This window comes from Myxocyprinus asiaticus, chromosome 48 (genome assembly GCF_019703515.2).
Source record: "Myxocyprinus asiaticus isolate MX2 ecotype Aquarium Trade chromosome 48, UBuf_Myxa_2, whole genome shotgun sequence".
Classification (NCBI taxonomy): Eukaryota; Metazoa; Chordata; class Actinopteri; order Cypriniformes; family Catostomidae; genus Myxocyprinus; species Myxocyprinus asiaticus.
The window spans coordinates 8,075,019-8,217,884 of NC_059391.1; the positions used below are offsets into that span (position 1 = coordinate 8,075,019).

At 42.3% G+C, this 142,866-nt stretch overlaps 1 protein-coding gene and 1 long non-coding RNA gene across 2 annotated transcripts; one reads left to right on the forward strand and one right to left on the reverse strand.

Annotated features, from left to right (window-relative positions):
- The first annotated feature begins 3,462 nt into the window (after window positions 1-3,462).
- LOC127437314 (receptor-type tyrosine-protein phosphatase eta-like) lies at window positions 3,463-111,541 on the forward strand. Its single transcript, XM_051692162.1, has 37 exons — window positions 3,463-3,657; window positions 41,974-42,001; window positions 42,722-42,979; window positions 43,125-43,385; window positions 43,791-44,048; window positions 44,831-45,088; window positions 45,913-46,170; window positions 46,965-47,222; window positions 52,914-53,171; window positions 53,969-54,226; window positions 55,100-55,357; window positions 56,149-56,406; window positions 58,408-58,665; window positions 59,462-59,719; window positions 61,941-62,198; window positions 64,199-64,456; window positions 65,254-65,511; window positions 67,733-67,990; window positions 69,999-70,256; window positions 71,057-71,314; window positions 75,343-75,600; window positions 76,385-76,642; window positions 81,687-81,944; window positions 82,725-82,982; window positions 83,765-84,022; window positions 88,073-88,330; window positions 88,476-88,736; window positions 89,489-89,585; window positions 89,697-89,741; window positions 89,932-90,061; window positions 90,185-90,275; window positions 90,412-90,485; window positions 90,599-90,733; window positions 90,866-90,982; window positions 102,281-102,441; window positions 102,544-102,679; window positions 109,350-111,541. Exons 1-37 carry the CDS (start codon window positions 3,592-3,594, stop codon window positions 109,479-109,481), a joined length of 7,668 nt encoding a protein of 2,555 aa, XP_051548122.1. The 5' UTR covers window positions 3,463-3,591; the 3' UTR covers window positions 109,482-111,541.
- Window positions 111,542-112,060: 519 nt separating this feature from the next.
- LOC127437850 (uncharacterized) lies at window positions 112,061-114,502 on the reverse strand. The gene is made up of 3 exons (XR_007896625.1): window positions 114,276-114,502; window positions 113,483-113,652; window positions 112,061-113,359 (listed from the first exon to the last, which is right to left on the reverse strand). It is a non-coding gene; the product is annotated as an uncharacterized LOC127437850 (long non-coding RNA).
- Window positions 114,503-142,866: the final 28,364 nt, after the last annotated feature.

The following is a 142,866-nucleotide window of genomic DNA, read 5'->3' on the forward strand; positions in this document are numbered from 1 at the left end:
TCAACTCACCAATTCTTATTGGCCTTTTTTAAAAAAAGCAGAGGTGTTTGGGGCTCCCAAGACTGACCCCTAGTGTCACTACATCGACACAACATCGAGTGAGTGACAGATAGGGAACTGTATTACTACAAACCATTTTTATTGACATAATTTTTTAGAAGGCAAAACATTAAAACAATGCACATTCATAATACATTAATGCACACATACTGCAGGCCTATGCATAAAATCATAACCAGATAAAACTCCTGGGAGCGAGTGATCATGGCATAATGTTGCATAACATGCTAAATAAACTATGTAAGCCAAAGTTACTTGATAATCCAGCACATGAGGGCAACATTGTTCTTTTGGGAAAGTAATATTTGATGAACGAAGAGTAGCATGTTTGACCTTTATGAAAATGATCATGGATCATTTTCATAAAGTCGGTTGGCCAGCTGCCATTTATCAAAATGTGTCTGTAAATGTTCTGTATTACCTGACTTTTTCCACAAGGTCACAGACAGTGGTATTCAGGGAAAGGAAACTAAGTAAATATTCAGAGTTAAATCATGGGTTAATGATCTAAAGAAAGGCCAATATTCATCGACCTTCAGGTGATACAGCACCCAAGAACTGTTCAGTTCTGCATTCCTACCACAGAGATGAAGAATCTTCGAGACAACGGTAGCTTTGTTTATGATTATAGTTTGCACACGTTGATCAGTAATGAATGTAATTAAATTTACATTTAAAGCAAAGAAAATAAAGTACAAAATTTGGAGTATTTCCATGCATATGTTCTCACCAGACGAGGTCAGAAACTTTCTCTGCAACATGTGTGTCTGAAAGTTATGCTTTACCGCACAGAATCTACACAATCGATTATTAGTGGTGTTTGATAAGTCAAGCACCACTATTACTGTTACTCATACCTTTGAAGAAAACTGAACAAACCCCTAATCCTAAGTATAAAACATTTGGTAACACATTCTGCACTGTTCTTGACTTTTCCCTGACAATATGGCAGCTAGAATGGGACAACAGGGCTTATGGTAATGTTTCACATTTTTTTGTTGTGCCATATAAGAAAAATAAGGCAGAGAGGTTGTATAATGGTATGATCTGTATGTTTGCGCCATAGGCTTCTGTTTTGGAACTAGTTTTTAATTGAAGCTGGATACTGACCTCCCTGAGAGGAACCACCCACACCCAGGAGACATGGTACAAGACCTGTCCCATAGGCATCTCTTCACGGCCCTTTCTGTAGATTAATCTAAAGAGATATTCTTCAATCATCATAGTAAAAGAAAAGAGTCAGAACTTCTAAATATTTATCTACTAACATGGTCACTTCTCTCATGGGCATTGTATAATTAGTGCTATTTTTTCCCCAAAACTAAGTAAACACGTTTAGAGTGGGGTAGTTACAGTATCATGGTGACTTTGTGGGAAACTACAAGGAAGAGAAACATGGTAGATTACAGTGATGTGTAAAAATAACTTCTTAGTGTTTGGCCAAGGAGTTTAATACCGTATGTGTAAATAGTTTCCCACCTTTCCTGTATATGAGTAGTAAAGGAATAGCTCACCTAAAAATGAAAATTGTGTCATCATTTACTCACCTTCATATCATTCCAAATCAATATGCTGATATTTTTTTATGTGGAACATGAAAGGAAAGCTTCACAAAAACTTTGTTTTTTTATAGCTTGACAGCCTTGGTCACTATGAACTGTTGTTTGGAAAAAAAGCTGCATGAAAATTCTTCAAAAAATGAAGAAAAATTCTTTGTGTTTTCAACATGATCACACGGGAAGTCGGCATGTTGTTTTGTAGGATCGGCCACATTATGCCGACTCAGGGACAAGCGGCATCTCCTATCAGACATGTTTGCATCGGCTCCAGTATGTTTACATTCTTCTGTGATGCGACCGGAAGCATATTTTGTCAGCAGTGTGGGAGACTCAGTTCGGATTCCGTGTTGAATCCAAGAAATGATGATGGTATGATCAGTGACAAGCGTGATTTGGAGGTTGCAATTTTCCCTCTAACATTACAGTTTTACTCCACTGAAGGTTAGGTTTAGGTTTGGGGTTTGGGGAAAAAGTTAATTAAATATCCTTTCCTCTTCACTGTATTATTGTTTAAGTGTCCTTGAACTCTGGAAAGGCGCTATATAAATTAAATTAAACATAATGTACAGCTGAAAACAACTTGCTTCACAACTCGCTTTTGACACCCATCTATGGACATTTCACACCGAAAATGGAGCTCACACGTGCCCATACACCCAACAACACTTACCACTTTGGCCATTGGGGGCAGTGTTTCGCATTTCAATAAACACAGACCAATTTTAGCTAAAGAAAAATCACCCTCCTGTTTCCGATTTCACTGTGCGATCACTCTGGTGTATTTTGAAAGATGAGAGGGAGTAATTAATGACAGAATTTTAATTTTTTGGTAATTTTCATAAACTACCCCTTTTAATGATTTAACCCACAATAAAAATAAAAAAAAATAAAAAAAAAAAAAAAAAAAAAATAGACAAATGATTAAAGTATTAGTAGTAAGGATCTTTTTAGTGAGATAAAGATAATAATTATCACATAATTAAAGACAAATCTAAAAAGATAACAACAGGTTACAATCTAGCACTAGCATTTTGACAGATTAAGCTGTGGTGCTCATGTGGGCAACACAAGTTCGAATCTGGCTAAATATCTAGATGAATAAATAAAAATAAATAAATCAATTCAGGTCAAATCAAATCAATAAAATATAATACTGAAATTTTATTTATTTATTTAAATAAATGCAAACATGCAAACATACATACATTCATACAGTCCATACAGTAAATACATAATTACATGATGCACTCCGGTAATATCAACATGACATACCTGTCAGAAATATGCATGCATTCAATAAAAATCAGTCGGTACATTGACAAATAAGGAGACTGAAGGGTGTCTAAAATAATCTATCTGTCTGTCTGTCTGTCTGTCTGTCTGTCTCTCCGTCTGTCTGTCTAAAGAGGGCATGAATTGTCAAACATGTTCTGAAGTTCATAATAAAATTAGCTCTACTTTCTGATCACAGTTATTTGTTAAGAATCCATTTCTAATTCTTTATAATATGTTTCTTATACACTAAACATTTGTGGAAAGAAATATTTATAAATGTTCTTGAAGGATCTAGAGGATATTACCACAAGTAGCCAAAAACAAAAATAGTCTGTCTTCCATACTCTCATAAAGTAAGCTACAGTGGCATGTTTAAAAAGATGGATATTATAACTTCCTGTTTAGAAAGAGTGGGCGAAATAGCGGTCATTATGTGGAGACTCAGTGAAGCGATGAGTGAGCCGATGAGTTTCGTAGCGCTGAGGGCACCAGAGGCGGAACATTTACACGGTTAACAGTGCCACTTTTACTCAGCTCCTGCCTAGGCAAGAGCTCAGACACCTCACATCAATGCGACGTGTTGTTTGACGAGAAGCATCAAGTTTAAGAATGTTTTGAGAGTTAAGAAAAGTCTCGAGAAACCTGAACAGAACATGATATGAGGACCGCTGGTCACGATCACGATCCGTAAAATAAAATGGGATGTGTTTATTTCAAAACTGTACGTAAAGGCACAGCGCTTCTCTTCTTTGTCATTCTTCAGGTAAGCCATTTCTTTATTTTGCATAAACTGTTATGTGTCCGAGGACAGATAAAACAAATAGTTTTGACTAATGTGAGCACACCTTGCCTTGACCTGGACTTAGGATGTGACTTGAAGCATCTTCTTGGTTTTGGCATTATTATATTTAGTTGGTTTATGACAGACAGTATGTGATGAAGAGATTAGTTGTTGATATTGTGTTCTGTTGGTTGAACATATTTGAAGAAAAAAAAAAAAAAAAAAAAGGCTCAGAACAGTGAAGTTACTGTAGTTGTGAGAAATTGTCCAGCATCATTTGTTTGCAGATGCCGCTTGGTGATATTTTGTATGTTATGTAGGCTACACGTTGCTAAATATTCTACTGTCACAGTAAAAAAACAAAAAAAATATAATGCTATAAGTAAAATCTACTTCATGACAAAAATTGATTAAAGTGAGTAAATGTAACTTAAACATTTCAGTTAATACAGTAACATTTACTTACAATTATTTTTACTTTACTTTAAATCCAATAAGACAATTAAATACATTTAGTAGAATATACATATTTTATAAGAATTTTTTCACATTTTGATCTTGCCTTTTAAACACGTTTAATCATATAACACATGGCATACATAAGTCTTCCCCATGGGATCTTAGTGCATGCTGTATGTTGTGTATTAGACTACAGAATTTATATACACTGTTGTAATTGTTTGGTAAATTTTTTTTTTTTTTTAAGTGTGGAGTTCTTTTTCTGCTCAAAATGACCTGTTCATGGTAAATAAATAAATAAATAATAAAAATCAGTTGATTGTTACCGTCATTGTGTCAAGTGTTCAAGTCTGTATGCACAGCACTGTAATTTGTATTACAAAGTAATAAATCGTTGTATAGTATGAACAACACAATATTAGATAGATTAAACATAAACTGTTCTTTCCTGTAGGCCAGGCCTATATGTTATTATGAAATTAGGTGATGCATGAATTGATATGAATGAAGTAGTTAAATAAAAATATGTCAATCACAGTAGTATATTGACTGATCTGATGAACTTCCAGCCTTGTAAACATGTAATAATTATCATGACAACATAAAGCACTGACAAATAAGCCTGGTGTAAACATTAATATGAACGTCAGTAACAAATCACACAAACTAAAGTGCAGACTGCAGAAATATAAAAACAAATCTGTGGAGTATTGTTCAGATAATTCAAAGTCACTGTAATAAACATACATGTAAACAAGTGGATTGCACTTTTTAAACACTGTCTGTGAACTTTACTACACAGTCTTTAAATAAATAAACTATACATATACATACATACATATATATATATATATATATATATATATATATATATATATATATATATATATATATATATATATATATATCTTACTGATCTCCAGTCAGTAACATAACATACAAAGTGCTGAAAAATAAAGGAGAACAAATATCTGCCTGTACCTCTTTGACAATATTTAGGTAAATCAAAGTTAAACGTAATATAAACATGTGAATTGTGCTTTTTAATTAAATCTTAAAAGAAAAAGAAACACTGTCTGAACATTAATATAAATATTAATCTTAATTATCTCCAGTCAGTAACAGCAACACACCACACAGACTAAAGTGCACAATGAGTATGGCACTGCCAGCCATAATGATCCAACTGAATGGTTCTCAGTAGCTCACACTTTTGTTGGTTTTAAGGACGAGCGAGTGCAAGTCACTATATTCCCTCCGGTGCTAAACAGGTGCTCTGAGGGGCCACTTGTGGCTGGTACACAAAGATACTTGCGGGCTATCTTGCACAGTTGTGGAAAGTTGATCTTGTGCACCTTCCACCAGGCCAAGGGATCGTCCTCTCTGTCAATGACAGGAGTCAACAGGTAACTGTTTAACTCTGCCTCCGCGACATCTTCAAGTTGCACAGGCAAAGCAGAAGAGGCCACACTGGTTTTGAAAAGGCTGCCAAGAGACTTCTTTGCCTTTTCCCCAGAGGGCTGAGCACTTTGAAACTTCTGAACAGTTTCAGTATGAGATCTCTTCTCCTGCCAGAAGGAAAAAAAAAATCACATTAGTTTTGCAGTTGAATTACATATAAATATGTATGTGTTTGTGGAAGTATCATATTCAAGGACATAATTATTATTAACCTGGTTATATGTACGTCTTGCTAATTCTAGCATTTCCGTCTTCAGTCCGGTCTTAATGGCAGGGATGTTGTCTGCGCTGATGTACTGCGTTTTGAACCTAGGGTCCATGAATGACGCAACATCCAAAAGCTCCTGGGTGTTGGGGGTCACTATATTTGTCATTGAGGTATGCCAGGACCTTGGTTTTAATCGACCTAGTCAGGTCAGTGTCCTCAGCATCTTCAGCCAGGACTGATGTGGCCAGAAGGTGGAGAACTGGCTTGAGGTAGGAGATGCTCACATACTCCTCTCCAGAAAGAGCGTCTGTAAATTCCAGGAGAGGATGCAGTGCCTTGTGAATAGACTCCAACACTTCAATATCCTGCCAGGTTAAGACGAGGGAGCATGCATATCGGTCACCTGACAATACATGGGATATGGCTTTGGCCTGTTCCAGCACTCTGGCAATCATCTTTTCTTTGGATCCCCATCTTGTTGGGCACTCAGTTATGAGGGTGTGCTCAGGAAGTTTGAGCTCCCTCTGTGCCTCAGACATCGCTGCCTTCATCTTCCAACTATGGGAGAAGTGCCCCACCAGCTTCTTGCATAGCCCTATTGCTCTTGACACTCTGTCATCTTTGATTGCATTTTCTGGGAAAAAAGAAATAAATAGAAATTGTGTAATTCATTGTGTAATTTGAGTTGTGTGATACAAGGCTATCACCATTACACACACACACACACACATTCTGTCTCTCACTCTGAAACTCACACTCTCTCAAACACACAGTCACACACTGTCTCTCTCTCTCACACACACACACACAAGATACTAATTTACCAATGGCAAGATGTAATCTGTGGCCGAAACACAGGAGCCTGGTCCATTCATTAAGCTGTGCTGCCTTCACCATATTTGATGTGTTGTCCATCGTAATGCAGACAAGGTTCTCTTCGTGGAGATCCCAGCTGACAAGCCCCTCTCTCAGGCCGGCTGCAATATTTTCCCCTGTGTTGTCATCTGGGAAGTAGGCAGTTTGAAGGCAGCGAGCTTTGAGGTCGAAGTCTTCAGTAATGAAATGCACCATAAGACTCTAATAGGGCTCCACTGTACGGCTTGACCACATGTCAGTTGTAGCAGCGAAAAACTCCTTTGTTTTCAGCTCCGCTGCGACTCTCTGTTTGCATTTTTTGTGTAGCTCCGGTATGGCGACCTGGCTAAAATATGTGCGGGAGGGCGTGTTGTATCGCGTATCCAGTGTATTTGTCAAAGCCGTGAACCCAGGCTTGGTCACCAGACTGAGGGGCATCATATCTTTCGCGATGAACTCTGTTACTGCTTGAGTAATTTCCACGTGCCGTTTTGAAGTACGTTCATATGAAGTTATGCTTATAAACATTTTGGTCAGTGATCCCTGCCGGGTGGTATTTGGCTTTGTGGTGTTTTTTTAAGTGCTGATACAGGTTAGTAGTGTTGCCCCGTGAGGTGGCAACGTTAGCAAGGCAGGTTTTGCACAATACCTGACGCTGCGCAGCATCTTCTTTTTTAAAGCCAAAATAGTCCCACACAACTGACATACTGTTCCTCTTTGACACTAAAGTTTCAACAGTGTCAGGTTCTGTCGAGCCTGAAGCCATTGTACAACAGGTAAAGGTACAGCTTAGCTTGCCAAGTTGATGCTTCCTCTGCAGACTGGTTTACACTCGCGTGTCACGTGACCAGTGTGTAATTGCAGCCTTTGCGGTTAAAAAATCTCGTTTTATCATATCGTGATATTAGCGCAAATGTGATTAATCGTTCAACCCTAGAAAATATAATGAAATTGGACAGTTGTAACCAGGGCCGTTACTAGGATGCGATCTTTGGTGGGGCATTTGTATGTTTGGACGGGTGGGCAACGTTGATTGTTTCGCCGTAAGACCGGGGTGCCCCTTCATCGTTTCACTGTCAAGTCAGGAAGGGGAATCAGAAGTTTCTGGGGGGGCTCGAGGCAAATTGAGGCAATGCTTTGGACAAACTGGGTAACAGTTGCATGATTCGGCAGCTGTGTATGTTCTTTTATTTTATTTTCTTTTCTCCCTAATTTGGAATGCCCAATTCCCAATGCGCTCTAAGCCGTCGTGGTGATGTAGTGACTTGCCTCAATCCGGGTGGTGGAGGATGAATCTCAGTTGCCTCCGCGTCTGAGACCGTCAATCCTACCCAGCTACCCAGGCCCCCCTACAGCTAGATTATTTGTAATGAATCTGAACTCTATTTAGTTTGTATTGTCCAGTTTTTTATTTACTTTCTGATGTAATTTATTGTATCTAATTTTTTTATGAATTCCTAGTTGTTCTTATTGCCACATTCAGGACAATATGCTCTTGTTAGGCCGTCATTGTAAATACTAATCTTGTTCTGAAGTGGCTTGTCTGAAGCTTAAAAAGATAAGATAATCACAAAAAAATCTCAAAGTAAAAAATAAAAACAAATCACACCTAATACTGTAACATTAATGACTCCAAGGCAATGCAAATTTGTACAGACCAATGACCATGAATTGAAATTCTCTTTACATTTTACGTATCACATCCATTTAGAAAATAATTGTGGACATAGGGTGGCACGGTGGCTCAGTGGGTAGCACTGTAGCCTCACTGCAAGAATGTCCTTGGTTTGAGTCCTGGCTCAACTGGGCCTTTCTGTGTGGAGTTTCTCTGTGTTTGCGTGAGTTTCCTCTGGGTGCTACAGTTTCCCCCACAGTCCAGAAAGACATACAGGTTAACTTAATTGGAGAACCTAAAGTGCCTGTGTATGTCTGTGTGTGTTGCCCTGTAATGGATTGGCCACCTGTTCAGGGTGTTAACCTGCCTTTGGCCCAAGACAGCTGGGATAGGCTCCTAGAAGATGGATGGATGGATTGATTTTGGACATGGCACACCTGAATGCAAAACAAGTTGGATGGAATGCATGCAAATGTTTGTTGATTCCCTCGGAAGTTGGATGCATAAAAGCAGGATGTAGAGCCAACAGAAAAAAAAGTCAAGTGACAGATGAATTTGCGTAAAATACCGCTGGGTTTGGTTGGATGCAAAGCCTTTGATGTCAACAATGTCAAAAAATATGGGTAGCATTTTGTCCTCCCTTTCAGAAGTTGCTAAGCCTATTTATTTGTCTGTCTTAACTAAGATTTTAGTATTTGCACTTAGCATTTTTCTTTCTATCAGAACATACATCTAAACCATTTTTGAGTCAACACCCTCCAGTTGAGAACCACTGGTGAATAAATGTTGTACAAAGGGATATACATGCACATTAATTATATAATAATAGCACAAAGTAAACGCACTTGCCAGTTTCCCAGTTTTTGTAAGTTACAATTGTATGGTATAAAATGTTTACTACGCAAAATGATTCAGGCTCTGAACTAATTTTTTTAAGGGTTTTATATTACAGTTCACCCAAATCTCAGGAGAGAAGGCAATTCTGATGATGACAGAATTGCCATTTATGTCATCATTTACTCACCCTCATGGTATTTCAAACCTAATGACTTTATTTCCTCTGTGGAACATAAAAGGAAATTGTACAATGAAAGTGAATGGTGACTGATGCTGTTATTCTGTGATTCTTTTGTATTCAGAGGAAAGAAAGTCATACAGGTTATGAACAACAAAAGGGAAGTAAATGACGACAGCGTTTTCTAGTGAGCTACACCTTTAAAGGAATATGTGTTCAAAACAAGTTAAGCTCAGTCGACAGCATTTGTGGCATGTTGAAATAATAATAATAATAATTTTTAAAAAAATACTACCTGTCCCTGTGGTTACAGTGAGGCACTTACAATTGAAGTGAATGTGGCCAATCCATAAATGTTAAAATACTCAGTTTCAAAAGTTTAGCCACAAGATATAAACAATATGCATGAAAACATAATTATAGTGTGATACAATCACTTACTAACCTTTTCTGTGTAAAGTTTTACAACTTCATTGCCATAACAATGTAATGCTGTAAAGCATGTTATTACGTAAAAACACTATTTAAACAACTTTACAGCTCAAATAATACACAAGTTTAAACAGAAGAATTAATATGTGTTTTTAAAAATTATAAACTTCACATTTCTGCCTTTAAACCCTCCAAAAATTGGCCACATTCACTTCCATTATAAGCACCTCGATTAACCTCGATTTTTCTTTTTTAGAAAAGGAGGGGTACGTCGAAATGAATTTTTGTGGTAATCAGCATTGTGGCAAAAATGATGTTGATTGAGCTTAACTTGTACTGAACCCGGAATATTCCTTTAAGACCAGCCTTATCTCCTGAGATTCAAACAACAACCTCTTTAAAAAGAACTGCAAAGTGGCCTTGTGTCAGTATCAAACAAAAATAAACACAGTTTAAGTTGAACCCCAGACTCAGGCCAGACTGTCTGGGGGTCATGATGGTGGAAAGCCCAAACTCAAGAAGTTTACATAATTCTTTTCCTGTTATTCTCACCACTCAATTGCTTCAGCCACCCCTTTCCCCCACCACACAGGCAGTTGCCCTGCTTTAAGGCTAGTCAAATGGTTTAGCGCAGCACAGTTGCAAAAGTATCCTTCTAAAGGGTCAGCAATTTAATTAACAAGCACACCAAAATTTAGCATTTTAGTTGATGTTATTGCTTTTTACTTGGTGTTTTAGCTCCCATTTGATCAATGGTTTTCAACAAGGAACCTGGTGCCCCCAAGGGGGCCACAGAAAACATCTAAGGATGAAATAAGATGGCTTAAAATGATAAAACATAAGTTATTTTAGAATAAAAACAAAAGTTGTCTTTGTTGCTCAAAACTAGCATATATTGTCTAGAACAATGGGTCAATGAGCCCGTTTACATGCACACCAATATGCTGGTTACTCCCAAAAATCAGCTTATTTACAAAATATGACAAAGCAAAAAATCTGCATAAAAATTACAGTTTTAATACAGTTTTTACTGTATTTTTAATTTAAGATATCAACTTTTTAATTATTTTCATGTTAATTTTTAATGATCTTATTAATTCATGTAAAATATAAATAATTACAACAAACAATTTAACTACACAATCTTTGCCTGAATGCAAAGTGTGTTTTTAGTGTGTTCACTTGTTTAGTTAACAGCCATTACAAAAATATAATGATATTGGAATTTAAGTTTGGGAGGTAGAAATAACAAAAAATGCATGGGTTTTGAACTAGGTGTTTAAAACCAACATTAAAAACCATTGCTACAGAAAACAAAAAAATGTGTGTAAATTAACCTTTTACTCTAGACCTTATAGTTACAGGAAAATAGCCCTTGTGACAACTTCCCCATGTGACATCTAGCCCCGATCTCCCATATTTATTTTCATTCAGTGGACAGATTAATGCCCATTTATTTTCATTCTAATTTCAACAGTAAATGCTAAGGCTGCAATGCTAAATTGCCATGCCTGTGTTCGAACAGTGGTTTATTTTAAATCTTTGTTGCCTTTAGCGTTTTTAAAAACAGTGGGAATTTCTTGCTTTTCATTATATAATTTTAATATAGTCCCAGATTGGTTTGATAGGTTATAAGGCTACAGACACATGATTTAATGCAAAATGCACATGCCAAAGTGAAGTGTAATTGTTGATGAGTCAAGCAGAATGGTGAAGTCATCTTGTATTGCTGGCACCATGAGAAGCTCTGTCTTTGGTAGATTGAGCTGGAGATGAGTTGTGTGTCATCGACATAACAATAATAGGAAAAGGCATGTGCCTAAATGACAGATCCCATTTATTTCATGTACAGAAGAGGAGAGGTCCGAGCACTGAACCCTGAGGTACCCCGGTAGCTAGTTGATGTGACTTGGACATCGCTCCCCTCCAAGATACCCTGAAGGACCTACAGTACCTGTGACAGATGACTCAAACAAGCAGAGTGCAATTCCCCTGATACCCATTGTAGAGAGTGTGGAAAGGAGGATCTGTTGGTTTACCGTGTCGAAAGCAGCAGACAGATCCAGAAGAATGAAAACAACACAATCATTTAAGGAAGTTAATTAATGAGACTTTTGTCAACTTCTCTATCTTTTACATTCAGGTTATGAAGAGAAATAGCTGAAATAGTTTTGAGGCCTCTCAAGACACTTACGAGGGTACTTTGTATTTAGTGGGTGTTTATATCCTAAATACAGTTAGCTTAAAATTGACTCTGGAACTTACATGCAAACCACATCCTGTGTAGAGTCCAGATCCTTAACAATTAGGCTACAAATCCAACTACATTTGGGGTATATTTCAATTGGACACATATTGTTGTGCCCAGAAGGTGGTGTGTACATTTTACATTTAAAGGAGATTCCAGGGCTGAATTTACAGATCTCTCTCGGATTTTTACATTGCAGTATTTATTAGCTGCTAAATGGCTAGAGAATTGTTTTGTACTAACCTTCAAAGTTTAGATGGAATGCAGCCTTTAGGTGGTGTTTGCTTTCCTATCAGTAAGAGCACATTCGTGGACACTGGAATGAGAATTAATCATTGCTGGTAACTGTACTGACTGTTATGTAAAAGCCACTTGTCTTTTTTTAAAGTTACAATATCAGTGTTTATTCTTAACTGTCAAACACATCATGTTAATGAAACCTTTAACATGTACCACAGTGGTACAAGAACTTATCATCTCACCTTACAATAGATTAGTTCTCTAAATTAAGTAGACTGAGGAGGTTTAAGATGATTTCAGTTCATTCCATTATTCTGATACAGACAAGGTAAAAACAAAATTACTAACGCAAAGCTCAGGCCTCTTCAAGCCTCTCCTGGCAGTAGTAGGGTGACCATACGTCCTCTTTTTCCCGGACATGTCCTCTTTTTCTTACCTTAAAAAAGCGTCCGGCCAGGATTTCTAAATTTGCGAAAATGTACGGGATTCGGCTTTAGTTGCATTATGATGTGCATCTGGTCTAATACTTCATTGTGTGTGCGTGCATATTTGCATTGCTTTAACCCCTCTTTGTAAGTCCCACCTTCTCGCACACCGATTGGTTGATTATAAGAGGCTTGCAGCAACTATTGGCCAAATTCCTGCCTGTCAATCTCTCCGCGAACGCACGAAGCGCTGTAGTGTTCGGCATCAAACAGTTGCTTGACAGTAGCAGCTCAGGGGAGAGCGGAGGGTTCCACTCTAGCCTGACACTCGTGGCCGCCCGGGAAAGCATGTCCGTCATTTCCGCGTTGGCCTGGGACTGGGCGACCACTCTCGAAGGAGGAAGCCCAGTCGAAGCCTCTGCATCTGACTGGATGAGCCCACTCTCCAATGCTGCGCTTGATAACTCACCTTCTTCCCGGGCTCTGAATGAGATGTCGAACTCACCCTGAGACAAGCCGGCGATCTTGTCCGAGCGCCCGACTAGAGCAAGCGAGCGTGCTGGGGAATGGGAGGTCCGTGGGGGGATACCCAGCGGAGGTGGTCCCATTAAGGTCCCCAAATCGCCCCCAGTGCTAACTGGCATGGCCTCATACCCGTAGGTAGAAGGACCGAGGCGGGGAGCCGCTGGGGTGGCTTGCTTTCTTACGAATGCAAGCTGCAACCACAACGTTACCATGGTCATGTTCTCGCAGTGAGGACGAGACCCAACCACGAATGATGTCTCCGCGTGGGCAGTGCTCAGACACGTAAGACAGCGATCGTGGCCATCAGAAGCAGAGAGATATCGACTGCAACCAGGAATAACACACAGACAGAAAGGCATCTTTAAAAAGACGTTCCGTGTGTGCTACTCTTTTAGAAAGAAAATATACTCTTTTTTTTTTAGAATATACTCTTTTAGTTGTTTCTGCCGAAGTGCCCAGGGGCGTTCTCTGCACTCCACGGGTGCAGAGGGGGAGAAGCCGCTGAAATGCGCTGTAGAATCCAGCAGATGAGGTGAATGAACTTTGTGGATGAATTCAGCTTCAATGAATACAACCGCTCGGCTCCGAAGAGAAAATCTGAATGAGTGGTTGCATACCAGCTCCTTTTATACCCGTATGTCCGGGGGAGTGGCATGCAAATTCCACTCGCCAATTCTCATTGGCCTTTTTAAAAAAAAGCAGAGGTGTTCGCTCCATTGGCCATCCCAGGTGCCACCCCAAAATCTTCACTATGATTGGCCAGCTCCAAAATCGGAGGCATGCCTTCAATAACGCCAGATAGAATCTAGTTGGTTTAAACCTGAGCGGGAACTGAAGCAGTGTCAAGAAATGACAGATAATTAGGTGGACACGCGGAACAGTGCGTACAGTCATCCGAAATGAAATATGGCTTGAACGCACAATAAACGTTATGCAGCATTTCATATCCGCGTGAACACGACCACTGAAGCGGGCTTGATAAAGTAATGTGAGGGAGCATTTCAATATAAACAACGGTTCCATTCACTCCAAACACTGCACAACATTACAACAAGCACTATAAGTATACAGACCAGTACTCTCAAAAATCCCTTTTCTGCCCTGCCAGCTGGACAAAAACGATAATGCAGTAAACAAATTCTTCATATTTCATCTTATTCTGACTAAAACCCTTTTTGGGGTGTGTATAACATCTGTGTGCATCATACTATAATTCGTTTGTCAAACGTGAGGATATCTTGTTTCTACCTAAAAACAGATCGCTGAAAGTTTTTTAATAACCATAAGATACAATGCCATATTTCGGCAGGTTCTTAATCATAATCATATTTTGGAGTCAACGAAATGAATAGGACTCTCAATTTTTTCATTTGCAGAAATGTGCTTCGTAGCTTTTATTTTATTTCATAATGTAATGCATTCAGCCTTAATCCATCACCTATAAAGAAAAGAAGCAAAAGTACAATTCAAATTTTTGATATCACAATAGTTTTAACATCAAATAAAAGTAGACAAAATACATTAACTACTCAAAAACATTTTACAGCATTGTTTAATTAAATAATCTTATTATATTTGGCAGTCCCAATAAATCGTAATACTGAGTGAAATCCAGGACAATGTGTAGCCTAGGTCTATGATAAGAAATATCTTTAATATTTTCTTTGTCGCAAAACAAAACAATATCCAACTTGAAAGTATTACGTCATGCCATTGTATCTTCATCTCTCCAAAACTGTGCAGAACTACAGTGTTCAATGTGAGGAGATGCGCTATTCTTAAAGAGACAGTAACCATGTTTTAAGAGACGCTTACATCTGGTCGTTTTGCAGACATTTTATTCAAAGTGACTCACAAATGAGAAAGACACAACATACATAACAATTATATTGAAATCAATTATGTACATTGTGCAAGTATAGGACACTTGATTTTAATTTTAGAGTTCTGTGTGTGTTTTGCAGTATTAATATTTAATTTCAAAATAATACAGTTTGATATATGCAAAGTTTACTTATGGCCCACTGCCCTCAATCAAGTTTGATTTTTGGCCCTTCATAGGAAAAAGTTTGGGCACCTCTGGGTTAGGGTAAGTGTTGGGCTTTAGGGAAAAAAAAACAATCAGGAAGTGGGGAGTAAGAATCTGGCAATGAGTCAGATTTCAGCACAACACCGGCAAGATGAGGCTAGATTATTTGAATTGTAATATGATAGACATATAGGCTGTGTCTCGTTTGGAAGGCTGCATGCTAGGTAGGACGCGTCCTTTGAAGGCTGCAGTATACCGAGTGTCCTCCTTTAAACAAGCCTCGATAAAATGAGACGGCCTTCGTAGGACAAACGGAAATGGAACGTAACATGGTTGCTATGACAGCACGCCACTCTTTAACAAGCAGGAGCACTTTGAGTGAGAAGGTAACAAAGTCCCTTTAGAAGGGAATGTATGAGGTACATTTTAGGAGAGTTATAATGTTGTAAAGAGAAAAGAAAATAGATTTTACAGGTGTACTTTTAGTCTAATACTTTATTTTAATTATATATTAATATAATTATACATATTATATACTCTGCACCCATCTACTGAGGTATTTCAACTTGGGAATTAACATTACTTGCGTTTGAACATCATATTTACGGGCAAATTGGCATCATTTTGTTTAGACATTTCCGTTGAAGCAAAGAATTGTGGGTTGTGAGTGCCCACGAAGGATACACCTAATGCATCCTCCGAATTCCCGTGAAAGAAGGTCGCATTCGAAGGCTGCATTCGAAGTGTCCTACCCGCTTTTCTGAAACGAAACAGCCTTGATGACGTATGCGGCCGACAAATGCGACCTCCGGAGGATGCGTTCTTCCAAACAAGGCACAGCCATAATATTGCTGTGCTGCTCAGCATTTGTCACACTCCTACCCACAAGAGGGTGCCGCTTTATCATGCATCGCTAACTGAAGCACACTATATGCAGACTATATTTAAAAACTTAGCCTTTTGCTGTTTAGTTAATCTTGCAAGGCCATATCACAATTTCAATTAACAATTTTTTATTCATTCATAAATACACAACAAAGAAAAACACAACACATACACATCGAATCAACATTTAACCCCCACTAATATCCCTCCCCAATCACCAACCCCACCCTGACCCCCAATGAACACCCCTGTGGTCACATATCATAATACACACACACACAAAAAAAAAGAAAAAAAAAAAGAAAATATAATAAACATACATAATTAAAATAAACTTTTCTCTCCACATCCCCTCCCCGAGAGTCACCAGAAAACTCTAAATAATTGCCCTATTTCCTAACAAACAAGTCCCAAAACCCCAGCCTTCTACTTGCCACCACCTCGAAAGCCGTACACCACTCCGGAAATGAGGGCGCTCCATCCGACGTCCATCCCCTTAAAATAATTTGCCTGCCAATCATGATACTGGTCAGAACCCAATTTTTTTTATGTGTTTATCCCCCAAATTTATGACCACCACATCACCCAAAATACAGAGTCTGGGGCAAAGTAAAAATTTGAGTGCCCAAAACATCACACATACAACTCTGAACCTTCAACTAAAATTCTTGGATCTTAACACACCTCCAAAACACATGGGTTGTGTCTCCATCTTCTGATTGGCATCGCCAGCAGGTGGGTGTGTCTTTAAGACCAAGCCTATACAATCTAGAGGGAGTCCAATAGAATCTACATAAAGTCTTGAATTGCATAAGGTGCACCCTTGCATCTCCAGATGCAGACTTGAGGTTTTTTAGAATCCTAGCCCACACTCCCTCCTCCAATACCAAGTTTAAATCTTTCTCCCATAATCTCTTGATAGAAGTTGAAGCTCCATCCTCCAGACTCTGAATTAGCAGGGAGTAATACACTGATGCCTCATGACCTTTTCCAAAAGCAGTAATCACCTCTCCCAGAGTGTGTGGTACTCCCAAAAACAATACAAAGCAGGTGGCGTAGCTGTAAATACCTACAGAACTGAGATCTGGGAATCTCAAAAAAAAAAAAAAAGTCTCCAAATATCTGTAAGACCAAGATTTTTACACATCCTGTGAAGCGTCACTGTTGCTCTAGGGGGCTTACACTTTTGTTTCACTATGATCAAGGACTGAGTCCATCAAAAGATTAAAGTCTCCTCCCAATATTATATCATGAGGGGTGCCAGCGTCTTGCAACATCCCTTCAAGATCTATATAAAAGCCCTGATCATCAGCATTTGGTGCGTAAAATATATATTTTATGGGGTGCCTCAACCCATTCACGTGGAGAGAGACAATCCACTCATATTATCATTTGACATTTTGACATATTCGAAAAAATAGATTGTGTGTCAAAAATAAAATTATAACGACCACATTCCAACATTAGTGCAACAATCAAACCCTGAACGTCCCCCCGAACAAAAACAGAAAAAGAAAAACGTTTGCATTAACCCCACACACAACAGCACCAACCGGCGTCCATCCGCCTAAACTCAAACAGTCCATGTATGCCTACGAGAGTCCCCGCGACAACTTTGCCATCGGATTGCTCAAGTCCGGTGTTTCTATACACATTTTGTGAGACAGAATTACACAACAGAAAATAATCTATAAAACAAACTCCAGCCAATAGGAGGCATAAGCACAAACAACGTGCAGATTCATCCACAAACTGTCCCGAAGGTGTGTTATTCCACAAAACAAACACCAGCCGCTAGGCGGAACCAGTACAAAAAGAAAAAAAAAGGCGCTCAGTTCCGCAAACAGTCAAGAGAATGTTCAGCGTGTCATGCCCACTCGGCTGTTACATGAGTGCAACAACTGACCTAATCACTCCGTTGTCCTGCAAGAAATATTCCACACCAAGAACCAGTACAAAAAGAAACAAAAAATGGCACTCAGTTCCTCGAACAGTCAAGTGAATGTTCAGTGAATCAGGCCCACAAATAACTTACTCAGTCATTGACTATATGAAGGACATTGCTTGCTGTGGGCATGTAAATACTTTGCGGCTATCCTTAGTATCTATTCTCAGTTTGGCCGGGAACATCAGTGCAAAAGCGATCTTCCGTTGATGTAAAAGTTTCTTTTATTCCTTGAATCGATCACATTTCTCTCTTGTCGAATTCACAAAGTATGGGAACAAGAAAATGCCGTGGTTCTTCCAAGAAAGCCTTCCTTTACTCCTCGCCTCGCGTAACATGAGATCTTAATTGGATGATCTCAGAAATTTGGCCGGAATTGATCGGGGCCTGTCTCCCTCTGCAGATCTCCAAGCCGGAACTCTGTGAGCTCACTCGATTTCCAGCTTCTGGCCTGTTATGTCGAGCAGACTCGGGAAGAGCTCGTCTAGGAATTTCACCATATCTCGACCTTCTTCGTCCTCAGGAATTCCAACAATTCGGATGTTGTTTCGTCGGTTATGACTTTTCCCAGACGCGTTCCAAGTCCGCCTTGGTCGCTAGCGGGTTAGCAGCTAATTCCCTCTCTGATGACTCCAGATAATTGATCCGTTTCTCAACATCCACCACTCTTGTAACCAACTCAGTGAATTGCGTCTCCATTGCAGTGACCGATCGACGTATTACAGCAAGATCCTTCAAGTCAGCAAAGACCTCTGTCAGCATTGCCGACGTGTTCAACAGTTGGCGCTTTCACCTCACTAGACAAATTGAGTACCGGGCTTTCAGCCTGCTGCTCAGTGGGTTCAGCTTGAGCACGTAAGTGTCTTTTAATGTCTCCAGAGCCCAAGGATTTTGAATTCTTTGATATATTGTCTTCATAGAACAGTTATGGAACAGGGTGTATCAAATCTCACTGGTTTATGACACAAAAAGTATTAAAAATAGCAAAGTGCGCAGAGCTCGCCATTCACTTGTCCGAACCTCGCATGGTGCTACGCGACTCGACCATATCGCAATTTCAATCTTAATTCAGTCAATTTTTCAGTCTTAATGGATGTCATACCAGTGTCTCAGAGGTCGTAGTCTGCAGGTGTCAAAGCATTTTGGATGGTTTTCCCTTATCATGTGAGTGTAACTTTTATATCATGAAAGTATCAAGTCATTCTTAACGCCGATTTGTCCTTATTAATGTGAAAATGCCAAAGAATGAAAATGAATTATTACGTTCTTAGGAGTGCCAATTCTTCTTTATTCTGTTACTATTATTATTAATTTAATATTATCGCACTACTTCATCTCTGTGTCTGATTTAGAATGGGCAGAACTCTAGATGATAGTTAATCATTATTTGTATTCTTCTAATCTAATTTGTACTGCAAAAATCAATGAAAGCTGTAACTAATCAATGCTTGCAAGTGACCATTGTATAAGCGGGATAATCCATGGCTAGGTGTGTGTTAAACAATTTAAAGCAATTCAATTTGCGTCGGGTGGTTCTTTGCCTCCATGTCTGCATTTCAATAACTGTCTGGTTTAGTTCAGACATCAGAAGAAATCAGACATCAGAAGACTACAAAGGACATTTCGGACTGCTGAGCGGATTATTGGTTGCCCGCTGCCCTCCCTTCAAGAACTGTACACTTCCAGAGTGAGGAAAAGGGCTGGAAAAATCACTCTGGACCACACTCACCCAGCCCATTACCTTTCTGAACTGTTTCCTTCTGGCACAAGAACAGTTTTCTTTCCCTTGGGCTATCTATCTCATGCCCCGTTGAGTAATAATTATGTATAATACACAGCTTAGCCTATTTATATTTATCTTATTGTGTATTTCTGTATATACTTATTTTCTATTCGCTTTTTATTTTTATTCTATTTTTTTTAATTATCTCTATCTTGTTGTTGTTTTGTTTGTGCACTGGAAGCTTCTGTCACCAAGACAAATTAATTGTGTGTGTTAGCATACTTGGCAATAAAGCTCATACTGATTCTGATTCTTCTGATGTTGTGTGTTAAAATCGGTTAACATACATCTAGCTGTGGATTATCCCTTACATATAGTATTATGTTTTTATTCTCAAGATACAGTATTACACGTTTGCCTTCAGAAGTTTATTTTGAATGTATAGCTTTTCCTCTCTAAAACTCCATGTTATAACACATATGCAGTAAATTCGGAAATATAAAGAACAAAAGATAGGGGTAGATAAGTATAAATACTGTATATATAAATATAAGACACCATTAAAAGCTGCTGTGAATTCTTAATTTGATGAGTTTATGCATTCGGTACTGGATAGAGGTTGAATTACAATTAATTAAGTATTACATGTCTAAAGAAATGACTGAAAAACTACTTTAAAATTATTGCCAAGTACTTGGCAATGTTGATTACTCCTAAAAATTTACCTTTGTAATAAATTTTGGCTTTTCGATATAGCTATAATTTGTTATCTTTTTCTGAATGATCTGGTTTCTAAATTCTGATCTGTAATAAAACAACAAGGTATGAGAAGCCGTGCTATATTCTGAATATAGTCACTGCTAACACTTGTGTCCTAACCAGATGCGATGCAATAACATTCCAGCGATCTGTCTGTCCAAACTGAAAGCGATATACATATATACATACACACATACACACATACACATATGTAGTGCAAATCTAATACAAATCTGTTATCTGTTATGTACAGTGCAAATACAATCTGTTATGTACATTGCAAATGTTTTTTTTTTTCAGAGGAATGAAATGGCAGAAGAGGTTGGATGTGCTGGATAATTATAAAAAAGACTAAACTGTGTATTGCACATAGTTATTGCTCAATAGGGCAATTTAACTGTTCATGAGATGGATAGCCTGAGGGAAAAAACTGTTCCTGTTTCTCAACTGGCGAAGGAAGTACAACCTCTGCTGGGCCTTTTTCACAATGGAGTCAATGTGGGTCTCCTAGTTCAGGTCCTGTGAGATGGTAGTGCCCAGGAACCTGAATGACTCCACTGCTGCCACAGTGCTGTTTAGAATGGTGAGAGGGGTCAGTGTTGGGGTGTTCCTCCTAAAGTCCACAATTATCTCCACCGTTTTGAGTGTGTTCAGCTCAAGGTTATTTTGACTGCACCAGACAGCCAGCTGTTCAACCTCCCTTCTGTTTGCAGACTCATCATCATCTCGGATGAGGCCGATGACAGTGATGTTGTCTGCAAACTTCAGGGGCTTGACAGAGGGGTCCTTGGTGAAGAGTAGTGGGGAGAGCACACACCCCTGGGGGGCACCAGTGTTGATTGTACAGGTGCTGGAAGTGAGTTTCTCCTGTCTCACAAGCTGCTGCCTGTCCATCAGAAAGCTGGTAATCCACTGACAGGTAGACATGGGAACAGAGAGTTGGTGTAATTTATTCTGGAGTATAGCTGGGATGATGGTGTTGAAAGCCAAACTAAAGTCCACAAAAAGGATCCTTGCATATGTCCCTGGTCTGTCCAGATGTTGCAGGATATGATGCAATCCCATGTTGACTACATCATCCACAGACCTGTTTGCTCGATAAGCAAATTGAAGGGGATCTAGAATGGGTCCAGTGATGTTCCTCAGGTGGGCCAACATCAATCTCTCAAATGATTTCATGACCACAGACGTCAGGGCGACAGGTCTGTAGTCATTAAATCCTGTGATTTTTGGTTTCTTTGGGACAGGAATAATGATTGAGTGTTTGAAGCAGCATGGGACTTCACACTGCTCCAGTGATCTATTGAAGATCTGTGTGAAGATGGGGGCCAGCTGGTTAGCACAGGCTCAAAGACAAGCTGGTGAGACGCCATCTGGGCCTGAAGCTTTCCTTGTCTTTTGTTTCCGAAAGACCTGGCTCACATCATCTTCACAGATCTTAAGTGCAGGTTGAGTAGCAGGAGGGGGGAGGGGGGGGGGGTTGCAGGAGGTGTTGGTGTTTGTGTGAAGTGAAGGTCAGAGTGGGTGTGGGGTGTGAGATTGGGTCTTTCAAATCTGCAGTAGAACACATTCAGGTCGTCAGCCAGTTGTTGGTCCATCACAGGGTTGGGGGTAGGAATCCTGTAATTTGTGAGTTGTTTCATGCCACTCCACACTGATGCAGGGTCGTTAGCTGAAAACTTGTTTGTTTTAGCTTCTCAGAGTATCTTCTTTTAGCCACTCTGATTTCCTTTTTCAGTGTATTCCTGGCCTGATTGTACAAGACTTTATCCCGAACTCTGTAAGCATCCTCTCTGGTCTGAAGAAGCTGCCTGAGCTCTGCTGTAAACCACGGTTTGTCGTTGTTGAACTTTAAATAAGTCCTAGTAGGAATGCACATATCATCACAGAGACTGATATATGATGTAACAGTATCTGTGAGCTCATCCAGATTGGTGTCTGCAGCCTCAAAAACACTCCAATCCGTGCAATCGAAGCAGGCTTGTAGTTCCCGCTCTGCTTCATTGGTCCATCTCTTTACAGTCCTTACTACTGGCTTGGTTGATTTTAATTTCTGCCTGTAGGTTGGAAGAAGATGAACCAGACAGTGATCAGAGAGTCCCAAAGCTGCTCTAGGGACAGAGCGATATGCATCCTTTATTGTTGTGTAGCAATGATCCAGTATGTTCCTGTCTCCGGTTGGACATGTAATGTGCTGTCTGTATTTGGGGAGTTCACTTGTGAGGTTTGCTTTGTTAAAATCCCCAAGAATAATAATAACTGAGTCCGGGTATTGTTATTCCATGTCTGTGATTTGATCAGCCAGTTGTTGCAGCGCGGCATTCAAACACGCGTTTGGCGCGATGTAAACACTCACCAGAATAAACGAGGAAAACTACCACAGCGAGTAGAAAGGCTTACAGTTAATAAAGAGCGCTTCCAAATTAGGACAGCACATCTTCTTTAATGTTGTTACATCTGTACACCAACTTTCATTGATGTAAAAGCATGTTCCACTGCCTCTCGTTTTCCCCATTAACTCCACGATGCGATCAGCTCTGAACAGCTAGAAGCTTGACAGATGTAATGCACTGTCCGGAATGGCTTCACTCAGCCAGGTTTCTGTGAAGCACAAGGCAGCAGAGGTTGAAAAGTCCTTGTTTGTGCGGGTGAGGAGATGTAGTTCGTCTGTTTTGTTAGGAAGAGAGCGGAGTTCACAAGATGAATACTCAGAAGTGCTGTTCAAAAGCCGCGCCGACGGAGCTTGACCAGCGCGCCTGCTCGTCTCCCTTGCCTGCGTCTCTTGAACAACACAGCCACGCCTCCAACTAAAATGTCCAGCAAAATGTCGGAATATTCAAAAACCGGGAAAAGATTGTCTGGTATATGCTGTCGAATGTTCAGCAGTTCATCTCTGGTAAAACTGACTGGAAAAAGATTACTAAACACAGGACAAACAAACAAAAACAACAAAAGATAATTCCATATCTCTGGAACAAAAACAAAATTTTGAACCAGTTATACATATCAGACTAAAATGTGATATACACAAGAAATGCAAGTGATCCGTCGTGGACAATCAGGGAAAAACGATTATTGAAATCAATATTTAATCTGCCATTGACATCGCCTCATCCGCCATGATTTTTTCTCCAGCTCGGAAACTCAAGTCCGCTGTGATTGGTTGAGAGGATTAGCAGTGGAGACTGTTGGGTAGTAGTCTGCTGTGGAGCACGCCAAAGGGTGCATTGAGGGCACAAAGGGGGTGCTTAAGATCTCGTAGGCTTCGTGGGAATGCACAAATTAAGGCCACGAGGCCACAAGTCCACATCATCAGCATCACCCTGTAGCTCAAGACTGGTTGCCTACTAAAGCTAAGCAGGGTTGAGCCTGGTCAGTACCTGGATGGGAGAATAGATAGGGGTGTAACCCTGGTGTCCTGGCCAATTGGCCCTTATCAATCTTGGCCTCTTAATAATCCTCATCCATTAATTGGCTGTATCACTCTACTCTCTCCTCTCCACCAATAGCTGGTGTGTGGTGAGTTTAAATATTAAAGCCACAACCCATTTATTCAACTAATAGAATGTCATGTCAAGGTAGCAGAGTGTACAATCCAATATGTTTCAGATTTTCAGAGAAATGATTTGTTTCAATACAGAAACCCATACAGAAATGGAAGTTTAGGTATACAGAATATAATTTCTTTGTAATGTCAGTAATGTTTTCTGAATTATGTTCTCCCATGAATGAAACCTTGTGGTTTATAAGGAGAAATGCTGTAGAGCCTCATGCTTACAGTGAAACCATTTTTTTTTTTTTTTTTTTTTAAATGCATAGATTACCAACCCAATCTCACTTCCAAGGCTTAAATACTGGCAATTCTTGTCTGCCTCTTACTTCTGGGCTAGCTTCTACACTACTCTAGCCACTTTGAGAACTTGCCAGTACAGATACTGCATACTGTTGGCTTTTGCAAGACAAATCACTTGCTCTGTTCCTCAGTTGTAAGTTGCTTTGGCTAAATGTAGCTAAATGTAAAATACTGGCACTTGTGCAAGAGCCCTGCGTGTCACTAGACTCGAAAACACCCCTTAGTGTATTTTTGTGATTTTGCCATAAGCCAATGGCTATAAAAGAGAAACCTTTGACGTTAATAGACTTGCACCAATATTTTTATGATAAAGCTAGTTTCTCAAAATATCTTGATTTTCTGGGTAAAATGTGTCCATGCATATAATTATATTTGTTTATTTCTGAAGAAAGCTGTATTATTGATTACACATTTAATTCTACACATTTAATCAACTGTTCCTGTATGTGAAAAAGTAGGAGAGAAGATAGGGTTTATTTATTCATTTTGAACCCAACAACATTTAGTAGTTCACATTGTTTTTTGTGAAAGTTCATGTGGCCTTATTTTACATGTGGTTTGTTTTTCTTTAGTTGTGGTCAGCTGACTAAAACATGAACCTTACCTACATCATCTTTCATTTAAAGATACTTCCTGTGGTTACCGTTAAACTTGAAGCAACACTCAGAGTTCTGTTTTAATCAGCCAACCACAAAAAGAAAACCGGAACAAAATTTCAGTCACTTCAATAGAGCAGAATGTGTACAGAATACAACAGAGATTCAAACATTAACCACCATGAACTGATAAATGTTGCTGTTTTCAAATTGAAAATCATACCCAATATGTCATGTCATTAATGGCAAAATTACACCCAAAATAATTTAACATATAATTTAAATAAAATTATTATACCCTTTGTGGGCTTACCAGCCGTGCCACAATAAGATGCTAAGGGGCGCTTTAGGCGTATACACAGTGATGCCCAGGGCTCTTAAACAAGCTGCAGTATTTGACGCTATGGGAGTGAGAAGCAGTTGAGATTACATTCAGCAAGTGTTTAGACCAAAAATAGCACTTCGAAACAAAAACACCATCACAAACTGGTAAACTGTGACCTTGGAATATAGGGTGGAAGAATAGGGTTCAAAACAGTGTTACTATGAATGCAAACTTTAATACAGTGAAAAAGACACTCTATTAGCGTAACATAAATATATATAAATAAATACAAATTTCCAACATTCTTTTGAATGTTCATGTATTAAAATAAAATATTTGATGCCATGAGTGAAACTTCATTTAATATTACTATTATTTTGAAAAGAAAATGAAGCAATGTGATAATTTTACCTGGTCGCAAAAAGTAGTCCATTAATTTACCTGATGAACTATCACCTTTTGCTGACCCTTTATGCAGCAAAGCTAATGTGTGCTTCTAAATCACTTGCACCTTTATTAGCAACTGACACATAAGTGTCAGCTTTACATGTCAAACATTCTGCTTCCCACGGATCTCGACCTGGATGAAAGCATGGGAATTTTTTGTGCAAATCTTCTGTAAATTTGCACTTTTGTTCAGGCATTGTTTCCACTCAGCTGTCATTTGTTGCTACTGTCAAGCAACTGTTTGATGCCGAACACTACAGCGCTTTGCACGTTCGCGGAGAGATTGACAGGCAGGAATTTGGCCAATAGTTGCTGCAAGACTCTTATAATCGACCAATTGGTGTGCGAGGAGGCGGGACTAACAAAGAGGGGTTAAAGCAATGCAAATATGCGCGCACACACAATGAAGTATTAGACCAGTTGCACATCATAATGCAACTAAAGCCGAATCCCGGACATTTTCACAATTTTAGAAATCCCGGCCAGATGCTTTTTTAAGGTCCGAAAAAGAGGACATGTCCGGGAAAAAGAGGATGTATGGTCACCCTAGATATAAGAAGTCTTTGTAACTCATATAATTTGGCTGTAAATGAATTTCCAGTCAGTTAGTACAATCTTAAACTATTATTAACTATTATTCATTTTCTTCCTTGATCTTTTGAGATAAAAGCGTTAATTGTGCAATGCAAACACATGGTAAATTTCAGAACTGAAAATTTCCTCCCCAATTCAAAAAGATCATCTATTGAAAATAAGCTATAAAAATGGCTTGTTCTGAAATTTTTGGTTAGCCTCAAGTGACCTTGTTCATATTTACTAAATTGAATTTTTGATTCAGAAACTTGGCCCACACAGTCACAGTAATATGAGTGGGCAGATTTGCAAAAAGTAGCTAAAGTTACAAGGACCCTGATAATTTCAGTCTATTTCAATAGTTTAAGGAATATTCCAGGTTCAATACAAGTTAAGCACAATCGATAGCATTTGTGGCATAATGTTGATTACTACTACTACAAAAAAAAAAAAAAAAAAAAATTTGACTCATCCCTCCTTTAAAAAAGAAGAAGCAAAAATCGAGGTTACAGTGAGGCACTTACAATGGAAGTGAATGGGGCCAATTTCTGGAGGGTTTAGAAGCAGAAATGTGAAGTTTATAACTTTATAAAAGCACTAACATTAATCCTGTTATAACTCATGTATTATCTGAGCAGTAAACTTGTTTAAATTGTAATTTTAAAGTCGTTTTAGGGTTTCAGGGTTTGTTGACATTACATTGTCATGGCAACGAGGTTGTAAAATTGGCTGTAACTTTACACAGAAAAGGTTAGTAAGTGATTTTATCACTCTAAAATCCCATTAACACACATATTGTTTATGTCTTGTGGCTATACTTTTGAAACAGTGAGTATTTTAATGTTCAAAAATTGGCCCTCATTCACTTCCATTGTAAGTGCCTCACTGTAACTTCGATTCTTGCTTTTTTTAAAGAAAAGGAGGGGCAAGTCGGTATACATTTTTGTGGTTATCAATATTATGCCACAAATGCTGTCAATTGAGCTTAACTTGTATTGAACCCGAAATATTCCTTTAAGTGGCACATTTCAGAACGGATTCTTTGTTATGCAGGCTGTGCAAAAAGGCTGTCATTGAAGGACGGTGCAGTAAAAAAAACTATTTTGGACAGCGAACCAACAGTGTTGCTCATTTCACATATGGACGGACATTTCTTAAAGCCACAGCAGAAAAATACAGCCTGTTATTATTATTACACTTCTAATTACACATTAAAAGCAGACCTTGGAAAATGTATGATTCTTTCTGTAATCAGAATTCTTTATCACAACCTATTTTTAAAAAAAAAGAAGTTTTGAAATAGTTATGTAAAATCTTTGTTTGCCATTGCATTTATTTATTTCTTAGTTCTTATTAGGTGTATAACAACAGTGGACAGACAAGGAGAGGTTTGTGTACTACTAAAGGTAAAAAAAAAAAAGGTTTAATTTGTATTTTTTTTGTAACATATGTTCCCCTTCTGTCACTCACTCGACGTTGTGTCGATGTAGTGACACTAGGGGTCGCTCTTTGGAGCCCCAAACACCTGTAATCTTTGAGAAAAGGCCAGTGAGAATTGGCGAGTGGAATTTGCATGCCACTCCCCCGGACATACGGGTATAAAAGGAGCTGGCTCGCAACCACTCATTCAGATTGCCGGTCCATTCACCTTGAAAGAAGCGTATGCTTTTGGATAAACGGCACATTCCAGCGGCTTTCTCTCCTTTTGCACGCTTAGTGCAGAGTACGCCCCTGGGCGCTTCGACAGCGCTACTAAGAGAGTATATATCTCTGCAAAGAGTATGTTTTCCTCTATTAGAGCAGCACATTGACGTGAACGTCTTTGTAAAGACACATCTTTTTAAGACGCCTCCGACGGCCACATACACTGCCTCACGTGTCTGGGCCGCGCTCACACTGAGGCAGCGTTTGTGGATGGTTCGTGTTCTCATTGCGAGAACATGACCATGGCAACGTTGCGGTCGCGGCTTTCCTTCCTCGGAGGGAAAGCCACTCCAGCAGCCCCCCACACTGGGCCTTCTACCTATGGGTATGAGGCCAGCCCGGCTGGCTCTGGAGGCGATTTGGGGACTCCAATGGGCGCGGCCTCGCCGGGTATATCCCCGCGGACCTCCCGTTTCCCCAGCACGTTCATTTGCCCCCATCAAGTTCCCGAGGTGAAACCAGCTCGCATCACGGCCAGCTTAATGTCTCCTTCGGGGCTTGTGAGCAGGATGAGTCCTCGATAGCTGCATCAGAGAGCACGCTGGCAATGTCAGATGCCAAGGATTCGACTGGGCTGCCACCTTCGTGTGTGCCCGCCCACTCTGAGCCCGACGCAGAGCTGACCACCATGCTTGCCCGGGCCGCCGCGAGTGTTGGACTAGAACCCTCCACCCTCCCCTGAGCCCTCACGGCTAGATGATTGGTTCCTGGGTTTGGGGCGCCGCTCACAGCCACGCCCCCCTCCACCCCCCCGGTCCCTTTCTTCCCAGAAGTGCACGATGAGCTGACGAGGTCGTGGAGGGCACATTATTCAGCCCGAACCCGACTTCCCAGTTTGTCTGCTCCCAGTACCCTCTACACTGGTACGTGGAGATCCCTCAGGTGGATAAGGCGGTTGCAGTGCATCTCTGCCCGCAAAGTGCCACCACCTGGCGGGATTGTCCGGCGCTCCCCTCCAGGGCCTGTAGGACTACGTCGTCTCTGGCGACTAAAGCCAACAATGCCGCAGGGCAGGCCGTCTCTGCCCTGCATATCATGGCCCTCCTGCAAGTACACCAGGCCAAGGTACTGAAAGAGCTGCCTGTGGGTAGTCCTGATCCCAATGTGATGCAGAACCTGCGCTCGGTGACTGACCTCGCCCTCCAGGTGAGCACTCGGGCAGGCGATATCCACCTTGGTGGTCCAGGAGCGCCACCTGTGGCTGAATCTGGTCGAGATGAGTTGACGCTGACAAGGCTTGCTTTCTCAACGCTCCCATCTCCCAGATCGGCCTATTCTGCGACACCATCGAGGACTTTGCCCAGCAGTTCTCGGCGGTGAAGAAGCAGACTGAGGCGATACAGCACATCTTGCCCTGGCGTGGCTCAAGATCCTGTACCCCGTCTGCTCGCCGAGGGCGTCCCCCTGCGGCGGCGAAAGCACAGGTGGCTCCGCCACAGCCCGAGCCCAGTTCTCGGCCCCAGCGTAGAGCCCCCAGCAGGAAGCCGACACCCCCTGCCGTACGACCGCGCGTAAGGACCCGGAAGGCTCCTTAGCACCCCTGAGATGGACGACCCAGGGAGGGAGATGGCCGCTGCTTCCATGGAGCTGGTATCCAGACTGCTCCATCCCCGGTGGAGGGCCAGGAGGTAAATCTTATGTTCCCTTTTGTTTTGTGTTCACTGCACCCCAAACGGGCTGCGGTACCCACATTTTAAAAAAGAGAGGTTTCCTCACTCCTTGGGTCACACGATCGGTGTTTACGACCGCCGTTATCACGGTGACCGGACACTGAGCACCTGCGACTTGGACGTCGTGAACGCGGGCCCCCCGCCTTCACACGCCCAACCGTACCACACTCACACCCACGGCCAGGCGGTTGTGACGAGTTATGAGGATGGTCAAAAAGTCCCTCCTCCCCTGTCGCCGACCCCCCGACAGCGGATACATGGAGCACGATAAGTGCTTCGAGGGCCCCCTAAGCAAAGCCACGAGTTCAAGATGAAGCAAGGCGCCTTGACGTGGCATCCCCTGCTCCCCCCCTGCCGCGAGACCCCACCCACAGCTACGTTAGATGCGATTGTCCCCTTAGTGACCCTCGCCCGGAGCTTGGATGCGTGATTAGTGCTTTCCAACCCGTCGCTGGCCAGGACCATCCGACTTGGCTATGCGATTCATTTCGCCAGGCACCCGTCCCAGTTCAGCAGCATCTGCTTCACCACCCAGCGTGCGGAGATTGCGACCCTTCTGCGCAAGAGCGTGATAGAGCCTGTACCTCCAGCCGAAATGAGGAAAGGGTTCTACAGCCCTTACTTCATCATGCCAAAGAAAGGCGGTGGGTTGCGGCCAATCTTGGACCTGCGAGTTTTGAACCAGGCCTTACACAGACTCCCGTTCAAGATGCTGATGCAGAAGCACATTTTGGCATGCGTGCGGCATCAAGATTGGGTCACGGTGGTAGACCTGAAGGATGCATACTTTCACATCTCGGTTTTACCTCGTCACAGACCCTTCCAACGGTTTGCTTTCAACGGCAGGGCATATCAGTACAAGGTCCTCCCCTTCAGCCTGTCCCTATCCCCTCGCGTCTTCACGAAGGTCGCAGAGGGAGCTCTTTCCCCGTTAAGGGAAGTGGGCATCCGCATACTCAACTACCTCGATGACTGGCTGATTCTAGCACACTCTCGAGAGTTGCTGTGTGCACACAGGGACCTGGTGCTCAGGCACCTCAGCTGTCTAGGGCTTCGTGTCAGCTGGGAAAAGAGCAAGATCTCCCCGGTTCAGAGCATCTCTTTTCTCGGCATGGAGTTAGACTCGATCTCGATGATAGCGCGCCTCATGAGCGAGTGCGCACAGTCAGTGCTGAACTGCCTGAAGTCATTCAGGCGGAAGACAGCGGTCCCACTGAAACACTTTCAGAGGCTCCTGGGTCATATGGCATCCTCGACGGCGGTCACACCGCTCGGGTTGATGCATATGAGAACACTTCAGCACTGGCTTCAGACTTGAGTCCCACGATGGGCACGGCACCGCGGCACACATTGCGTGGCTATCACGCCACTCTGCCGCCACTTATTCAGCCCTTGGACAGACCTTGCGTTTCTGCGGGCAGGAGTCCCCCTACAGCAAGTGTCCAGACGTGTTGTGGTCACCACAGATGCCTCCAAGTTGGGCTGGGGCGCCGTGTGCAATGGGCATGCAGCCGCTTGCTCCTGGACAGGACCACGGCTGTGTTGGCACATCAACTGCCTTGAGTTACTGGCTGTACTGCTGGCACTGCGTAGGCTATTGCCGTTGATCTGGGGAAAGTATGTGTTGGTCCATTCGGACAACACAGCGACAGTAGCATATATAAATCTTCAAGGTGGCCTACGCTCTCGTCGCATGTCGCAACTCGCCTGCCATCTCCTACTCTGGAGTCAGCAGCGGCTGAGGTTGCTGCGGGCCACTCATATCCTGGGCAGCCTCAACGCCACAGCGGACGTGCTTGTGTTGTAGAGATCCTCCCCTTCAAGGCAGGACCTACCACCGCACCTCTTCCATGTGTGGCTGGTGAGCCCACGTGACGTATTGCCACGTTACCTCCCCTTTGAGTCTTTTCCCCCTGAAAGAAAAGGAAAGGAAAAGAACATCTTCCCCGATGTGTATAATAGCGTTAGATGGCCCCAGCCGAATCTAATACTCTGTGGAGAGAAACGTAGAGATAAAAGGCCACGGCTGGCACGGCCTGCTCCCATGCTAGTTATGTCGCTTCCCCCCCTCTGAGATGTGGGGAACTACTTGACGTCTTGTGGGGCATTGGGGGAGGTTACGTGCAGACTGATGCACCTGCTATTACGCACGCACGCAGCAGCTTGCTTGCACCTGCATCGGCAGTTCACGTAATACGGTCCAGCTGTTGTGGCGTTTTTCTATAGGTACCCCTAGTGTCACTACATCGACACAACGTTGAGTGAGTGACAGAAGGGGAACATCTTGGTTACTGTTGTAACCTCCGTTCCCTGATGGAGGGATCGAGATGTTGTGTCCCTCTTGCCACAATGTGGTACTATCCGCTGAAATGGCCAGGACCTTGTCTCGGCTCCTTAGCACAAAACCTGAAGGAGTGGTTGCGAGCCAGCTCCTTTTATACCCAAATGTCCGGGGGAGTGGCATGCAAATTCCACTCGCCAATTCTCGTTGGCATTTTCTCAAAGATTAGAGGTGTTTGGGGCTCCCAAGGGCGACCCCTAGTGTCACTACATCGACACAATATCTCGTTCCCTCCATCAGGGAATGGAGGTTACAACAGTAACCGAGACGGTCTCTCAGATTAATAACATGTAAATGTGTCATTTTTCCTCAATAAAAAGTTTAATCATTTAGAAATAAATAGTTCTTTTGCAAGACATGTGCACTCAAAAATCATGAGTGCACAGATTTTGGACTATTTCTGAAAAATCTTGTACATACATGAGATTAAGACTTTAGTCATATCCGTAGTCTAATAAAAACGAATAATACTAATAATATATTATTATACAACTAATAATAAACTTATATGGAGCCAGTGGCCTCATGTGGGCCGACATGTTGAAACCACATGACCAGCTAAATACTACTACTATATCTTGGTAACCCCCCCCCCCCCCCCCCGTTACTGGACAGCTTGCAAAACATATGAATCATGTCTGACAGCAAATAAGGCATTTCTGCAATGGCATCTGTATGTTGCATCCACATCATTAGGTGTCAGTATAGGTCCAAGACTGCTAGTACATCGACCAGCGCAACACAAACAAAGAATTATTGAGTGCACGTTTAAGTTTGGTCATGTCTCCTGTTGTTATTTTGCTAGCCATCTTGAACTGATCTTTAATTTTATATGTCGTTCTTTTAATAAACATAGTTAACTGATGAACATAGTTACACATACTTAGACTATACATAACAGACTGCGCATTTGAGGGATTTGATTGAGACGAAACAGGGATCCCTTCTAGACACAACCTTTAAGTGTGGTGCCATCGTGCTCATCTTGTGGACTTTGTCACAATTGACAGTTCTGTTTCCATCAAAAAAGAAGCCTACTAATAAAAGAGAATTACATGGTTTTATATTTAACAGTATAGTCAACTCAGTATTTTATTTCATTTAGCCTATATGGCATGTGTATTTAAAATGTTTCCTCTGCATTTCCATTAGCAATTAAGAGGACCTTCTGTTCAGTATAAGGAAGTTGTGACTGCTATTACTCATTGGTATTAATGTTTCACCTGGGATTTTTTTTTTAAGCAGAGTGTGTCCATTCCTGTATTCTAATATTAAGGGGGAACAAGTTAGTTTCCTTCTCTCTTTTTATGAAATGTCTCAGGTGCTCATTGTATGCTGCACTTCCCTTAAAAGTTATTTTGCCATGTTGAATAGTCTTACCCCACTGAACCTTTCATCATGAAAAGCTAATTTCTAGATATGTTCTTTGTCACACTAAAAATGTCTGGAAAATGAATAAAAAGTAAATCACACAAAAATTTCAGACGTCATTTAGAGTTATGAAAGCATTCACAACATAGAATTCAGGTGATATAAATGTCCTTTAAATGTACCATTCAACAGATTTGTTGTTGGCATACATAGTTGTTCATTCATGTGATAAAACATCTGCAGAGATAGTGAACCTGAAAGTTTGAGTCATAGGGGACAGTGTACTTAAGAGTAAACCGAAAACCTAAAAGATCAAGATTTTTTACCAAGTTATCAGTTCCATCGTATGCTTAGTCGATGTCTCCCCCTGGTGGTAAATGTGTTCATGATAGCTACTTATTGAATTCACAGAAGATATTAACCTTTCAGAATAAGCTAGTCACGGTTAACCCAAAATAACAAAATGTTAGATTTCAGCATGCACAACACCTTAGATGTAAAGACTGTTTAAACTCAAGTTCAAGTCTGTGTTAGTGCTCAGTTGTTCTCTACCTCCAATCATACACTCAAAATTTTAAGATTTACACATTTCAGTTTCATAATACAATTCCATCAAATTGAAGGAATAATTGTAAATAAAATGGAAACATTTATTAAATTTTATATATATAAAAAATGTAAACATTAAACAATTCAATTTAATGGAATATTGTTATGAAATTGAAATGTGTAAATCTGAAAAATAGACTAATATATACAGGTGCATCTCAATAAATTAGAATGTAATGGAAAAGTTCATTTATTTCAGTAATTCAACTCAAATTGTGAAACTCGTGTATTAAATAAATTCAATGCACACAGACTGAAGTAGTTTAAGTCTTTGGTTCTTTTAATTGTGATGGGTTTTTGTTAAATGTGAGCCAAAATCACCAATTCACTATCTCAACAAATTAGAATACATCATAAGACCAATAAAAAAAAGAAAACATTTTTAGTGAATTGTTGGCCTTCTGGAAAGTATGTTCATTTACTGTATATATACTCAATACTTAGTAGGGGCTCCTTTTCCCTTTGGCACTGCTGAGGTGGTATGGAAGCCCAGGTTTCTTTGACAGTGGCCTTCAGCTCATCTGCATTTTTTGGTCTCTTGTTTCTCATTTTCCTCTTAACAATACCCCATAGATTCTCTATGGGGTTCAGGTCTGGTGAGTTTGCTGGCCAGTCAAGCACACCAAAACCATGGTCATTTAACCAACTTTTGGTGCTTTTGGCAGTGTGGGCAGGTGCCAAATCCTGCTGGAAAATGAAATCAGCATCTTTAAAAAGCTGGTCAGCAGAAGGAAGCATGAAGTGCTCCAAAATTTCTTGGTAAACGGGTGCAGTGACTTTGGTTTTCAAAAAACACAATGGACCAACACCATCAGATGACATTGCACCCCAAATCATCACAGACTGTGGAAACTTAACACTGGACTTCAAGCAACTTGGGCTATTAGCTTCTTCACCCTTCCTCCAGACTCTAGGACCTTGGTTTCCAAATGAAATACAAAACTTGCTCTCATCTGAAAAGAGGACTTTGGACCACTGGGCAACAGTCCAGTTCTTCTCCTTAGCCCAGGTAAGACACCTCTGACATTGTCTGTGGTTCAGGAGTGGCTTAACAAGAGGAATACAACAACTGTAGCCAAATTCCTTGACACGTCTGTGTGTGGTGGCTCTTGATGCCTTGACCCCAGCCTCAGTCCATTCCTTGTGAAGTTCGCCCAAATTCTTGAATTGATTTTGCTTGACAATCCTCATAAGGCTGCGGTTCTCTCGGTTGGTTGTGCATCTTTTTCTTCCACACTTTTTCCTTCCACTCAACTTTCTGTTAACATGCTTGGATACAGCACTCTGTGAACAGCCAGCTTCTTTGGCAATGAATGTTTGTGGCTTACCCTCCTTGTGAAGGGTGTCAATGATTGTCTTCTGGACAACTGTCAGATCAGCAGTCTTCCCCATGATTGTGTAGCCTAGTGAACCAAACTGAGAGACCATTTTGAAGGCTCAGGAAACCGTTGCAGGTGTTTTGAGTTGATTAGCTGATTGGTATATTACCATATTCTAATTTTTTGAGATAGTGAATTGGTGGGTTTTTGTTAAATGTGAGCCAAAATCATCACAATTAAAATAACCAAAGACTTAAACTACTTCAGTCTGTGTGCACTGAATTTATTTAATACACGAGTTTCACAATTTGAGTTGAATTACTGAAATAAATGAACTTTTCCACGACATTCTAATTTATTGAGATGCACCTGTATATAACGGAGTGACTATTTGCACTAGGTGTAAATAGCACCTGCCATAAAGCGCAGCTATTTGCACACAAATAGTCTTGTGGAAACTAAGAGATTAAAGATAACCTGCACCCCTACATGTTGCTGCAATGGTGTTGTGTGAACAGATGGTGCGCATACATTTCTTCATGCAGACGACCCGAGTTCCATCCTATATTTTATTTAATACTTCTTATAAATAAATAAATACAAATGAATATAAAGGTTGATTGCCGTGCAATGATTTCATCAGGGGTGAAGGTCCGGGAGATGAGAGAAAGGTCTGATCCATGTAAAATTAACCATGGTTTTACTATAGTAATATTGTAGTAACCGTGTTTTTTGAAGGAATACAGTTTTAATCCAATTAACCATAGAGTTACTACCGTAATATGGTGTTAATATAGTAACCATGTTTAATTTTGTGGTAACTATGATTTTACTACAAAATACCATGGTGAAACTATGGTTACTGTAGTAAAAAACATGTTTTTTAAAATTTTTTGAATGGGAAGGGTTAGGTTTAGTGGTAGGGTGTCTGTGGTACTCTAAATAAACACAATAAACACACTGCAGTGATGCCCCTATACTGTATGTTATACAAATAACACTGTCTAACACTGTTTGCACTTAGTGCATAGTACATGCTTTTTGTTGCTATTTACAGTTGTGGAGGTAGGGGTGTGGTCGAGCACCGATTTGTGAATGAAGAGAGAGATTGGGAGATGAGAGTGGTAAGGAGTCCCACCTGTGGGTGTTATCTCTAACAGCTGTTTGTGTTTTGCAGTGAGAGCAGTGAGGGATAAAAAGGGGCAGTCCAGACCGAGAGGGGAGAGAGAGAGCCAAACCTGCACTTGTGTTGGCATCATTTGCGGGTGCTGAAAAGCATTGGTCCCGTGGGCCATTCATCCCACTGGCTTCCCCTTACCCTTTCCGCTCTCCCACACAGGCTGGTGAATCCGCTACCGCAGGTGCGGGCGTGAAGTCTGGGTCGGTCTGCTGGAGCTGTGGGGGTCCTGAACATTTCCAGGACCGATGCCCCACGATGAAGGTTACCATTAGCGATGATCATCATTCAGTGTCAGGGACAAAAGCATAGTGTAGAGGCTGCGTTTAGTCCCTGCCTCACCCATCCACTAATTTTGGGTACAAATTGGTTGGCATTTACCGCTTTATTGTGGGACATTTGTGTGGATGGGTCTTGTAACAAAGTGTCTCGGTGTTTTGTGTGCGATTCACTGGCTAGGGAGGCGGAGCCGGGGCTGTCTATGTCAGCTCCACATCAGAATGACGTAAGGGAGGGGGAAGTCTCGGCTTCCCCAGCTCTTAGAGGATTCTCTGCAGGGGATTTCCCTCTGGAGCACACACGAGACGAGACTCTTAGGCATGCCTTTGATCAAGTGAAAGTTACTGATGGTCAACGCCTCCAGCCAGACATCGCACTCACTTTTTCGGTTATTAAGGATCAGTTGTACACAAGACGCTAAGACAAAGGAGAATACAACCCAATTGTTTGTACCGAAGAACCATCGGGAAATGTTATTCCAGACGACTCATCATAATCCGATGGCGGGTCAGTTAGGGTGAGAAAAACACTAAACTGTTTAATGACCCATTTTTATTAGCTGGGCATTCACGGGGATGTTCGCAGGTGGTGTACGGCATGCCATAAATGTCAGCGGGTGAATCCACTGGCCACCCCAAGAGTGCCTTTACGCACCGCTTCCTTTGATCGAGGTCCCCTTCGAAAGAATTGGCATGGACCTCACGGGCCATTAGAGCGTCGCTTTCTGTTGGTTCTGGTGGACTACGCAATGTGATAACCGGAAGCAGTGCCTCTATGCAACATTTCAGCACGTAGCGTTTCGGATGTACTCTTCAGAATCATCTCCCGAGTGGGGATTACGAAAGAAATCCTCACTGATCAAGGCACTACTTTCATGTCACGTACACTCCTCAGTCCCAGCTGTATAACAGGGGAGCGTGACTATGAGAATTTACACAGGGAGATAAAGTCCTTGTATTGCTACCCACATCAAGCTCTACTCGTGAAGAGGCAAGGGCCCTTTGAGGTCAAATGACGAGTCGGGTAGATCGATTATGAGGTTAATCTAACAGATAGAGGCAGAGGACGTCAAATTTACGTGACTTTGACGACGGTAGTTCCAGAGAGGGAGGAGTTCAGGCCGGAGGTGAACTTAAAAGCCACCAATCGAGTCACCCCGCTCACTTGCAGAGACCACCTCTCACCGTCACATGTCGTGGAGGTTTCCAGGTTGCAAAGAGAATTCACGGACGTGTTCTCGCCTCTTCCCGGTCATACAAATCTCATAGAGCACCATATTGAAACCAACCCTGGGGTAGTGGTACGCAGTCGTCCCTACCGATTACCCAAACATAAAAAAAGTGGTTCGGGAAGAATTAAAGGCCATGCTAGATATGGGGGTAAAAGAAGAATCCCACAGTGACTGGGCCAGCCCAGTGGTGACGGCTCTGTCCAGTTTTGTGTGGATTATAGAGAATTCAATGCGGTGTCTAAATTTGATGCATACCCAATGCCTCAGATTGATGAACTGCTTGATCGGTTAGGCACTGCTCGCTTTTATTTGACACTGGATTTTACAAAGGGATATTGGCAGATCCCCTTAACTCCCATATCCTGTGAAAAAAATGGCATTTTCCACACAGATCGGTTTTCACCAATTTGTCACCCTTTCAGTTTGTTCGGGGCCCTGGCTAAGTTTCAGTGGCTCATGGACAGAATCCTCAGTCATCTAGTTGACATCATCATTTACAGTAATGGTTGGCAGTGGCACCTGCAATATCTGAGGGCTGTCCTGAAGTTGTTGAGATAGGCGGGACTCACGGCATACCCTAAGAAGTGTGCAATTGGAAGGGTGGAAGTATGGTATCTGGGCTTCTATTTGGGTCATGGACAAGTGCGGCCCCAAATTGATAAGACCGCAGTGATTGCAGCCTGCCGAAACCTAAGACCAAAAAGGAGGTAAGACAATTCTTGGGGCTGGCTAGCTATTATTGTAGGTTTGTGCCTAACTATTCGACCATCACCAGCCCACTGTCTGATCTTACCAAAAAGGGGGCACCAGATCCGGTTCAGTGGATGGAGCCGTGTCAGCAGGCGTTCACGCAGGTGAAGCCGTTATTACACTCTCCTGATTTCTCTCTCCCTTTTGTGTTACAGACCGACACGTCAGACAGGGGGTTGGTAGCCTTGTTGTCCCAAGAGGTCGAACGTGTGGATCACCCGTTGGTATCTAGCTCAAATCAAATCAAAATCAAATCATTTTATTGTCACACAACCATATGCACAAGTGCAACAGTGGGTGAAAGTCTTGGGTGCAGTTCCGAGCAACATAGCAGTCATGACAGTGATGAGACATATACCAATTTACAATAAACTCTTCAGCCATTTAAGTTCGAGTTGGTCCACAGACCGGGGCGCAGATGGCTGTTGCTGACTTCCCCTCTAGAAATGGGGGGGTGGAGTAGTGGGCAGGTCGGGCGATGGTGGGTATGTGAAGGTATGGCTGTAGTCGAGCGCCGATTTGTGAATGGAGAGCGAGAACAGGAGATGAGAAGGGTAAGGAGTCCCATCTGTGGGTGTTATCTCTAACAGCTCTTTGTGTTTTGCAGTGAGAGAGAGAGAGCCGAGCTTGCATTTGTGTGTGTGTGGGCATCATTTGTGGGTGCTGAAAAGCATTGGAGTGAGAGAAAATAAAGATACCTTTTATGTTTGATTCGCCATCTCCCGCTTCCTCCTTGCGAGAGTGATAGAATCTTGTCACAACATTGTTTATAGCATCTATCGCTGTTTGCACTTAGGACTCTTAACAATTCTGCTGTGGTATATACCCGTCTACATCAGATGGCGCTGCCGCCCATTTATTTAACAATAACTAATTTACACAGTTACATATTTTATTAACATCATAAATATGATTTTTTTTAAGGTATTTGAACAATTATTGTTTTCATTGTAGTATGTTTATACAAAAAAATATGAATGATAGATTACTGTTTCTTTCCCCTGTACAGTGATGTGGGGCACCTTTCAGGGCTCCTGATTTGGTTTGCTCGACCGATCCTGTGTGCAGTCAATAATAAAAAATTAACTTGTTATAATTACAAATATGATTTAAAAACATTTTTTCAAACATTTTTTATCATTTTCCATTTGAACCAGCAAATAAATTTGAGTAACAGCTGTCCTATAAATTTCAAAGCATGTAAAGATTTAGAAAACATTTATGTTGGACAAAAATGTGTATACACCAAGAAAGATTGTACATTTAAATTGCACATATGCTGAAGGTTTATTTTGTTATTTTTTTGTCAAATTTTAGGAGAACACTTGCATATACATGGCATGAAAGCCAACAAACCTAATGGTGTTTACATGCAATGCAAAGTCAGGGTAATGGGAAAAAATCTGTGTGTTCCAATTGGTTTAAAACAGTTTATGACCTTACTCCAATATAGGAATGATGTTTAAGGTGCCTACATGAGCTTATACTGTTGTCAGCTTATTAAGCATAATCATTTTAAGAATGTGCATGTAAACAATCTCCTTGACTAACAGCCCATTTTGATTTCATGGGGAATTTAATGACAATTCGTCAAATTTATTGAAATTGAAATTACTTACAGTATGCACTTAAAACAATTCTGTTTCATTGACCTTTTTATAAAAGGCAAGGTGGCTCAGTGGTTAGCACTGTCACCTCACAGCAAGAAGGTTTCCCGTTTGAGTCCCGGCTCACCCAGGGCCTCTCTGTGTAGAGTTTCTCTGTGTTGTGCGTTCTCCCCATGTATGTGATGGTTTCCTCTGGGTGATCTGATTTCCCCCACAGTATAAAAACATGCAGATCAAGTGACTTTAAATTGACTGAAGGTGTGAATGTGTTTGTCTGTGTGTCTTAGCCCTGTGATGGACTGGACACCTGTCCAGAGTGTTTCCCTGCCTTTGGCCCAAGAAGCTAGGATAGATGGATGGATGATTGTCTTACTAACGGTTGTTCTTTCATGTTGTGTATTTTATCACCCGTACTTGGAATGTTAGAACCTAAAGTACATGTGATAACTGATTATTTGAGTCATCCACAAAATTATAATTTCCAATATGTGCAGTCTCCTGAGTTACAATTATATCACCTCAGTTAATTATATAGTGAAGAAAGAATTCTTCTTCTTAATGGCAAATAAAATTCCAGGAATGCAGGAATGAAGTAAGCTGAAAACTGGTGTCTCTCTCTCGCTTGCTCTTTCTCTCTCCCGTACATGCTCTCTCTCTCCCAGCTTGTCAGTCCTTCCTGCAGTGGTCGATTATGGGCAACGGATGAACACTCGAAATCAGAGTGCATTGTGGGTACGAATGTTTGAACGAATGTAGAGAACAAGTTGTTCACTCAGAATTCGGACACTACTACAAAATGGCCAGCACCTGAAATAGTGCACTACATAGTGGATAGGGGGTGATTTTGGACAGCTACAAACTGAACATAATCAGAATTTAAAGTGAGTTTGAGGTAGTTTTTCTTGTACTGTATGCTTTATTTTGCACAGTTTTTAAAGAAGGACAAGCCACTTTTTAAATAGAGGACATGTGCTGTAGTTTTCTGTTGTGTAGTGGCTTTATACAAAGTAAATATTCAAATAAGGAGTTAGCAGGGGGAAATTCCTGCACACTTTAGGAAAATAATGATATTCAGAAAAGCAGTATTTCTAGGCAAATTTCAGGAGAACACTTGCATATACATGGCATGAAAGCCAACAAACCTAATGGTGTTTACATGCAATGCGAAGTCAGGGCAATGGGCAAAAATCTGTGTGTTCTTATCGGTTTAAAATCGTTTATGACCTTACCCCAATAAAGGAATGCTGTTTAAGGTGCTTACATAAGTTTGTTCAGTTGTCAGCTTATTAAGCATAATCATTTTAAGAATGTGCATGTAAACAATCTCCTTGACTAACTGCCCATTTTTATTTCATGGGGTACAAGAATGTTTCCAGTTTGAGTCCCGGCTCACCCAGGGCCTCTCTTCCCATGTTTGCGATGGTTTCTTCTTCTGGGTGATCTGATTTCCCCCACAGTCTAAACAATTACCAGCTTGCATTGTTACCAGTGTCTGAATTGCAGTCCAAGTAAAAATCTGAAGTCTTAAGAATAGTTAAAGAATATAACGCAAGTTTTAAGTGATTTATTTCATCCATTTCTATCTCTGGTAAATATAAACATAACCGTTATCTCTTCCTCAGGGGATGAATGCACAGAGTTCCAGTACAAGTGAGTACTGTCATTTCAAATCACATTAAGAGTATTAAACATCTGTTAGAGTTGAATTATGACAGCATTTTAATAGGAAGAATGTGTAAAGTTTGAAGTTATTGTCATATAATTTAATTATATTTCCTGGAATACAGGATTTTTATTGTATGAAAAAAATTATTGTCAGCAAATACTGCTTAATGCATTTGTGTGTTTATAAATTTCCCAGAGTTTCCTACAAGTAAGTAGTGTTATTCATAGACAATTGTGTAATCACTCTAGGTAAATTCTATTTAGTTTATTGTAAATGTGGTACTTTGTACTAATAATTGCTTAACAGAATTTCATTGTATGCCAAAGTCTTTGTGCACATGTCAAATTTTCACATGCACCAATGTTATTACTAGCACATCAGTTCCAGAAAATCAAGATACTTCCAGTCAGTATTGTTTTACATGGCATACTAGAAGTGTTTTTTTAATTTGTTTTTATTATTATTTTTTTTAGAATAGAAATGTTCTGGATGTTTAAACTGCAATGTTTACTAATATGAGCATGTGCTTTGCAATCTGTAATATTTTAGATGAAAACAATAATTATGTCAGATGGCATTTAAGCATTCTCTCTGAGACAGTCCTATAAACAAATGCTATATGAATTCATAACTGTGTCATTCGTATATTTTTTCAATTCCCCCTTTTACCACCACTTATCTTTGTTTCTCTTTCCCCAACACAGAGCCAGATGTGATCAGGAATCTCACTGTCTCTGACTTCACAACTTCATCTGTGTTTCTGAAATGGGATGAACCAATTGGAAATAGATCTTCCTTCAAACTTCAATGGACTGGTGATATAACAAACGAAGCAGTAACCAATCACACATCCTATAACATCACTGGACTAACTGCTGGTGTCAACTACACATTGAACATCAGAGCTGTTGCAGCAGATAATGTGACAGAAGGCCAACCAATCAGGATCTCAGTCTATACTAGTACGTGATCTACGTATATGTTTCATAATAAAGATATTAATTAGGAATTAACTAATATTTGTATTATAAATTGTTGCATTATTTGTTTAAAAGTTTTTAGGATTCACATTTTAATCCCCAAATGTCTATAATTTCTCTCTTACAGAGCCTGATGTCATATTGAATCTCAGTGTTGATAATATTACAACATCATCTGTCACACTAAACTGGACTAAACCAAACGGCCAAAGCTCCCATTACAGAGTAGAATATGAAAATAACAATGTGACTATCAATGAAACTACTGAGAAAACCTTCATCACAATAAATAATCTGATTCCTGGATCACAGTACACGTTCAAAGTTTTTACAGTCACAGCTGATAATGTGACAGAGGGGACATCAGATCAGATTTCACTGTATACCAGTAAGATCTCTGTTTGGAAATTTCATTTTAATGAGCAAATGTTTGTGACTTCAGCCTTGAAAAAAATCAAACATTTACTTAATTTGAGCTGAAAACTGTCCATCTTCTATATTTCTTCTGCTCTTATACTTACAGTATTTGTTCACACTGCACTCAATTCCAATTTGCTTTCCAAATCTGTTTTTGTCATTTTGTTAATGGTGAAATCGGATCTGTTTGTTCAGACGTTAAAGTCAATATCTGGTATTTTTGCATTGGTTGCCATAATGCCATAAAGGAATAGTTCACCCAAAGATAAAAACATCAATCATACTTTTTTTTATTTTTTTTATTTATTTTATTTTTTTTTTTTACTGCTCCCTTTGTAGAATACTTCATAATCTTTTTTCTGTCTTCCCAACACAGGGCCAGATGTGATCAGGAATCTCAATGTCTCTGACATCACAACTTCATCTGTGTTTCTGAAATGGGATGAACCAATTGGAAATAGATCTTCCTTCAAACTTCAATGGACTGGTGATAAAACAGACGAAACAGTAACCAATCACACATCCTATAACATCACTGGACTAACTGCTGGTGTCAGCTATACATTGAACATCAGAGCTGTTGCAGCAGATAATGTGACAGAGGGCCAACCAATCAGGATCTCAGTCTATACTAGTACGTTATCTACTTATATGTTTCCAAATAAACATATTAATGAGGAAAGAACTAATATTATTATTATAGATTGGTGCATTATTTGTTTAAAAGTTTTTAGGACTCACATTTTAATCCCCAAATGCCTATAATTTTCACTCACAAAGCCTGATTTCATAATGAATCTCAGAGTTGATAATATTACAACATCATCTGTCTCACTAAACTGGACTAAACCAAATGATCAAAGCTCCCATTACAGAGTAGAATATGAAATAACCAATGTGACTATCAGTGAAACTGCTGAGAAAACCTTCATCACAATAAATAATCTGATTCCTGGATCACAGTACACATTCAAAGTTTTTAAAGTCACAGCTGATAATGTGACAGAGGGGAGATCAGATCAGATTTCACTGTATACCAGTAAGATCTCTGTTTGGAAATTTCATTTTAATGAGCAAATGTTTGTGACTTCAGCCTTGAAAAAATCAAACATTTACTTACTTTGAGCTGAAAACTGTCCATCTTCTGTATTTCTTCTGCTCTTATACTTACAGTATTTGTTCACACTGCACTCAGTTCCAATTTGCTTTCCAAATCTGTTTTTTTTTTTTTTTTTTTTTGTTAGTGGTGAAATCAAATCTGTTTGTTCAGACAGTAAAGTCAATATCTGGTATTTTTGCATTGGTGCCATAATGACATAAAGGATTAATTCACCCAAAGATAAAAACATCAATCATTTTTTTGTACTTTTCCCTTTGTAAAATACTTCATAATCTTTTTCTGTCTTCCCAACACAGGGCCAGATATGATCAGGAATCTCAATATCTCTGACATCACAACTTCATCTGTGTTTCTGAAATGGGATGAACCAATTGGAAATAGATCTTCCTTCAAACTTCAATGGACTGGTGATAAAACAGACGAAACAGTAACCAATCACACATCCTATAACATCACTGGACTAACTGCTGGTGTCAGCTACACATTGAACATCACAGCTGTTGCAGCAGATAATGTGACAGAAGGCCAACCAATCAGGATCTCAGTCTATACTAGTATGTTTTTTTACTATTATGTTTCCTGATATAGATACATTTTCAAATGAATATTATTTTTGTTGATAAACCCTTTTCCATGTATGAATCTTCACAATGTTTTTTTTTATTATTTTTTTTATTATTATTATTGCTATAAAAATGTACTCATTTTTCATTCACAAAGCCTGATATCATAATGAATCTCAGAGTTGATAATATTACAACATCATCTGTCTCACTAAACTGAACTAAACCAAACGGCCAAAGCTCCCATTACAGAGTAGAATATGAAAATAACAATGTGACTATCAATGAAACTACTGAGAAAACCTTCATCACAATAAATAATCTGATTGCTGGATGACAGTACACGTTCAAAGTTTTTACAGTCACAGCTGATAATGTGACAGAGGGGAGATCAGATCAGATTTCACTGTATACCAGTAAGACCTCTGTTTGGAAATTTCATTTTAACGAGCAAACTTTTGTGACTTCAGCCTTGAAAAAATCAAACATTTACTTACTTTGAGCTGAAAACTGTCCATCTTCTGTATTTCTTCTGCTCTTATACTTACAGTATTTGTTCACACTGCACTCAATTCCAATTTGCTTTTCAAATCTGTTTTTTTTTCTTCTTCTTTTTATTTTGTTAGTGGTGAAATCAAATCTGTTTGTTCAGACAATAAAGTCAATATCTGGTATTTTTGCATTGGTTGCAATAATGCCATAAAGGAATAGTTCACCCAAAGATAAAAACATCAATCATCCATTTTTATTTTTTTTTTTTTTTACTTTTCCCTTTGTAAAATACTTCATAATCTTTTTCTGTCTTCCCAACACAGGGCCAGATGTGATCAGGAATCTCAATGTCTCTGACATCACAACTTCATCTGTGTTTCTGAAATGGGATGAACCAATTGGAAATAGATCTTCCTTCAAACTTCAATGGACTGGTGATAAAACAGATGAAACAGTAACCAATCACACATCCTATAACATCACTGGACTAACTGCTGGTGTCAGCTACACATTCAACATCAGAGCTGTTGCAGCAGATAATGTGACAGAAGGCCAACCAATCAGGATCTCAGTCTATACTAGTATGTTTTTTTACTATTATGTTTCCTGATATAGATACATTTTCAAATGAACATTATTTTTATTGATAAACCCTTTTCCAAGTATGAATCTTCACAATGTTTTTTTTTTTCATTATTATTATTGCTATAAAAATTTACTCATTTTTCATTCACAAAGCCTGATGTCATAATGAATCTCAGAGTTGATAATATTACAACATCATTTGTCTCACTAAACTGAACTAAACCAAATGATCAAAGCTCCCATTACAGAGTAGAATATAAAAATAACAATGTGACTATCAGTGAAACTACTGAGAAAACCTTCATCACAATAAATAATCTGATTCCTGGATGACAGTACACGTTCAAAGTTTTTACAGTCACAGCTGATAATGTGACAGAGGGGACATCAGATCAGATTTCACTGTATACCAGTAAGACCTCTGTTTGGAAATTTCATTTTAATGAGCAAATGTTTGTGACTTCAGCCTTGTAAAAATGAAACATTTACTTACTTTGAGCTGAAAACTGTCCATCTTCTGTATTTCTTCTGCTCTTATACTTACAGTATTTGTTCACACTGCACTCAGTTCCAATTTGCTTTCCAAATCTGTTTTTTTTTTTTTTTTTTTGTTAGTGGTAAAATCAAATCTGTTTGTTCAGACAGTAAAGTCAATATCTGGTATTTTTGAATTGGTTGCCATAATGCCATAAAGGAATAATTCACCCAAAGATAAAAACATCAGTCTTTTTTTTTGTACTTCTCCCTTTGTAAAATACATCATAATCTTTTTTCTGTCTTCCCAACACAGGGCCAGATGTGATCAGGAATCTCAATGTCTCTGACTTCACAACTTCATCTGTGTTTCTGAAATGGGATGAACCAATTGGAAATAGATCTTCCTTCAAACTTCAATGGACTGGTGATAAAACAGACGAAACAGTAACCAATCACACATCCTATATCATCACTGGACTAACTGCTGGTGTCAACTACACATTGAACATCACAGCTGTTGCAGCAGATAATGTGACAGAAGGCCAACCAATCAGGATCTCAATCTATACTAGTACGTTATCTACTTATATGTTTCCTAATAAACATATTAATGAGGAAAGAACTAATATTATTATTATAGACCGGTGCATTATTTGATTAAAAGTTTTTAGGATTCACATTTTAATCCCAAATGTCAACAGTTTTTCACTCACAAAGCCTGATGTCATAATGAATCTCAGAGTTGATAATATTACAACATCATCTGTCACACTAAACTGGACTAAACCAAACGGTCAAAGCTCCCATTACAGAGTAGAATATAAAAATACCAATGTGACTGTCAATGAAATTACTGAGAAAACCTTCATCACAATAAATAATCTGATTGCTGGATCACATTACACATTCAAAGTTTTTACAGTTGCAGTTGATAATGTGACAGAGGGGAGATGAGATCAGATTTCACTGTATAATAGTAAGAGCTCTGTTTGGAAATTTCATTTAATGAGAATACTTTTGCTACTTCAGCCTTGAAAAAATCAAACATTTACTTACTTTGAGCTGAAAACGTCATGGTTACTTGTGTAACCTCCGTTCCCTGATGGAGGGAACAAGACGTTGTGTCGATGTAGTGACACGTAACCTCCCCCAACATAGTTATGAGTGTCGAATGGCCCTTTTTGGGGACAAGTCGACTACCCAAGAGATAGAGACAGGCTTAACCCAGTCATGGCCTCTTTTCCTCTTCTCTTTTTTCCACTCCCTAAAAAAGAACCCGGACCGAACTCCAGGCACGTTTCGCTGACAGAGAATGCTTTCAGGTCACCTACCCTCTTAATGGAAGTGAGCGCAGTCAAGAGGGCAGTCTTCAAGGAGAGTGCCTTAAGCTCAGCTGACTGCAAAGGCTCAAAGGGGGCTCTCTGTAGACCCTGAAGATATACAGAGAGGTCCCATGAGGGAACCAGCCTCCTGGCGCCTCTTAGGAACCTGATGATCAGGTCGTGCTTCCCTAAGGACTTACCGTTGACTGCGTCGTGGTGTGCTGCTATGGCGGCAACGTACACCTTCAAGGTGGAAGGGGACAGCCTCCCTTCCAACCTCTCCTGCAGGAAGGAAAGCACTGAACCGACTGCGCATCTCTGGGCACCACTTAGCGAACAGACACCACTTAAAGGCATACAGGTGCCTCGTAGAGGGGGCCCTAGCCTGAGCGATCGTGTCTACCACCGCAGGTTGTAGACCACTTAGGTCTTCCGCGTCCCGTCCAGGGGCCAGACATGGAGATTCCAGAGGTCTGGTCACGGGTGCCAGAGGGTGCCCTGTCCCTGAGAAAGAAGGTCGCGAGGAGCGTGAGGTCCGAGAACCACATCTGGGTGGGCCAGTAGGGTGTTACCAGGACAACCTGCTCCTCGTCCTCCCTGACCTTGCACAGGGTCTGTGCAAGCAGGCTCACTGGGGGAAATGCATGTTTGTGCAGGCCAGGGGCCCAGCTGTGTGTCAGTGCGTCTATGCCTAGGGGAGCCTCGGTGAGGGCGTACCAGAGCGAGCAGTGGGAGGATTCTTGGGAGGCGAACAGGTCCACCTGTGCCTGTCCGAATCGACTCCAAATCAGCTGAACCACCTGAGGGTGGAGTCTCCACTCTTCCCTGAGGGTAACCTGCCATGACAGTGTGTCCGCTGTAGTGTTGAGGTTGCCCGGGATGTGAGTGGCTTGCAGCGACTTGAAGTGCTGCTGACTCCAGAGGAGGAGACGGCGGGCGAGTTGTGACATACAACGAGAGCGCAGACCACCTTGGCGGTTGACATATGCTACCATTGCTGTGTTGTCTGTCCGAACTAATACGTGCTTGCCCTGGATCAACGGCCGGAACCTCCGCAGGGCGAGCAGAATTGCCAACAACTCGAGGCAGTTGATGTGCCAATGCAGTCGTGGACCCGTCCAGAGGCCGGCGGCTGCGTGCCCATTGCAAACAGCGCCCCAGCCCGTTTTGGAGGCATCTGTCGTGGCCACGATGCGCCTGGAGACTAGTTCTAGAGGAACACCTGCCTGTAGAAAGGAGAGGTCATCCAAGGGCTGAAAAGACGGTGACAGACCAGCGTGATGACCACACGATGTGTCCCATGGCGCCATGCCCATCTTGGGACTCGAGTCTGGAGCCAGTGCTGAAAGGCCTCAAATGCATCAACCCGAGCGGGGTGGCCACTGCCGAGGATGCCATATGCCTCAGGAGCCTCTGAAAAAGTTTCAGTGGAACCGCTGTTTTCTTTTTGAATGCCTTCAAACAGGCCAGCACCGACTGGGCGCGCTCGTTCGTAAGGCACACCGTCAAGGAGACTGAGTCCAACTCCAAACTGAGAAAAGAGATGCTCTGAACTGGGAGGAGCTTGCTCTTTTCCCAGTTGACCTGAAGCCCTAGTCGGCTGAGGTGTGAGAGCACCAGGTCCCTGTGTGTGCACAACATGTCTCGAGAGTGAGCTAGGATTAGCCAGTCATCGAGATAGTTGAGAATGCGAATGCCCACCTCCCGTAACGGGGCAAGGGCAGCCTCTGCGACCTTCGTAAAGACGCGAGGAGACAGGGACATGCCGAAAGGGAGGACTTTGTACTGATACGCCTGACCTTCGAATGCAAACCGCAGGAAGGGTATGTGTCGAGGAAGGATCGAGACGTGGAAGTACGCATCCTTTAGGTCTACCACCGTGAACCAATCTTGATGCCGGACGCTTGCCAGAATGCGTTTTTGCATCAGCATCTTGAACGGGAGTCTGTGTAAGGCCCGGTTCAGTACTCGCAGGTCCAAGATTGGCCGCAACCCACCGCCTTTTTTAGGTACGATGAAGTAGGGGCTGTAAAACCTTTCTTCATCTTGGCTGGAGGGACAGGTTCTATTGCGCCCTTCCATAGGATGGTAGCGATCTCCGCACGCAAGGTGGCAACGTTTTCGCTCTTGACCAAGGTGAAGTGAATACCGCTGAACCTGGGCGGGTGCCTGGCGAACTGAATCGTGTAGCCGAGTCGGATGGTCCGGATCAGCCATCGCGACAGATTGGAAAGCGCGAGCCACACGTCCAAGTTCCGCGCAAGGGGGACCAAGCGGGCAACGTCGTAGGATGTACCGGCAGGTGGGGCCTCGCGGCGGGGCAGAGCTCGAGGTGCCACACCACGTCGTGGCTGTGCTGAGTTTAGGGACATCGAAGCACTTACCTGGCTCCTTGTGACCACCCCCGGAACAGCCTGGGATGGGGGAGGAAGAGGCCTGTCCTCATAACCTGTGGAGACTGCCACATCGGGGGTGGCTGTGTGCCACATCTGGGCGCTCAGGGGCAGAAAGGCCACTGCTAGAGCGCCAAAAAACCTGTGGATGGTAGTCGTGGTGACGATCGTACACACCGGGTATGTGACCCAGGGAGGAAGGAAGCCGCTCTTTTGCTGAACTGTTGGGTACCGCAGCCACTTGGGCATGTGGCAAAATCAAACAAAAAGGCAACAAAAGATTTTCCGCCTGGCCCTCCACCGGGGGATGGAGTGGTCTTTTTTCCAGCTCCAAGTGAGTGGGTTCCTTCGTCCCTGAGTCGCCCGTCTCAGGGGCGCTTTGAAGACCTCCGTGGGTTCTTAGGTGCCGGCTGTGAGACGGGTGGCATCTGCTTCCTGCGGTGGGCGACGAGCAGATAGTGTGCGGGATCTTGAGCCGTGCCGGGGCAAGATGTGCCGGATTGCCTCCGTCTGCTGCTTCACTGCCGAGAACTGCTGGGCAAAGTCCTCGACGGTGTCACCGAATAGGCCCGCCTGGGAAATGGGGGCAGCAAGGAACCGTGTCTTGTCGGCCTCGCCCATCTGGACCAGGTTGAGCCAAAGGTGGCGCTCCTGGACCACTAGTGTGGCCATCGTCCGCCCAAGAGACCGCGCCGTGACCTTCTTCACTCGGAGAGCGAGGTCGGTCCCGAGCGCAGTTCCTGCATCAAATCTGGGGCGGAACTACACTCGTACAGTTCTTTTAACGCCTTGGCTTGGTGGACCTGCAGGAGAGTCATGGCGTGCAAGGCAGAGGTGGCTTGTCCAGCAGCGCTGTAGGCTTTAGCCATCAGGGACGACGTGAGCCTACAGGGCTTGGACGGGAGCTTAGGGCGTCCTCTCCAGGTGGCGGTCCTCTGCAGGCATAGGTGCAGCACGAGCACCATATCAACTGGAGGAATCACCGTATAGCCCCTGGCCGCCATAGAGGGTAGTGAGAGCGGGGGAACTGTGGAATCGGGGCCGGGCAGTAAAAGGTGCCTCCCACGACTTCGTCAGCTCCTCGTGCACTTCCGGGAAGAATGGCAATGGAGCCGGGCGTGGCTGCTTTGAGTGGCGCCGCGAGCCCAGGAACCAATCATCAAGCCGCAAGGATTCAGGGGAGAGCGTAGGGTTCCACACTAACCCGACGCTCACGGCCGCCTGAGAAAGCATGTCCGTCATTTCAGCATTGGCCTGTGACTGGGCAATCGTCCCCGAAGGGGTAAGCCCAGCTGAGGCTTCTGTGTCCGACTGGACAAGCTCGCTCTTCGATGCTGCGCTTGAGAGCTCATCATCTTCACGGGCTCCGAACAAGAAGCCAGACTCACCGTGAGACGAGCCGGCGAACTCATCCGGAAGCCCGACTGGGGCAGACGAGCGTGCTGCGGAATGGGAGGTCCGCGGGGGGATACCCGACAGAGACGATCACATTGGGGTCCCCAAATCGCCCCCAGTACTAGACGCGCTGGCCTCATACCTGTAGGTAGAAGAACCGAGGCGGGGAGCTGCTGGGGTGGCTTGCTTTCTTATGAAAGCAAGCCACGACCGCAACGTTGCCATGGTCATGTTCTCACAGTGAGAACATGAACCATCCACAAACGCTGCCTCCGTGTGGGTCACGCCCAGACACAAAAGACAGCGATCATGACCATCCGAAGTTGAGAGATAACGACTGCAATCAAGAATAACACACAATTGGAAAGGCATCTTTAAAAAGACGCGTCTTTAAAAAGACGTTCCATGTGTGCAGCTCTTTTAGAGAAATATATAATCTTTTAGTGGAGGAAAAGCTCTTTCAGAAAATATACTCTCTTGTTTTTCTGCCGAAGCGCCCAGGGGCGTTCTCTGCAGTGCACCAGTGCAGAGGAGGGAGAAGCCGCTGAAATGCGCCGTCACATCCAGCAGAGGTGAATGAACAGTAGTATTCAGCTCAATGAGCATGACCGTTCGGCTCCGAAGAGAAAATCTGAATGAATGGTTGCATACCAGCTCCATTCATACCCGTATATCCGGGGGAGTGGCATGCAAATACCACTCGCCAATTTTCATTGGCATTTTATCAAAGCTCAGAGGTGGCTCCCAAGAGTGACCCCTAGTGTCACTACATCAACACAACGTCGAGTGAGTGACAGATAGGGAACTGTCAAGCTTCTGTATTTCTTCTGCTCTTATACTTACAGTATTTGTTCACACTGCACTCAGTTCCAATTTGCTTTCCAAATCTGTTTTTTTTTTTCTTTTCATTTTGATAGTGGTGAAATCAGATCTGTTTGTTCAGATAGTAAAGTCATTATCTGGTATTTTTGCATTGGCTGCCATAATGCCATAAAGGAATAGTTCACCCAAAGATAAAAATATCAATCATATATATATATATATATATATATATATATATATATATATATATATATATATTTTTTTTTTTTTTTTTTTAACTTCTCCCTTTGTAAAATACTTCATAATCTTTTTTCTGCCTTCCCAACAAAGGGCCAGATGTGATCAGGAATCTCACTGTCTCTGAAATCACAACTTCGTCTGTGTTTCTGAAATGGGATGAACCAATTGGAAATAGATCTTCCTTCAAACTTCAATGGACTGGTGATAAAACAGACGAAACAGTAACCAATCGCACATCCTATAACATCACTGGACTAACTGCTGGTGTCAGCTACACATTGAACATCAGAGCTGTTGCAGCAGATAATGTGACAGAAGGCCAACCAATCAGGATCTCAGTCTATACTAGTATGTTTTTTTACTATTATGTTTCCTGATATAGATACATTTTCAAATGAACATTATTTTTATTGATATACCCTTTTCCATGTATGAATCTTCACAATGTTTTTTTATTTTTTATTATTATTATTGCTATTAAAATGTCCCCATTTTTCATTCACAAAGCCTGATGTCATAATGAATCTCAGAGTTGATAATATTACAACATCATCTGTCTCACTACACTGGACTAAACCAAACTGTTAAAGCTCCCATTACAGAGTAGAATATGAAAATAACAATGTGACTGTCAGTGAAAATTCTGAGAAAACCTTCATCACAATAAATAATCTGATTCCTGGTTCACAATACACGTTCAAAGTTTTTACAGTTGCAGCTGATAATGTGACAGAGGGGAGATCAGATCAGATTTTACTGTATACCAGTAAGACCTCTGTTTGGAAATTTCATTTTAATGAGCAAACTTTTGTGACTGCAGCCTTCAAAAAATCAAACATTTACTTTGAGCTGAAAACTGTCCATCTTCTGTATTTCTTCTGCTCTTATACTCACAGTATTTGTTCACACTGCACTCAATTCCAATTTGCTTTTCAAATCTGTTTTTGTCATTTTGTTAGTGGTGAAATCAGATCTGTTTGTTCAGACAGTAAAGTCAATATCTGGTATTTTTGCATTGGTTGCCATAATGACATAAAGGAATAGTTCACCCAAAGATAAAATCATCAAACATACTTTTTTTTTTTTTTTTTTTACTTTTCCCTTTATAAAATACTTCATAATCTTTTTCTGTCTTCCCAACACAGGGCCAGATGTGATCAGGAATCTCAATGTCTCTGACATCACAACTTCGTCTGTGTTTCTGAAATGGGATGAACCAATTGGAAATAGATTTTCCTTCAAACTTCAATGGACTGGTGATAAAATAGACGAAACAGTAACCAATCACACATCCTATATCATCACTGGACTAACTGCTGGTGTCAACTACACATTGAACATCAAAGCTGTTGCAGCAGATAATGTGACAGAGGGCCAACCAATCAGGATCTCATTCTATATTAGTATGTTATCTATTATATGTTTCCTAATAAATATATTAATGAGGAAAGAACTAATATTATTATTATAGATTGGTGCATTATTTGTTTAAAAGTTTTTAGGATTCACATTTTAATCCCAAATGTCTATAATTTTTCACTCACAAAGCCTGATGTCATAATGAATCTCAGAGTTGATAATATTACAACATCATCTGTCACACTAAACTGGACTAAACCAAATGATCAAAGCTCCCATTACAGTGTAGAATATAAAAATACCAATGTGACTGTCAATGAAATTACTGAGAAAACCTTCATCACAATAAATAATCTGATTCCTGGATCACAGTACACATTCAAAGTTTTTACAGTTGCAGCTGATAATGTGACAGAGGAAAAATCAGATCAGATTTCACTGTATTCCAGTAAGACCTCTGTTTGGAAATTTCATTTTAATGAGCAAATGTTTGTGACTTCAGCCTTGAAAAAATCAAACATTTACTTACTTTGAGTTGAAAACTGTCGATCTTCTGTATTTCTTCTGCTCTTATACTTACAGTATTTGTTCACACTGCACTCAGTTCCAATTTGCTTCCCAAATCTTTTTTTTTTTTTTTTTTTTTTTTGTTAGTGGTGAAATCAAATCTGTTTGTTCAGACAGTAAAGTCAATATCTGGTATTTTTGCATTGGTGCCATAATGCCATAAAGGAATAGTTCACCCAAAGATAAAAACATCAATCATATACATATATATATATATATATATATATATATATATATATATATATATATATATATATATTATTATTATTATTTTTTTTTTTTTTTTTTTTTTTTTTCACTTCTCCCTTTGTAAAATACATCATAATCTTTTTTCTGTCTTCCCAACACAGGGCCAGATGTGATCAGGAATCTCACTGTCTCTGAAATCACAACTTCATCTGTGTTTCTGAAATGGGATGAACCAATTGGAAATAGATCTTCCTTCAAACTTCAATGGACTGGTGATAAAACAGACGAAACAGTAACCAATCACACATCCTATAACATCACTGGACTAACTGCTGGTGTCAGCTACACATTGAACATCAGAGCTGTTGCAGCAGATAATGTGACAGAAGGCCAACCAATCAGGATCTCAGTCTATACTAGTATGTTTTTTTACTATGATGTTTCCTGATATAGATACATTTTCAAATGAACATTATTTTTATTGATATACACTTTTCCATGTATGAATCTTCACAATGTTTTTTTTTTATTATTATTATTGCTATTAAAATGTCCCCATTTTTCATTCACAAAGCCTGATGTCACAATGAGTCTCAGAGTTGATAATATTACAACATCATCTGTCTCACTAAACTGAACTAAACCAAACGGCCAAAGCTCCCATTACAGAGTAGAATATGAAAATAACAATGTGACTATCAATGAAACTGCTGAGAAAACCTTCATCACAAATAAATAATCTGATTCCTGGATCACAGTACACGTTCAATGTTTTTAAAGTCACAGCTGATAATGTGATAGAGGGGAGATCAGATCAGATTTCACTGTATACCAGTAAGATCTCTGTTTGGAAATTTCATTTTAATGAGCAAATGTTTGTGACTTCAGCCTTGAAAAAAATCAAACATTTACTTACTTTGAGCTGAAAACTGTCCATCTTATATATTTCTTCTGCTCTTATACTTACAGTATTTGTTCACACTGCACTCAATTCCAATTTGCTTTTCAAATCTGTTTTTGTCATTTTGTTTGTGGTGAAATCGGATCTGTTTGTTCAGACAATAAAGTCAATATCTGGTATTTTTGCATTGGTTGCCATAATGCCATAAAGGAATAGTTCACCCAAAGATAAAAACATCAATCATCCATTTTTTTTTACTGCTCCCTTTGTAATGTATTTCATAATCTTTTTTCTGTCTTCCCAACACAGGGCCAGATATGATCAGGAATCTCAATGTCTCTGACATCACAAGTTCGTCTGTGTTTCTGAAATGGGATGAACCAATTGGAAATAGATCTTCCTTCAAACTTCAATGGGCTGGTGATAAAACAGATGAAACAGTAACCAATCACACATCCTATAACATCACTGGACTAACTGCTGGTGTCAGCTACACATTCAACATCAGAGCTGTTGCAGCAGATAATGTGACAGAGGGCCAACCAATCAGGATCTCAGTCTATACTAGTACGTTATCTATATATTTCCAAATAAAGATATTAATTAGGAATTAATTAATATTTGTATTATAGATTGGTGCATTATTTGTTTAAAAGTTTTTAGGATTCACATTTTAATCCCCAAATGTCTATAATTTTTCACTCACAAAGCCTGATTTCATAATGAATCTCAGAGTTGATAATATTACAACATCATCTGTCTCACTAAACTGGACTAAACCAAATGGTCAATGCTGCCATTACAGAGTAGAATATAAAAATAACAATGTGACTATCTTTGAAACTACTGAGAAAATGTCCTGTTCCCCTTCTGTCACTCACTCGACGTTGTGTCGATGTAGTGTCACTAGCGGTCGATCTTGAGAGCCTTAGACACCTTCAGATCTTTGAGAAAAGGCCAATGAGGATTGGCGAGTAGAATTTGCATTCCACTCCCCCCCGACATACGGGTATAAAAGGGAGGCTGGAATGCGGATTCATTCCGATTTTTTCTTCGGAGCCGAGCGGTTGTATTTCAGCGAGCTGAATACTACTACTGATCCATTCACCTCTTCAGAAGCGTGTGCTGTTGGATATATGGCGCATTCAAGCGGCTTTCTCTCCACTCTGCACTCCACTGCAGACTAAGCCCCTGGGCGCTTCGACAGCGCTTTAAAAGAGTTTATTTCCTTTAAAGAGTATATTTCCTCTATTAGAGCAGGCACAGTGACATTGAACGTCTTTTTAAAGATGCGTCCTTCGCCCTGCACGCCATGACCCTCTTACAGGTCCATCAGGCCAAGGCTTTGAAAGAGCTACACTAGGGTAGTTCTGATCCCAGTGTGCTACAAGAGCTGTGCTCGGCGATCGATCAAATCAAATCAAATCAAATCACTTTATTGTCACACAGCCATATACACAAGTGCAATGGTGTGTGAAATTCTTGGGTGCAGTTCCGATCAACATAGCAGTCGTGACAGTGATGAGACATATACCAATTTACAATAACATCAAATTAACACAACACAATTTAAACATCTGTTATACACATAATTACACTCAACAGTATACAAATAATAACATACACTGTACAGTATACAATACGCTTTTTTTGTTTTGTTTTTTTTTACTATATGGATACACATTATTCAATAAAAATTAAAAATAAAAGTATATATATATATATATATATATATATATATATATATATATATATATATAATATATCGATCTTGCCCTCTGTGCGACTAAGGTCACAGCGCGCGCACTCGGGCAGATGATGTCCACGCTTGTGGTCCAGGAGCACCACCTGTGGCTGAACCTGGTCAAGATGAGGGACACGGACAAAGTGCGGTTCCTTAACGCACCCATCTCCCAGGTCGGCCTCTTCGGCGACACCATCGAGGACCTCGCCCAGCAGTTCTCGGCGGTGAAGCAACAGTCAGAGGCCATTCAGCACATCTTGCCCCAACGCGGCTCAAAGCTCCCATTACAGAGTAGAATATAAAAATAGCAATGGGACTATCAGTGAAACTACTGAGAAAACCTTCATCACAATAAATATTCTGATTCCTGGATCACAGTACATATTCATATTTTTACAGTTGCAGCTGATAATGTGACAGAGGGGACATCAGATCAGATTTCACTGTGTACCAGTAAGACCTCTGTTCGGAAATTTCATTTTAATGAGCAAACATTTGTGACTGCAGCCTTGAAAAAAATCAAACATTTACTTACTTTGAGCTGAAAACTGTCCATCTTCTGCTCTTATACTTACAGTATTTGTTCACACTGCACTCAATTACAATTTGCTTTTCAAATCTGTTTTTGTCATTTTGTTAGTGGTGAAATCAGATCTGTTTGTTCAGACAGTAAAGTCAATATCTGGTATTTTTGAATTGGTTGCCATAATGCCATAAATGAATAGTTCACCCAAAGATAAAATCATCAAACATACTTTTTTTTTTTTTTTTTACTTTTCCCTTTGTAAAATACTTCATAATCTTTTTCTGTCTTCCCAACACAGGGCCAGATGTGATCAGGAATCTCAATATCTCTGACATCACAACTTCATCTGTGTTTCTGAAATGGGATGAACCAATTGGAAATAGATCTTCCTTCAAACTTCAATGGGCTGGTGATATAACAAATGAAGCAGTAACCAATCACACATCCTATAACATCACTGGACTAACTGCTGGTGTCAGCTACACATTCAACATCGGAGCTGTTGCAGCAGATAATGTGACAGAGGGCCAACCAATCAGGATCTCAATCTATACTAGTATGTTTTTTTACTATTATGTTTCCTGATATAGATACATTTTCAAATGAACATTATTTTTATTGATATACCCTTTTCCTTGTATGAATCTTCACAATGTTTTTTTTTATTTATTTTTTTATTATTATTGCTATAAAAATTTCCCCATTTTTCATTTACAAAGCCTGATATCATAATGAATCTCAGAGCTGATAATATTACAATATCATTTGTCTCACTAAACTGGACTAAACCAAACAGTCAAAGCTCCCATTACAAAGTAGAATATGAAAATAACAAGGTGACTATCAATGAAACTACTGAGAAAACCTTCATCACAATAAATAATCTGATTGCTGGATGACAGTACACATTCAAAGTTTTTACAGTTGCAGCTGATAATGTGACAGAGGGGAGATCAGATCAGATTTTACTGTATTCCAGTAAGACCTCTGTTTGGGTATTTTATTTTAACGAGCAAACTTTTGTGACTTCAGCCTTCAAAAAATCAAACATTTACTTACTTTGAGCTGAAAACTGTCAAGCTTCTGTATTTCTTCTGCTGTTATACTTACAGTATTTGTTCACACTGCACTCAATTCCAATTTGCTTTTCAAATCTGTTTTTGTCATTTTGTTAGTGGTGAAATCAAATCTGTTTGTTCAGACAGTAAAGTCAATATCTGGTATTTTTGCATTGGTGCCATAATGCCATAAAGGAATAGTTCTCCCAAAGATAAAAACATCAATCATCCATTTTTTTTTACTGCTCCCTTTGTAATGTACTTCATAATCTTTTTTCTGTCTTCCCAACACAGGGCCAGATATGATCAGGAATCTCAATGTCTCTGACATCACAAGTTCGTCTGTGTTTCTGAAATGGGATGAACCAGTTGGAAATAGATCTTCCTTCAAACTTCAATGGACTGGTGATAAAACAGATGAAACAGTAACCAATCACACATCCCATAACATCACTGGACTAACTGCTGGTGTCAGCTACACATTCAACATCAGAGCTGTTGCAGCAGATAATGTGACAGAGGGCCAACCAATCAGGATCTCAGTCTATACTAGTACGTTATCTATATATTTCCAAATAAAGATATTAATTAGGAATTAATTAATATTTGTATTATAGATTGGTGCATTATTTGTTTAAAAGTTTTTAGGATTCACATTTTAATCCCCAAATGTCTATAATTTTCACTCACAAAGCCTGATTTCATAATGAATCTCAGAGTTGATAATATTACAACATCATCTGTCTCACTAAACTGGACTAAACCAAATGGTCAATGCTGCCATTACAGAGTAGAATATAAAAATAACAATGTGACTATCATTGAAACTACTGAGAAAATGTCCTGTTCCCCTTCTGTCACTCACTCGACGTTGTGTCGATGTAGTGTCACTAGCGGTCGATCTTGAGAGCCTTAGACACCTTCAGATCTTTGAGAAAAGGCCAATGAGGATTGGCGAGTAGAATTTGCATTCCACTCCCCCCCCGACATACGGGTATAAAAGGGAGGCTGGAATGCGGATTCATTCCGATTTTTTCTTCGGAGCCGAGCGGTTGTATTTCAGCGAGCTGAATACTACTACTGATCCATTCACCTCTTCAGAAGCGTGTGCTGTTGGATATACGGCGCATTCAAGCGGCTTTCTCTCCACTCTGCACTCCACTGCAGACTAAGCCCCTGGGCGCTTCGACAGCACTTTAAAAGAGTTTATTTCCTCTAAAGAGTATATTTCTTCTATTAGAGCAGGCACAGTGACGTTGAACGTCTTTTTAAAGATGCGTCTTTTTAAAGATGCCCTTCCATCTCTGTGCAGTTCCTGGATGCGGTTATTATCTCTCCGCCTCTGAAGGTCACGATCACTGCTTCATGTGCCTGGGCCAAAATCACATTGAGGAAGTGTTTGTGGATGGTTCATGTTCTCATTGCGAGAACATGACCATGGCAACGTTGCGGTTGCAGCTTTCCTTCTTTCGAGGGAAAGCCACTTCAGCTGTCCCCCCGCTGGTCCTTCTACCTGCGGGTACGAGGCTGCCCTAGTTGACGCTGAAGGCGATTCGGGGGCTTCATTGGGTACGGTTCCTCCGGGTAAACCCCCACGGACCGCCCACTCCCTGGTACGCTCGTTTTCGCCCATCCAGTTCTGAGATGAGACAGGCAGCTCGCCTCATTGCCAGTCTAATGTCTCTTTCGGAGCTCGTGAGCCGGATGAGATGTCGATCGCTGCATCGAAGAGTACCTTGGTGATGTCGGATGCCGAGGACTCAACCAGGCTTCCGCCTTTGGGTGTGGCAGCCCAGTCTGAAGCCGACGTGGAGCTGACCGCCATGCTTGCCTGGGCCGCCGCAAGTGTTGGGCTTGAGTGTAACCCTCCACCCGCCCCTGAGCACTTGATGACTGGTTTCTGGGTTCGCCGTGCCGCTTGCGGCCACGCCCTCCTCCAGTCCCCTTCTTCCCGGAAGTGCACGACGAGCTGACGCAATCGTGGAGGGCACCTTTCGCTGCCCGAACCCGATCCTTCAGTTCGTCCGCTCTCACTACCCTCCACGGTGGGCGGCCGAGGGTTATGCCACGATACCCCAGGTTGATAAGACGATCACGGCACACCTGTGCCCGCTGAGCGCCACCACCTGGCGGAGTCGCCCGGCATTCCATTCCCGAGCCTGTAGGACAACTTCGTCACTGGTGACTAAAGCCTACAACGCTGTCAGTCAGGCCGCCTCCACCCTGCACGCCATGACCCTCTTACAGGTCCATCAGGCCGAGGCTTTGAAAGAGCTACACTAGGGTAGTTCTGATCCCAGTGTGCTACAAGAGCTATGCTCGGTGACCGATTTCGCCCTCCGTGCGACTAAGGTCACATCACGCACACTCGGGCAGACGATGTCCACGCTTGTGGTCCAGGAGCGCCATCTGTGGCTGAACCTGGTCAAGATGAGGGACGTGGACAAAGCAGGGTTCCTTAACGCACCCATCTCCCAGGTCGGCCTCTTCGGCGACACCATCGAGGACCTCACCCAGCAGTTCTCGGCGGTGAAGCAACAGACGGAGGCCATTCAGCACATCTTGCCCCAACGCGGCTCAAAGCTCCCATTACAGAGTAGAATATAAAAATAGCAATGTGACTATCAGTGAAACTACTGAGAAAACCTTCATCACAATAAATAATCTGATTCCTGGATTACGGTACACGATCAAAATTGCCCGACCCGATTTTTTTTTTTTTCTTCTCCCTTTGTAAAATACTTCATAATCTTTTTCTGTCTTCCCAACACAGGGCCAGATGTGATCAGGAATCTCAATGTCACTGACATCACAACTTCATCTGTGTTTCTGAAATGGGATGAACCAGTTGGAAATAGATGTTCCTTCAAACTTCAATGGACTGGTGATAAAACAGATGAAACAGTAACCAATCACACATCCTATAACATCACTGGACTAACTGCTGGTGTCAGCTACACATTCAACATCAGAGCTGTTGCAGCAGATAATGTGACAGAAGGCCAACCAATCAGGATCTCAGTCTATACTAGTACGTTATCTATGTTTCCAAATAAAGATATTAATTAGGAATTAATTAATATTTGTATTATAGATTGGTGCATTATTTGTTTAAAAGTTTTTAGGATTCACATTTTAATCCCCAAATGTCTATAATTTTCACTCACAAAGCCTGATTTCATAATGAATCTCAGAGTTGATAATATTACAACATCATCTGTCTCACTAAACTGGACTAAACCAAATGGTCAATGCTGCCATTACAGAGTAGAATATAAAAATAACAATGTGACTATCATTGAAACTACTGAGAAAATGTCCTGTTCCCCTTCTGTCACTCACTCGATGTTGTGTCGATGTAGTGTCACTAGCGGACGATCTTGAGAGCCCTAGACACCTTCAGATCTTTGAGAAAAGGCCAATGAGGATTGGCGAGTAGAATTTGCATGCCACTCCTCCCCGACATACGGGTATAAAAGGGAGGCTGGAATGCGGATTCATTCCGATTTTTTCTTCGGAGCCGAGTGGTTGTATTTCAGCGAGCTGAATACTACTACTGATCCATTCACCTCTTCAGAAGCGTGTGCTGTTGGATATATGGCGCATTCAAGCGGCTTTCTCTCCACTCTGCACTCCACTGCAGACTAAGCCCCTGGGCGCTTCGACAGTGCTTTAAAAGAGTTTATTTCCTTTAAAGAGTATATTTCCTCTATTAGAGCAGGCACAGTGACATTGAACGTCTTTTTAAAGATGCGTCCTTCGCCCTGCACGCCATGACCCTCTTACAGGTCCATCAGGCCAAGGCTTTGAAAGAGCTACACTAGGGTAGTTCTGATCCCAGTGTGCTACAAGAGCTGTGCTCGGCGATCGATCAAATCAAATCAAATCAAATCACTTTATTGTCACACAGCCATATACACAAGTGCAATGGTGTGTGAAATTCTTGGGTGCAGTTCCGATCAACATAGCAGTCGTGACAGTGATGAGACATATACCAATTTACAATAACATCAAATTAACACAACACAATTTAAACATCTGTTATACACATAATTACACTCAACAGTATACAAATAATAACATACACTGTACAGTATACAATACGCTTTTTTTTGTTTTGTTTTTTTTTACTATATGGATACACATTATTCAATAAAAATTAAAAATAAAAGTATATATATATATATATATATATATATATATATATATATATATATATATAATATATCGATCTTGCCCTCTGTGCGACTAAGGTCACAGCGCGCGCACTCGGGCAGATGATGTCCACGCTTGTGGTCCAGGAGCACCACCTGTGGCTGAACCTGGTCAAGATGAGGGACACGGACAAAGTGCGGTTCCTTAACGCACCCATCTCCCAGGTCGGCCTCTTCGGCGACACCATCGAGGACCTCGCCCAGCAGTTCTCGGCGGTGAAGCAACAGTCAGAGGCCATTCAGCACATCTTGCCCCAACGCGGCTCAAAGCTCCCATTACAGAGTAGAATATAAAAATAGCAATGGGACTATCAGTGAAACTACTGAGAAAACCTTCATCACAATAAATATTCTGATTCCTGGATCACAGTACATATTCATATTTTTACAGTTGCAGCTGATAATGTGACAGAGGGGACATCAGATCAGATTTCACTGTGTACCAGTAAGACCTCTGTTCGGAAATTTCATTTTAATGAGCAAACATTTGTGACTGCAGCCTTGAAAAAAATCAAACATTTACTTACTTTGAGCTGAAAACTGTCCATCTTCTGCTCTTATACTTACAGTATTTGTTCACACTGCACTCAATTACAATTTGCTTTTCAAATCTGTTTTTGTCATTTTGTTAGTGGTGAAATCGGATCTGTTTGTTCAGACAGTAAAGTCAATATCTGGTATTTTTGAATTGGTTGCCATAATGCCATAAAGGAATAGTTCACCCAAAGATAAAATCATCAAACATACTTTTTTTTTTTTTTTTTTACTTTTCCCTTTGTAAAATACTTCATAATCTTTTTCTGTCTTCCCAACACAGGGCCAGATGTGATCAGGAATCTCAATATCTCTGACATCACAACTTCATCTGTGTTTCTGAAATGGGATGAACCAATTGGAAATAGATCTTCCTTCAAACTTCAATGGGCTGGTGATATAACAAATGAAGCAGTAACCAATCACACATCCTATAACATCACTGGACTAACTGCTGGTGTCAGCTACACATTCAACATCGGAGCTGTTGCAGCAGATAATGTGACAGAGGGCCAACCAATCAGGATCTCAATCTATACTAGTATGTTTTTTTACTATTATGTTTCCTGATATAGATACATTTTCAAATGAACATTATTTTTATTGATATACCCTTTTCCTTGTATGAATCTTCACAATGTTTTTTTTTTATTTATTTTTTTATTATTATTGCTATAAAAATTTCCCCATTTTTCATTTACAAAGCCTGATATCATAATGAATCTCAGAGCTGATAATATTACAATATCATTTGTCTCACTAAACTGGACTAAACCAAACAGTCAAAGCTCCCATTACAAAGTAGAATATGAAAATAACAAGGTGACTATCAATGAAACTACTGAGAAAACCTTCATCACAATAAATAATCTGATTGCTGGATGACAGTACACATTCAAAGTTTTTACAGTTGCAGCTGATAATGTGACAGAGGGGAGATCAGATCAGATTTTACTGTATTCCAGTAAGACCTCTGTTTGGGTATTTTATTTTAACGAGCAAACTTTTGTGACTTCAGCCTTCAAAAAATCAAACATTTACTTACTTTGAGCTGAAAACTGTCAAGCTTCTGTATTTCTTCTGCTGTTATACTTACAGTATTTGTTCACACTGCACTCAATTCCAATTTGCTTTTCAAATCTGTTTTTGTCATTTTGTTAGTGGTGAAATCAAATCTGTTTGTTCAGACAGTAAAGTCAATATCTGGTATTTTTGCATTGGTGCCATAATGCCATAAAGGAATAGTTCTCCCAAAGATAAAAACATCAATCATCCATTTTTTTTTACTGCTCCCTTTGTAATGTACTTCATAATCTTTTTTCTGTCTTCCCAACACAGGGCCAGATATGATCAGGAATCTCAATGTCTCTGACATCACAAGTTCGTCTGTGTTTCTGAAATGGGATGAACCAGTTGGAAATAGATCTTCCTTCAAACTTCAATGGACTGGTGATAAAACAGATGAAACAGTAACCAATCACACATCCCATAACATCACTGGACTAACTGCTGGTGTCAGCTACACATTCAACATCAGAGCTGTTGCAGCAGATAATGTGACAGAGGGCCAACCAATCAGGATCTCAGTCTATACTAGTACGTTATCTATATATTTCCAAATAAAGATATTAATTAGGAATTAATTAATATTTGTATTATAGATTGGTGCATTATTTGTTTAAAAGTTTTTAGGATTCACATTTTAATCCCCAAATGTCTATAATTTTCACTCACAAAGCCTGATTTCATAATGAATCTCAGAGTTGATAATATTACAACATCATCTGTCTCACTAAACTGGACTAAACCAAATGGTCAATGCTGCCATTACAGAGTAGAATATAAAAATAACAATGTGACTATCATTGAAACTACTGAGAAAATGTCCTGTTCCCCTTCTGTCACTCACTCGACGTTGTGTCGATGTAGTGTCACTAGCGGTCGATCTTGAGAGCCTTAGACACCTTCAGATCTTTGAGAAAAGGCCAATGAGGATTGGCGAGTAGAATTTGCATTCCACTCCCCCCCCGACATACGGGTATAAAAGGGAGGCTGGAATGCGGATTCATTCCGATTTTTTCTTCGGAGCCGAGCGGTTGTATTTCAGCGAGCTGAATACTACTACTGATCCATTCACCTCTTCAGAAGCGTGTGCTGTTGGATATACAGCGCATTCAAGCGGCTTTCTCTCCACTCTGCACTCCACTGCAGACTAAGCCCCTGGGCGCTTCGACAGCACTTTAAAAGAGTTTATTTCCTCTAAAGAGTATATTTCTTCTATTAGAGCAGGCACAGTGACGTTGAACGTCTTTTTAAAGATGCGTCTTTTTAAAGATGCCCTTCCATCTCTGTGCAGTTCCTGGATGCGGTTATTATCTCTCCGCCTCTGAAGGTCACGATCACTGCTTCATGTGCCTGGGCCAAAATCACATTGAGGAAGTGTTTGTGGATGGTTCATGTTCTCATTGCGAGAACATGACCATGGCAACGTTGCGGTTGCAGCTTTCCTTCTTTCGAGGGAAAGCCACTTCAGCTGTCCCCCCGCTGGTCCTTCTACCTGCGGGTACGAGGCTGCCCTAGTTGACGCTGAAGGCGATTCGGGGGCTTCATTGGGTACGGTTCCTCCGGGTAAACCCCCACGGACCGCCCACTCCCTGGTACGCTCGTTTTCGCCCATCCAGTTCTGAGATGAGACAGGCAGCTCGCCTCATTGCCAGTCTAATGTCTCTTTCGGAGCTCGTGAGCCGGATGAGATGTCGATCGCTGCATCGAAGAGTACCTTGGTGATGTCGGATGCCGAGGACTCAACCAGGCTTCCGCCTTTGGGTGTGGCAGCCCAGTCTGAAGCCGACGTGGAGCTGACCGCCATGCTTGCCTGGGCCGCCGCAAGTGTTGGGCTTGAGTGTAACCCTCCACCCGCCCCTGAGCACTTGATGACTGGTTTCTGGGTTCGCCGTGCCGCTTGCGGCCACGCCCTCCTCCAGTCCCCTTCTTCCCGGAAGTGCACGACGAGCTGACGCAATCGTGGAGGGCACCTTTCGCTGCCCGAACCCGATCCTTCAGTTCGTCCGCTCTCACTACCCTCCACGGTGGGCGGCCGAGGGTTATGCCACGATACCCCAGGTTGATAAGACGATCACGGCACACCTGTGCCCGCTGAGCGCCACCACCTGGCGGAGTCGCCCGGCATTCCATTCCCGAGCCTGTAGGACAACTTCGTCACTGGTGACTAAAGCCTACAACGCTGTCAGTCAGGCCGCCTCCACCCTGCACGCCATGACCCTCTTACAGGTCCATCAGGCCGAGGCTTTGAAAGAGCTACACTAGGGTAGTTCTGATCCCAGTGTGCTACAAGAGCTATGCTCGGTGACCGATTTCGCCCTCCGTGCGACTAAGGTCACATCACGCACACTCGGGCAGACGATGTCCACGCTTGTGGTCCAGGAGCGCCATCTGTGGCTGAACCTGGTCAAGATGAGGGACGTGGACAAAGCAGGGTTCCTTAACGCACCCATCTCCCAGGTCGGCCTCTTCGGCGACACCATCGAGGACCTCACCCAGCAGTTCTCGGCGGTGAAGCAACAGACGGAGGCCATTCAGCACATCTTGCCCCAACGCGGCTCAAAGCTCCCATTACAGAGTAGAATATAAAAATAGCAATGTGACTATCAGTGAAACTACTGAGAAAACCTTCATCACAATAAATAATCTGATTCCTGGATTACGGTACACGATCAAAATTGCCCGACCCGATTTTTTTTTTTTTCTTCTCCCTTTGTAAAATACTTCATAATCTTTTTCTGTCTTCCCAACACAGGGCCAGATGTGATCAGGAATCTCAATGTCACTGACATCACAACTTCATCTGTGTTTCTGAAATGGGATGAACCAGTTGGAAATAGATGTTCCTTCAAACTTCAATGGACTGGTGATAAAACAGATGAAACAGTAACCAATCACACATCCTATAACATCACTGGACTAACTGCTGGTGTCAGCTACACATTCAACATCAGAGCTGTTGCAGCAGATAATGTGACAGAAGGCCAACCAATCAGGATCTCAGTCTATACTAGTACGTTATCTATGTTTCCAAATAAAGATATTAATTAGGAATTAATTAATATTTGTATTATAGATTGGTGCATTATTTGTTTAAAAGTTTTTAGGATTCACATTTTAATCCCCAAATGTCTATAATTTTCACTCACAAAGCCTGATTTCATAATGAATCTCAGAGTTGATAATATTACAACATCATCTGTCTCACTAAACTGGACTAAACCAAATGGTCAATGCTGCCATTACAGAGTAGAATATAAAAATAACAATGTGACTATCATTGAAACTACTGAGAAAATGTCCTGTTCCCCTTCTGTCACTCACTCGATGTTGTGTCGATGTAGTGTCACTAGCGGACGATCTTGAGAGCCCTAGACACCTTCAGATCTTTGAGAAAAGGCCAATGAGGATTGGCGAGTAGAATTTGCATGCCACTCCTCCCCGACATACGGGTATAAAAGGGAGGCTGGAATGCGGATTCATTCCGATTTTTCTTCGGAGCCGAGTGGTTGTATTTCAGCGAGCTGAATACTACTACTGATCCATTCACCTCTTCAGAAGCGTGTGCTGTTGGATATATGGCGCATTCAAGCGGCTTTCTCTCCACTCTGCACTCCACTGCAGACTAAGCCCCTGGGCGCTTCGACAGTGCTTTAAAAGAGTTTATTTCCTTTAAAGAGTATATTTCCTCTATTAGAGCAGGCACAGTGACATTGAACGTCTTTTTAAAGATGCGTCCTTCGCCCTGCACGCCATGACCCTCTTACAGGTCCATCAGGCCAAGGCTTTGAAAGAGCTACACTAGGGTAGTTCTGATCCCAGTGTGCTACAAGAGCTGTGCTCGGCGATCGATCAAATCAAATCAAATCAAATCACTTTATTGTCACACAGCCATATACACAAGTGCAATGGTGTGTGAAATTCTTGGGTGCAGTTCCGATCAACATAGCAGTCGTGACAGTGATGAGACATATACCAATTTACAATAACATCAAATTAACACAACACAATTTAAACATCTGTTATACACATAATTACACTCAACAGTATACAAATAATAACATACACTGTACAGTATACAATACGCTTTTTTTGTTTTGTTTTTTTTTTACTATATGGATACACATTATTCAATAAAAATTAAAAATAAAAGTATATATATATATATATATATATATATATATATATATATATATATATATATATATATATAATATATCGATCTCGCCCTCTGTGCGACTAAGGTCACAGCGCGCGCACTCGGGCAGATGATGTCCACGCTTGTGGTCCAGGAGCACCACCTGTGGCTGAACCTGGTCAAGATGAGGGACACGGACAAAGTGCGGTTCCTTAACGCACCCATCTCCCAGGTCGGCCTCTTCGGCGACACCATCGAGGACCTCGCCCAGCAGTTCTCGGCGGTGAAGCAACAGTCAGAGGCCATTCAGCACATCTTGCCCCAACGCGGCTCAAAGCTCCCATTACAGAGTAGAATATAAAAATAGCAATGGGACTATCAGTGAAACTACTGAGAAAACCTTCATCACAATAAATATTCTGATTCCTGGATCACAGTACATATTCATATTTTTACAGTTGCAGCTGATAATGTGACAGAGGGGACATCAGATCAGATTTCACTGTGTACCAGTAAGACCTCTGTTCGGAAATTTCATTTTAATGAGCAAACATTTGTGACTGCAGCCTTGAAAAAAATCAAACATTTACTTACTTTGAGCTGAAAACTGTCCATCTTCTGCTCTTATACTTACAGTATTTGTTCACACTGCACTCAATTACAATTTGCTTTTCAAATCTGTTTTTGTCATTTTGTTAGTGGTGAAATCAGATCTGTTTGTTCAGACAGTAAAGTCAATATCTGGTATTTTTGAATTGGTTGCCATAATGCCATAAATGAATAGTTCACCCAAAGATAAAATCATCAAACATACTTTTTTTTTTTTTTTTTACTTTTCCCTTTGTAAAATACTTCATAATCTTTTTCTGTCTTCCCAACACAGGGCCAGATGTGATCAGGAATCTCAATATCTCTGACATCACAACTTCATCTGTGTTTCTGAAATGGGATGAACCAATTGGAAATAGATCTTCCTTCAAACTTCAATGGGCTGGTGATATAACAAATGAAGCAGTAACCAATCACACATCCTATAACATCACTGGACTAACTGCTGGTGTCAGCTACACATTCAACATCGGAGCTGTTGCAGCAGATAATGTGACAGAGGGCCAACCAATCAGGATCTCAATCTATACTAGTATGTTTTTTTACTATTATGTTTCCTGATATAGATACATTTTCAAATGAACATTATTTTTATTGATATACCCTTTTCCTTGTATGAATCTTCACAATGTTTTTTTTTATTTATTTTTTTATTATTATTGCTATAAAAATTTCCCCATTTTTCATTTACAAAGCCTGATATCATAATGAATCTCAGAGCTGATAATATTACAATATCATTTGTCTCACTAAACTGGACTAAACCAAACAGTCAAAGCTCCCATTACAAAGTGGAATATGAAAATAACAAGGTGACTATCAATGAAACTACTGAGAAAACCTTCATCACAATAAATAATCTGATTGCTGGATGACAGTACACATTCAAAGTTTTTACAGTTGCAGCTGATAATGTGACAGAGGGGAGATCAGATCAGATTTTACTGTATTCCAGTAAGACCTCTGTTTGGGTATTTTATTTTAACGAGCAAACTTTTGTGACTTCAGCCTTCAAAAAATCAAACATTTACTTACTTTGAGCTGAAAACTGTCAAGCTTCTGTATTTCTTCTGCTGTTATACTTACAGTATTTGTTCACACTGCACTCAATTCCAATTTGCTTTTCAAATCTGTTTTTGTCATTTTGTTAGTGGTGAAATCAAATCTGTTTGTTCAGACAGTAAAGTCAATATCTGGTATTTTTGCATTGGTGCCATAATGCCATAAAGGAATAGTTCACCCAAAGAAAAAAACATCAATCATACTTTTTTTTTTTTTTTTTTTTTACTTCTCCCTTTGTAAAATAATCTTTTTTCTGTCTTCCCAACACAGGGCCAGATGTGATCAGGAATCTGAATGTCTCTGACATCACAACTTCGTCTGTGTTTCTGAATTGGGATGAACCAATTGGAAATAGATCTTCCTTCAAACTTCAGTGGACTGGTGATAAAACAGACAAAACAGTAACCAATCACACAACCTATAACATCACTGGACTAACTGCTGGTGTCAACTACACATTGAACATCAGAGCTGTTGCAGCAGATAACGTGACAGAAGGCCAACCAATCAGGATCTCAGTCTTTACTAGTATGTTATCTACTTATATGTTTCCTAATAAAGATATTAATGAGGAAAGAACTAATATTTGTATTAAAGATTGGTGCATTATTTGTTTAAATTTTTTTAGGATTCACGTTTTAATCCCCAAATGTCTATAATTTTTCACTCACAAAGCCTGATGTCATAATGAATCTCAGAGTTGATAATATTACAGCATCATCTGTCTCTCTAAACTGGACTAAACCAAACAGTCAAAGCTCCCATTACAGAGTAGAATATAAAAATAACAGTGTGACTGTCAGTGAAACTACTGAGAAAACCTTCATCACAATAAATAATCTGATTGCTGGATCACAGTACACATTCCAAGTTTTTAAGTTGCAGCTGATAATGTGACAGAGGGGAGATCAGATCAGTTCCCTATCTGTCACTCACTCAACGTTGTGTGGATATAGTGACACTAGGAGTCACCCTTGGGAGCCCCAACACCTCTGATCTTTGAGAAAAGGCTAATGGGAATTGGCGAGTGGAATTTGCATGCCACTCCCCCAGACATACGGGTATAACAGTAGCTGGCTCGCAACCACTCATTCAGATTTTCTCTTCGGAGCCGAGCGGTTGTATTCAGTGAGCTGAATTACTCTGCCGATCCATTCACCTCAAAAGCTGTTGGATTTACGGTGCATTACAGCGGTTTCTCCCCCTCGTGCACCGGTGGAGTGCAGAGAACACTCCTGGGTGCTTCGACACTCTAAAAGAGTATATATTCTTGCAATAAAAGAGTATATTTTCCCTAGTAAAAGAGTGGCACTGACATAGAGCGTCTTTTTAAAGATGCCTTTCCAACTGTGTTTATTTCCTGGTTGCGGTCGTTACCTCTCCACTTCCGATGGCCACGATCGCTGTCTTACGTGCTTGGGCGTTGCCCACATGGAGACAGCGTTCGTGGACGGGTTATGTTCTCACTGCGAGAACATAACCATGGCAATTCTGCTTTCCGCCATTAGAGGGAAAGCCACCTCAGCGGCTCCCCACTTTGGTTCTTCTACTTACAGGTTTGAGGCCACGTCGGTTAGCACTGGAGACGATTTGGGGACCCCAGTGGGAGCCGCTCCGCCGGGTAACTCCCCCCGTCCTCCCATTCCCCAGTATGCTCGTTTGCACTGGTCGAGTTCTGGGATGAGACCGCCAGCAGGTAAGCCTTCCCGGGAATCCTCCCACTGTCCGCTCTGGTACACCCTGACCGAGGCTTCCCTCGGCACAGATGCACTGGCACACAGCTGGCCCCGGGGGCTGCGCTAGTAGGCATTCCCCCCAGTGATTCTACTTGCATAGACCCTGTGTAAGGTCAGGGAGGACGAGGAGAAGGTCATCCTAGTGGCACCCTACTGGCCCACCCAGACTTGGGTCTCGGATCTCACGCTCCTCGCAACAGCCCATCGCTGGCGAATTCCCCTGAGGAGGGTTCTCCTCTCTCAGGGACAGGGCACCATCTGGCACCCGTGATCAGACCTCTGGAATGTTCAAGTCTGGCCCTTGGACGGGACGCGGAACACCTAAGTTGCCAACCACCCATGGTGGTAGACACGATCACTCAGGATAGGGCTCCCTCTACGAGGTGCCTTTATGCCTTGCAGTGGTGTCTGTTCACTAAGTGGTGTTCTTCCCGACGCGAAGACCCCCAGAGATGCGCAGTCGGGTCTGTGCTTTCCTTCATGCAGGAGAGGCTGATAGGGCGGCTGTCCCCCCCACCTTGAGGGTGTACGTGGCCGCTATGGTGGCGCACCACAATGCAGTTGACGGTAAGTATTTATGAAAGCATGATCTGATCATCAGGTTCCTTTGAGGTGTGAGGAGGTTGAATCCTCCCAGACCATGCCTCATTCCCTCATGGGATCTCTCCGTGGTTCTGCGGGGAGCCCTGTTTGAGCCCTGGAGTCAGTTGAGCTAAATGCAGTCTCTTGAAGACTGCCCTCCTGACTGAGCTCACGTCCATCAAGAGTGTAGGGGACCTGCCGGCGTTCTCTGTTAGCGACATGTGCCTGGAGTTTGGTCCGGAATACTCTCATGTGGTCCTGAGGCCCGACCAAGCTATATGCCCAAGGTTCCCATGACCCTGTTTAGGGATCAGGTTGTGAACCTACAAGCGAAGCTGCCCCAGGAGGAGGCAGACCCAGCCTTTTCGTTGCTGTGTCCAGTGCATGCTTTGCGCATCTACTTGGATCGCATGCAGAGCTTTTGGGGCTCTGAGCAGTTCTTTGTCTGCTTTGGAGCACAGTGGAATGGGAGCGCTGTCTCCAAACAGAGGATCGCCCACTGGGTCGTTGACGCCATCACTTTGGCATACTACGCCCAGGACGTGCCGCCCCCTTTGGGGCTTCGGGCACACTCCACCAGGATTGTGGTGGCCTCATGGGCCCCGAACAATGGCACCTCTTTGGCAGACATCGGTAGAGCAGCGGGCTGGGTAACACCCAATACTTTCGCGAGGTTCCTCAATCTCCGGGTTGAGCTGGTTTGTCCCGTGTGTTGTCAGGTACGAACAGGTAAGTTGGCGGGCTGTCTGGGTGTACTGCTTGCGTATAGCACCTTTCCCCTCCTGGAGGGGGAGACGTGCGCTTTTACCCCCCAGCCGTGTTCACGAGACCGTGGACCCTGGATGTCCTTCCTCCTTAGCCCTGTGGCAGGCGAGTTTGAGGAGAAACTCGATGCCGGCCCAGTACGTGTGCTAATAGGCCGTGTACTGGGGTAGGTGTTCCACATGCGCTGGTTACCTGTCTGTAACCCTGTGTGATGTATCTTCCACGAGATGGTTTCCCCATTGGTAAACCCGCATCTTCCTTGGACAGAGTCCCCTCTGCCACCGGTCACCGTGTTTGTAGAGCTCCATCCCCTCTGGGTAGGACCTACTATGGGGACTTCTCCACATGTGAAACTGCCGACAAAACTCAGTAAGGCCATGTGACGTATTTCCACACATTACCTCCCCTTCGGTCAGGGTGTGATCTCCACGGTGTCTTCCCCTTGGGAGTGACATCCCCCGACACGGACACTTATGGCTCCCAGTCGATAGATTTCCACTCTTTTTTTGGGAGAAAAAAGAGGAGAAGAGGCCATGGCCTGTCCCCATTTTTTGGGCAGTCGACTTGTCCCCGAGGTGCAGGGGACCGTAGGGTACGTGACGGACAGGTGCGCTGGCTACGAAGCAAGCAGTGATCTGCCCATCTTGCACCGCCAGTCCATGTAACACAGTTCAGCTAGTTGTTGCGTTTCGTATAGGGACCCCTAGTGTCACTACATCGACACAACGTCGAGTGAGTGACAGATAGGGAACGTCCTGGTTACGTTCGTAACCTCCGTTCCCTGATGGAGGGAACGAGACATTGTGTCCCTCCTGCCATAACACTGAACTACCCACTGAAATGACCGGGACCTTGTCTTGGCTCCTCAGCACAAAACCTAAATGAGTGGTTGCGAGCAAGCTCCTTTTATACCCATATGTCAAGGGTAGTGGATGCAAGTGTATGCAAATTCCACTTGCCAATTCCCATTGGACTTTTCTCAAAGATCAGAGGTGTTTGGGGCTCCCTAGTGTCACTACCTTGACACAACGTCTCGTTCCCTCCATCAGGGAACGGAGGTTACGAAAGTAACCAGGACGATTTCACTGTATACCAGTAAGACCTCTGTTTGGAAATTTCATTTTAATGAGCAAACTTTTTTTACTTCAGCCTTGAAAGATCAAACATTTACTTACTTTGAGCTGAAAACTGTCGAGCTTCTGTATTTCTTCTGCTCTTATACTTACAGTATACAGTATACAGTTGTTCACACTGCACTCAATTCCAATTTGCTTTCCAAATCTGTTTTTGTCATTTTGTTAGAGGTGAATTCAAATCTGTTTGTTCAGACAGTAAAGTCAATATCTGGTATTTTTGCATTGGTGCCATAATGCCATAAAGTAATAGTTCACCCAAAGTTAAAAACATCAATCATTTTTTTACTTTTCCCTTTGTAAAATACATCATAATCTCTTTTCTGTCTTCCCAACACAGGGCCAGATGTGATCAGGAATCTCAATGTCTCTGACATCACAACTTCGTCTGTGTTTCTGAAATGGGATGAACCAATTGGAAATAGATCTTCCTTCAAACTTCAATGGATTGGTGATCAAATAGATGAAACAGTAACCAATCACACATCCTATAACATCACTGGACTAACTGCTGGTGTCAACTACACATTGAACATCAGAGCTGTTGCAGCAGATAATGTGACAGAAGGCCAACCAATCAGGATCTCAGTCTATACTAGTACGTTATCTACTTTTATGTTTCCTAATAAAGATATTAATTAGGAAAGAACTAATATTTGTATTATAGATTGGTGCATTATTTGTTTAAAATTTTTAGGATTCACATTTTAATCCCCAAATGTCTATAATTTTTCACTCACAAAGCCTGATGTCATAATGAATCTCAGAGTTGATAATATTACAACATCATCTGTCTCACTAAACTGGACTAAACCAAACAGTCAAAGCTCCCATTACAGAGTAGAATATAAAAATACCAATGTGACTATCAGTGAAACTGCTGAGAAAACCTTAATCACAATAAATAATCTGATTCCTGGATCACAGTACACATTCAAAGTTTTTACAGTCACAGCTGATAATGTGACAGAGGGGAGATCAGATCAGATTTCACTGTATAACAGTAAGACCTCTGTTTGGAAATGTCATTTTAATGAGCAAACTTTTGCTACTTCAGCCTTGAAAAAATCAAACATTTACTTACTTTGAGCTGAAAACTGTCAAGTTTCTGTATTTCTTCTGCTCTTATACTTACAGTATTTGTTCACACTGCACTCAGGTCCAATTTGCTTTCCAAATCTGTTTTTTTTTTTTTTTTTCATTTTGTTAGTTGTGAAATCAGATCTGTTTGTTCAGACAGTAAAGTCAATATCTGGTATTTTTGCATTGGTGCCATAATGCCATAAAGGAATAGTTCACCCAAAGATTAAAACATCAATCATTTTTTTTACTTTTCCCTTTGTAAAATACATCATAATCTTTTTTCTGTCTTCCCAACACAGGGCCAGATGTGATCAGGAATCTCAACGTCTCTGATATCAAAACTTCGTCTGTGTTTCTGAAATGGGATGAACCAATTGGAAATAGATCTTCCTTCAAACTTCAATGGACTGGTGATATAACAAACAAAGCAGTAACCAATCACACATCCTATAACATCACTGGACTAACTGCTGGTGTCAACTACACATTCAACATCACAGCTGTTGCAGCAGATAATGTGACAGAAGGCCAACCAATCAGGATCTCAGTCTATACTAGTATGTTTTTTTACTATTATGTTTCCTGATATAGATACATTTTCAAATGAACATTATTTTTATTGATATACCCTTTTCCATGTATGAATCTTCACAATGTTTTTTTTTTAATGATTATTATTGCTATTAAAATTTCCCCATTTTTCTTTCTCAAAGCCTGATTTCATAATGAGTCTCAGAGCTGATAATATTACAATATCATCTGTCTCACTAAACTGAACTAAACCAAACGGTCAAAGCTCCCATTACAGAGTAGAATATGAAAATAACAATGTGACTATCAATGAAACTACTGAGAAAACCTTCTTCACAATAAATAATCTGATTCCTGGATCACAGTACACGTTCAAAGTTTTTACAGTCACAGCTGATAATGTGACAGAGGGGACATCAGATCAGATTTCACTGTATACCAGTAAGACCTCTGTTTGGAAATTTCATTTTAATGAGCAAACATTTGTGACTGCAGCCTTCAAAAAATCAAACATTTACTTACTTTGACCTGAAAACTGTTGAGCTTCTGTATTTCTTCTGCTCTTATACTCACAGTATTTGTTCACACTGCAGTCAGTTCCAATTTGCTTTTCAAATCTGTTTTTGTCATTTTGTTAGTGGTGAAATCAGATCTGTTTTTTCAGACAGTAAAGTCAATGTCTGGTATTTTTGCATTGGTTGCCATAATGCCATAAAGTAATAGTTCCCAATCTGTCACTCGATGTTGTGTCGATGTAGTGACACTAGGGGTCACTCTTGGGAGCCCAAGACACCTCTGGTCTTTGATAAAAGGCCAATGAAAATTGGCAAGTGGTATTTGCATGCCATTCTCCCGGACATACGGCTATAAAAGGAGCTGGTATGCAACCACTCATTCAGATTTTCTCTTCGGAGCCAAACAGTCATGCTCACTGAGCTGAATACTACTGTTCATTCACCTCTGCTGGATCTGACGGCGCATTTCAGCGGCTTCTCCCCCCTCTGCACTAGTGCACTGCAGACAATGCCCCTGGGCGCTTCGGCAGAAATAAAAGAGTATATTTCTCTAAAAGAGTATATTTCTCTAAAAGAGCAGCACACACGGAATGTCTTTTTAAAGACGCGTCTTTCTAAAGATGCTTTTCCGATTGTGTGTTATAACTGGTTGCGCTCGTTATCTCTCGCCTTCTGACGGTCACGATCACTGTCTTTCGTGTCTGGGCGCTGCTCACGTGGAGACAGCGTTCGTGGATGGTCATGTTCTCATTGCGAGGATATGTCCATGGCAACGTTGCGGTCGCGGCTCGCCTTCGTAAGAAAGCAAGCCACCTCAGAGGCTCCCCGCCTCGGTCCTTTTACCCATGGGTATGAGGCCAGCGTGGCTAGCACTGGGGGCAATTTGGGGACCCCAATGGGACCACCTCCGCCAGGTATCCCCCCGCGGACCTCCCATTCCCCAGCACGCTCGTCTGCCCCGATCGGGCTTCCGGATGAGTCTGCCGGCTCGTCTCACGGCGAGTTCGACCTCTTGTTCGGAGCCCGCGAAAGTGATGAGCTCTCGAGCGTAGCATCGGAGAGCGGAGAGCCACAGCTGGGCTCCTCCCTTCGGGGACGATTACCCAGTCACAGGCTGACGCGGAGATGACGACATGCTTTCCCGGGCAGCCGCGAGCATTGGCCAGAGTGGAACTCACTGCTCTTCCCTGAACCCTCGTGGCTCGGTGATTGGTTCCTGGGCACGCGGTGCCGCTCAAAGCCACGCCCCGCCCCCGTTCCTTTCTTCCCGGAAGTGCATGAAGAGCTGACAAGGTCGCAGGAGGCACTTTTTTTGCTCTCCGAATGACGGAGGTCATGGCGCGGTCTCTCGGGCGGACGATGGCCACACTAGTGGTCCAGGAGCGCCACCTTTGGCTCAACCTGTTTGAGATGGGTGAGGCCGCCAAGACACGATTGCTTGCTGCCCCCATTTCCCAGGCGGGCCTATTCGGTGACACCGTCTAGGACTTTGCCCAGCAGTTTTCGATGGTGGAGTAGTAGACAGATGCTAGCCGGCATATCCTGCCCCGGCACGGCTCAAGATCCCGCACCCCGTCTACTCATCGCCAAGGGCGTCCCCCTGCGGTGACTGCACCGGCTCCGCCGCAGCCCGCCCCTTTGGCCCAGCCCCGGCGTGGAGCCCACCGCAGGAAGCAGACGCCACCCGTCTTGCGGCCGCCCAGAACCCGTGAAAGGCTTCAAAGCGCCCTTGAGACTGGCGACCCAGGGACAATGAAACCCACTGTTCAGGAGCTGGTAAGCAGATCTCTCCATCTTTTTGTTACCTTTTGCATTTAATTGCGCTGCATGCCCAAGTGGCTGCAGTACTCAAGAGCTCAGCAAGAGCGGTTTCCTTGTTCCCTGGGTCACGTATCCAGTGTGCACGGCCGTCATCATGACCACCGTCCACCACTCTATTTGGCAGGTTTGGTGCTCCGGCGGCGGTCTCCCGCCCCTGAGTGCCCAGCTGTGTCACAAATCCGCCCCCGATGTGACAGTCTCCACGGATCACGAGGACAGGCCTCTTCCTCCCCCGTCCCAGGCTGTTCCGGGGGTGGTCACAAGGAGCCAGGTAAGTGCTTCGATGTCCTTAGACTCAGCACGGCCACGACATGGTGTGGCACCTCGGGCTCCGCCCCGCCGCGAGGCCCCACCTGCCGGTACGTCCGATGACGTTGTTCCTTTGGTCCCCCTTGCACGGAACTTGGACGCATGGCTTGCGCTTTCCAATCCGTCGTGCGGGCTGGTCCGGACCGTCCGACTTGGCTGCGCGATTCACTTCGCCGGGCGTCCGCCCAGGTTCAGCGGTGTCCACCTTGGTGAAGGACAAAAACGCTGCTACCTTGCATGGAGATCGCTACCCTCCTACGGAAGGGCGCGACAGAACCTGTCCCTCCAGCCGAGATGAAGAAGGGGTTTTTCAGCCCCTACTTCATCATACCGAAAAAAGGCGGTGGGTTGCGGCCAATCTTGGACCTGTGAGTTCTGAACTAGGCTTTACACAGACTCCCATTCAAGATGCTGACGTAAAAACGCATTCTGGCGAGCATCCGGCATCAAGATTGGTTCGTTGCGGTAGACCTGAAGGATGCGTACTTCCACGTCTCGATCCTTCCTCGACACAGACCCTTCCTGTGGTTTGCGTCCAAGAGTCAGGCGTATCAGTACAAAGTCCTCCCTTTCGGCATGTCCCTGTCTCCTCACATCTTTACGAAGGTCGCAGAGGCTGCCCTTGCTCCGTTAAGGGAGGTGGGCATTTGCATTCTCAACTATCTCGACAAATGGCTAATCCTAGCTCACTCTCGAGACATGTTGTGCGCACACAGGGACCTGTGTGATTTGGAAATACATCACATGGCCTTACCGAGTTTTGTCGGCAGTTTCACATGTGGAGAAGTCCCCATGGTAGGTCCTACCCAGAGGGGACGGGGCTCTACAAACATGGCGACCGGTGGCAGAGGGGACTCTGTCCAAGGAAGCCGCGGGTTTACCAACGGGGAAACCGTCTCGTAGAAGATACATCACACAGAGTTACTGATTTGGAGTCGATTCGACAGGCACTGGTGCACCTGTTCACCTCCCAAGAATCCTCCCCACTGCCCGCACTGGTACGCCCTGACCGAGGCTTCCCTCGGCACAGATGTGCTGGCACACAGTTGGCCCCGGGGGCCGCGCTAGTATGCACTCCCTTGGGGCTTCGGGCACACTCCACCAGGATTGTGGCAGCCTCCTGGGCCCTGACCAATGGCACCTCTTTGGCAGACATCGGTAGAGCAGCGGGCTGGGCAACACCCAATACCTTCGCGAGGTTCCTCAATCTCCGGGTTGAGCCGGTTCGTCCCGTGTGTTGTCAGGTACAAACAGGTAAGTTGGCGACAAAACTCGGTAAGGCCATGTGACGTATTTCCACAAATTACCTCCCCTTCGGTCAGGGTGTGATCTCAACTGTGTTTTCCCTTTGGGAGTGACATCCCCCCGACACGGACACTTATGGCCCCCAGTCGATCGATTTCCACTCTTTTTTGGGAAGAAAAAAGAGGAGAAGAGGCCATGGCTGGGGTAGACTGTCCCCATTTTTTGGGCAGTCGACTTGTCCCCGAGGTGCAGGGGACCGTAGGTTACATGACGGCCAGGTGCACTGGCTACGAGGCAAGCAGTGGTCTGCCCGTCTCACACCGCCAGTCCACGTAACACAGTTCAGCAAGCTGTTGCGTTTCGTATAGGAACCCCTAGTGTCACTACATCGACACAACGTCGAGTGAGTGACAGATAGGGAATGTCCTGCTTACTTTCGTAACCTCAGTTCCCTGATGGAGGGAACGAGACATTGTGTCCCTCCTGCCACAACACTGAACTACCCGCTGAAATGACCGGGACCTTGTCTCGGCTCCTCAGCACAAAACCTAAATGAGTGGTTATGAGCCAGCTCCTTTTATACCCATATGTCCAGGGTAGTGGATGCAAGTGTATGCAAATTCCACTCGGCAATTCCATTGGACTTTTCTCAAAGATCAGAGGTGTTTGGGGCTCCCAAGGGTGACCCCTAGTGTCACTACGTCGACACAACGTCTCGTTCCCTCCATCAGGGAACGGAGGTTATGAAAGTAACCAGGATGATTTCACTGTATACCAGTAAGACCTCTGTTTGGAAATTTCATTTTAATGAGCAAACTTTTTTGACTTCAGCCTTGAAAAAAACAAACATTTTCTTACATTGAGCTGAAAACTGTCGATCTTCTGTATTTCTTCTGCTCTTATACTTACAGTATTTGTTCACACTGCACTCAATTCCAATTTGCTTTCCACATCTGTTTTTGTCATTTTGTTAGAGGTGAAATCAAATCTGTTTGTTCAGACAGTAAAGTCAATATCTGGTATTTTTGCATTGGTGCCATAATGCCATAAAGGAATAGTTCACCCAAAGATAAAAACATCAATCATACTTTTTTTTTTATTTATTATTTATTTATTTTATTTTTTTTACTTCTCCCTTTGTAGAATACTTCATAATCTTTTTTCTGTCTTCCCAACACAGGGCCAGATGCGATCGGGAATCTCAATGTCTCTGACATCACAACTTCGTCTGTGTTTCTGAAATGGGATGAACCAATTGGAAATAGATTTTCCTTCAAACTTCAATGGACTGGTGATAAAATAGACGAAACAGTAACCAATCACACATCCTATAACATCACTGGACTAACTGCTGGTGTCAACTACACATTGAACATCAGAGCTGTTGCAGCAGATAATGTGACAGAAGGCCAACCAATCAGGATCTCAGTCTATACTAGTACGTTATCTACTTTTATGTTTCCTAATAAAGATATTAATTAGGAAAGAACTAATATTTGTATTATAGATTGGTGCATTATTTGTTTAAAATTTTTAGGATTCACATTTTAATCCCCAAATGTCTATAATTTTTCACTCACAAAGCCTGATGTCATAATGAATCTCAGAGTTGATAATATTACAACATCATCTGTCTCACTAAACTGGACTAAACCAAACAGTCAAAGCTCCCATTACAGAGTAGAATATAAAAATACCAATGTGACTATCAGTGAAACTGCTGAGAAAACCTTAATCACAATAAATAATCTGATTCCTGGATCACAGTACACATTCAAAGTTTTTACAGTCACAGCTGATAATGTGACAGAGGGGAGGTCAGATCAGATTTCACTGTATAACAGTAAGATCTCTGTTTGGAAATGTCATTTTAATGAGCAAACTTTTGCTGCTTCAGCCTTGAAAAAATCAAACATTTACTTACTTTGAGTTGAAAACTGTCAAGTTTCTGTATTTCTTCTGCTCTTATACTTACAGTATTTGTTCACACTGCACTCAGGTCCAATTTGCTTTCCAAATCTGTTTTTTTTTTTTTTCATTTTGTTAGTTGTGAAATCAGATCTGTTTGTTCAGACAGTAAAGTCAATATCTGGTATTTTTGCATTGGTGCCATAATGCCATAATGGAATAGTTCACCCAAAGATAAAAACATCAATCATTTTTTTACTTCTTGCTTTGTAAAATACATCATAATCTTTTTTCTGTCTTCCCAACACAGGGCCAGATGTGATCAGGAATTTCAATGTCTCTGACATCACAACTTCATCTGTGTTTCTGAAATGGGATGAACCAATTGGAAATAGATCTTCCTTCAAACTTCAATGGACTGGTGATATAACAAAAGAAACAGTAACCAATCTCACATCCTATAACATCACTGGACTAACTGCTGGTGTCAGCTACACATTCAACATCACAGCTGTTGCAGCAGATAATGTGACAGAAGGCCAACCAATCAGGATCTCAGTCTATACTAGTATGTTTTTTTACTATTATGTTTCCTGATATAGATACATTTTCAAATGAACATTATTTTTATTGATATACCCTTTTCCATATATGAATGTTCACAATGTTTTTTTTTTATGATTATTATTGCTATTAAAATTTCCCCATTTTTCTTTCTCAAAGCCTGATTTCATAATGAGTCTCAGAGCTGATAATATTACAATATCATCTGTCTCACTAAACTGAACTAAACCAAACGGTCAAAGCTCCCATTACAGAGTAGAATATGAAAATAACAATGTGACTATCAATGAAACTACTGAGAAAACCTTCATCACAATAAATAATCTGATTCCTGGATCACAGTACACGTTCAAAGTTTTTACAGTCACAGCTGATAATGTGACAGAGGGGACATCAGATCAGATTTCACTGTATACCAGTAAGATCTCTGTTTGGAAATTTCATTTTAATGAGCAAACTTTTGTGACTGCAGCCTTCAAAAAATCAAACATTTACTTACTTTGAGCTGAAAACTTTTGAGCTTCTGTATTTCTTCTGCTCTTATACTCACAGTATTTGTTCACACTGCAGTCAGTTCCAATTTGCTTTTCAAATCTGTTTTTGTCATTTTGTTAGTGGTGAAATCAGATCTGTTTGTTCAGACAGTAAAGTCAATATCTGGTATTTTTGCATTGGTGCCATAATGCCATAAAGGAATAGTTCACCCAAAGATAAAAACATCAGTCATTTATTTACTTCTCCCTTTGTAAAATACATCATAATCTTTTTTCTGTCTTCCCAACACAGGGCCAGATGTGATCAGGAATCTCAATGTCTCTGACATCTCAATTTCGTCTGTGTTTCTGAAATGGGATGAACCAATTGGAAATAGATCTTCCTTCAAACTTCAATGGACTGGTGATATAACAAACAAAGCAGTAACCAATCACACATCCTATAACATCACTGGACTAACTGCTGGTGTCAACTACACATTCAACATCACAGCTGTTGCAGCAGATAATGTGACAGAAGGCCAACCAATCAGGATCTCAGTCTATACTAGTATGTTTTTTTACTATTATGTTTCCTGATATAGATACATTTTCAAATGAACATTATTTTTATTACCCTTTTCCATGTATGAATCTTCACAGGTTCAGCGGTGTCCACCTTGGTGAAGGACAAAAACGCTGCTACCTTGCATGGAGATCACTACCCTCCTACGGAAGGGCGCGATAGAACCTGTCCCTCCAGCCGAGATGAAGAAGGGGTTTTTCAGCCCCTACTTCATCGTACCGAAAAAAGGCGGTGGGTTGCGGCCAATCTTGGACCTGTGAGTTCTGAACTAGGCTTTACACAGACTCCCGTTCAAGATGCTGACGTAAAAACGCATTCTGGCGAGCGTCCGGCATCAAGATTGGTTCGCGGCGGTAGACCTGAAGGATGCGTACTTCCACGTCTCGATCCTTCCTCGACACAGACCCTTCCTGCGGTTTGCGTCCGAGAGTCAGGCGTATCAGTACAAAGTCCTCCCTTTCGGCCTGTCCCTGTCTCCTCACATCTTTACGAAGGTCGCAGAGGCTACCCTTGCCCCGTTAAGGGAGGTGGGCATTTGCATTCTCAACTATCTCGACGACTGGCTAATCCTAGCTCACTCTCGAGACATGTTGTGCGCACACAGGGATCTGGTGCTCTCACACCTCAGCCGACTAGGGCTTCGGGTCAATTGGAAAAAGTGCAAGCTCCTCCCGGTTTAGAGCATCTCTTTTCTCGGTTTGGAGTTGGACTCAGTCTCCTTGATGGCGCGCCTTACGAACGAGTGCACCCAGTCGGTGCTGGCCTGTTTGAAGGCGTTCAAACAGAAAACAGCAGTTCCACTGAAACTTTTTTAGAGGCTCCTGGAGCATATGGCATCCTCGGCGGTGGCCTCCCCGCTCGGGTTGATGCATATGAGGCCGTTTCAGCACTGGCTCCAGACTCGAGTCCCGAGATGGGCATGGCGCCACGGGACACGTCACGTGGTCATCACGCCGGTCTGTCACTGTCTTTTCAGCACTTGGACCGACCTCTCGTTTCTATGGGCAGGTGTTCCTCTTGAACTGGTCTCCAGGTGCGTCGTGGTCACGACAGACGCCTCCAAAACGGGCTGGGGCACTGTTTGCAACAGGCTTGCAGCCGCCAGCCTCTGGACGGGTCCGCGACTGCACTGGCACATCAACTGTCTCGAGTTGTTGGCAATTCTGCTCGCCCTACGGAGGTTTCGGCCATTGATCCAGGGCAAGCACGTGTTAGTTCAGACAGACAACACGACAATGGTAGCATATGTCAAACACCAAGGTGGTCTGCGCTCTCGTTGTATGTCACAACTCGCCCGCCGTCTCCTTATCTGGAGTCAGCAGCACTTCAAGTCGCTGCAAGCCACTCGCATCCCGGGCAACCTCAACACTACAGCGGACGCGCTGTCAGGACAGCTTACCCTCAGGGGAGAGTTGAGTCTCCACCCTCAAGTGGTCCAGCTGATTTGGAGTCGATTCGACAGGCACAGGTGCACCTGTTCGCCTCCCAAGAATCCTCCCCACTGCCCACTCTGGTACGCCCTGACCGAGGCATAGACGCGCTGGCACACAGCTGGCCCGCTGGCATGCACAAATATGCGTTTCCCCTAGTGAGCCTGCTTGCACAGACCCTGTGCAAGGTCAGGGAGGATGAGGAGCAGGTCGTCCTGGTAGCACCCTACTGGCCCACTCAGACGTGGTTCTCGGACCTCACGCTCCTCGCGACAGCTCCCCCCCTGGCGAATTCCCCTGAGGAAGGACCTTCTTTCTCAGGGACAGGGCACCATCTGGTACCTGCGCCTAGACCTCTGGAATCTCCATGTCTGGCCCCTGGACGGGACGCGGAAGACCTGCGGTGGTAGACACGATCACTCAGGCTAGGGCCCCCTCTACGAGGCGCCTGTATGCCTTTTAAGTGGCGTCTGTTCGCTAAGTGGTGTTCTTCCCATCGGGAAGACCCCCAGAGATGCACAGTCGGATCAGTGCTTTCCTTCCTGCAGGAGAGGTTGGAAGGGAGGCTTTCCCCTTCCACCTTGAAGGTGTACGTTGCCGCCATAGCAGCACACCACGATGCAGTCGACGGTAAGTCCTTAGGGAAGCACGACCTGATCATCAGGTTCCTAAGAGGTGCCAGGAGGTTGAATCCCTCCAGACCATGCCTCGTTCCCTCATCGGACCTCTCTGTAGTTCTTCAGGGTCTACAGAGAGCCCCCTTTGAGCCTTTGCAGTCAGCCGAGCTTAAGGCTCTCTCCTTGAAGACTGCCCTCCTGACTGCGCTCACTTCCATCAAGAGGGTAGGTGACCTGCAAGCTTTCTCTGTCAGCGAAACGTGCCTGGAGTTCGGTCCAGGTTACTCTCACGTGATCCTGAGACCCTGACCGGGCTATGTGCCCAAGGTTCCCACCAACCCTTTAGGGACCAGGGGGTGAACCTGCAAGCACTGCCCCAGGAGGAGGCAGACCCAGCTCTGTCGTCGCTGTGTCCGGTGCACGCTTTACGCATCTATTAGGATCGCATGCAGAGCTTTAGAATCTCTGAGCAGCTCTTTGTCTGCTTTGGTTCACAGCGGAAAGGAAGCGCTGTCTCCAAGCAGAGGATCACCCACTGGCTCATTGACGCCACCCGGTAGGGCTACAAGCCCATTCTACCAGGGGTGTAGCGGCTCCCTGGGCCCTGGCCAGGGGTGCCTCTCTAATAGACATTTGCAGAGCAGTGGGCTGGGCAACACCCAACACCTGTGCAAGGTTCTATAACCTCCGGGTGGAACCGGTTTCATCCCAGGTAGTGGCACGCAACACAAGCGGATAAGCCCGGGATATCTGGCCGGGTGTATCGCTTGCACATAGCGCTTTCCACCTCCCTTGGAGCTGAAGACATGCACCATTAATTCCCAGTAGAGTTCACAAACTTTATTCCCTGGTTGACTTCCTCCAAGCCCTGTGGCAGTCGAGTTTTCAGAGAAACTCGCTGCTGGCCCAGTACACGCGCTAACTAAGAGCCCTGTTCTGGGGTAGGTGTTCCACATGTGGCGGTTCCCTGTAAGGCTAACCCCATGCGATTATATATCTTCCTCTAATTCGTTTCCCTGTTGGCAAACTGCATCTTCCTTGGGCAGAGCCACTCTGCCCCAGTCTCCATGTTTGTAGTAACTCCTCCCCCATTGGGCAGGATCTACCTTGAAGACTCCCCACATGGTTGGAAAGACCATGTGACGTATTTTTCCACTTATATATCCCCCCCTCTCTTTTGGCGAGGTGTGTTCTCCACGGTGTCTTCCCCTTGGGAGGGACACCCTCCGACTAGACCTGGTGGCCCAGTCGAATAATCCCCCTTCTTTTTTAGGGAGTGTAAAAAAAGAAGGGGAAAAGAGGCCACGACTGGGCTAGCCTGACTCTATATTTTGGGTAACTGACTTGTCCCCAAAAAGGGCCGTTCAACACTCATAAATATGCTGGGGGAGGTTACGTGTCGACCTGGTGTGCTGGCTATGAGGCACACAGTTGTCTGCCCACCACACACCGCCAGTTCACGTACACAGAGTTCAGCCAATTGTGGCGTTTCTTATAGGGACCCCTAGTGTCACTACATCGACACAACGTCGAGTGAGTGACAGATAGGGAACGTCATGGTTACTTGTGTAACCTCCGTTCCCTGATGGAGGGAACAAGACGTTGTGTCCCTCCTGCCACAATGCTGAACTACCCGCTGAAATGGCCGGACCTTATATCGGCTCCTCAGCATAAAACCTGAATGAGTGGTTGCATACCAGCTCCTTTTATACATATGTATGTCCGGGGGAGTGGCATGCAAATACCACTCGCCAATTTTCATTGGCCTTTTACCAAAGACCAGAGGTGTCTCGGGCTCCCAAGAGTGACCCCTAGTGTCACTACATCAACACAACGTCTCGTTCCCTCCATCAGGGAACGGAGGTTACACAAGTAACCATGACGTTCACCCAAAGATAAAAATATCAATCATAATTTTTTTTACATTTTTTTTTGTACTTCTCCCTTTGAAAAATACTTCATAATCTTTTTCTGTCTTCCCAACACAGGGCCAGATGTGATCAGGAATCTCAATGTCTCTGACATCACAACTTCGTCTGTGTTTCTGAAATGGAATGAACCAATTGGAAATAGATCTTCCTTCAAACTTCAATGGACTGGTGATAAAATAGATGAAACAGTAACCAATCACACATCCTATAACATCACTGGACTAACTGCTGGTGTCAACTACACATTCAACATCACAGCTGTTGCAGCAGATAATAAGACAGAAGGCCAACCAATCAGGATCTCAGTCTATACTAGTACGTTATCTACTTATATGTTTCCTAATAAAGATATTAATGAGGAAAGAACTAATATTTGTATTATAGATTGTTGCATTATTTGTTTAAAAGTTTTTAGGATTCACATTTTAATCCCCAAATGTCTATAATTTTTCTCTCACAGAGCCTGATGTCATATTGAATCTCAGAGTTGATAATACTACAACATCATCTGTCTCACTAAACTGGACTAAACCAAATGGCCAAAGCTCCCATTACAGAGTAGAATATGAAAATAACAATGTGAATATCAGTGAAACTACTGAGAAAACCTTCATCACAATAAATAATCTGATTGCTGGATCACAGTACACATTCAAAGTTTTTACAGTTGCAGCTGATAATGTGACAGAGGGAAGATCCGATCAGATTTCATTGTATACCAGTAAGATATCTTTATGAAAATGTAATTTAAATGAGCAATCTTTTAACCCTTCTGCCTTGAAGCCATCTCACATTTTCTTGCTTTCAGCTGAAATCTTTGCAGCTACATCTTATTCTTATTGAGCTCTGGCCCAAAACATTTCCCATAAAGAGAATTCATATATATATATATATATATATATATATATATATAGTATTTTATATAGTGTATTATAAAGTGTTTTAGCTTAAATACCTCTTTCAATAGCTTTCTAGAATGTCGATGTGCTGCCCAAAATAAGAGAGATCACTTAGAGAGTGTCTCATACACAGTTCCAGAGTGTCTCATACACAGGTCTCTTGAATTAATCTTTTGAGACTGCAGCCTTAAAGCCATCTAATATTTACACTGAGTAGAAAACTCTGCTGCTACATCTTCTATAAGGTTTTGCTGATACAATCATAAATCAATGTTCAGTCAGGACCACTTCCGTCAAATATATGATTTATTGACAATTTGAGACATGGATAGAACAGGGAAAGCAGTGAATCTCTAAGCCCCACCCTCCAGGGTCATGGAACAGATCCAGCAGAATTATATTACATATTTGTAATTTTAAAGGTGAAATTGCTTTGCACCCTAATATGCTGTCTAGTTTTATGTGTTCTGAGTGTTTTAATACATAAAGCTTGCTTCTTTATTAAATTCTTGAATGTGAGCTCAGCTAATTCCTCTCAAAGACAGGTAATACATTTTACCATATACTCATGCAGGGAAACTGGATAAAACTGGGATGATTGTTGGCATAGCTCTTGGCGTGTTCTGTATTCTCATTACGGTCACTCTAATTCTATTCTTCTATTCAAGAAGGTAAATTGTCATGTTGATCCCATCACCTTAGTAAAAATTGCAGAGAACATTAGATACAAAGGTTGTCCAGATTAAATTTGTTCAATGTTTCTCTGTTCCTCGTTGTTCCAGAAAAACAAAGGAAAAATGTTCAGAAATCCCTTTCCACACCATTAGGTAACTTTGTAGTGTTGTTTTTGATATATTAATATTTAAATATGTATTTGTTAAAATTTAAAATTGTTACTGAACTGTATTTTTTTTTCTTTCTATTATCAGAGGTAAAATGTAAGTAACATTTTATAAAGTGGTATCAACATATTGCAAATCTTTCAACATTGTTACTTTATCCTTTTTATATTTATTGTTTATTATTATTCTCAATGTTTTCTTTTTTCATGGCAAGCAGCAGTATTGCTTTGAGAATAGAAGATTATGAGGAATACTTCAAACGGAAACATGCAGACTCCAACTGTGGTTTTGCTGAAGAGTATGAGGTACAGATGAGTAAACTTCAAAATGTTTTTTGAAACAATTTATGCCCAATATACCATAATAATATTATTTTATGTATCAAAAAGCTGTGGCCATGACTTTTGGTCTGGTTTGTATGTTTTAAGGACTTGAAACCTGTTGGAACTGCACAGCCTAAAAATGCTGCCCTCGCTATTGAAAACAAGGCGAAGAACCGTTATTCTAATGTGTTACCTTGTAAGTAGTCGCAGATAACAAGTGCCCATTCATGAACCGCCTGATTTATATTGTACACAAATATGGCAAGAGATTTCCTAAATCGCACTGTATTTCTAATGTTAGATCCTAATTATACCATGTTTGCTTTCTTGAGATGATGCTTCAAGAGTAAAATTATCAATATGTGGCAGCCCCTTTGATGATTACATCAATGCTAACTACATCCCAGTGAGTATAGTTACACCTGCATCATTCAGGATGTTCCACAAATCAGCTCATGACTTCAATTTATTGTATTTGTGCATGTGATCAGTTTTTCACTTTGAACTTGCTTTGGCCAGGGTTACAATTCAAGAAAAGAGTTTATAGCTGCTCAGGGTCCATTGCCAATCACAGTGAATGAATTCTGGAGAATGATCTGGGAGAAGAACGTCTACACCATAGTGATGCTGACCAGATGCAATGAACAAGGACGAGTGAGTTAAAAAAAATCTGATTAAAAATATTGCTGGCCACACTGAAAAATGTTGGAATTAGTGAAGTGTGAAAAAGATGTTTCTGTTAAAGTCAAAGTAGAGCTAAATAACACTTCATGTCATTTTCTGTAGGTGAAGTGTGAGAAGTACTGGCCATCTAGGACAAGTCTTCATCATAACATCTCAGTAACAACAACCTCAGAGATACCAATGGAGAGCTGGACCATAAGAGATTTTACCATAAAAAATGTGAGGCAATGTTTTGTGCACTTGATATCTCCAATTCTTAATTTCTTCTGTCAGTAGCATGCAGAAATGAAAAAACAAGGGCGGAAGAAGTGATGCCTCCTGTAGTCACATTTTTAGCCAACGGCTGCATCCGAAAACAGGAAAATGCTGCCTCTGGAGGCTGTATACGGAGGCAGAATGAAAATAAAGTGCTTTTCAAACAGTTTGGAGACCAGTTTCCTTAATAGTTCCATTGATTCAAAACAGCTGTCAGTTGAGCCATTAACTGATTAGGCAGCAATGCAGCAAGTCAGCTGCCTACATTTTTGGATGCAGCCAACGTCTTACTCCATTGGGTAGGGATGCGCTAGATGATTATAGATTCTTACTGATGTGGGGACATAAAGTGCAAAGTTGGAGCTTTGTAACTAGTTATTATTTTGTAACTAACTTGGTATCAGTTTGGTTGTGCCATCCATTCATAAAACAAGACTTGCAAGATGGTGGATGTGACTATCAGAGCATGTGAGCGGAGCGTTGAGCAGAACGGTGATAATTCCACCTGAGCGGAGAGCACCTTTTTGAAGATTCTGCTCCGCTCTCTCAGGCCGCTCAGTTCCGCTCGCTCAACCCAGAATGCGCTTTGTGATATGCTGGTTTGGGAATCTGTGAAATAAGTAATAGGCCTGAGGTTATGGAGCTCTAACATTGTTTTAGTGAAGTTGCAAACCTTATAAACTCAATAAATGCAAAGTATTAATCAAAGCTAAGAACGAGGAAATCGAAAGGGAGTGTGGAGAGACTGTGAGAATTGGCAAATATTCCTTTTGGAATTGTACGTGTCACATTGCCAGAAAGCACGAGGATGTGCTACGCAAACATGGTAGTGCAGCAAAAGGTGAGCTAGTAGGCTACACTACTATTCGATAATAAATTAATAGATACAGTAAGTAATGTATCTTGTTGTTTTACCATCATGTTAGTGCAGCTGCCAGCTAGATGCAGGCCCGGTTCTGCGATGTTGCGAACGTTAGAGTACCCTCAATTGAATATGTAAGATTAATAATACTGTATATTGGCAAAGCATTTTTCCTTGAATCCCGGCGAACACACAAAAAATCCCTGCATCAAAACCAATAAACATGTATGATCTTGCAGATCAGTGTGTCCTAATTTGCAGGCGGAGCATTCTGCTTTCATGCCTCTATCGTACAATTGAGCATACGATTAGTAACGATTTCCGCTCTCACATAGAGTATTTCATAGCGGAATTATCTCACTTAATCGACCAGCTTTCGATTTCTGCTTCGGAATAAAGTGGCACATAACTGCTTGTCAGTTTCCCAAAGCCAAATCCACAACTTAATGAGAAGTGAAATGTAAAAAATGACTCTAGATTAGTGTTTGCAGATAACATCTTCTGACATCGCTTGCTGCGATTCATGCGCGGAGAAAAAAGCTATAAATGATTGTACATTAGAAAACAAAAACTTTTCTTAAACGAAGGCAGTGTAATTTGTGAATTAAATAATTTTTATTTGTTTTAGGATTATTAAACCTGATTTCATCTAATATATATATTGGACAAAATCTCACTTTATGCAGGACAAATATTTTTTATTTGTTAAATCCATGGTTAAACCCTGCTGTACATATAAGGAGTGCATGCACAAGACATGATCGTTTGACGCATATAAAGTCCAGACTCACTTTATAATGCTTTAAAAATATCAAGGAAAAACAAAGGGGGCACACAGTATCTACTAATATAATTATTATTATGTAAACAACCACAGTCCTTTAGATTGCATACAATTCGTATATATAAAATTGTAGGGAATATTAATAAACCAACAATACTGAAAAAGAGAAAAACATTCACTGCTCTTTTCTTGATAATTTAAAACACCCTTAAAACTGAACACAAAATTAGGATGATAAATCACTCATTTTAATTTACAGACCCAAAGTCTGATAGCATTAAATCAGAAACCTATTAATGTATCAAATCTACAGTGTAATCATTCCGTGGAGACAACTGAAGAACAAATATGAATTATGAACCTGCAATCTTTTTCCTGGTATCAGTCCATGTTTTCTTTATTGCCATAAACGACTTGAACAAACTTTAAAGTTGAAAAGATTGTGGTTTTCTGGGTCAGTTGTATCACTTGGGTCCAGTTTAACTGAAAAGTGCAAATTTGCGCGTATGCGAGTTTCCGTGCCAACGCACACCTGTTTTATCATGTACAGGCATGTTTGATGACTTGTTTAAAGTAAATAATGGTAATTTAGAACGGATTTTTTTAAGGGATTATTTGAAGATGTTGATGACATATGTGCTAAAAGAGAAATATTTGACTGATTACAAATGATTCTGGTTCACCCGATTATCGAACAGCTGTTGTAAACCAGTCCAAAATAAACAGCGAGATTTTATATACTAAAACATAACAATACAGTCACATAATTTCAGATGTGTACATTACTAATCATTTGATAATTTAATAAATGTCGACCTATAGTCTATATTTCACCCAGAGGGGCACCTCAGCCCATGTGGGCAAAGGGGCAGTTGCTTGGGCCACTGTAACTACCCCCTGTGTGCATGTTTGGAACCAAGTATACTACAGAGAAATTTAATTTGAGTGAACGCTTTTTTACCGGTGAGTGTGAGCGGTACTTGAGCGGAGCGTCCGCTTGGGCTGTGACCGGCTGAGCAGAGTGTGCACGCATGGAGCAGGTTATTGAGCAGAGTGTCACACCGCTCCGCTTCACTCACATGCTCTGGTGACTATAAATCCTTTGCATACTATAAAAGATATACTATTGTTTTTCAGGCCTGCTGTGTTACAGTACCTCTGCCAGATTGGCATAATGTAGCCTCTTACACTTGAGTGGCTTCTGCACTGAATCCTCTCATGAGACTGTAACTACTTTTCATTCAAAAATGTGAGGCCATAATAATGCGAACCATAATAATGTTTGAAAAAGTTTGCAGCAACATAGACCACAGCACCAAGTCTGGCTTTTAGTTCCTCTGTGACACTGGTGAGAGGTAGTTCAAGGTCTCTTTTGCCATAAAGGCTGATATTGCTGAGATATTTTGGGACACTTCATCACGTATGAAACATTGGTTCCCTTGATCTTCTCTAGAATTGTCTGTAGGACCTTGTAAACAGTAAGTGGCCACATCAACCGGTGTAGGAGTACAAAGAGTACAATAGGTACCAGAGTTTTAGTTTTCCAGGCAGCACAGTTGTATTGATGTTCTCCAGACCATTGATGATGTTTTTCGATAGTTTCTGCACCTGTTCTTTGTCTGTAAGTCTGGCATTGTACCATTTACTGAGGTAAAATGCCTAATTCCAGTTTTGCATTGATGTGGCACAGTTGCTGATTTTTTAATTATTTTTTAAATCAGACCCTATTTGTCTGAATGCACTGTGCAGCTCCTGTTTCAGGATCATCAATCACTCTCACTTGGTCGAAGGCTTGCCTAAGAGTCTCGTCTCGCATCTGCTCCAGAGGGAAATCCCCAGTGGGAAATCCTGTAAGGGCTGGGGAAGCCGAGACTTCCCCCTCCATTACGTCATCCTGACGTGGATCTGACATAGACAGCCCCAGCTCTGCCTCCCCAGCCAGCGCATCACAAATCCCACACCGAGACGCTCTGTTACAGGACCCATCTGCACAAATTTCCCTTAATAATGTGGAAAATGCTGGCCAATTCGTGCCCAAAATTAGCAGATGGGTGAGGCGCAAACTAACCGCAGCCTCTACACTATGCTTTTGTCCCTGAAATTGAATCATCACAGTCACTACAGGATAATCATGGATATTCCCATGCACACACCTTACCTTCACCTTGTGACTAGCACCCAAAGCCTTGTCTTGAACCAGGCATTGATGGGTGGAGGTTTGGCTGCAACCCAAATCCACCAAGGCCTGATATGTAACCCCCTTAATACTCACGGGTACATGGTTCATCCCACCTCAATCGGGGGTGGCCTGCGACGTGTCAGAGACCCGAACCAATCACCGGGCATTGGTCCCGGAAATGCCCGGGCTCCCTGCATCTCCAACAGACCAGCCCAGGCTCCATGCCCACGCCCATGGCAGCGGTTCCACCAACCAGCCAGGAAAACCAGTGGGTAGTGCAGTCCCCGGAGCCGGGGAGCCGGTTTTGGAGGGGTTACTCCCCTGTTTCTGGGGAGGAGGAATAGGACAAGAGGAAGAGGAGAAGAGAGAGTGAGGGGAGAGAGGAGAGGGAGAAGAAAAAAAGGATCTTGGCGCTCACTGGCTCCCAAAAATGTGCCATATGGTCCTCTGCCATCTGGATGGCCATTTGGAGTGTTGCCGGGTGGTGGCACTGGACCCACTCCATCCCTCTCGGAAGCCGAGCAATAAACTGCTCCAGTACCACCAGGTTGATCACAGCCCCAACATTGCGTTGCTCAGCCAGCAACCACCGCTGGTAGGTGTCCCGGAGCTGTTGGCCGAATGGCCAGGGTCAATGAGCGGAAGCGTTGCCGCTGTTGTTCTGTTGCAGAATGGCTTTCTTCAGATCGGCATACACCAGGAGGTTCTCTGCTGGCAACTGCTGCACTGCGAGTTGGGCCTCCCCAGACAACAGCGGTAACAAGCGGACCGCCCACTGGCTGCTTGTCAAATTGCCTTCCCCCACCGTCCACTCAAAAAGCTCAAAGAAAGCCTCTGGATCATCCTGGGGCCCCATTTTGACCAGGGGAGTATGGGGTGGGCCGGTTGTGGGGTCTAGGGTCATAGCGGCAGCCACCTCCTGGGGTAGCAAGCTCTGGAGCACCAGACGATCCTCTGCTTGGGCCTGGAGGAGCGCAATGAATCACTACTCCTACTCCGTGCGCAGTTCGAGGAGGGCTTTATGCTGCAACTGGTAGATGCTGGCGAGGGTCTTGAAAATTTCCTCCAGAGGTGAGGCCTCCATGGTGGCATTCTTCCTCCTTCAACTTCCCGTGTTTTGGCACCAGTGTAACAAAGTTCTTAGGATGGGGTGCAAGGAGGAAGCGGGAGACGGTGAGATTAAACTCAAACAGGTAATTTATTTTAACAAACACAAGCTATTCGCTTTTCAGCTCAAACTCAGCACACGCTTTTTCTGTGTGTGTCTGTGTGGGTAGCTCTCCCTCCTCACTGGTGTCTGGCTTGCTCTTACAACCCGTCTCCACTCTCAGTGCAATGACAAACAACTGTTAGAGACAATCATTGCCAGGTGATGGCACATCTCCTTATTTTTCTCTCCATTCACAAGCTGGCGTTCAACCATGCCCCCACCACCACATACCTTTTTTGATAAACATCATGAGTAATGAGTAATTTAATCTCTACAACTGCCACTATCATTCTGGGATTTTGTTAGTCAGTAGATGAACACATAGATAAAACTTTAATTAAGAACATGACTGATTGGTCTAGTGGTGACTTTTTGCCTCTAGTTTTTAGAGGTTCTGTGTCCTAATTTGCACAGATTTTGTCTTTTCTTTTAATAAACCAGGATTGCATCTGTACACCAGTGGATGGGTGTTACACTTTAAAAATAAAATGCAATAAAAGTTGCGTGAAGATGAGAGCAGCGGAAACACAGGCACATTTATTGACAGTTCTGTATTTGAAAAAAACAGCAAACTCCAAAGTTCAGACAGCTACAAACACAGACAACCACAAACTCTCTGCTTCCGCAGCGGGAACCCAGAAACCAGAGCTCAGGTGACCGAGATAGCACAGCTCACGGACACCTGTCGCACAACCCAGCCATGGAACACTAGGAAGGAAACACACTGCATGCCGGTGTGCACCATTAATAATCAGCTCATCTGGTTACCCCACACCTGACAGCAATTAAGAGAGAGGGAGAAAAAGACAACACACAAGCTCTACAGACACACAAACAATATTCTTCTTTTCTTTCCACTGAAAAAGAGCATGAGCTGCGGAACAAACTACTGACACTAAAAGACACTGATAACAGCCACAACGAACACTTATCATAACATTCATATAACCATTCCATTCCAGCACTGGATCGCCAATCAAAACACACACAAAGATCAGATTAAATAAAAACTCCTACTCAAGAACAAGAGATGTTTCATCTGGATTATACACACACCTGAAGAAAGCTATTTCAAAAAGTGCTGAGGACATGTCTCAACCCATAACCGACAGCGATGTATCTAAGAATCATTCAGTGAAGACTTGAAAACAACTGAGACATTTATATTTTACATCTTTTTTTCTCTCCATGTATTTGTCCTTATAGTTGTTGTTGTGGTTGTTGAGGAAATAAGCTAAAAAAACACAAATGCCCAAATTCTGTACATGCGCTGCAGTAGCAAGTGCGCGATTGGCTGCTGCTGTTACCAATCATGCGAATGGCTGATGCTGTAACCAGCCACGCGATTGATAGCTGCTATAATCAATCAAGCGATTGGCTGCTGCTGTAATCAATCACACGATATGTCTCTGCAGTCATTTGTGCGTACGGTGAGAGTTGAGGTAGTTCAGCAAATAACCCCTAAACAATGTCAACATCTTCCATTTACACCGATCAGCCACAACATTAAAACCACTGACAGGTGAAGTGAATAACAGTTATTATCTCCTTAAAATGGCACCTGTCAAGGGGTGGGATATATTAGGTAGCAAGTGAACAGTCAGTTCTTGAATTTCATGTGTTGGAAGCAGGAAAAATGGGCAAGCGTAAGGATCTGAGTGACTTTGACAAGTGCCAAATTGTGATGGCTTGACAACTGGGTCAGAGCATCTCCAAAATGGCAGGTCTTGTGGGGTGTTCCCAGTATGCAGTGGTTAGTACCTACCAAAAGTTGTCCAAGGAAGATCATGACCGGTGACAGGGTCACGGGCACCCAAGGCTCATTGATGCGCATGGGGAGCGAAGGCTAGTCTGTCTGGTCCGATCCCATAGAAGAGCTACTGTAGCACAAATTGCTGAAAAATGTAATGCTAGCCATGATAGAAAGGTGTTAAAACACACAGTGCATTGCAGCTTTCTGTTTGCCGCAGACCGGTCAGAGTGTCCATGCTGACCCCTGTCCACTGCCAAAAGCACGTGAGTGTCAGAACTGGACCATGGAGCAATGGAAGAAGGTGGCCTGGTCTGATGAATCACGTTTTCTTTTAGATCATGTGGTCGGCCGGGTGCATGTGCATCATTTACCTAGGGAAGAGATGGCAGCAGGATTGTCGCTTTGGGAAGAAGACAGGCCGGCTGAGGCAGAGTGATGCTCTGGGCAATGTTCTACTGGGAAACCTTGGGTTCTGGCATTCATGTGGATGTTATGGCAATTTTACACTGCACGTTACGGTTCGACTCGACTCGACTCTGCTCGCTGTACTTTTCTGAGCTTGCTTTTCCACTGCAGTTAGTGCCGCCTCAACGTGGGTGGGATTATAGGCTGATCATCATAGTTGCACACCTCTACTGCCGTGACATCATCTTAAACGCAACACAAACATTACTGACCATAAACAATAACACAACTGCTAGCTGTTAGCTACTAGTGCATTGTGCTGCATAAAGCAGTTGTTGCATGGTGATTTTGCCGGTTGTTTTAGAAGCAAGCTTTCCAGTAGCTGGTCAACTAAACAAAGTGAAGCTTTCAAGCAGAATATAGAGTTAACGTAACAAAACATACTGTAAAAAAGAAGAAGAATATCTTTATGGATAATTTTCATATCCGTTCCGGAGCGGAACTTCAATAAATTGCCCTTGAAGGTCTCTGCGTTGTTCTGTCTTTTCTGAGCGCTGAAGTAAATCAATTATTGTTAATTCACACATTTAATTCCATTATTCATTTTATCTGACTCCAATTTTATATTAATCTGACTCCAATTTTAAGTTGACCTCTAATTTATATTTAAGCTCAAATTAATTTCTGATCATTCTTTTAATTTAACATTTTTAGGTTATTGATTACTCTAAATCCTCTTCTATTCATTGTCCTTTTGATCTTTGGAGACTTACGCCGGCCGTTATTAAATTACGTAAACCTCCCGAAAATGGATAGCCAGTTCCGTTCTTAGTCAGTGGTTGTAGAGTTAACTAATATCGTCTGGTTTGGCTTTTCTCATAACCAGACGATATTGCCGCTTAGTCACGTACATACAACTTGCTAAGATGGGCGGTGAGCAGTGACAGAGTCTTTAAATGGCTTTCTCCTACCCGGTTGTCCTGAGTGGTTTCTCCTATATTAAAGCTCCAGTTTGGTCTACCCTGGTCTATTGAAATTCAAATCCTACCCGGCTGTCCTAGGTGGTTGTCCTACCTGGTTGTCCTAGGTGGTTGTCCTACCTGGTTGTCCTGAGTGGTTTAAATTCAAACTGAGAGTCTTTAAATGGCTTCCTCCTATATTAAAGCTCCAGTAATGATTTCAGAGGAATTCAGAATAAATCAAATAATAACAATTTATTTGTCAGGTAGAATATAAAACATTGTTGCAGAAATTCAAATCAAAGCCAATTTCACATGATCAGAATAAACAAGCATTACTAAAAATAAAAGACAAGTCAAAGAAACATACCTGACAAAACTACATGCAGCGGTACAGCATGGGAGATCTGTATACAGATTCCCAGAACTTCGTGCCAACTTTCCTTAAATATCTAGACAGAATAAACATTGTGTACCAAATGGTATTATCCTTTGAACAATGAGGATTTGGGGGTGAATGGGTTCTTGACTTCCTGGGGTTTAACCTTGTTAACATACAGGAGATAATTTCAATTGTTGGTCAAGGAGGGGGAGCCACCTCCAGAATTATGCAGTATTTGGCAAAGACCTTATAACTTTGTTACCATTAGTTTTATCAACATGGGAAAGAGACCACTATACCAGTCGCACAGAGACCTCTAAAATGATATCAAACTATAATGATATATTGTTTTCATGGAATTTGTTATATTTTTTACATATAAATCTTATGTCTTTGTGTTGGTCCAGAGCTGTTGAAGGGGAGAAGGGGAGAGAGAAGTGGGGGCAGCAAGGTGATTTGCAATTTATCACACTGTGGTGATATTCAGGTGTAGATTTCAGCAAAAGGCGATTTGCACTTTATCACACGTGGTGATATTCAGGTGTAGATTTCAGCTTTTGTGAGAGAGTTCTATGACGTTGATTCTCGCAGAGTTCTTTGACTTTTACCGGAAATGGCACCTTTTGGTTGTAGACATTCTGGTGCCAGCCTTACAGTACCATCCTCCATCATGGACTCCAACAACACCGGGTCAAGGGCACTCTCCCTCCCATTGCTCGCCGGTCTATTGCCATAGATAGCGTCCATTTGGTTGAACCACTTCCACTTTCTTCTGTTTGAACCACTCCGGCTGTTGTGGTCCTTGATGGTTCTGTAGTCACTTTTAAGTTTTTTTTTTTACTTTTCCCTACACTGTTGGTAGGACCAGTGGTAGCCGTGTGCGGCCAACAGCTGAGACACTTCCTGAAAGACTTTTTCGTTTTGCGTCGTTTTGTTCATCGCTAAAGAGAGGAACGTCTGCACCTCATTTATTGACCACGGCATGGTTTTGTGCACCGCCATTTCTTTTTACAATTCGAATGTTGCGTGAACAAATTATATTGCTGTCAATGATACTGACTTTAAAACTAGCGGGTTGATGTCCCGTGTCGCAAATCTAGTGTCGGCCCGGCACGCTTGGAACCTCAACTGAGGTGGTACTAAAAAATTACCAGGTACCAGGTACTATCCACAGTGGAAAACCCCCAAAAAGTGAGCAGAGTCGAGTCGAGCTGTACCATGCAGTGGTAAAGCTCCATTACTTTGACACGTACCACCTACCTAAAGATTGTTGCAGACCACGTATACCCCTTCATGGCAACGGTATTCCCTGATCTTCCAGCAGGATAATGCGTCCTACCACACTGCAAAAATCATTCAGGAATTGTTTGAGGAACATGACAAAGTGTTCAAGGTGTTGACTTGGCCTCCAAATTACCCAGATCTCAATCCAATTGAGAATCTATGGGATGTGCTGGACCAACAAGTCCAATCCATGGAGGCCCCACCTCACAACTTATAGTCTTAATGCCAGTTACCACAAGACACCTTTTCTCCCCATATTTTCTCTCCACAGACTATTAGATTCGGCTGGAGCCATCTAACGCTATTACACGCTCCGGGAAGGTGTTCTTTTCCTTTCCTATTCTTTCAGAGAGAAAAGACCCTGCAGAGACCACATCCTGCCCGAAGAGGAGGTAACATGTGGCAATACGTCACGTGGGCTCAACAGCCGCACATGGAAGAGGCCTGGTGGTAGGTCCTGCCTGGAAGGGGAGGAGCTCTACAAACACAGCAACCGGGGGCAGAGAGGGCTCTGCCCAAGGGAGATGCGGGTCTGCCGACAGGGAGACCGTACTGCTGAAAATACATCACAGGGGGTCACCGGAGATGACTCAGGTGTGAAAAAGTCCCCTGACAGACAATTTGAGAGGATTACTTAGCATGGCAACAAATGGCCAAAACACGGAAGGAATCATCAGTCACTATACATCCGAAATGGTATATAATCGGATTTATACGGTCCTGTGGAATTTGACAATCCCGGCCAGTACTTTTGTGAATACATCCGAAATTCAGTGGTTTCTACAGGAGTCAACTGGCACGGATATAGCTCTTTTCATGCAGTGTATGAGAGCTTGCTTGAAATAAGCCAATGTTTTGTCTCAGATGTCCATTAAGCAAACAGAGCCTGAACCATAGGCTTTCATAGACATGATAAAGAAAATGCATGTTCATCATAGGATTGTAAATATATAGAATATTATTAATGAATTATTGGAATCTTTTTTTTATTAGGGGGGTTTCTGTAAAATGAGGAAAATATTTTGCAATTACACCATTAACACCACTATATGTGTGTAAGGTGAGCTTTTAATGGGTGTGGAAAATTGCAGGTGGCAGCCAAAATATGCAGCAGAGTTTAAGGGGTTGTAAATGTTTTTGTAATTTTTATATTGATATTTGATATATCTTTGATATTTGTTAACTTGTTTGTATATGTTCATGGTTATTGGAAAATGTTAAATTGTGCTGTTATTTCTAAGCAATTTAACATGGATGAATAGGCTTAAAAGAAAGCTAAGAAATGTATCTTTAATCACACCAAGTTAATGCATCAGCGCAATAATTTTTGCATTAACCTCAAAATTTACAAAACATTCAAGCCAACTGAGATAAATGTTGTTGCTGAAGTACTTTTGGGTTTGTAATTATGTTTTAGTCATAAATATAATCTGATTGAATTTAGGTAAAGACAGCTGAGACTCGTGCTGTACGCCACTTCCACTTCACGGCATGGCCGGATCATGGAGTTCCGCAGACCACTGAAATTCTCATTGACTTCAGACACCTGGTGAGAGAACACATGGACCAGTACTCAAGCCACTCTCCAAGTGTGGTGCATTGCAGGTAAGCTCAAAAGGCAATGCAATCGTGAATCTGTATTATGGGATCCACTGTATCAACACATTTGATTAAGCTTTTATTTCATTATCTGAACCTCTTTTTCAGTGCTGGTGTGGGTAGAACAGGAACCTTCATTGCCATTGATCGTCTGATCTTCCAGATTGAGAGAGAAAGCATGGTGGATGTCTATGGAATCGTCAATGATATGCGCATGCACAGACCTCTCATGGTGCAGACTGAGGTAAGGAATATTGTTCATATATCCACCTTTTTCCTAAATGTGGAAGTGATTCACGATTAATAACAGAAACCTGTTATTTCATTATATTATCATTTTCTGGTCTCTTATGTTTTTTCACTTGCATCAACATAAGTTATTAATGGATTATGCAATGTTTACCAAATTAAATAGCCAAATAAAAAAACATGTGATTCTATAGTGCCGATTCTTAGAGTTGTGATGACAAATTTTTTTTTTTATTTTTTTTTTTTTTATTTTTTTTTTTTTTATTTATTTATTTATTTATTTTTTTATCCCCTTTTCTCCCCAATTTGGAATGCCCAATTCCCAATGCGCTCTAAGTCCTCGTGGTGGCGTAGTGACTCGCCTTAATCCGGATGGCGGAGGACAAATCTCAGTTGCCTCCGCATCTGAGACCGTCAGTCCGCGCATCTTATCACGTGGCTTGTTGAGCGCGTTACCGTGGAGACATAGTACGTGTGGAGGCTTCACACTATTCTCCGTGGCATCCACGCACAACTCACCATGCGCCCCACCAAGAGCAAAAACCACATTATAGCGACCACGAGGAGGTTACCCCATGTGACTCTACCCTCCCTAGCAACTGGCCAATTTAGTTGCTTAGGAGACCTGGCTGGAGTCACTTAGCATGCCCTGGATTCGAACTCTCGACTCCAGGGATGGTAGTCAGCGTCTTTACTCGCTGAGATACCCAGACCCCCGATTTCAGTAGTTTTAACATTGCTTCGAATGGAGACCGGAACGAGAAAACAGTTCTGCCATGACAACTCACGGAAAGGTTTGGCATGTTGATGTAGGTAAGGCATGTAGATAAGATGTTGGTCTTGGCGGACTAGATCTGCTATGCTGCTGCTGCAGAGCAAGTATGGAGACTTGCTATTGTTAGAAAATAAACATACTGAGTTAGTATGTGATCATGCTGCTGCTGCACAAAATGCTGCAAAAGACATGCTGCATCCAGCATGAAAGAAATGATGCTGCACAATTAGGCAAACTTTAAATCACATGTAGCAGATCTAGACAGAACTGCTATCACAAGGCTGAACTATTTAAATGTTATGCAAAGAGAGATGCGAGCTGATTGGCTCCTTGAATACACTTAAAGGAACCCACCAGATTAAGGCAAGCAAACCGATTGGCTTAACATGTCACGTGTGAGCTAGCCAATTTGCTTAACAGAATACCATTCGGAAAACCTATCAGCTTGCGCCCAATAGAGTTTCATGGCTGAACTTGGGTCATTCCAGCGGCAACTAGAATCATCATGGTGCCGCCTGGTGGTTGGTTAGGAAAACGTCTCTGTTACTATTGTAACCTCCGTTCCCTGATGGAGGAACGAGATGTTGTGTCGATGTAGTGACACTAGGGGTCGCTCTTGGGAGCCACAAACACCTCTAATCTTTGAGAAAAGGCCAATGAGAATTGGCGAGTGGAATTTGCATGCCACTCCCCCGGACATACGGGTATAAAAGGAGCTGGCTCTCAACCACTCATTCAGGTTTTGTGCTGAGGAGCCGAGACAAGGTCCCGGCCATTTCAGCGGATAGTGCCGTGTTGTGGCAAGAGGGACACAATGTCTCGTTCTCTCCATCAGGGAACGGAGGTTACAACAGTAACCGAGACATTCCCCTTCTGTCATTCACTTGATGCTGTGCTGATGTAGTGACACTAGGGGTCCCTATATAAAAATGCCACAACAGCTGGACCATGTTACATGAACTGCCGATGCAGGTGCAAGCAATCTGCTGCGTGTGCGTAATAGCAGGTGCATCAGTCCGCACGTAACCTCCCCCAACGCCCCACGAGACGTCATGTAGTTCCCCACATCCCAGAGGAGGGCAAGCAACGTTACTAGCATGGGAGCAGGCCGTGCCAGCCACGGCCTTTTCTCCCCATATTTTCTCTCCACAGACTATTAGATTCGGCTGGGGCCATCTAACGCTATTACACGCTCCGGGAAGGTGTTCTTTTCCTTTCCTATTCTTTCAGAGAGAAAAGACCCTGCGGAGACCACATCCTGCCCGAAGAGGAGGTAACGTGGCAATATGTCACGTTGGCTCAACAGCCGCACATGGAAGAGGCGTGGTGGTAGGTCCTGCCTGGAAGGGGAGGAGCTCTACAAACACAGCAACCGGGGGCAGAGAGGGCTCTGCCCAAGGGAGATGCGGGTCTGCCGACAGGGAGACCATACTGCGGAAAATACATCACAGGGGGTCACCGGAGTAACCGGCACCTGTGGAGCACCTATCCCAGTACAGGACATATTAGCACATGTACTGGTTCCGGCTGTTCAAATTCACGAGCCACAGGGCTAGGGAGGAAGGACTTCCAGGGTTCACGGTTCGTGAACTCGCATGGGAGAAGAAGCGCACATTTTCACCTCATGGAGGGGAAAGGCGCTATATGCATGCGATACACCCGGCCAGCTGTTCCGTGTTACCAAACTTACCTGTTCAAAGCTGACAAAACATGGGACGAAACCGGCTCAACCCGGAGATTGTAAAATCTCGCAAAGGTATTGGGTGTTGCCCAGCCCGCTGCTCTGCAGATGTGTGTTAGAGAGGTGCCATTGGCCAGTGCCCACGAGGATTCCAGACTCCTTGTAGAGTGTGCTTGTATTCCCAAAGGGGCGGGCACGGCCTGGACCTGGTATGCCAGAGCGATGGCATCCACGATCCAGTGGGCAAGCCTCTGTTTGGAGACAGCATTCCCTTTCCGCTGTCCGCCAAAGCAGACAAAGAGCTGCTCAGAGCATCTAAAGATCTGCGTGTGATCCAAGTAGATGCGCAAAGCATGCACCAGACACAGCAATGACAGGGATGGGTCTGCCTCCTCCCGGGGCAGCGCTTGCAGGCTCACCACCTGATCCCTGAAGGGGGTCATGGGAACCTTGGGCACATAGCCCGGCCGGGGTCTCAGGACCATGTGAGAGTCTACCGGACCGAACTCCAGGCAGGTATCGCTGACAGAGAACACCTGCAGGTCCCCAACCCTCTTGATGGAGGTAAGCGCAATCAGGAGGACCGTCTTCAAAGGGAGGGCTTTCAGCTCGACTGACTCTAGTGGCTCAAACATGGATCTCCAAAGGCCCAGGAGGACCATGGAGAGATTCCATGAGGGAAAGACATGTGGCCTAGGAGGCTTCAGCCTCCGGGCACCTCTCAGGAAACTGATGATCAGGTCGTGCTTCCCCAAGGACTTACCATCCACTGCATCGTGGTGTGCTGCTATGGCGGCCACATACACCTTCAGGGTGGAGGGGGACAGCTGCCCCTCCAGCCTCTCCTGCAGGAAGGAAAGCACTGACCCGACTGTGCATCTCTGGAGGTCTTCACCTCGGGAAGAACACTAACTCGTGAACAAACGCCACTTCAGGGCATAAAGCTGTCTCGTAGAGCCCTGGCCTGAGTGGTCGTGTCTACCACTGCTGGTGGCAGGCCACTTAGGTCTTCTGCATCCCATCCAAGGGCCAGACGTGGAGGTTGCAGAGGTCTGGGCACGGGTGCCAGATGGTGCCCCGTCCCTGAGAGAGGAGGTCCTTCCTCAGGGGAATCTGCCACGGAGGGGCTGTCACGAGGAGTGTGAGATCCAAGAACCAAGTCTGAGTGGGCCAGTATGGCGCCACGAGAGTGACCTGTTCCTCGTCCTCCCTGACCTTGCACAGGGTCTGTGCAAGTAGGCTCACTGGGGGGAATGCGTATTTGCGCAGCCCCCGGGCCTGTCAGGGAATACCAGAGCGGGCAGTGGGAGGATTCCTGGGAAGCGAACAGGTCTACCTGTGCTTTGCAGAATCGACTCCAAATCAGCTGGACCACCTGGGGGTGGAGTCTCCACTCTCCACTGAGCGTCACCTGCTGTGACAGCGTGTCTTCTGTGGCGTTGAGGCTACCCGGGATATGAGTGGCCTGCAGCGTCCTCAGCCACTGCTGACTCCAGAGGAGGAGATAGCGGGCGAGTTGTGACATGCAACATGCGATGAGAGCATAGGCCGCCTTGGTGATTTATATATGCTACTGTCACTGTGTTGTCCGACCGGACCAACACATGCTTGACCCGGATCAACGGCAATAGCCTCTGCAGGGTGAGCAGTACAGCCAGCAACTCGAGGCAGTTGATGTGCCAACACAGCCGTGGTCCTGTCCAGGAGCCAGTGGCTGCATGCTCATTGTACACGGCACCCCAGCCCAACTTGGAGGTGTCTGTGGTGACCACGACACGTCTGGACACTTGCTGTAGGGGGACTCCTGCCCGCAGAAATGCAAGGTCTGTCCAAGGGCTGAATAAGTAGCAGCAGAGTGGCGTGATAGCCACGCGATGTGTGCCACGGCGCCATGCCCATCTTGGGACTCAAGTCTGAAGCCAGTGCTGAAGCGGTCTCATATGCATCAACCCGAGCAGCGTGACCGCCGCCGAGGATGCTATATGCCTCAGGAGCCTCTGAAAGTGTTTCAGTGGAACCACTGTCCTCTGCCTGAATGACTTCAGGCAGATCAGCACTGACTGCGTGCGCTCGCTTGTGAGGCGTGCTATCATCGAGACCAAGTCTAACTCCATGCCGAGAAAAGAGATGCTCTGAACCGGGGAGAGCTTGCTTTTTTCCTAGTTGACCGAAGCCCTAGACGGCTGAGGTGCCTGAGCACCAGGTCCCTGTGTGCGCAAAGCAACTCTCGAGAGTGTTCTAGAATCAGCCAATCGTCGAGGTAGTTGAGTATACTTCCCTTAACGGAGCAAGAGCTGCCTCTGCGACCTTCGTGAAGACACGAGGGGACAGGAGCCTTCCGGGTCCTTGTGCCCGGTCGTGAGGCAGGGGGCATCAGCTTCCTGCGGGGGGCTCTACGCTGGGGCTGAGAACTGGGCTCGGGCTGTGGCAGAGCCACCTGGGCTTTCGCCGCCACAGGGGGATACCCTCGGCGAGCAGACGGGGTATGGGATCTTGAGCTGCGCCGGGGCAAGATGTGCTGTATCGCCTCAGTCTGCTTCTTCACCGCCAAGAACTGCTGGGCAAAGTCCTCGACGGTGTCACTGAATAGGCCGATCTGGGAGATGGGAGCATTGAGAAAGCGAGCCTTGTTGGCGTCCCTCATCTCGACCAGATTCAGCCACAGGTGGCGCTCCTGGACTGCACTGAGGCGGCATGTCCAGCGGCATTGTAGGCTTTAGTTGCCAGAGACGACGTAGTCCTACAGGCCTTGGAGGGGTGTGCCGGACGATCCTGCCAGGTGGCGGCGTTTTGCAGACAGAGATGCACCGCAAGTGCATTATCCACCTGAGGGATCTCCGCATACCTGTGGGCCACCCCGCCGTCGAGGGCAGTGAGAGCGGACGAGCTGGGAAGTCGGGTTCGGGCAGAAAAAGGTGCCCTCCATGACCTCGTCAGCTTGTCGTGCACTTCTGAGAAGAAGGGGACCGGGGGAGGGGGGGCATGGCAGTGAGCAGCACCCCGAGCCCAGGGACCAGTCATCTAGCCACAAGGGCTCAGGGGAGGGTGGAGGGTTCCAGTCCAACCCGACACTCACGGCGGCCCGGGCAAGCATGGCGGTCAGCTCTGCGTCGGCCTCAGACTGGGCAGTCAGACCCGAAGGTGGCAGCCCAGTCGAGACCTCGGCATCCGACATCGCCAGTGCGCTCTCCAACGCAACGATCGAGGAATCATCCTGCTCGCGAGCCTCGAAAGAGATGTTAAGCTGGCCGTGAGGCGAGCTGGTCTCATCTCGGAACTCTATGGGGGTGAGTTGGGGAACCCATTGAAATCCCCAAATCGCCTCCAGCGCCAGCCGGGCCAGCCTCCTACCTGTACGAGCAGCACGGGGGGTGGCTGGAGTGGTTTTCCCTCGGAGGAAGGAAAGCCGCGGACGCAATGTTGCCATGGTCATGTTCTCGCAGTGAGAACACAAACCATCCACGAACGCTGCCTCAGTGTGAGCACGGCCCAGACATGTGAGGCAACGCCCGTGGCTGTTGGAGGCGGAGAAATAATGACCGCATCCAGGAATCACACAAAGATGGAAAGGCATCTTTAAAAAGATGCGTCTTTAAAAAGACATTCACGTCAAAGTGTTGCTCTGATAGAGGAAAATATACTCTTTGCAGAAATATATACTCTCTCAGTAGCGCTGTCGAAGCGCCCAGGGGCGTAGTCTGCACTAAGCCTGCAGAAGGAGAGAAAGCCGCTGAAATGCGCCATATATCCAACAGCATACGCTTCTTTCTGAGGTGAATGGACCGGCAGTGGAATTCAGCTCGCTGACACACAACCGCTTGGCTCCGAAGAAAAAACCTGAATGAGTGTTTGCGAGCCAGCTCCTTTTATACCCGTATGTCCGGGGGAGTGGCATGCAAATTCCACTGGCCAATTCTCATTGGCCTTTTCTCAAAGATTAGAGGTGTTTGGGGCTCCCAAGGGCGACCCCTAGTGTCACTACATCGACACAATGTCGAGTGAGTGACAGAAGGGGAACTGTGGATAAGATGACTTAAGAACAATGCTAAAAAAAAATATTTTAACTGTGAAACTATTTGATACGTAGTCATTATATATGTACAATTGTGCTGACATTTAAAGTAATTTGAAATAGGACCAGCACAAATAAATGTTTTTCAATATTTCATGTTTTTATTTAAAAAATTTTTTTTCTGTTTTCTAAAACAGGAGCAATACGTTTACCTCCACCAGTGTGCCTATGACATCATAAGATCAAGAACTGGAACCAATGTGGACTTAATTTACCAGAACACAGGAGCGCTTGACATCTATGAGAATTTAAAGTTTTACAAATCTTAAATTTAGATGGTCTCATGATGGCCTTTATCACAAGATCATACTTATTTAAGATAATATAAAACTCATCTAACTCTTGATTTCACAATCTGAAATGCACTCTTTACATTCAACACGTAGTTGGATGCACTTTATTTCCTGCTTAAATCTTCTGATGAGGGACATTTTTATTTCAATAAGTTAAACACTGGAAGGAATGGAGACATTCTGTTTGTTAATACACTTTACAGAAAACAGCAAATAATGTAATTTTAGACAAAAATAATTGTATCTCTAATATTTATATCAAGAGCTTTTTATTTTTTTACTGTGGAATGTCCAGAGGGTATATCTGTATAATTTAATGAAATATTCATGAAGATGTCTAACCTCTGTACAATCTTAATACAGACAACTTGATTGTATCTGCTGATAGAGGCCTTTCTGAGATTTCTTATTTTTATATAGCGTTTATTTCTTTTTAGATTATTTAGTGGAATATCTGTTGTAATTCTACAGTTATTGCCATTTTTTCCAAGTGGTAATACAAATTATGCTTACAAGCGAGCTGCTTAACCAGAGGTCACATAAAAATTTACTTTTAGGGAAATTCCATGAAGTGGAATGGATCAGTTGGTCCTTTAAAGAGAGAATATGTTCAACCACTTAGGGTGAAAACATCCTTCTTTCTCCTCCTCCCTTTAGAAGGCACTCCAAACACTCTGGTTGTCAATGCACATAATACATATACAGCTCTGGAAAAAATTAAGAGACCATTCCAAATGTTTCTTCAATCAGCATCTCTACATGTATGGCAGCCATTCCAGCATCTGTTGAATTCCTGCTTGAATTTTTGCGCCAGGAGTGGCATGAAGTCACCCAACAGCAATGTGAAAGACTGGTAGAGAGCATGCCAAGACGCATGAAAGCTGTGATTGAAAATCAGGGTTATTCCATCAAATATTGATTTCTGAACTCTTCCTATGTTAAAAAAAATAATATTGTGTTATTTAAAAATGAATATGTACTTGTTTTCTTTGCATTATTCGAGGTCTGAAAACACTGCATCTTTTTTGTTATTTTGACCAGATGTCATTTTCTGCAAATAAATGCTGTAAATGACAATATTTTTATTTGGAATTTGGAAGAAATGTTATCAGTAGTTTATAGAATAAAATACAAATGTTCATTTTACTCAAACACATACCTATAAATAGTAAATCAAGAGAAACTGAACATTTGGAGTGGTCTCATAATTTTTTTCAGAGCTGTATATGTTTTATTATTATAATGCTTTTACAGTGATCACTACCAAAATTATGTTTCCATGTGCAAATTGTATGTTTCTATTTTCAAAATAAATTTTCCACAAAGGGGGAAGAAAAACTTTTGTTTATACTCTCTTTTTTTTTTTAAGGGTCTGTCATGTGCATGAAACACAACATGCACTGGATTTTATTTGCTTGTTTTTATTTGTACTATTTCTATCTATCTGTCCGTCTTTGTCTGTCTGTCTATAGCACTTTTCAAGAAAATGTATTGTTTATACCTTTATATGACCAGCACTGGCAATGCTTTTATTTATTTAACATTTTAATTTCAATTTAATACTGAACAACAGTGCTCTAATATTTCTTTCACACTTATGTAAATCTTAATAGCAGTTGCTCAGCTGGTGCATGTCTCCCAGGAAGTGCACAATTTGAATTCTGCCATCTGTGCTCATAGGCTCTTAGTTCTGGGCATGAAGGTATTTGAGCCAATCACCTGAGCTGTAAATGCCATATGAAAAATCACTCTGCACTAGCAGGAAAATGATCCGTTGATGGTAATATAAAACACCAGTCCCATGCCCTTCAGTAGCGACTATTCTCAGCTGTGACATAAAAAAATAAATAAAAATAAAATAATAAAACAGGGAAAAATATCCAAAAATGTGAAAGTCTATTTCACGCATTATAAAGCCTAAAACAACAACATCTAATATAATTTAAGAAATATTTTGTATACTTAAACAGTTCTCTATCTGTACCTGTCATTTGCTTCAGTCTGCATATTCAATAAAAATCATGCTTTCTGCCTCATTCTATGAATGGAATCTACATGAGTTCAGTAAAAGAAGCTGATATAACCACTCAGTGATAAATGAAAGTAAGATTTATGCAGTAGATTATCTGAAATTTGTACTATTTACATACTGCATTCATTGAGCTAATGCTAATGCTAGCATGCCAACCTTGGCCATAGTATGCATCTGTTACTTTTATTGTATTCTATGAGGGAATTTGTTAAAATAGTCCACGTAAGATCATGAAAAAGTGTTTTATACTTGTTTTATTAAAAGAAAGACGTGTATTGCTACTGCAAAGATGGGTACCCAGGTGTGACAGCCGGTGACATGTCGATGCTCCTGGAGTTCAGAAGGAATCGGCCTGAACTATAATGGACAGCACGCCAGAGCTGGCCAGAGTTAATTTGCATGTAACCCATTACAGTTCATAAATGTTACCTTTTAAAATGTATATTCAGCCTAAATGTTCTCTTGCATTTTAATTATAGTTTGTAATACATAAACACCACATTTTTACAAATGACATAACCATCTCATTATAATAATTGTACAAGATTCCACTTGATTGAACATTTATTTACAACATTACACAAACAGCAATTGTTTAATAAGTATAGTTTTAAACATTTACAAAATTTTACAAACATAATATATGTGCATGAAAAATGTTAGAAACAGAAATGATGCCTATATAAATATGCATGAAAAACAATTTTACAACTCACATTGTTGTAATTAAGTAATCTTTATGTTGCTAAATAATTCAATCAATTGATTGAACTGAGCAATCTTTAAATAAAGTACATATTATGACTTCAGAATATATGTTAATTATTAAAATAATCTTAAATGAGTAGCATGAACTTAATTGTAGCAGGTCTTAAAATGAATATGTTTTAATCAATACAATTTTATATAAGGCAAAGCAGCTATTTTCTTTGGCATTAATTGACTTCATTTTATACTGAGCAGCTTAAACATATTTAAATAATTTAAACCATTTGTTTGAATTAAACCTATCAGGAAAACATTTTTTATTTTTTATAAATTACTCTTCGATAGCCTATGCTCATTTTCTCCTACCACCATCTCTAGTGGGAGCTTGTCATGGTCATTGTGCATATGACTTTAATAAAGAGTAAAGAGTAAATAATATAGTACAATAAATTATTAATAAAAAAACAACATGGTATAACTGAATGCAGACTTAATGAAATCAAATATTTTCAAAGGTAAGACCATTTCTCATTTATTGCCAACACCTTGATGTTCTTTGATAGACTATTCACAATGCAGTGCCCAATGACAGAACAATAAGTGGCTGTATCCAGCATGACTGATATTGAAATGTGTGTAACATCAAGTAAAACTAGTATAGTACATATTTTTCCCCTGATCATCATGGTTTAGAAACAATAATACAAGGCTTGTTTAAGTGGCAAAAATACACATTCAGCATATATCCAAGTAAACATTTATCCATTCTCAGTCCATTCTTTCATCACTGCCTCTCACCTTCTTCCCTACTTGTACTTCTCTAAGCAGCTTGTAACTTTGTATTGCAGCACTTCTCATGTTTTTGCCTTAGGATTAATCACTTTTGCTGTATTCTTCATTTGTAAGTCTCTTTGGATAAAAACGTCTGCTAAATTAATAAATGTAAAAATGTAAGTAAACTAGCCTTATGCTAACTGCTGTCTCATATACAACACAAACATGTATACGTACAGTGCATTTACTTGCAGAGTACAAAAATCCTATGGGCCACTTTCCCATGATCCGCTACACAGCCTCCTCCGTTGAGATTCCTCCAGTTATTCCATATTACTTCCTGGAAAAAGAAGAAAAAACAAAACAAAAAACAAACATGATATAAAATGTGGTATTTACATGGTAAAGTCATGCTGACATTTACTGCCTTTAACTTACATTTACATACACATTTACAACTTACCAACTTGTTCATTGACTTGATGATTCTTTCTAGTTCAGTCAGAGTGGGCTAGGGAGCATGAAGTTCAGTCTTATTTCTTCAGGGTCTGGAGAAAACAGTGTTTGGTTTTCACGGGTGTCTGAAGATTAACATCTGGCAGTCATTCAGGGTCTTCAGTGAAGATTTCTTGACTATTGAATATAAAAACAAGCACAATACATCAGCCATAAGCCTATTGTCTATCAGTTTGTAACATGTTATGTGAAATAATAACTGTAATTCATGTGTCTCTACATGTTGAGTGAAAAGCAACAGAACAAAGTGACAAAATGTATGCTGTTTGTGTTGTAAGCTAGTCAAGTACACTTCTTGTAAGCAGATCAGGGCTATTGAAGAGGATCACTCCTCTACTAATACTTAACTATTTGACTGCCATTATTTTTTATAAGAATATACTGCAACCACTGAAAGTAGCTACAAGTAGTTATAATTGAATCAGTTCAGTGAATCAGTTCAGGTAATCGACTCTTTTGAGTGAATCGGTTCGTTTATAATTGAATAAGTTAAATGAATCAGTTCAGCCAATCGACTCTTTTGAGTGAAGCGGTTCAGTTATAATTGAATCAGTTCAATGAATCAGTTCAGGTAATCGACTCTTGAGTGAATCGGTTCATTTATAATTGAATAAGTTAAATGAATCAGTTCAGGCAATCGACTCTTTTGAGTGAAGCGGTTCAGTTATAATTGAATCAGTTTAATGAATCAGTTCTCGTGAAGCTCATTGTTCAAAGTAAAATGAATCAAATTCTCCTACCACTCTGTTGATGACACAAGTGATTCAGTTCACAGGCTACAGAATCATTTGGTTGGCTCGCCGTGTCCAAACACCCTTTGGTACTCAAGAGAATATTCAGTGCAAGGATAAGATCACATCCAATAGCAGTGAAGTACATAAGTTTTTACATCCAGTTGAACATAAATGCAAGGGAAACAGCCATAACACAAAGCCAAAAGATTCATTAATCATCTCTTCATGTAAGATCAACTGTCTGTCTTACTATTTATAAATATTTGTGAATTTTCCATACTGTAGTATTTATTTACAGCTCTGGAAAAAATTATGAGACCACTCCAAGAGTTTCTCTGGATTTACAGGTATGTGTTTGAGTAAAATGAACATTTTTGTTTTATTTTATAAACTACTGACAACATTTCTCCCAAATTCCATATATATATATACACAGGTGCATCTCAATAAATTAGAATGTCGTGGAAAAGTTCATTTATTTCAGTAATTCAACTCAAATTGTGAAACTCGTGTATTAAATAAATTCAATGCACACAGACTGAAGTAGTTTACGTCTTTGGTTCTTTTAATTGTGATGATTTTGGCTCACATTTAACAAAAACCCACCAATTCACTATCTCAACAAATTAGAATACATCATAAGACCAATAAAAAAAACATTTTTAGTGAATTGTTGGCCTTCTGGAAAGTATGTTCATTTACTGTATATGTACTCAATACTTGGTAGGGGCTCCTTTTGCTTTAATTACTGCCTCAATTCGGCGTGGCATGGAGGTGATCAGTTTGTGGCACTGCTGAGGTGGTATGGAAGCCCAGGTTTCTTTGACAGTGGCCTTCAGCTCATCTGCCTTTTTTGGTCTCTTGTTTCTCATTTTCCTCTTGACAATACCCCATAGATTCTCTATGGGGTTCAGGTCTGGTGAGTTTGCTGGCCAGTCAAGCACACCAACACCATGGTCATTTAACCAACTTTTGGTGCTTTTGGCAGTGTGGGCAGGTGCCAAAACCTGCTGGAAAATGAAATCAGCATCTTTAAAAAGCTGGTCAGCAGAAGGAAGCATGAAGTGCTCCAAAATTTCTTGGTAAACGGGTGCAGTGACTTTGGTTTTCAAAAAACACAATGGACCAACACCAGCAGATGACATTGCACCCCAGATCATCACAGACTGTGGAAACTTAACACTGGACTTCAAGCAACTTGGGCTATGAGCTTCTCCACCCTTCCTCCAGACTCTAGGACCTTGGTTTCCAAATGAAATACAAAACTTGCTCTCATCTGAAAAGAGGACTTTGGACCACTGGGCAACAGTCCAGTTCTTCTTCTCCTTAGCCCAGGTAAGACACCTCTGACGTTGTCTGTGGTTCAGGAGTGGCTTAACAAGAGGAATACGACAACTGTAGCCAAATTCCTTGACACGTCTGTGTGTGGTGGCTCTTGATGCCTTGACCCCAGCCTCAGTCCATTCCTTGTGAAGTTCACCCAAATTCTTGAATTGATTTTGCTTGACAATCATAAGGCTGCGGTTCTCTCGGTTGGTTGTGCATCTTTTTCTTCCACACTTTTTCCTTCCACTCAACTTTCTGTTAACATGCTTGGATACAGCACTCTGTGAACAGCCAGCTTCTTTGGCAATGAATGTTTGTGGCTTACCCTCCTTGTGAAGGGTGTCAATGATTGTCTTCTGGACAACTGTCAGATCAGCAGTCTTCCCCATGATTGTGTAGACTAGTGAACCAAACTGAGAGACCATTTTGAAGGCTCAGGAAACCTTTGCAGGTGTTTTGAGTTGATTAGCTGATTGGCATGTCACCATATTCTAATTTTTTGAGATAGTGAATTGGTGGGTTTTTGTTAAATGTGAGCCAAAATCGTCACAATTAAAAAAACCAAAGACTTAAACTACTTCAGTCTGTGTGCATTGAATTTATTTAATACACGAGTTTCACAATTTGAGTTGAATTACTGAAATAAAGAAACTTTTCCACGACATTCTAATTTATTGAGATGCACCTGTATATATATTTCATTTAGATTATTTATTTGCAGAAAATGACAACTGGTCAAAATAACAAAAAAGATGCAGTGTTTTCAGACCTCGAATAATGCAAAGAAAACAAGTTCATATTCATTTTTAAACAATCTTAAACATCTTTAAAAAAAAAATTCAAATAAAGTCATGTGTTATCACTCACTGTCTCTGTGTATTTTTTCTTTTAGCTCAATTTAGTTTTAAACAGATACGCACATGGCCTAACTCCGGCACATGGTGCATTAGCATTACTGAGAAGCATGGCCATTCAGGTGTTGGCGATCCATTATCTTAACAAAATCGACATCAATCCATCTAAAATTCTTCATATTTTCATCAGTTATGCATTGTTAGATGAATATTTTTGAAGATGTCACTCACCAAATGATCATTTTTAGGTTCGCACACACACAGAGGTTCTTTGTGGTGCGTGGAGTCCGGCCTTCATAATGGCTAATTTCTCCGTAATTCCAGGTTATCCTCCCATATTTTTTTAGCGTCGGGAATCTTCGATTAGTGGTTTTACCATCTGGTATCACTTTTCAGCAGTAGTGTTGCGTCAGCTACTTTTAACGGGAAAAAGTTTCACTGACTGAGTACACACACTGAAGATCCGTGAGGTCTTGTCCATGTGAATGTGATTTAAAGCCGCACAGCAAAGTTAAAAAAATCTTGTTTTAGCGCAGCGCTTGACTGACATATAGAATTTTCAAGCTAGAAGTCCTTGGTTTCACCAGACACGCACTTGGGGAGTTTTAAAAAAAATCACATATCCACTATCGTGTGCATATACAATTACAACAGATGCTACATGCATAACTCCCGAAATGTAGCCCTAGAACTGAAACAAATGCAAGTATGATGAATGAAAATAGACCCTGACAGAAATTTTAAAACTCTGTACATCAAAGTGATAAGGATTGTTTTCTAGCGCAACTAGTATGGCAAATGATTTGTTTGAAAAGCAGAGAATAGCATGCTTTCTGTAGAATCTTTCTCAGTGATGTGGTCGTGAATAATATATAAAAAAATAAAAACAGTTTTAGCATGACCATTTTCTCCAAATGTGTAAAGACTTCATGAAAACTCAGTTCCCTTATGACTCAGTACACTTGACATTGCGTGCTAATGCATATGGGGGGTGTCCTTCCACATGACCAAGTTGAAACCTCTCTACAATAACGCCAATATTCTAATATTGGCTATAGTGTCTGAGCCTCGCCTTTTTAGGCGCAAAGGTGTCTGCTAAAAGCAGGTGCACTCTGTTCTTCCCTGAAGTTCATAATGAACTGTCAAAATCCTGGTGTGCGCCCTATTCAGCTCGCCCATGCAGTGATTGCATCCTCTCTAATGTGGATCACGGGTGTTGGGCCTCATGTATTCAGATAGAAGACAAAGGCAGGCCTAACACAAGTCGTAAAACCTAACTCAGCCTCCACACACCAAGTCGTAAATCTTACTGATAAAAATTGCGCCAAAATCAAAAAAAGGGAGTCCAAAACAGACTACAAATCCCATGAAGCCTTGCTCACTAAAGGATCGAACTCTCAACTCCTATTGGATGAGGCACACAACAGAACGTCCCTCAAACATGACATCATCAGGAGTAGAAATACCTCTGAAATGCTTCTGGGATTTGCTTCCAGCAACTTTGTTCGTCCTGTATAGACGCAGCTCATCGCTGCTCTCAGGTGCAACCTCGTGGCACAAGGAAGTAATGTCCGACTTGAAACTGTGGCCATACAGTCTCCATCTCGCTGGACGAGTTGAGATTACTCTGTGTTCAACCGAACACTCTAACGGATCCGAAGGAGACCGCCGAGCAATTCGCATTTTCATCCGTTTGCCTACAGAAGTGAAGAGATTAAAGATTTCTCTTCCATCTTCAATCAAGTCGACATTTCTGAGTTCTCCGCCAGCCCACCGAGAATCAACTGCCGTACCGCCCGCCGACAGAGCGAGGAAACGGCCTCCCGTCATCACCCGAGCCTCAAGGAACCGGGTCAGAGTTAAAGGACGGAGGAAAACACATTCTACCTGTGTCCTCATGCGATTCAAGTAAGAGGTTTACGTCTGGGCAGAGATAGAATATTATAGTGTGTTATTCTTGTGTTTCAAGGTTTTTGCTTGTACAGTTTACGGACCGCCATGTCCGCTCATTATTAATACTCAGGGTATTAATTATCACGAATTTGTTTTGCTGTATTGTGGTCCAACCAAATTAGACTGTTGTGCAATTTCGCCATCGCGGGTGAGACAGGTAAACTGAGTTCATCCATTAAAGAGTCAAAGTACGCGGGACTGTTTACGAGCCGTCCACTGTGTCTCTGAGCGATGAACTAACAGCTGCTTTCTCTCCCACGATCGCGAAATCGGCTTTAGGACCGTCACTTCTCTCTCTCTCTCTCGTACTAACCACACACACACACACACACACACACACACACACACACACACACACACACGCGACCCCTCACAAACATTCTGGCACACATTTTTGGCTCCTAGATAGCTTAATGCTAAATCCCAGCTTTGTCCCTAAGCTATCACACAAGCGGATACACGTGGTAACTGGTAGACGCCATTGACTGGTTTCTCGCCGCCCCCATTCACGGTCATATTCCCTGGCCGGAAGTCTCGCATGACATACTCTCCACGAGAGTCACGTCCGCCATTTTGTGCGCGTCCCTCCTTACACACACACACACTGTCACACACACACACCTTATGTGTTATAGGATTATTTTTATTTCCATATCTAATCATATCACTGTTTAGTTTGTAGTTGTAAGTTGGAAGTTTATTGACTGCATTGTATTAATTATTAATTGATATTACTGCATAAATAAACTTTGTTTATATTACAAAGAGAAGTGTTTTGGTTTGTTTTGCATATGCCTGTGTCATGCTGATGGGATGTCAGTGCTCGGATTCAAACCTTAATTCATTGTTTTTTTTCCCGAAAATTGATATTCTTCGGATGTTGATTTTCCTAAGAAAACAATCTAATATTGAGACTGTTTTACTATCTGATTATTAGTCCCTGATTCCAGGGTGGTGCCCCATCAATGTTAATCCTTATTAATATTCTATTGATTTTTGATAATTGATAATTATCTTTGATGATTGTTGAATTTGAATGATCAATAAGCTAGTGTTAATTTTAATTAATGTTTCATCGATGTTAACAATTAACGATTATCTTTGATAATTGTTGATTTAAAGGATTAAAAAAGCTAACATTGATTCTCATCAATGTTCTATTGATTTTAATAATTAAAAATTATCTTTGATAATTATTGATTATTGCTAATAACCAAACCCGCTCCTAAATGTAGCACACTATATTTACTGGAGCCCCGTATGAGGTTTTAATGAGTTAGTTAATTAAATTAATTAATTTAAATATTAATTAATAACTAAAGAAATAATTATTAATTATTTCTGATAGTAACACTGATCTAAACGACCAGTAAAGCCCTACATGGGGAAAGCAGCGCATTGCAATTGCAACAAATTGCCCTCTCTCCCGTCACGCGAATGCATGGCGAGCTCTTACTGGCATTCTGATTGCGTGCTAAAAACAATCGATCATGATTATATGATCCAATTTGCATGTCGGCCGCCCTGTTTCAATGGTATTCTGTCTTCCACGGTTCCGTCTGAAGATGCGCCGGTGATACGAGCCAAAATACACAGTCTTCTCGCAAAGAACACGATAGAGGTTGTTTCATATAAATTAATAAGCCTGCTGTCCCGCTACACGAATGCGTGGCAAGTCCTCATGGGTGTGTCAGAGCAGATGTTTACAACGATCGAGCACAATCTGTGGTCCGACCACACGATATACCGGTGTTGCATGCACAGACTGCGACACACACATAGCGGTATTTACAGCTGTTATTTCTTCGTTCTGGAGAAGGACGGCGGGCTTCGGCCCATTCTAGTTCTGAGATGCTTGAATCGCATGCTTGCGATGTGCCCATTCAAAATGTTAACTCAGAAACAGATCTTATTGCACATCCATCCTCTGGACTGATTTGCGTCAATAGATCTGAAGGACGTGTATTTCATATACCAATTGCAAAAAGAACACTTTTCCCCAGCAAGTAAATCTCCTTTTTAGGATTTCATGCATGTGCACCTCATGAACGAGCACAGACCATTCTTTGGTGTCTGTTTCAGTTCAAACTGAAAAAAATATTTCCACTGAAGCCATTTCATTTTCATGTGCATCATGGTATTTCGCCACCGTCTGGCTGCTGTAACACCATGGACAGTGCCAGCCTTCCACCAACAGGGTGTTATGCTGGGTCAAGTTTCAGAAAGAAAGTGCTGACCACAAATGCATCCAACACAGGTTGGGGCACGGTATGTAATGGATGCTTGACTTTTGACACCTGGAAACAGGTGCGAAACGGCCATGAAATGTCAACCCCCTAGAGCTACTGGCTGTCTTTCTAGGTTTAAGAGCTTTTCATTCTGATATTGTGAATCACCATATTCTGATTCGTTCGGACAACACAATAGTAGTAGCATATATATATTGCCATGTTGCGCTGGCAATTTGCCCAATTTCCTCTCTGGAAAGTTATGTTGTGTAATGCGGCGTGATAGGATTCTGTTCCCCATATGCGTTAGCACGCATTGTCAAGTGTACTGAGTCGTAAGGGAATGTCTCGGTTACATATGTAACCTCGGTTCCCTGAGACAAAGGGAAGGAGACATTGAGAACACTGGCCGCACTACAAGACTCAAGAGTTCTTCTGAGGTGCGTGCGATGCACTCCTTGTCCCTCAGTCAGAAAATTCTGAGGAATGGTGTTTGTGCACCTGCTTTTATAGCAGACAGCTTTGCGCCTAAAAAGGCGGGGCTCAAACACTATAGTCAATATTAGAATATTGACGTTATTGTAGAGAGATTTCAACTAGGCCGCATGCATGTCTTGTTCCCTTTGTCTCAGGGAACCGAGGATACGTACGTAACCTAGATGTTTTCATTGATCGTGTGAGTTGTAACACCTTCTCCTGATTTGTCAACTACAGGTAGATCACCAAATCGGCTCGTTCAACTGCACACGCCTATCAAATTCAAGCCGACAGTGCCCGAACTGGTAAAAATCGGTCGGGAGCTCGCACGACAGCCTAAAATTGCACAGTGTATGCCCGCAATTACATGGAAGCATATGGAAAACTAGTTTCTCCAGATCAATCAAATGAAATCAAATGAAATCCCTTTATTGTCACTCAACCATATACACAAGTGCAACAGTGGGTGAAAGTCTTGGGTGCGGTTCCAAGCAACATAGCAGCATGACAATTACAATAAACATCTGATTTACACATAACACAGTTTACACATCTGTTACACAACAAAATATACTAATATATATATACTAATAATATACAATATACAGTATACACAAAATAAGAAGACTGTATACAAAAACAAATAATAATATACAATATACAGTATACACAAAATAAGAAGGCTGTATACAGTAAAAATACACTGTACCCCCAACTGATGTAATCAGTGGAAATAAATATGAAGTGTTGTGTTGACATTCAGCTGTCAGCTGATAGTCAGTTGCCAATGTTTTATTAAGAGAAGTATAAAATGTCCAGTCTGTCTGAGGCTAATGATGTGCGGTGCTGATATATGTATCATGATCAATCAAGAGTTCAAAAGTCTGATTGCTTGGGGGAAGAAGCTGTCATGAAGTCTGCTGGTGCAGGTTCTGATACTGCGATACCACCTGCCTGATGGTAGCAGTGAGACCAGCCCATGGCTCGGGTGGCTGGAGTCTCTGATGATCCTCCAAACTTTTTTCACACACCGCCTGGTATAGATGTCCTGTAGGGAGGGAAGCTCACCTCCGATGATGTGTCTGGCAGTTCGCACCACCATTTGCAGGGCTTTGCGGTTGAGGGTGGTGCTGTTGCTATACCGGCGGTGATGCAGCCAGTCAGAATGCTCTCTACAGTGCTGGTGTAGAACCGTGTAAGGATGTGGTGGTTCATTCCAAACTTCCTCTGCCGTCTCAGGAAGAAGAGGCACTGGTGAGCCTTCTTCACAACGGCCTCAGTATGGACAGACCATGTGAGTTCCTCAGTAATGTGGACACTGAGGAACTTGAAGCTGCTGACTCTCTCCACTGGTGCTCCATTGATGGTGATGGGACTGTGTTCTCTGTCTTTTCTCCTGAAGTCCACCACAAGCTCCTTGGTCTTACTGACATTGAGGGAGAGGTTGTGCTCCTGACACCAGTGTGTCAGAGCGTGCACCTCCTCTCTGTAGGCTGTTTCATCATTGTCAGTGATCAGACCTACCACCGTCGTATCATCAGCAAACTTAATGTTGGCATTGGAGCTATGTGTTGCCACACAGGTATGTGTGTACAGGGAATACAGGAGTGGGCTGAGAACACAGCCCTGTGGGGCTCCAGTGTTGAGGGTCAGTGATGAGGAGATGTTGCTGCCCAATCTAACCACCTGGCATCTGCTTGACAGAAAGTCCAGGATTCAGCTGCACAGTGAGTTGTTTAAGCCCAGAGTTTCTCATCAAGCTTGGAGGGCACTATGGTGTTGAATGCTGAGCTGTAGTCTACAAACAGCATTCTCACATATGTGTTCCTTTTTTTCAGGTGGGAGAGAGCAGTGTGTAGTGTAGATGCACTGGCATCATCAGTGGAGCTGTTGTTGCGGTATGGAAACTGCAGTGAGTCCAGTGAGGCAGGCAGCACAGAGCAGATGTAATCTCTGATTAGTCTCTCAAAGCATTTGCTGATGATGGGAGTCAGAGCAACAGGATGCCAGTCATTTAAGCAAGTGATTTTGGATTGCTTTGGTACAGGCACAATGGTGGATGTTTTAAAGCATGTGGGGACCACAGACAAGGAGAGAGAAAGGTTGAAAATGTCCATAAAAACACCAGCCATTTGGTTCACGCAGGCTCTGATGACATAGCCCAGAATGCCGTCTGGACCCACGGTTTTACGGATATTCACCCGTTGGAAGGATTGGTTTTACATCCGCTACAGAGACGGAGAGTGAACTAACCTCTGTAGCTTCGGCCATGAGAGATCTCTCCGCAAGGGCGGTGTTATTTCACTCGAAACGAGCATAAAAATATTAAGCTCATCCAGGAGAGAGGACGCGGTGTTCACGGTGGAGTATTAATTCCCTTTGAAATCCGTGATGATATTAATTCCCTGCCACATGCTTCTAGAGTCGGTGATGTTGAACTGTTCTTCAATCTATAATTAGAGTGTATCCTTCACTAATTGTGATCAGGTGCTTATTTGCGGCCTCAAGGCTTGTGCTTCCTTTAGGTGCACCTGTGAAGTTGTAGCTCTGAGTTGGGCATTCGTTACAATGACATGTTACACATTCAAGTGGGAAACAAAATACGGAAGAAGCCAAACTTAATCAATAACGAAATGAACAATGGCAAAAGCAATTTATTCTGTTGTACCAGTGAATAAACATTAGTGAATAAACCTGCACCACTTATATACAACATATATGATTTATTAATGCATGATATCTAACATATTAATAATCAATTTGCTTAAAACAAACCGCGAAGGGTGAGTCATTAGTTGACCGTCATATAAAACAAATTAATATTATTGAAATAAATTACAGAAGTTGAAATAATTTTGTAAAATCATTACTTCCTATCATCTTTCATTTTGACACGCCCCTTCCAACGTCCCAACTCGGAAACTTGTGTATCATCTAGAATTCCGAGTTTCCCACTCGTTAAAACAACTTTGCGGGGTCATTCGTGTGCTCAGAGCTCATAATTATGATATTTCCGACTCCACTTGAGGGGCACATTAATGACTGCTCTCCTCTGTGTCCCGTGGCAAAAAAGAAAGTTTCACCCCAGCTAACAATTTTTGATTCCTAGAATGTTCTGGGAACATTAGTTTGTGATTATAAAATAAAGAATCTAAAGAGAACGTTAGGAATTGGTTCCCAAAAAATAACCAAACGGGAACCATATGCTAACATTAGGGGAATGTTCTGTGTTTGCTGAGAAAGTAGCGAAGTCCATGCGGGGTCGCACGAGGGTAATAACGCAATTTCCCAAGTTATTATTAAAAAACCTGGTCTGTGTCTGATTTTCTGCCCTACTGAATACACCTGAGCCCAACTTGTATAAGATAGATCTTATTTAGGCAAGCGTTCATTGTTTTAAAGAAGAGAAAGTATTTTTGTTTGAGTACATTTATAATATTTTTCATTTATGAAACAAAATAATGTTGAGGCAATTTTATGTTTTGCACTGTACATCATATGATCAATACACTTTATAGGTTTTAGTTTATTTAGGTAACTGACACAAAATACTTTTATAAAGTTGGCATGTCATGTGACTTTATAAACATTTTCGAATTTTGTTTAATTATTATGTATGCAGCTTTCATGACCTCATAGTAATGGTGATAGCCTATATGTGGAATAATATTTGAACTTCTAAACATTCATTTGTTACACTGCAGGACCATTACAATGAACTAGTGAAGTTAAAAATGTGCTTAAAAATGGCAACAATCTTAAATTAAATGGTGACCATTTAACAAGACCTGTACAGGTTGTTTGTATTTCTTAAATTCTAACCTAAAATATTGATTTGACATTCATTTTTAATCAACCATTTTTTTCTGAATTTGTCATTCTAAAGAACCACATGGGAACATGGCTCAAACATTTGTCATGAGCCTTTTTGTTCATAAATTTCAGTAATTTTTTAATGAAATTGGATTGGTAAATCTTTGGTTGCCTTAAAAAACATAGCATTATTTTTGAAATATTAAAAAAGCAAATGTTTTATACTTGAACATAGGTCATTTTACAGTGGCCCAGAGGTGCACAACACAATGAAATTTACAAAGGAAATAAAAGTTCACAACACAAAAATGTACTCACAACACAAAGAAATTAAACCACAACACAAAGAAATTAAGCCTCAACACATATAAATTAAGCCACAACACTATGGAAAGTATGCACAGTCAACATATCAAACACGATTATCCGATGCATGCAGCCATGTTTGTTTACATTAGTGGTTATACGGTTGTCATTCGTCACACAAACAGCTACTAAAACTGTCGTTTCAAGCATACAATGTTTATTTTATGTAACAGATATTGTCACCAAAGTTCCATGATAACAGTTTACTCCCAGTCAACACAGCATGATCATCCTGTGCACACAGCCGTTTGCTTATTAGGTGGATATGTGGTTATCATTCACACAAACAGCAACTCCAGTGTATTCAAGCATTTGATACGTTTTCTTTCTGAAACAGATAGCTTAACTATCACAAAAACACCACAATAACAGTGTATAACTCATGTACTCACAGTCAACACATCTTTAGCACACCGCAGCTGAAAATGGCCCAAATATGATTTTTTTCACTCACATGTGACACAGACCTGTTAACTGGATGACCGTGTGAGCAGCCAAAAGCACTTTGAATCTGATATTTTCAAAACCGATCTGGGCCACTTTCATATGCGGAAATATATCGGATACGTACCTGATTTTTTTCAGATGTGGGCTGAAAGTAAATGTTGCATTATAAAAAAAAACTCAGGGCCTGAAAATGATTCATTTCTGCATTATGAACGTGGAACTTGCGGGAATTATTAAAATTGTGTGCAATACCCGCAATCCTGCACTGAATTTCAGGCCCAGCAAACTGTATTATATTAAAATATGGAAGTTGCGCAGCTCCAGGTGTGCCTCCTCATGTGGTCCCTCAGGATCTAACACAGAGGAGGTGGGTGGGAGGGCGCTGGAGGCTGAATCGTCCCTCAGAACGAGGATGATCCTAGAGTGTAACGCCTGGAGACTCATGCCCTCGCAGAGAGGGCAGTTTGTCTCCATGAGAGCTGCTTCTGCATAGGCACAGCCCCGTGAACACTGCTCTCATGCCTGTCTGATGGCGGGATGTGCTGCTCGCATAAGGAACACTTGTGAAACGACATCTTTAAAAAGATATGCTGTGCACAAGCGACTCTTTTTGTGAAAGCCCAGAGGCTTATAAAAACATATAGAAACACACACACACACACATACACACACACACACACATATATATATATATATATATATATATATATATATATATATATATATATATATATATATATATATATACACACACAAATATATATAAGAAAGGATACAGGATCTCCAGCCGGTCTCTCACTGAAGTGCTGTGTTGTTCGACAACAAGCGTCTGAAGCGAAGAATCCCTTCAAAGAGAGCATCTTCGACGGCGAGGTGGAGAAAACTTCACCAGAACAAACAGGGGACCAGTAAGCCTTCTCGCTGCAGGGACTAGAAGCACAGGCACGAGTCATCGCATCTCTAAGCGAAGAACCGTCCTCTGTAAGTGTATCACGACGGCGAAGCAGAGATGGTTTTCCAAGACAAAGTCAAATGTTTGCATTCGTGAAGGAAGAAAATTCTGAAGAAATGGTGGTTGAGCGCCCGCTTATATAGGTCGACCGTGCTACTAGAGGGGCGAGACTTAAATATAATTGCCAATCTGTTACGATTCTCTGTTGTTTGCCCTGTGTTATGCCTCTGTCATTTGTTTCCCCCTGGACTACACTTCCCATGATTCCCTGCCCTGATCGCTACCAGCTGTTCCCTGTTGTTTTCACCTGTGTGTCATTTACCTAATTATCCCTCATGTATATAATGCCCTGTTTTCTGTTCACCTTTGTCGGTTGTTAATGTTTCTCCCCAGTTCATGCTCCGGTTTCAGTCCTGTTTGTTTTCGTTTGTTTTCATTTGTTTTGCGTCCTGGTTTCCTGTCTTGCCCTGTTTCCGTGTTCATCCTGTTTTGTATTTAGTTTTATTCTTATTAAAATAGCTGCTCTTAGATCCTGCCCTCGTGACCTCCCTCATTGCTACAAAACAACCGACCGAACCGAAATGGATCTAGCAGCGCCCTTCATTTGGCTGACCCGAGCAAACTTACTCATCCCGGAATATTCCTGTCTGTTTTGTGTCCTTGCCAAGTGCATGGACTTTTCTGATGCAACCCTGAAGTCCATGTACTCTATCGGTCTCATTGCACACCAGTGGAGGGAGTTGCCGGCGACCGGAGATTACATGTGGAAGGAATATTTTGAGTTGACATTAGAGACATTCACTTCAGCGGATCCTCATCAATCAATCCCGATCCCGGTTTCCGAGTCAGCCACATCTGAATCCTCTCCACGGCACGTCACATCCATGTCACAGTCGGCTCCATGCCATGTCACAGCCATGCCTGAGTCTGCTCCACACCTTGTCACAGCCACGCCTGAGTCTGCTCCATGCCATGTCACAGCCACACCTGAGTCTGCTCCATGCCATGTCACAGCCACGCCTGAGTCTGCTCCACACCATATCACAGCCATGCCTGAGTCTGCTCCATGCCATGTCACAGCCAAGCCTGAGTCTGCTCCATGCCATGTCACAGCCATGCCTGTGTCTGCTCTACGCCATATCACAGCCACATCTGAGCCTGCTCCACACCAAGTCACAGTCAAGTCTGAGTCTGCTTCATGTCATGTCCCAGTCAAGTTTGAGTCTGCTCCACTCAATGTCACAGTCACGTCTGAATCTGTTCCATGTCATGTCCCAGTCAAGTCTGAGTCTGCTCCACGTCATGTCCCAGTCAAGTTTGAGTCTGCTCTACTCCATGTAACAGTCAAGTTTGAATCTGCTCCACGCTATGTTCCAGTCAAGTCTGAGTCTGTTTCACGTCATGTCCCAGTCAAGTTTGAGTCTGCTTCACACCATGTTCCAGACAAGTCTGAGTTGGTTCCACGCTATGTCATAGCCTTGCCTTCTGCAACACCTGCTCAAAAACTTTCTCGGCCCTTGTCTCCAAGTTGAACTCTCCACCACTGATGTTGGTGCGTAGGGTGACAAAGACCCTTCCTCACAGCTTGTCAGCACTCCTGCCTGCCACAGCCAACGAGCCAATGCCCATGCCTGCCACAGCCAACGAGCCAACACCCACGCCTGCCACGACCAATGAGCCGATGTCCATGCCTGCCATGCCTGCCATGGCCAAGGAGCCAACGCCCACGCCTGCCACGGCCAACGAGCCAACGCCCACGCCTGCCACAGCCAACGAGCTGGAAACTTTGTCCATCCCAGAGCCTGCGTTGCCAGCCTTGTCTTCCCAGAGCCAGCGTTGCCAGCCTCGCCAGTCCCAGAGCCAGCGTTGCTAGTCTCGTCCATCCCAGAGCCAGCGTTGCCAGCCTCGCCAGTCCCAGAGCCAGCGTTGCCAACCTCGCCTGTCCTAGAGCCAGCGTTGTCAGCCTTGCCCATCCCAGTGCCTGCGCTGCCTACTTCGGCCACCTGGAGGAGGAAGGAGGATAAAGGCTTCTGTCCCCAAGTCTCTGCCCATGCACACAACCACGGAGGTCGTTTCCAAGTCTCTGCCTATGTTCACGACCATAGAGGTCATCTCCGAGTCTCTGTCTACGCCCACGACTACAGAGGTCGTCTCCTAGTCTCTGCCCATGTTCACAACCACAGAGGTCGTCTCCAAGTCTCTGTCTATGCCCACAACCACAGAGGTCGTCTCCGAGTCTCTGCCCATGTTCATGACCACAGAGGTCATTTCCTAGTCTCTGCCCATGTTCATGACCACAGAGGTTGTCTCCGAGTCTCTGCCTATGTATATGACCATGGAGGTAATTTCCAAGTCTCTGCCCATGTTCACGACCATCGAGATCATCTCCAAGTCTCTGTCTACACCCACGACCACAGAGGTCGTCTCCGAGTCTCTGCCCATGTACACGACCACAGAGGTTGTCTCTGAGTCTCTGCCCATGTACACAACCATGGAGATTGTCTCCGAGTCTCTACCTATGCCCATGACCACAGAGGTCATTCCCGAGTCTTAGTCCATGCCCATGACCATGGAGGTCGTTCCCGAGTCTCTGCCCATGTATATGACCATGGAGGTCTTTTCCAAGTCTCTGCCCATGTACACGACCACAGAGGTCGTCTCCAAGTCTCTGCCCATGTACACGACCACGGAGATTGTCTCCGAGTCTCTACCTATGCCCATGACCACAGAGGTCATTCCCGAGTCTCAGTCCATGACCACGACCATGGAGGTCGTTCACGAGTCTCTGTCTATGCCTACGACCACAGAGGTCATTCCCGAGTCTTAGTCCATGCCCATGACCATGGAGGTCATTCCCGAGGCTCTGTCCATGCCCACGACCACAGAGGTCGTTTCCGAGTCTCTGCCCATGTACATGACCACGGAGGTCATTTCCAAGTCTCTGCCCATGGTCACAACCACAGAGGTCATCTCCAAGTCTCTGTCTACGCCCACGATCACAGAGGTCATCTCCGAGTCTCTGCCCATGTTCACGTCCACAGAGGTTGTCTCCAAGTCTCTGCCTATGCCCACGACCACAGAGGTCGTTCCCGAGTCTCTGTCTATGCCCACGACCACAGAGATCATTCCCGAGTCTCAGTCCATGTACACGACCACGGAGGTTGTTTCCAAGTCTCTGCCCATGTTCACAACCACAGAGGTCATCTCCGAGTCTCTGTCTACGCCCACGACCACAGAGGTCGTCTCCGAGTCTCTGCCCATGTTCATGACCACAGAGGTTGTCTCCGAGTCTCTGCCTATGCCCACGACCACAGAGGTCATTCCCGAGTCTCTGTCCATGCCCACGACCACAGAGGTTGTTCCTGAGTTTCTGTCCATGCCCACGTCCACAGAGGTCACTCCCGAGACTCTGCTCATGACCACTGAGGTAATTTCCCAGTCATCCTGGACTCTTAGTCTCGAGCCTACCACCGCTCCACCTTCCACGGCTCTGCTTCTCAAGCCTCCTACAGCTCCACCTGCCACGGCTCCGCCCCTCAAGCCTGACATGGTTTCCTTGGTCCCCTGGTCATCCGCCTGATCTGCCCTGGTTCCCTTGGTCCCCTGGTCATCCTCCTGATCTGCCCTGGTTTCCTTGGTCCCCTGGTCATCTGCCTGATCTGCCCTGGTTTCCTTGGTCCTATGGTCAACTGCCTGATCTGCCCTCGCTTCCTTGATCCCCTGGTCATCTGCCTGGTCTGCCCTGGTTTCCTTGGTCACATGGTCATCCGCTTGATCTGCCCTGGTTTCCTTGGTCACATGGTCATTTGCCTGAGCTGACCTTGTCTCCTCGGTCCTCTGGCCACCAGCTCGATCTGCTCTGGACTCTTTGTTCTCCGGCTCCATCTTGGCCCTGCCTCCCCTTCCTGCCCTCCTTGGGCATCAGGAGCTGCCCATTAAGGGGGGGGGGTTCTGTTATGATTCTCTGTTGTTTGCCCTGTGTTTTTGCCTCTGTCATCTGTTTCCCCCTGGACTACACTTCCCATGATTCCCTGCCCTGATCGCTACCAGCTGTTCCCTATTGTTTTCACCTGTGTGTCATTTACCTAATTATCCCTCATGTATATAATGCCCTGTTTTCTGTTCACCTTTGTCGGTTGTTAATGTTTCTCCCCAGTTCATACTCCGGTTTCAGTTCTGTTTGTTTTCGTTTGTTTTGCTTCCTGGTTTCCTGTCTTGCCCTGTTTCCGTGTTTATCCTGTTTTGTATTTAGTTTTATTCTTATTAAAACAGCTGCTCTTAGATCCTGCCCTCGTGACCTCCCTCATTGCTACACAATCAGATGATTGGCTGTTGTACAAGAGTTTCAGCTAGGTCGTAGGAGAAAGTATTCCCCATAGCAATGTCGAGTGAACTGAATTGAAAGCCCTGGTATGGTAGACGCACAAGATATTTCATAATTGTTTCATGATAATTCTACCTTCCAAAGAGTGCCAATTATTTTTTGCTGTGGATTTTATTTAAACATTCAATCTGTTTCACTGTCTTTTAAAACAAAAAATGAAAATGCTAGTTAAGTCATCATATTTATTTGTATAATGCTTTTCACAACACATAATTTCAGAGCAGCTTTACAGAAAACATTGCTGTAATAAAAAAAAATGATGCTATTAAAGTCCTCATTGTGTGGTTATAAACATGAGATTAAAAGGCATGCCTTAAAAATGATAGTCTTAAGTACAGTATGTAGTCTTTATAGTCCTAAATTATGCCATCATTTACTCACCCTAATGTCATTTCAAACATGTTACACTTTCTTCCATGGAACACCAGTGGCAGTTCAAGACCATTTTAATGGGGGGCAGGTTGGGGACGGGTCTGTTTGTAGGGGGGCAACTGCATTATACCTTAGCTCTACAGACCCACCTGAATGCCCATTTACATTAACTGCATGTTTAAAAGGTGAATTTTAAATAATCTTGAAAACCAATACATAATTTTTAAGCTCTAAATCTTATGCTTTGATGACTGAAAGCAGTTTCATGATCAAAATGTTATAGCTAATGTATTTCCATAATTTACATAAAGAGAGAAAATCAAAACATTTGTATCATACATCCCATATTATGAAATAATTCTGCAAACACATCTCCAATAATGTAAGATCCAGTATACATGTCATTTGATGACTTGACTAAACAACCTCCATTGAATCTTTTAGTCTAAAAGTGTGCACATTTGAAGAAATTATGATGGATTTTTAAACTTACTTCATATGTCTTTAGCCAGAAACGTAATTCATGTCAATTTTCTACCACATTATGCAATCTGAAACACTACAGCACTCTAATACTCTCATGCCCATATAATGTGTGTGTTCTACTGAACCCGGAAGACAGAGAGAGCTGTGGGCAAGATATTATCCATATATGGAGTGGAGAAGAAGATAATTTATTACATCAGAGATCACATAACAGGTGTTCATCATCACTTACCCACATAAGGCAACATTTACAATGAATATCATGGTTAAATTAACAATCTTGAATAATTTCACTGTGATGCCATCTGGCCATCTTAAAATATAGATGAAAAGACTTTTCATCTTTAAAAATTTTACAGGATGGGTGGCAACCCTATCAGTGACAGATGTAGAATTCTTCAAGAACACAGACATCAAACCTTTAAAAATGCCAGTGATCGCTTGGAAGATATAGACAAACCATATATTTTCATAATCGTCTATATATTTGCAACATATTTCATAAGTCTAAATGTTATTATGATATACACAGTTTTTAATCCCACTATGTTTAGGGTTTAGTGTAAAAAAAAAAAATTAAAAAAAAAAAAAATCGAATCCTGCAAATTTATATGCACTAATTCCTTAAACCTAAGTGTCTCTGAGAAATGGCAGAAATGGCATTGTTTTGTCTTAGCAGTCAAATGTCAAGAAATGTTGGAAAAGATTTGTCATGTCTTTTAAATCACAAACAATATATCAATTTTACTTAGCTTTTTAAGTGAAAAACACCATTGTATTTATTGCATTTCACAGATCTGTTTTTTTACTTTCTAGGTATTTAATGTTAACATTACCGAAAGTGTGATGACCCAAGAAAAAGTTTTTGCCAATCAATATCAATTGCTTGTCTAATCATAAAAACCACACGCTATGTGATGTTAAAATTATTTTCTATCTAAATGCAACATCTGGATGCATGAAGAATGAAATAAAACAGGAAAGCATTGCTTAGTGTCGATGTGACACTCATATTTAAAGATATAAGTAAAAAGTGTTGATGATAAAGCATGCAATATCTCAGTAAGATGCCTTAACTGCTGTCCTGAAACTGCTGGCTCTGCAGGTCTCCATGCTGATATATCTCACACTTTGAATTTTAAATGATCTTCAAGTAATGTTTACAACAGACCTTTTACTCATAAATCCAAAACTTCCATAATAAAATCCAATTGTAAAATCCAAAGGTAACCTATGACATAAAAATGCTAATTTTCTTTCAGGTTTTTGGACTACAACCTGAAAAGCTCCATTAAGGAAGTATAGTGCTAAAAAAAAATAAAAAAATACTCCCGAATGATTCATGTTAAACTTTAGTTCACATTTAGAGATATAAAGGCAATACATTTTACACTTCAGCACACACAAACACATACTGAGGCTTGTGGATACTTTCTCAAGTAAAATAATATGGGACGTCCTTCTCTCAAAGCTGTTTGTAAAGGCAAAACATTATCATAATTTCCAAATGGCTATTATTCCTCATGTAGGATTGTCCCTGCTGTATCTCTGCGTTTATAGTTTTTTCCAGCTTATGCTTCTTGTTTTTCTGCTAGTCGCTCCTATTGCACATTAAACCATAAACACTTGCATTGATTTGCTTCAGGTGTCTTCAGTCCTTGTTCTCCCTTAAAGGGAAAGTATCTATTGTTGCTGTGTGCCTACTGACACCTAGTGGTGGGCAATTGTGAAACAACATTACTTAATTACAAATAACACTGAATATCCTTCCCAAGGGTATTGCACGAACAATGCTCAACCTTCTCAAGGATACATACAAGTCACAAAGCATCGTCGCTGTCTTTTTCTGCATATCGCAGCAGCCCGTTCGGCATTACGCAGCAGCCCATTTCAGCTTATCGCCACCCGTTCAGCACCGTTCGACCCCGTTTCGCAGCCGGCCCACTGGGAAAGTCCTGCTTCTCACTATGGCCAGTCTGCCCCTGTATATAGGGGCAATAGTTATAGTGCAAAATCTGTCAACTAATGCAGATAACTTTGAGACAGCAAGATAATTTTTTTAGTAACAAATTAAGAATGCATATTCAAAATATTTTTTTTCAGAAAAGTGCACAGATTCCTGATCATTTCAAAACACATTTGGCATTTCATATAGTATTCTATAAACAAACAAATCTCCATTGTGATTTGATTAGTCAATGTGAGCCCACTTTGAACTTTTTTCATAGCAAATCTATTCCCCCCACTCAAGAAAAACAATGTGTTTTATAGGGGCCTTTAGCCCCTGCAACAGGGGGGGGGGCTTTTTACCCCAAATACCATCCTTTCACTTATTAAACAGTTATTGAAAAACTTTTTAAGCACCTTAAAGGTGCAATATGTAAAATATTTCATGTAATATTCAGCTTTTTTTGCCAATGTGTGAATGGCTTGTAACACAACTTAAATTTGCCCTTCCCGGACTTCCTAGGTTGCCTATTAAAGCCTGTAGACTGATTTTCATGTGAAGGGAGCGGGTCGCTTTTGCCGGGAAAATCCAAAGGATGTGACATTTTGCACGCTCCCGAGAGCCTTGCCTAAGTGCTTCCGCTATTTAACAGTGTCAACAGACAGTCTGCAACACTAGATAACACTATCTTAGAGATGGAATCCAGCAAACGGCTGGCTCTAAACACAACACCGACTCCTACACAAACTCAGAGTAAGCCAAAAGAAGAAAAAAAAATTTACTGAATCCCATCTGGCTAAGCGGGAACGTAATCGTGGTCGAGCAAAAACTAGAGTGAACATCGGCTGGGCATTTGATTCCTGGAGGGACCTTCGTTCGGTTTTGGGGATCAGAACCGACCCTGAATTGGCGTTCTTCTTATTGGACAGGTAAGCTTACATAACTGCAAAGCATGTGAAATATAGTGCCATACGGATTGATCTGTGTAATTTTAGCTAACTTGATCTTGCCTGCTAACGCTGACGAATTGCAAGCTACCTTGCTTCGTAACTTTCAAATAATTTCAACGATCTTCTCTTTATACTAAAAGTCAGGTATGCTGATTCACAGTAACTGACATAATGTTAATCTGTAATTATTCAGCAAGGTAAACTACAATAACACATGAAATGAATGCTAGACAATGTTCAAGATAATGCAAAAAGACCCATTATTTAGTGTAATGTAACTTGGTTATACAGAAAATATATACAATCTATTATTATAAAACAATAGCGCATCGATATATCAAAGTGGCAGTTGTGATGGAATCACATCAATACTGAATTGTGTCAACATATAATGTACAGTCTATTTTATAAACAGCTACTTTCATCATCCACAAAATTTAGCTAACAGCTATTGATAAAGCTGGCTAGCTAGCTAATGCCGACATTGACTGCATTTATACGATAGCCTATGTATCATGCAAAGAAAAGTGATTACTCCAAACTACAATCTCGCATAGTCAGACCTATATCCACACTTTGTTTTAGCCCTGTTCCAGCACTGGAGAGTCAAATATAATATACAGTCTCAAAGTTTGTAGTAAAACAGTCATAACTATAATTTTGATTATACTACCTCATCTGTCATCATGATGCTTGTGAATCACGTTCAGTCTCTGTTTTGGTCAATGCTCGCTCACGTCCCTATGGAGTGTGTGCGCGCAATCACGAGCAACAGGCTGCAGTTCACTTAACGGCCACAGGTGTCATTAATAACAAGGGTTTCTGAATATTACATACTGCACCTGTAACGTTTGCTAGTTGCTGACAATGATGACAATGTTGAAGATGATGTGAAGATGAAGAACCCAAGTGCAGTTTATTTACAAACGTGAACCAATAACCCTGACGGCTTGGCTATGGCTATGGCTATGGCTATGGCTATGGCTATGGCTATGGCTATGGCTATGGCTATGGCTATGGCTATGGCTATGGCTATGGCTATGGCTATGGCTATGGCGTACCAAACACATAACATCACATTCATCACTAGACAACCAGACAATGCAAACATGAGGGCTTAAATACAAGACATGGGAGAACATAAACCAATGAACAAACAGAACTCATAACAAGCTAATTAAACAATAAACCAATGAAAACATGACACATGAACATGGAGGGAAAACAGAAATCACATGACAAGGGAAACAGGAACACATGACATGAAACAGGAACTAGAATTTCAAAATAAAAGACATGAATCAACAGAATACACATGACAGCACCTTTAAACAAAACTGAAAATAACAAATAAGTGTTTTGTCTCAAAATAAATGTGATGATTTTTGTTAGCTACATAAATTTGCAACATTTAAAAAAATTATGAATTATTAGAATTACCAAATTGCCTCAAAATCAACATTTAGACACTACACACAATGATCTCATGGATAAGGAATATTTTGCAGTGCATAGTGACAACCAGGTGTTTAAGAAAGTGCTGTGATAGTTTTTGTTGCTATTTAGGGTTTTGGGAGAAAATCAAATCAAATGTACCTTTACCCAGGGAAGTCTTTAGCCCCATTGTACCCTACTTGTTTCAAAGATTTATACCTGTATTACTTGTATTATAAGATATATTAGATAATAGATATATTATTATATAGATATTATAAGATACAATTTTTACAAAACAAAAAAAAAGATTTTTTTTAACAGACGTATTTAAATGATACAAATACATTATGACTAATCAATTTCTTGCAAGTTCTTTGAGAAATGTATTTGTGATTATACAGTATTTTAAAAATGTGTTGTAAAATACCATGTACCATGATCAGTGCTGGGTAGTAATGGATTACATGTAATCTAGATTGCGTAATCTGATTATAAACAATCAAGTACTTTTAATTGGATTAAATTTCATTTTTAAATACTCGTAATTGGACTATAGTTACTTTTTATGGATTACATGATTACATATTAACAAGGCATGGCAGTTAATTGTTAATAATTTATTAATCATCCTAATCATTCACTTTTTTCAATTTTTTACATTTTTCATTCTAAATCAGCACACCACTGATGTACGTTTGGTAAGTCTTGGAGTGTTTTTGGAAGAGAGGGGGAGTGGGAGGGTTGTGTTGCTACTAGCCAGCCAGGTTAAGAAGGAGCGGTCTACCTCAGCATTTAACCACTGGATCTATAGAAATAATTACATCTTTAAGGAGACATGGGGCAAAAACATCACTGTGCAATGTAAACTCTGCATTCCAAATGTTAATATCCAACTAACTGGGAAGGATTCTACTTCAAATCTAAAGAAGCATTTGGAGGTATGTTTGCAAGTTTTGTTTTTGTTTTTTTGTTTTTAACTTTGCAAATCTAACCAACTCGAATGAATTATTTCAATGATTTTTTTAAAATATCACTCTCTGTGTGAAATAACCATGTGTCACAATGTCTTTGGAAGGGTTTTGTCCATCAGAGTCATCAAAATTCACATCATGTACACTTGCTGCTAATTTGCCTCAAATATATGCCAACAAACTCTTGTCGCCAAAGTTTTGCTGCAGGTTCCCTTTCAATTCGATCATGAATGCTATGTCATAGCTGACACTATGGGGTTATCCCCTCAGGCATAGCCAATCTCTGAAACTCTTTAAAATCTCCCTAATTCTAATTGGCAGATAGCGCTTTGTGCTCTGCCTCCCTCGCGAGCTTCAGCGGGCATATATAATGAGAGTGCACAGCGCTATCTCTTCAGAATTTTCTCCTTCAGGGTGCCGATAAACTCTCTCTCGTACTCTGCACGGAAAATTGGATTTACTTGTGCTGGAAACGCCATAAAGATTGCACCTCTCACAGTGGGTGGATCTGAGTTTTTCTTTTACCCCGTGAGGTGCATCGGCGGTAGTGGAAACTAACCTTCACCATTCAGCAGCAGTGTTGGAATTTTACCTCCTGTGGACAGTGGGAGGATGAAACATCTTTGCTGATTTCACTGCATCACAGTGCTGGGATTATTCTACGGCCCGTGGGCCTCAACAGAAAGTACTGTATCCTTTGGATTATTGATTTACTGGATTGTATTGGATAGTTATCTGTAAGCAGGTAACATAAGTGCCACAGCCTGATTGTGTTTGTGTGTATCTGTATACTGTGCACAATCCAAAAGATCAGTTTACTTTATGACGTCTCTTAAAATATGGCATTTTGTAAAAGTTTTTCGCCGTGTGAACAGTATATCCCCTTATCCAACGTGCATGAGTGCTGTGTCTTCTGCCTGCGTCAAGCTCATGCAATCTGACCTCGGTGGCTCACTGTGAGCGTATGAGACTTAAAACACTGTAATTTCGGCTCTCCTTCTTTCTGAGGGATGAGTCTGGATCCCTTCCCCTACCACCCCGCTCCTTCTGTGGCTCCCGAGGGACCACACAAGGGAAACGTGTGAGGGCGGGATGAGGCTGATGAGTTTGAGGAGGATATTTCACCAGCGCAAGCCATGCATGTCTCCTTGCCACATCCACAAACATTTTTGCCCGTGGAGTATGCCCGTGATGACCTGCGTCCCGTTATTGGGGCTCAGGGCTCCATTATGTTTGGCACTCATTCCAAGGATAAGGACAATATGGTGTCGGATGGTGAGCCCTGACACAGTTATTGGATGAGCTTGCCAGGACTTTTCTCTGAGCTGAAGAAGACCGCGCTAGAGTTTCTGAAATCGAACTGTTTCAGGTGCTTGCTCGAACCTCAAGCTGGATTGGCCCACTCCTAGTGTGCCTAAGCATTCTCGGCTAGATGATCGGTTCTATCCGAGCCAGCGTGACTCCATGTCTGCCGTCCGGTGCCGTTCTTTCCCAAGCTGCATGAAGAGCTCATGAAGACCTGGCTTCCGCCATACTCAGAACTGGGATAAACATTGATTCTCCCGGCTGAAAAGGCAGTCAGTCTGGCTTGGCTTTGCAAACCATGGTGGTGCTACAAGCCTACTAGGCTGATCCACTGAGGGAAATGGATACGACGGGCTGGATCCTGAGTCCTTCATGGAGCTGCGCCATGCCACTAACATGGCTCTCCAGACTACCAAGATCACTGCTCAAGCCATCGTTTCCACCGAGGGGCCTCTCTAGCTTAATTTGTCAGAGATGCGTGACAGGGACAAAGCCGTGCTGTTAGATGCCCCCGGTGTCGCCATTAGCACTTTCACCAATAGGTCTCAGGCAGCGCAGAAGCAGTCGCAGGCCTATAAACACCTATAAACACCGGGACTCTCTAGCACCTCCGACTCGCTTGTGCTCCTTCTCGTGTCAACCCCCCAAACTCAGTGTTCCCGCTGCACAACCACCACGAAAAATGGAGGCGGAGCCCCTGGTGATGTCCCAACGCCTCTGGCCCAAGTGTAAGACCATGGCTCCGAGGCGCCCACCTACCGGCGGGAGGCCTCCCGGCAAACTGGAGTCACAGCAGAGCTTCAATAGTTCTCCAGGGAACCGACAAATTTTTCTTTTATGTTTCCAATGTTATTGCTTCGTGCCAAGAGTGTGTCATGAACCAATAAAGAATGCAATCCCTGATGCAATTGCTCAGGGCACAAACATATTCACAATAAAGAGCTCTTTTCCAAGTCATGCATCAACAAATACATACATCATATTCGGTCCCGAGGGTGAGTAGTGCACAGCCAGACACAGAGAGGCTCCTGTGTCATCTGGCTCATTATGCGGACGCATGGCACCATATTCCAGGCATTTCCAGTTGGATGCTGAGGACAATAGAACAAAGGTATGTGTTACAGTTCGTGAGGCAGCCACCAGCTGAGCAGCATTCATGTTATGAATTACCTCGAAGACTGAGGACGAAACATCTCCTATCAATACGTGCAACACGTTCCAGGTAACCTGAACTGTGGTGCAGATTTGCTCTCTCGACAAGGCATTACAAAAGGAGAATGGAGACTTCGTCCTCGGACAGTTCTGATGATATGGGATTGATTCGGGGAAGCCGAAATAGATCTATTTGCATCACCAGAGACTATACACTGTCGCCTGTGGTACTCCCTGACTCATGCACCACTGAGTCTGGATGCTGTAGCCCAAAAATGGCCAGGGAAATGCAAGTATGCATTCCTGGGGCCTGGGTAGCTCAGTGAGTATTGACGCTGACTACCACCCCTGGAGTCACGAGTTCGAATCCAGGGCATGCTGACTCCAGCCAGGTCTCCTAAGCAACTAAATTGGCCTGGTTGCTAGGGAGGGAAGAGTCACATGGGGTAACCTCCTTGTGGTCGTTATCAGTGGTTCTCACTCTCAATTGGGCACGTGGTAAGTTGTGTGTAGATCACAGAGAATAGCATGAGCCTCCACGTGTGGAACCTCCATGGTGTCATGCACAGTAAGCCACATGATAAGATGCGCAGATTGACTCTCTCAGAAGTGGAGGCAACTGAGACTTGTCCTCTGTACCTGGATTGAGGTGAGTAACCATGCCACCATGAGGACCTACTAAGTAGTGGGAATTGGGCGTTCCAAATTGGGGAGAAAAGGGGATAAAATAAAAAAAGTATGCATTCCCTCCTGTCCACTTACTTCACCAAGTATTGTGCAAAATTCAGGAGGATGAAGAAGTACTGCTGGAATGGCCCAACTGCCGATGATTCCCAGAGTTAATAGAGCTCTTGAATGCCCCGCTGTAGAGGATTCCACTGAGCTGCTTACACAGGTGGGGGACACAATTTGGCTTCCACATCCAGAATTGTGGAAACTTCATGTGTGGCCACTGAATGGTGCCCGACTGATGCGCATGGGCTCTCACAACCGGTGCTCAATGCCATATTACAAGCCAAAGCCCCTTCAACAGCAAACACTCACCATTTCAATGTGTATAAACATCTTGTTGAAGGGGCTCTGATGAATAAAGCATGGTAGAATGTCACTTAAGTACTGCAGAGCTATACCATTCAAAGCTTTGTACATAGTTAATAGAATTTAAAAATGAATACGAAATTGAACAGGTAGCCTATGTAACAACGATAAAATTATCATAATTCTTGGTTCTAGTCAGCACTCTGGCTGCTGCATTTTGAACCAACTGAAGTTTATTTATTGAACTTGCTGGACATCCTCCCAGTAATGCATTATAATTATCGAGTCTTGAGGTCATGAACGCATGAATTAGTTTTTTGGCATCAGCAACAGCGAGTATGTATCGTAATTTAGCAATATTTCTTAGGTGGCAGAATGCTGTTCTACAAACATTGGTAATTTATTTTTTAAAGGACAGATTGGTATCAAATATAACACCTAAGTTCTTCACTGTTGAAGATGATGTAACAGTACATCCATCGAGAGTCAAATTATATTTTAGCAGCTTGTTTTTAGAGGTTTTTAGTCCAATAATTAGTACCTCTGTTTTGTCAGAATTGAGAAGAAGGACATGTCTGGCCATCCAATCTTTGATTTTATTGATACACTCTGCTAATTTGGAGAACTGTGAAATTTTGTCAAGTTTTGAATAAATATAAAGTTGGGTATCATCTGCATAACAGTGGAAACTTATTCCACGATTCCTATAATATCTCCCAGGGGAAGCATATACAAGGAGAAAAGCAGAGGCCCTAAAACTGATCCCTGTGGCACTCCATACTTAACTTTTGTTTGGTTTGACAATTCCTCATTTACATAGACAAAGTGGTAGCGGTCTGCTAAATAGGACCTAAACCATGCTAATGCAAGTCCACAAATGCCAACATAATTCTCTAGCCTATTCAAGAGAATGTTGTGATCTATCGTGTCGATGGCAGCATTAAGATCTAAAAGCACTAGAAGAGAAATGCATCTGCGATTAGATGATAAGAGCAAGTCATTTGTAACTTTAATAAGTGCAGTCTCTGTACTGTGATGGGGCCGAAATCCTGACTGAAATTGTTCATATATACTATTTCTCTGTAGAAATGAACATAGTTGGGAGGACACTACCTTTCCTTGTATTTTCGACATAAATGGGAGATTCAAAGTCAGTCTATAATTAGACAATTCTCCAGGATCAAGTTGTGGCTTCTTAATAAGCGGTTTGATAACTGAATTTTTAAGTTTCTTGGGACATGTCCTAAGGATAGAATCACCAATTATTAGGGCTCTTTCAACATGATTCTCAGTGGGTGCATCACTGAGTGGGGAGAATCGACTGGAAACCCTAACAGGACTGGGAGAGTGGTGTCGCCCAAATGCCCTGCTGCAGGGGCTCTGCAGCTGGAACCAAAGTGTGTGTGTTGCTCTCTGTACTGCCCACATCTGAAACAGTATCTACCAGCTTCTCTTTCTCACTGATCTCCACTAGCGTTTGGATGCGTGCCTCTAACTCGTGAACCTTCTCTGTCAGCCTGACTAATTCCTTAAATTTATCACATGTGAATCCCTCACTGCTGATGGAAGAGGCTATTGTAAACATGTGACATGCAATGCAGGAAAAAATAACATGAGCGTATGCCATGACATACCGCAGGTGTTTGTTGTTGTTGTTGGTTGTTCCTGAGTGGTGAGGGTTTGAGATCGATGTGAATCCCTCACTCAATTGTTTGTTGTTATGGTTTATGTGACCTGTGTGACATCTCAAGGCAGCTAGCAGATATTCGTATTAACCAGTTTGTCTGCTTCCTGACCTGGGCCCCAGTTAGTCAAATACAATCACAATTTTTTTTTCTGATTAACAGTTTTTTATTGATTCACATATTAAACACCCTCCCCATCTCCTAGCATGACTCCTGAAATGAGGGCTCCAGCCGACCTCCATCCCCATAAATCTGTCTGTCTGGTGACCATGACACTGGTTAGGACCAAACTCTTTATGTGTCTATTCTCTACATCAATGACTGCCCCATCGCCCAAACTACAGAGTCTGGGGCAAAATGAAACCTGAGTGCCCAATACGTCACACACAAAACTCTGAACCTTCAACCATTTTAGGATCTTAACATACCACCAAAAGACATGGGTTATGTCTC

Coding starts and splice junctions, on each gene's coding strand:
- LOC127437314 (XM_051692162.1), top strand. CDS start 3,592: ATGGGATGTGTTTATTTCAAAACTGTACGTAAAGGCACAGCGCTTCTC. Junction 53,172..53,968: donor CAGGATCTCAGTCTATACTA/GTATGTTTTTTT, acceptor TTCCCAACACAG/GGCCAGATGTGATCAGGAAT. Junction 59,720..61,940: donor CAGGATCTCAGTCTATACTA/GTACGTTATCTA, acceptor TTCCCAACACAG/GGCCAGATGTGATCAGGAAT.